Raw genomic sequence first — 144179 nt, forward strand, 5'->3', positions numbered from 1 at the left:
TGTGCGTAAAAAGTTGGAACGCGTCATGCGTAAATCTGCTTCCAAAATCAAACTTTCCCTATCGCATATGACGATTCGTGTGTTTTAATTCAGCCGGTGTTGTGTTTGATTGAACTCCGCAGCCGAAGTGTCTCGCGCTGGTAAACCTTCCTCGTTCAGCCCCCCTTGTACTTTCTTTCTTTCTTCTTCTCTTCTTCGTATTCTTCTTCCTCGTGGCGAAAAAAGGGGGAATTGGGTGGGAGTTTGAGCTGTGTTGGTTTGGCTTTTACCCCCAGTGTGGAGTTGAAGCCGTCCCCGTGCCTCGCATATACTCTGCATATCACAGGATTTGGTCTCTCCTCTCTCTTTTCTGGAGCTGCTGTAGGACTGGCTATGGCCACCGCTACTTCCGGGATCCGTCATTTCATTCGCCCACCGCTCAGCGCTGCGAACTGACTCTGTTTCTATAAGCAAGCTAGCAGCCAACCTGCCAACACTCGCTGACACTCACTCATCTCAGTCTCGCCAGATAGACGAAATACCTACGGGGGGAAAAGAAAGGGAAGATCCGAATCGCAATCTCTTAATTTCTACTGCTTTTTTTTTTTCTTCTTCTCCTCCTCTCGTTTTTTTTTTTTTTTTTTTTTTTTACAGTGATAATAAAACAAGATAGCGATCTGGAGGCATTAAAGGAGACGCGGACTTGCGGGATGAAAACGGACTAAAAAAGATTCGTCCTTCTCTTGAACATCATCACCAACCGTCATTCATTCATTACCTTGACAACCTCTGGCTTTGATTGACAGCTGGAGTGGCAAAAAGCCATGAGACACGACAGTTTAGTTACATGCAGGTTGTTGATGGGCCGATTGTAACCTTCACTTTGGCGCATTTTTCCCTGTTTTTTTTGGTTGCCGAGGAAAGAGGGGAAAACAAGAAAAATTGCAAAACTCCCCAATGCTACGGCTTCAACCGAACCACACTGGCGAATAGGAGAAGTCGCAAAGTTGGTTGAGAAAAAAGGAATCTTCGCCTCTAAATCACTTTCTAAACGGGACTGGGATATTAAATATACGACAGATTCAGGAGTTTATTGGAGCGCAGCCTGATGGCGCAAAGGGTAGGTTTTAAATCTCCTACACTTACCTGTTCAAATCCACTGTAGGGAGGCACTCCGTATCGATAACCTCTTGTCGTGGCGACGGAGAATTCTCACAAAGTGCCTCCTATCAAAGCCGCTCTGTTTGGCGTGTTGGGCTTCTTTCTCTTTTTGCAGCGCCTCAGCTCTGCGAGCGAAGTGACAGCCTCCGCTTTTCACCGACGAGCCTCCGCGACAGTCGCGGCTCGCTTCCGCGGGAGACTCCGAACTAATTCGCTCTTTTTCCCCCCTCGCCAGCGAAGCCTCTTACGGGAGGGAAGCACCTATAAGTTGTAATGTTTTTGGTAATGGCAAACCGTTTCTCTCAGATGTTTTTTAATATGTGACACTTTTGCTGTGTTCACCCCACCAACCCCCCGCATTTCCACAGCTTATTATCTGCTTTTTTACGCGTATTCCCAAAATGAGACGGCATGCTTGTTTTTGTTTTGTTTTTGTACTTTTAAAATGCAAAAAAACCGAAAAGTAACCGGGCAGCCCGCTGACTTTTTGCTCTGATTTCATTCCCAGTACGATGAGCTGGCCCACTACGGTGGGATGGACGGAGTCTCGGCGTCCATGTACGGGGACCCGCATGCTCCCCGGCCGCTTCCCCAGGTCCACCACCTGAACCACGGACCGCCGCTGCACGCCAGCCAGCACTACGGAGCCCACGCTCCCCATCCGAACGTTATGCCCACGAGCATGGGCTCTGCTGTCAACGACGTTTTAAAGAGGGATAAAGATCAAATTTATGGGTAAGGTTTTTTTTGTGTGTTTGTTTGTTTTTTCATTTATTTTTTTGGTTTGGTTTCTCTTAAGTTCTGAAGCTTTTTTTTCTTCCTCTAAGTGAGTTTGGTTGGGAGTTTTCTCTTCCCCACCGCAAAATCCAAATCGCGCTTTTGTGCGGAATCGCCCGCAGTTTTAGAGCTCTATTGTTGGTCAGAGGAGTTTTGTCCGAGTGTAATTTTAGACGCACTGTCGAAGGCGACAGTATGGAGCGAGCTCCGAGCTTGAAATGCAAGCTAGAAAGTAACGTGGAAGCTCAAATCTCAAGACTTTACAGCGAAAAAGCTCTTATTTTTTGCAGCATCACAAATGATGCACCTGATAACGTTTGCTTTAATATCACCACGTTCTATTACGTGTCTGTCCCTAAAATAGTCTTCACTCAATTTAAAAACTTCTCAAATGTTTTTTTTACTTACAGATTGTCTGCAGTAACACACACACACACACACACACCGCGTGTCTTCTTGAACTATAATTATACTTTCATCACATTATTCTCAAATAATGAAAGAAAACAACTTCTTCTTTCTTACTGCGGAGTGCGAAATAAACCCGTGTTATAATCCAGAGTGTCATTATAATCTGGGATGTGGCTGCAGAGTAAATCCTCTCCATCTCTTTTACTCACGGAATAGTTTTTGTTTTTTAATCTGACACCATTTTAATGACACAAATGAAGACAAGGAGGCAGCTTGGTGGAGTCAACGTTTGCTCGAGAAATATTTTATTTTGGAATTATAATTTAGCTTTGAAAATATAATTTCTGTCACCGTCTCGTGATGTGTCATGGTAGTTAGACTTATTTTTTTATTCGCCTCTGCCTCACTTTTAGACCCGTGTTTGTACCGGTAAAGTCTCGGTACGTCTCAGTACATTTGTAGTGCAACTGCAAAATAATAATTTTATTCTAAGTGTATATGCGGACTGTATAATTTCTCTGAACTCCTACTAAATGCTGCAGAGTGTCAGTCGTGTTGTTTTGTCAAGTTTTGTTGACTTCTCAGCCTATTTCTACTTTGCACTGTAAAAAATGTCAGTCTCAACATGTCGATGGACCATCAAATTGCGTCTAAAATCCTTCCAATTTGCCCCAAAACGAGGACTGAAATATGCTGTTCAACTTAGACGCTTCTAAAAAATAATATTTGAATATTGGACGGACAGATTTTTTAAACGCCGTCGCTTGTTTTGAGCGTGCAGAAACTTTACAGCGGGATTAAAAAGTCCAAACGTAGATGCAGGGAATTAACGCACATACGCAGGTTGATTGGGACATTTCTTGCAGTGGGTTTTGTGGAGCCGGTGTGCCGCTTGTACTCAGGCTGTGTTTCCCCCTCTTGCAGCCACCCTTTATTCCCACTGCTCGCGCTGGTTTTTGAGAAGTGCGAGTTGGCGACGTGTACTCCGAGGGAGCCCGGCGTAGCAGGCGGCGACGTCTGCTCTTCAGACTCCTTCAACGAGGACATTGCAGTCTTTGCCAAACAGGTCAATTTCTAAATATTAGAAAAAAAGAAAATATATTTTTTTGAATGTTGTGGCTGCGTCATAGCACGTAGATTTCCTGCTTAGTTTCTCTCTCTCTTTATGTTAATGCTCAACTAACTTTGACACCTGGTTTATTATTTGTAGGTCCGAGCAGAAAAACCTTTATTTTCATCAAATCCAGAGTTGGACAATTTGGTAAGAGCACACTTTGACCTCTCTTGTCTCTCGATGATTGCCGCCTCGGTGCGGTTATTCTCTGTTTTTTTGGAGGGGGGGTGTGGGGGGTGTCTGCAGCATCACACGGTCAACATATGATTTAAACTTCCGCACAGATGTCAGATCAGTTTTGAAGTGACGCTGTGTGACCACATTCGCCGCTGTCAGTGCTCAGTCTTTCCCTTCTAACTGACCCAGCTGACCAGCGTGTGATGACCGTTGTGAAACAGCTTTTCCTTGTAGTAAAAAAAAAAATACATATTTATGCTGGCTGTGGTGCTCCCCATAGTGTTATGACGGGCTGATTATCACATAATTCTGTGTAACAAAACCAAAAAAAAAAAAAAAAAAACCCTGTTAATTTTGTGATATAAACTGTTTATTTCCCCCCCTTTTTTCAGATGATACAAGCCATACAAGTATTACGGTTTCACCTCTTGGAATTAGAAAAGGTAAATATTATAAATATGATATTCCACTCTTCCTGACGCGTGGCAAACGCATGATGCCACCTGCACAAACACCCTGTATTTTATTGCAATTAATTATATTTTTTTTATATGCGCTTAAATATTCAGTTATTTGCATGTATTTCTAAACAAACCGGCATGCATTTGGGAGAAAGTTTAAAGCTCTTTAATTCTCATAAAATACTATTTCTTTATTCCTATTATTTAGCCAACTATTATGAGGCTATTGATATAATGAGCTGGAGCCTCTTCGGTCACGTTGCACACTGTTATCGATCCGCAGATTGCGTTTCAGCTGCTCATTATTCCACCAGCTCACGGCGCGCTGTTTATTTTTCTGTCGTTCAACTTGTTGCTGCAGTCTCAGGAGAATAATAAGCACCGCAACAATTTCACTATTGTTTCCTCCACGCCGATAATGCCCCTTAATTGGAGTTATTGTTGGACTGGCTGAAGCGTTTCTCCATCCTGAAAAAAACAACTTTCTTCCTCTCTTTATTTTTCCTTATAGGTGCACGAGCTCTGCGACAATTTTTGCCACCGGTACATCAGTTGTTTGAAAGGAAAAATGCCAATAGATCTAGTTATTGACGAACGGGATGGCAGCTCAAAATCAGATCACGAAGAGCTCTCGGGATCGTCGACCAACCTCGCGGATCACGTAAGTGAACAGTATTACATCCGTGACGTGCTGTGCTGTTTGGTGTGTGTGTGCGTCTCTGCTGCTGAGAGAGAACGCAGCATGTTATATATTTTTTTGAAAAACCACTGCATTGGGTTGTTTTTATTATTATTAAATAATCAGATGTGTTTGATGTGTCTCATAATGGCCACTTTTGGGGGCTACTCGGCCCGTGCGCAGTGCGTGACCCCGCTGTGCCATCAGGAAATAGAGCATGCTCTGTTCTGCAAGGAAAATCTGCCGATCGATGTTCTGGGGGTCAAAAGCTAGATGTGATACAATAGACTGAGTTATTGTTTTAGTCTTTTGATTAGGGGCAGTCATGTGTGCGTAACGCGTCCGCGTGCTTGCGCGTGTGCTCGAGGTTTTGTGTGTGTGTGTGTGTGTGCGCGCGTGTGCATTAGGGGTGCGCGTGTGCAAATCGCCGCTGTGTGTTATGGAGAGTTGAGAGACAATTATCTGTTACGCAGGTTTAACGTTAAAGCAGGGTATCAGCGGTAAGCTGTAGCTTTAGGCCAATATTTAAAAAGAAAAGGGCTTTATTTTTGGGGGGCTGTGGGAGCTGGATATGGCCCGTGCGTAAAGCTGTGGATTTTTTTTTTTTTTTTTTGCTGCAGAGGTGGAGAAAGTGGTAGCCTATTGAAACGGATCTCAGAGCTAAAGGCTTACCATCAATGTCAAGTTCACAAGACATCTGATGGTTCGTCTGGAGGCCTTCCATTGCTGTTGATGTTAATGTGTTTAATTGTTTCGTATTGATTGCCGTGCGGGTTGCTCTGCAGTGGCTCTCTCCTCCTGCCCCCCCTCCTCTTTTTTTTTATGGCTGGAGGCTTCATAATGCTGAATTCAATTATGTGCACCTGAAGTACAGTAGCTTTACATTTGAAGATCGATTCCCTGGTTTAAATCGTGCATTTTCGGTGTAATAATCACCGGCTCTCCCTGCGATATGGATTGAGCTGACAGTTGATATTTGTGAATGATTGCGTCCTGCGTGCCTGTGATAAAGCTAATGTTTTTGGTGGTGGTGGTGGTGGTGGGGGGAGGGCAATGAGCGGGCTATTGCAAGTAAGTGACTAGTTAATATGTGTGCAGCACAAGGCCAAGCCTATTAGGAATTAAAGCAGATTTAAGTGTCATGCAAAGTCACTGCGCTGCATCTGTTGGGTCTGGCTATAGGCCTAATAGCCGCGGATTCCCTTCGGAAGCCCGTGGCCGTCCGCGTGGCCGCGCAGCGCGACGCGCAAAAGGTGAATGAAAACCCGATTAGACGGGGAGACGCCGAATGTTGGGTTCGAGAAAACGGAGCGGCAATATTGTGGCCCTCCAACACAAGTGTAGAAATGAGGCATGCTGTTGTTTATATTGTAGAGATTAGATAAACTAGCCTGTTTAGTTTCATGGCAGATGGTTGACACTCCAAGCCAATTTCCAATGGAGCCTCCAGTGCTCAGACACCAGCTTTGTCATCAGTCCACTTGTGAGAAATATTTTTGATGATTACAAAATTTGATATGCCAATAAAGCAAATCTAGAGCAGCAATAAACAAGGCAGGCGGCATGACAAGCCATTTATCTTGCAGTCATTTGGACTGACCACCTCATTAGGTATTTACGTTTTTGAGGGATTTATTTCACTTCTGTGGCACCGGGGGAACTTTTTATTATACTGCTGGGCTGAAGTTGACAAAAGCAGAAGAGTGTTTTTTTTATTTATTTTCCCCTCCTCTCCTTGTTGCTATCAGAGCTGAGAGTCATGGAAGCATACACGCCCCAGCTTGGTTATTTTCTTCATAAATAAAAATGCAGCACCTTCTTTCTATTTTTATTTTTTTACAGTGTGTGAGAGCATATGTGTACTCATCAGGCTACAGTGGAAAATACTATTTGCAGAAAGTGAAAATGTTGCACAGTGCCGCTGTGATCCCAAAGCCTTCTAGTAAATAGTTAACTTCTTTCATTTCTCAATGAAAAGGGGGGTCCAGCGTTTTCATGCCCAAAATGTGTTTTTGAAATATTGGGAATAATGCGCAAAAATGCATTTGGCTCCTTAAAACCGTGCCACCAGATGGAAAGCAATTTCTGTCCTACTTGTCTTGTTTTATTTATTTTATTTATTCATTTGTATTTGGCTCTATTTCATTATTAATTTCTGTCCTCGCTTGTCATCGAGGAGAAGAAGGCAGTTTGATAGTTAGATATGCTAATTTATTTAGTTAGAATCTCTCACGTCCATTTTTTCTTTGCTTTGATATGCATTTTTAATATATAGCCCTGGGCTACATCTCATTTGGTGAAAGTTGGTTTTTCTGGAGATGATGAGGCTCTTCACTGTGAAGGAGGCGGCTGAGCTTGTTTGTATGCGTGTGTGTTTCCTTCCTTTTTTAGCAAAAAAAAAAAAAAAAAAAATCTCTTTCTGTTTTCCTCCTCTTCATACCTGACAACAGAGCTCAATAAGCCCAGTTTTATTTACACTTGAATGCAGCATTGTCTCAGAGATGATTGGATTATGGTATAGTGAGAGCTGGATGAGGCCTTGCTGACACTGTTGATTTCCCTTATTCGCTCGCGGTGACTATCTCAACCATGTAGCCCACCCAGGGCTCCCTAACTCATCGCCCCTCCTCAGATCAACCCATCCCAATTAAATGAAAGAGGGGGGGGTGAAAAAAGGATGTTGTATTACACACGAAGGGTGATGGGAAAGAGTTAAAAAAAAAAACACACAGAGCAGTGTAGATTTGTAAACGATTGATACAGTGTGTGCGCTTGTCAATGGTTTGCTCTCTTGTCTTTTAATTAATGAATAACATTTCTGTCTCTTCTGTGCTACATCCAATTAGGGAGGCAAATAGAATTAACAGTGTCTGAATATTATCTGTTCTAATGAATTAGCCTTTGTGTCTTTGTGCTATTGTGCCGCTCCTCAAGTAAAGCTTACACATTAGCGGAGAAGGCTTTTCATTCGCCGCATGCATATGCAATCGCGCTTGTGAAACCTGTCTTTAGCATTTCTGCATATAGTTTTCAGATTTATTGCGGGAGAGGCTGTGCAGGATTCGCAGGTCTCGGGGCTTTTGTTTTTGGGAAGCTTTCCTCGGGGAGTGATCGCAGTTCCCATAGAGGTTATGGTGTTGCTTATCTTGACCCTGCATGGCTGGAAAGGGAACAAGGAGGGGTGGGGCGGGGGGGGGGGGGGGGTGAAGCATTCTCTGTTTACATTTGATTCTCTGGTACAGAGCGTTGTACACCATCGGTCTGACATGGTAATGTCACAGGCTCAGTCAAGTAATGGCAATAGTTCATCTTGTACCCGTGCAGTGATTTAGTGTGTGTATAAGCGGAGATGGGTGCTCGGTCCTGTTTCTGTACGTCACTATGCATGGGGCTTCACACACACACACACACACACACACACCGCCTCTCTGCCTGTGGACAGAGAGCCCTCGGGCCCAGCCGGCCTGCTGAACCGTGGAATTTCTCAGTTTTGGAGGTGTTCTAATTCAACTAGCTTTGTTCTCCTCGGGGAGCGGCAGCGTTCGGATCCCCTCGCTCCCCTTCCCCGTGAAAACAGCGGCAGCGTTGACTTGGACCGCTCCGTCTGTTCCGCACAATTGTTTTGCGATGGTGGGATGTCTGGCCTTACATTTCCTATTTGATTATTGTTCAGGGGCCGGGCCCCGTTGGCAGGCATATCTAATCATGGAGAGAGAGAGAGAGAGAGAGAGAGAGGCTAGCTTCACTTGTTGCGTCGCCCACACTCCCCTTCCATTCACTGCCTGCATGCTGCAAACGACAGCAATGAAAATCCAGTCGTTTTCAGACTATGGGATGCATGTATGTTTACTGCAACATGCAGTTAATGCACACTCAGTGATTCAATGCTATCATTGTGCGATAAATTCTACCTTTACAGAGATAATAATGTACATTTTTAGTTGATAATGATGGAAATGTGTAATTAAATTCCATGTTTATTATTGAGGTCGGGCAGAATGTTAGATACACCTCTCAGTATGATGCAGTACCCAGATAATATAGGCATCATAAATAAATATAACATTAGATTGTACATGTGTACATACTAGTTAAGTGGCCACTGAGAGTATATTAACATGTTCTTAACAGAAAGTAGAACTATGGATAATGACTTTTGTGTTTTATTCTTATGCCATTTGATATTTTGAAATAGTCATTGTGATTATGAAGACACATGTGTAATGTGCCATTCACTGCAGGGAAAAAGCTTGTGTTTTTTTTTGCCTCGAGAGAAAGTTTCGAGGCATAAATACAGTCACTCAATCCCAGATGTCTGTTAAAACACGCGCCGGTGAATTATTAGCTGCTAAATTAAGCACTCTTTATATTCCGGATAATTGAGGGTGTTGTAAATACTCGGTTGCACCTACACTTTTCCAAAGAGGCTGTGTGTAATTACGAGCTCAGCCAGCGACAGAAATGTGTGTTTGTCTCTTGTTTATGCCATGTAGCGAGATGTGTCTTGAAATGTCAGCTGGCTTTATGATTTACGGCCCCTGTGTGTTTCTGTGTGTGTCAGCGATTCTGTACATGTTCGGCGCAGGATTCCTGTAGCTGCCGTACACACACACACACACACACACACGCATAAGGCTAGTCGTTCTCAGCCTACCTCACACTGCTACCACACCAACACATTTTTTTTTTTCTTCCCTTTCCTCCGGGTTCCAGGGGAATTTGAGGGAAATTCAATGATGCCGCTAAATCAATTTTATTTGAAATTCCTAGGGATGTAGGCAGAGTGCAGTGAGGGAAGTGAGATTGTGCCAGGCAGGTGTTTGTAAATGAGAAACAGGGGACGGGAGCCGAGGAGGAGGCGGCGGCGTTCTCCTGCTCTCCTGTGGCCTGGCTCCACCGCTAGCCTTCCTCCCCATATTGTCTCCTGCTTTTATATTAATTACAACTTGTATTATCAGCTGCCAGTCGCTAACCCCGGCAAATAGAAAAGGCTGCCCCTAGAGACCGCGCTTCTTTTGTATCTTATTCTCTATCTGGTCTTATTGTGTTGTGTGTGTGTGTGCTGATGTGTGCGCGTGCGTTCCCGCCTGCACATGGATGTGCGTTGGCTCGCCTCCTCCTCCTGGTAACACTGCTCTTTAACACAATTAGTGAAGAGCATGGAGAGAACCATGTTTGACTCCTAATTATGCCCAGCTTTAGGGAATAGTCAAATGGGCTGCGGGCCTTCTTTTCCTCTTTTTGCTTCTTCCTCTATTTTTTTTTCTTCTTCTTCTGTAGGTTGAAGAAGACTGTTTGGGTGACATGATTTATTTTTTTCAACTTGTTTGAACTCTATCAGACCCACGAGGGTTGTGACAAAATGGTTGTGTGTGTGTGTGTTTGTGTTGTGCGGTGTCTGTTGATGCACCCTCCTAGCGCGGAGAGGCCCACTAAATTATTCATGGGGAGGAAAGGCTGTTGCTTTTGTCGCCTTGTTGAGCGTGGAAAGTTAAAACGCTCCTGTTGCGATTATTTCTCCTCTTGTTTTTGCAGACGGGCTTATGAACGAGAGGTGACTTATAGGTATTAAAAGAGGAGAGCGCGCCTCTTTATGGATGTCTATTGCATATGCACTAGGCGTGGTAACAACTGTATTATTACTATTAGGTCATAGAAAGTGCTGCGCTCTGCCTTTTGCCCCGATGAGAAACAAACTAACAAAGTGCTATCTATATCCCTGCATACAGGGCCATTAAACCCACAGGGTAGCAAATCACAGCAAAATATCATTCCCTTTAACACCATTAGCTGAGGTGTCTTTGAATTTAATTTAGTGCCAGCGCCATTAAAAATGACACATTACTCTGCAATGATAGCTAAATTAAGTCCTATCGATTCAGCTGTTGCATTAAAACTGTGCTGTGGCCGTTGCTGGCAAGTGTCAGGGAGAGAGAGAACGAGAGAGCGAGAGAGTGTGTGTGTGTATGAGAGCAGAAGCAGCGAGCATAGTTTTTCAGGTCTGTCTCGCATCTAGCTGGCAGTGTGTCTCATTGTGAGGAAGTAGAACCCAGTCATTTTCTCCTCTTGGAACAACAACAGCCCCGTTCGGAGAGCGCCGAGCCCGGCTCTGCCTAAATACATTATGCACTCTGGGAGTCTGGGAGTTTCACCTCCTTCCCAGACAGAATTAGACGGTGGGGTTGATGGGCTTTTCCTACATTAGTGATTTTACTCGACATATGCTGCGTCGACGATAACAGACCTCGTTCCCATGAAGTGTGCCATGTGTTGATCAGTGCCCACACAACAGTCACCCTTCCCTCTCAGAGCAGGGGGGGGGACACTTTTCCCTCTCCATGCACTCTGGAGGGCTCCAACCCACGCACAGGGCTATTGTTGACTCTGTCTCCGTACCCCTCTTCTGAGCAATTCTCCGAGCTCTTTATCTGATTGCCATCCGGTGAACAGCTGACGCTGAGAGGGGCCTTGAGTGGAGCGGAGGGTCTGAAGGGCCTTGTGTGTTTCTGTCTGCTGTTTTCAGCTCCAAGCTGTTTGAGAAAACAGCCCTCCTTCCCCAAAAAACTTAGCAGATAAAAGGGCCTTGCTCACAGGCGTAGAGCAGCAGCAGCCTCGCCTCCGCAGCAGAACAAGCAGCAGCACATCAGGACTGCACACCCAGGGGAGCTCGGCAGCTGGTTGTCTTGTATCCTCCGTTTCCCTGCAAAAAACCTCCAGTAGTCTCCGGGCAGTATCCTGTCTGTCCTCCACCAGTACAGCTCACTCTGACTGGGGCACCAAGGCAGAGGCAGCAGGCAGGCAGGCAGGCAGGCTCCTCTCTGGCGGGAGCTGAGGGAAAAGAAGTTCATCAGGAACTGAAGTTAGACAAAATGGTAAAAATGGTCTCTTTCTTGGAATATTCTTTGGCGTGTGTACATTTTTTTTCCCCTTCTGCCTTCGTATGTATATGTGTTTATGTGTGTTTGAGGGAGAAGAAAAAAAAACCCCATAACGGGAACTGAGAAGTGGGTTGAGGTTTGTGGGAAGCCTCGGTGCAGGCCTGTGTTTGTTTGGCTTGGGATCTGCTCAAGGGGGCCGCTTCTCTCGTGGGCCCCAGACAACGTCGGACTTGCGTTTGGCCAGCATTTTGTCATCATGCTCAGGTGACAGATTAAATTGGGGAAGGACTAGCCAGGGTGTTTAAGTGAGCTGCATCCAAGTCTGTGTGAGAATCGCGTGTCGGATCGAGCTTGTCTGTTCAAGTGTAGTAAATGACGTGATCGGGCTGTCCGTCTATTGCCTGAATGGCAGAGGAAATTCCACCTCCAGCCTGCCGTCATGTGGCACTGATAAAGCCTTTCCTGTACAGTAGAAAATCCGGTTTCCCTGTGAGCACCGATAGGGCAGCGGGAATGACCAGGAAAGAGAGGAGCAGGAGGAAAGAAAATGAGCTTTTGGAGGGAGGGAAGAAAAAAAAGGACGCCTTAAAAGCTACAAATTTGTTTATGGACCTTTCTTTGAAGTTAGCCAGCAGAGATTTAACACTTTTTTCCCCCGGCATGTGTTTGTATATATAGACCTGAGTGTGTGCGCATGTGTGTTTATACTCCGTGCTCTATTATGTCATTAGCATGTGTGTGTAAGTGTACTCCTGCGAGCCTCCGTGGGCGTGCGTCTCTCTCTCTCCGTGTGGGTGTGTGTGTTCACATTTTTTGGCAGATTAGCAAGAGAATCACTGTCATATCTTATTTTCATTTCTGACAGTGGTAATGATTAATGGCGGCTGTGGTGTGTTTGGACTTTTTACCTCTATATTTCTCACTTGACACGGAAGTCTCAATTGGTTATGGTATAAACGAACTCCACCGGGTTCTGCCATATGTGTTTAGACAATTACTCCACAAGTGCTCCACTTGCAATGCTCAAAATCAAACGCCACATTAACGGGGGGGGCTGCCTTTTTGCTCTCATGCATTAATGAAACACTTTTGATTACAGTGTTTTGATTTATTGCCAGCTGCTTTAGTGCATTAGTTTCTTGCTATTCGTCTGTGATTGTAGCGGCAGCGTTGATTGTCTGCTAGCGGGGAAATCGGCGATGGGGCTCTTTGCCTCGCCAGAAGAATGTAAGCAGGCCAAGGACCTTCGCAGTGCCTGTAGACTCTTACATGTGTCACTCACTTTGCTGGCATATATACTCATATGGCCTCTGTCTCTCTCTTCTGTGTGTGTCTCCCTCTCCACCCCCCCTTCTTCCTGCTCTCTCTGCTCCTGGTTTGCGGTCTGGACGGGGAATGTGGATGGATGCACGGATGGATGGATGGATCCCACGCTCGCGTTCTCTCGTTTGCAAAAACCTCAGAACCCAGCTTCCTGGAGAGACCATGATGACGCCACCTCCACACACTCAGCTGGCACACCGGGGCCCTCCAGCGGGGGACACGCTTCGCAGAGCGGCGACAACAGCAGCGAACAAGGTGAGCCGGCACAAAAACGGACATGCACGAACACGTGCACGGACTTGTGCACTCAAAAAACACATACACAGATACATGCGCAGGTCCACGCGGGGCATATAATCATCACGCATTGGGTGAAGTTGCCAACGCTTCCATTTAACCCTGTCTAATGTGAGCTGCACAGTGAATAGATGGCACATCTCTCTACACACACATGTCCCTCCTTTTTTTTGCGTTTTGGATTATCCCGCTTTTTGACTGGCGTCCATGTAAACACGTAGTCACACCTAAAAATGTACACGCTTATCCGCCGTTACACGAATGCAACTAACAGCCGCCGTAATACACCGACCCAAGTAAAGGGCTTTCCAGAAACGTTGCTATTTAGAGAGCCGAACAAAAGCCGGTGATTAATACTATATTTCTGCCAGTTCTTGCTTGCATTTAAATCATATTAACTTTGCTCACACAACAGCCCCTAATTACGTCTCAGTCAGCCTTCTGTTATCTAGCACACGACCTGCCAAACCGTAAGAATGCATTTCAAAACAAATGTATTTGAAATTATTACAGATAGCTTGTGCAAGTCACAGCGATCTGCCTTGTGTTTTTGTCACGCTCTCTATCAAATTTGACGTGCAAATTACCGAAAGCATATGCTGCTGGTGGAATTTAGAGGTGAGGACGAGCGACGGCAGATTGCGAGGTTAAAATAGTTCATTTAATGCAACTGCTGCCTGAACTGAGAGAGAGGATGATGAGCTCTTGGCCTTTCCTGTCTCCCCTTTATTTTTGAATGCACCGAGATCTCCTTTCATTGGCAGTGTGTGTGTGTGTGTGTGTGTGTGTGTGTGTGTGTGTGTGTGTGTGTGTGTGTGTGTGTGTGTGTGTGTGTGTGTGTGTGTGTGTGTGTGTGTGTGTGTGTGTGTGTGTGTGTGTGTGTGTGTGTGGTCTCTTTCTGTATCCATGCGTGCCCTCTGGCAGCGTTCACGGTTTTGCATGAAATTTCATCACACCGTCTATACACACAAACACTCGGATGCACACTTCTAACGGCTCGCTCACAGAGGGGAAGCTGCTCGCCGCGTCCCGTCCGAGGCTATCGCTCCGTCGATAAACGATCAAATGTATCGATGGGATGTGTGTGTCTGTGGTGTGGTGGGGGGGGGGACGTTCTCCTCCTCCGACACAAGCAGCAGTTGAACCATTATTGACCACAGGCCGAGGGCTGCAATAGACCTCTGTGGTTGGCTGTGTCAGGACTAGTTGGATCACAGGCTAGTTGACGATAGCTAGGCCTAAGCAACAGGTTATGCCTGTTTGACTGTATAAGCATAATGAAGGAATAGATTATAATAATATGACACCTAATTCCCCCTGATAGGGATCATTCTTATTTTGCCATGGTGCAACAGTTGCAGAAAAAGAGAGAGAAATTGTGGCAAATCAGGTGTTGGATAATATGGAAGCAATCCTTTCGATTGTAGGTCAGAAGACGGAGCATAGGAGTTTTTTTTTTGCATTCATTTTTGCAAGTGTAAGTAGCATGGGAGATGTGGACTGCAGGAACAACAGAGGGCGGAGGGAGGATGAGAGAAAGAAATGCACTGCCTATTGATTATCTTACACACATAAGTACAAGTGACCTGTAATCCACAGAGCACTTATCGACTCCCCTCCCCACCGTATCCAGTAACAGCGGATCAATACGGGCCAAAGACAGTTACGGTACGGCACCGCACACAGGGGCCAAGCCAGGCCTGGACTAGATCAAGGCCCAGAGCCTGACCTACGCTGGAAAAGCGCTAAATGCTCGATCTTTCATGCTTAAAAACAAAGTAGGCAGCATTGGAATAGACGCGGGGATTTAAAAGAAGGCGAAAAAGCAAGAGACATTGAAGTATAAAGGTGAAAGAGTAGAGAATGTGGAAAAAGTATGCAGAGCGAGAAAAAGGAGAAAAAAAGAGATAGACAGAGAGAGGGCAGCTGATTTAATGGTCTAATGAGGCCGTCCTCCAGCCAGTTGTTTTGTGTGAGGCATGCTCTGACCTTTCGCTCCGCTCGGGAGCCCCGCCGCCTCATTTTTCACATTCTTGCAATTACGTTAACGCTTGAAGCGCTCGCTGACTCCCGACTCTGGCCCTTCCATTCTGACACAGCCTTCCCTCCGCAACCTCTCCCACCTTTTCCCCCTCCTCTCTCCTCCACTCCACGCATGAACTCGCCTCCTATCTCAATACGTTTCCACATAAAAAAATTTGTAGTCCGCACTCTCGTTGTCCGCAGAGAAAAACGTGAAATGTGTGCTTCACTTCAGTAATGGGGTCTTTAACAGCTTGGCCCCTGTTAAAAGGGGTGAGGATGTGGATCAGTCGAGGAAGACAGAATAAGACGGCAGGCGAGCGAGTGAGAGAGAGAGAGAGAGGGCAGAAAGCGTGTGTGTGACCCACAGTGCTTTTTTTGGTTTCAGCTGCCAAGAAAAACATCAACTTTCTTCCGCCATCTTCCATCTTGAAAGGTGTATTATACGTGCGCCTGCGGCCTGGAAAACATTTACCTCGAAAATTGATCCAAGAGCATCCTCGTGTAGAAAATGTGACTCCCCTTTCTCCCAAAAACGGTCAAGCATGTCTCACAGTGACCAAGCCAAAGTGTTTTGAAGAGTAAAAAAAGTTTGAACTTCCTCTCCCTTTGGCTCTGGCTCATGTGAGGGGATGTAAAGGATAAAAACAAATCAGCATCACTCACAACCCCCTTTTTTTTGTTGTAGAGTACTTGCATACAAGATGGTCGCTGTGAGCAGAATTCACTTCCACAAATCCGGCGTGTATCTCGGCATCGAGCGTTCCTCTGAACCAGTGCCAAAAAACAATTTAACAAGTGTGCAAATATGTATCGCCCTTCTTGTGGAATAATTTATTGTCGAGCAGTAAACCAAGGTGAAGCATGCTCGTAGCTGGGAGTAAAGATTGCCAGTTAAGGCTCTGACACGTGAAAAAAGGTTTCAGTACAATATCTCAGATCTGTAACCTCTCCCGCCCCCTTTCCTCTTGACAGTCCTTACCCCCCCCCCCCCCCCTTCTATTTTTTTTCCCGAAGAATTTCCCTTCAAAAAACAAAAATATGAATGATCATCTTCAGGGCAAATTCTGCACTTTCACTTACTGACTCTTAGAGAGTGACTCCCTATGTTCTAGCTAGATAAACAAATATCCCTGGTTTATGGGAAACTGTTAAGAAGGTAACACACAATAACTTCATTGGCTCCGCTTGCACATCATTTTGATTAACAGTCCTCTGGAACTCCTCCAAGCTTATCTGGGAACATCAGAGACATCAGTTGCAGGGAGTTAAACTTGATGAATGTACGTGCCTTGAGATAGCGTTGGTTTCCAAGCAGGTGTCTGTAATATGTTAAAACACCCAAAGTGTGATGGAGCGGCGTGATGAAATACCCGGCATGTCGGCCCGCGCCAAATACAGTAGAGTCAAACGCACTCGGTCACGAACTGTAAATCCCCAACACTGGTTCAGAACGGTAGGTAATGTTTTCCCCTCTTGCTGTATGCATATGTGTGTGTGTGTGTGTGTGTGTGCCTCAGCTCCGGACTTGTAATTATTAGCTATGCATGAAGACCAAAATCCACGTTGACATCTTGAGTGGTGAGCAAAAGGGGCCTTTCTGTACAATCCGACTGTAGATGGGGGGGGAAAAGGGCTCAACAGAAAGAGGAGAAAGCATTTTGTACATTTTCTCAGCAATTGAACAATCCCCACGCTCCGTGCATAGACAGACTCCCCAGAGAGATGGAGAGAGGCAGCGATGGAGAGAAAGGGAGGAAGAGAGGGAGAGCTTGAGTGTTTGCTCCGAGGGAGCATGCTGTGCTTGATGGTATTGTGGTGCGCTTGTATGTGTGTGCGTGTGTGTGTGTGTGTATGTGTGTGTGTATGTGTGTGTGTGTACACATGGGGAGTGTGGTGAGCTCCCTTGGCCCTGGCTAGGGGCCCCACTCAGCAAGGTCTTTGTGGTGGAGCTCACCAGAGGGGGGTCATTCCTGGTGGGGACACGACTCCTCGTGTCGGCCAAGAGAGTCCCAGCATGAATGAGGCCTGTTGAATCTGGCATTTTCCAGACCTTTGACTTTGCTTTTTTGACAACTACACTCAGGGCTCGAGAAGACCCAAAATTGAAAGATGTGAAAGGAAAATCGTAACCACAACAGAAGGTTCAGTGGAGTCTGTGATAAATGCAAGATGGAAGCCTCTTGGTGGCCTATAGTCCAGCTCTGGAGTGATCAGTAAGGTGTATAGAAAAAACAACAACTATATATATATATTTGAAAGTGTGTGTGTGTGCGTGCGTGAAAATGCGCTTGTGTTAGCTGGTTCCCTCTAAGTGCCTGTTAGAGTTTAATTTAGTGTAGTAATTAAAGCTGAACACTGGCCCATAAACAACAGATAAACAATAAAGCAGACCCAAGCCCTGCTGTTTCATGGTTCTCACTCCCAGCTGTTGGAGCACTGATAATTTTTACACAGTGCCCCCACCTCACCACAACACAATGCTGAAGCAACAAGGGCGTGTATGCGTTGTAAATGTGTGCTTGGGTATATTTTAGTGTGTGATAGCAGAGGCTGAACAAAAAAAAAAAAAGAAAAAGAGAGAGAAAAAAAAGGGCCAAAGAAACACATAAACACACAGGATATGTCTACTTCCTCTCTCGAAAAAACCCAGAGAACCACAGTGAGGCAGAAAAAAGTCTGCCTCGGTAGCCACTTCCAAAACCAGCTCGATGGCAACAGCCATCCCATAAACATCACACCGAGTGCAGCCATTCGGCCTATAACTTGCGACCTTCCACCATTGGTCGCCGCACGCCAAACTGCACTTAAACACCTAACGAGCTAAACGTATACCTGCTTAATGAGGATGACACGCCGTTTCCTCAACAAAGCCATTGTGCGCCATGCTCGCCTTGTCACTACATGTCAGCCTGGCGTTAGTCAGGTGTCTGTTGTGAAAACAGCGCGGCGTGTCTGTCTGATGGTTTGTTGGGAAGGGGCAGGGCCATTGTTGAAAGCTGAGAGGGAGTTTGCTGCGGAGGGGGAGAAAACATGGTACGGAGGGGATACTTTCATGATCCCATTAGCATAAGAGAGGCTAAATTATTCATGTGGAGTGCTTAATCTATGGGGAAAAGTATAGTTAATGCACATAGTTTTCAAATGGATCGCTCCCTGCCTCTGCTCTAACACCAGATTCTTGCTGGATTCAGCATTCACGGGCATTTACGGGAACGCCTGTCACTCCCCCCCCCCGCCTCCCCCCCCAGCATACACACACATAGACATAGTATGTGTGGGCCTGTGTGCACTGCTTAAGCGCTGCTGCACTTCAAGCTGTTTCAAGGGGCTCTGCTCTCAGGCTCATCCCTCTCTCCATAAGTCCCTTTCTCATCCTCTCTCCCTTTCCATTTATTCCTCCATCTCTCTCTGTCTCTCTTTCTCCCCCCCCCCCCCCCCCCCTCCTCCCTCTCTCACTCACACTCCTCTTCTCTCTCACCCCTCTCTGTCTCGCTCTCAGTACCGCAGACTACCTGGCCCTCATCCAAAATGTGATTAAAGAGAATGATCAGCTCCCTCAGCTCCCTCTTTCCTTCCTCCCTTCCGCTCTCTCTCTCTCTCTCTCTCTCTCTTCCTTCTTTTTTTTTTAAGTCTCTCTGTGTTTCTCTCGACCCTGTGTTGCGTTCTTAGAGTCTATGGATCACAAGAGAAAAAAACAACAACAACGCAAAGGAACTGTGAAAGGATGCAGGCTGCCAGTAGAGTCACCTCCGCTTCCAGTAACCTAGTCTTCAACCCACAACATCCCCACCGCTCACATCCACACTGCGGCTCAAGCTTTCACCTCTTATCGTCCCCCCCCCCCCCCTTTCTCGCTCTCCCTCGGCTCTGGCTGGGGCCTGGTCCCTCTGGTCCATAATCACGAACAGGCCCCCAGCGCGACCCGGCCCAACCCAGCTTGGCCTAGCTCGGCCAGGAACTGGGTCCTACACAGCAGGAAAGGCGCATTAACTGGGTCAGCCTAATGTGCAAACTAATGTTTGGAGAACATAGGGAAAAAATTACCCAGATTATTCTGACAGCGGCTGAGGAGAATGCCTGTCTGTTTTTGCGCCATTAAGGGAAAGCTTGGGGGAGACATTTTTTTCTTCTTTCTTTCTTTTCTTCTCTTCCTCTGAGAAGGAGATGGAGATCAGCTTATCTGGGAGTGAGCTGAGCATAATTAAAAAGCAGAAAGGGAAATGTGTTGCGGGGAAGTAATCATGATTGAACTACAGTAAAAGGAGGGGAGTGCCTTTTTTTTTTCTCTCTTTTACCCGAAGGCTCGGGCCAAAAACAAAGACAGAGTGCAGTGCTGTTGTATCAGTTCATTATACAGTGGGTTTACACACCCATGTTCCTTTGCTGATTACTCCAGTGCATGTGGTGATGATGAGTGCACAGGGGTCTGATGTAATATGGCTAAAAGGGATTTGAGCGCATGCCCCAAAGGGCATTTCCACGTCCATTAATGCTGCCGCCGCTGTATTTTCACAGGCATGACAGTCCTTCAGTTCTTTAAAGGGAGAGCGTTTTCCCAGGAAATCTTCTGTCTTGTTCCAGCAGGCTTGCCTGAAGGGGGTCAGCCAAGAAGTCACCCTTAAGAGGTGATAATCCAATTGCTCTAGTCCTCACCAGATTTGTTTTCCCCTTGTCTGGCAGTGTGTGTTTGTGTGTGTGTGTTTGCAGAGAGTGTGAGCATGCGTGTGTGAATGTAATGGACATAAAATGGGAGGCAGAGGCAGCGAGATGCCACTGGTTCCTCCTGTGTCCGACCCCATTCTGGATGGGAGAGAGGTTATGGAGGCTAAGTCTGTCAAAGGCACACCTGCAGGGAAAGTCCAGAAAGCATGACTGCCAGCTTACACAGGCCCCGTTTAAGGTGTGCTTATTTGGAGTTTAACCCTGACTTCAAATGTCCTTTCCCTCTCTCCCCCTTTGTGTTTGACCAATGGGCCTTGTGCTCTTTTACTTTTCTCTCCTTTCTTCTGCCTCCCTCGGCTCTTTAATCTCCTCCACCACCCCCCACCCTCCCAATTCTCCTCCCCCTAATATCCGAACCCCACATCACAGCGAAAGGTCCCTCCCAAAAGACAGCAAGCGGCCGAGTAGAGTGGCTTAGCAAGGCCAGCCGTAGCTTGTTCACTTGCTGTGTGGTTTTTCCTCTTGTGTAAACCGGGGTTTACACGCCGAAGCACATTTGGAACGGAGCAGAGCAGCTATACCCTACAGGTATCGCTTTAACCATGCTGCCACCGTCCAAGAGAGTGGGAGGATGATAAAGGAAGTGTGTTACAATCCCGAGTTCTTCCTCCCTGCTGCTGATTTTCACACACAACATCTTTCACGTTTATGCAAAGCTTTTGAGGGCATTATGCAAGATAAGCTCATTTTCTAGTCTGATTCCCACTCTAGTACATGCTTTAATGACTCTTAAAGCCAAGGGCTGCTTTTTTAGGCATAATAGAAGTCCCGCGGTCTCTCAGTTTCCACGTAGCCAGGGTGCTTTTTCCACACCTGATCACTTTTGTTCACCCATTTTATGGCTATTGGGGAGCAGGCGGAGGTGAGCAATTTGACAGTGGTTAGTGCCATGAGCCCTAATGTTTATTGGAAGCAAGCATCTAATAATTTTTGATTACCCCAGAGGAGGTATTAGCCATGTTAGTCAGCAAGGATAATTTCTTATTTACATGCCCCAAGCAGTGAACACTCTGAAGGAACACTGGGGCTAAATGCGCAACAAAACAAATCAAACATGCCAAACGAGATGCTCCATCCTGACTGGCTGCAGGGCTGGAGCTGAGAAAACCTTCATTATGCATTTACCATAATTCATTTAGAGGGTTATCAATTTGCAGAATACAGAGAAGATGTTTGGAGGGGGAAGCAGGCAAACACCATATCAAACGAAAGAAGAGAAAAAGGGAACAAGGGAGATGAAAAGAAGTAAGATATTCAGGGATGCCTGGATTTTTTTTAAAATGTTGTTCCAATTACACACTTTCCCATGTTCTGAGGCAGAACTTGCATGTTAAATGCAGCAATCTCCTCTCTTTTACCAGTGTCACGCTCCGCCCCCTAGAAGAAAAAAAAAAAAAGCAGATGCTGATATCTTTGTAATGAAAGCCATTTGGCAGAGGAATTCTTTTCTATACCATTTTTTGTTGAGATTGAGGCTACGCAGAGATGTTCCCGTACAAATATTGTCTTTCTGTTCATGTAGGGTCGCTCTTTGTTTGGCCTCTGCCCTGCTTACTCAAGGGGGCTTTCTCCTGTCCGTCTCTCCGTTTAGATTTCAGGACAGTTACTACATGTTTTCGTGTTTCTCTCCTGGCAACACACACCGAGAAAAGAAAGAAAAAAAGACCTTTAAAAGCATCTTTCCCCTCCGCCATCAGGCGAGGATGACTAAGGCCCCGTTAGAACAATTGCAGGAAACTTAGGGAGACGGGGAGTGTTTAAAAGAAGGAAAGCAACCAGAAAACACGACTATCTTGTGATAACCAGTGCTTGCTTTCATTATCTAAACACAAAAATAAACTCCACCTTGGAAACATTGCACTCATTCGATTACCTTCATTGAATTCAGTGAAACAATGAAAACAGAGGTAGAGAGAAAAAAAAAAGCAAGAGAAAAATGGGAAAACATTTAACATTTTCCAAAGTGAGGGAGGGAGGGGGGGCTGCATTGTTTAGTACGAATGCTTACTCCCAGGGATGCAGTCCTTAGACAACTGAGTGTCTGCAGGAGACATCTGTGAAGCCTGACCTTGTGACCCCGGAAAGAATGCTCTTAAGGTGGGGGAAAACTGCCTTTACCACTGCACCATGGCCTACAGGACAGCCCAGCAGCAGCACAACAAACACACCGGCTACAGAAAAACAACAACACAACGGACCAACAGTCGATGAGGTGGAGGGGAAAAAAAAAAGTTGAGTTAGAGTGAGACCAGCAAAAGAGAAAGAGATGCTGTAAATCTAAAGAGTGAGAGAGAGAAAGGGGGGACACGCAATGGAGATAGAGAAAAGGAGGGAGAGTAAGGCAGATAGCACACACAGTGCCTCACAGGCCTGGTTTCTTACCTACCCCCCTACCCCCCCAACCCCCCATGAGATCATTTTCACCCTTTATGAGTCAAAAGGAAGCCCGGTTGAAAATGAAAGGTTACGCAAGCCAGAGCCCAAGCCCTCGGAGTGAGAGAGGAGAAGATCCCTGCTGCAAGGGCCCTGCTGCTATTCAAAGCACCTGCCATTGTGTGGGCGCCCATCCAGGCCCATTGTTGTGCAGAAATTAGTCGTGCTCCCTTTGGCTCCCTTCGGCTCCAGAGGCATGCGGCAGACCCCCTTGTTGTTTTGGGTTCAGATACGTGGTCGGGAAGATGCGTGGCCCCGGCTACCATCACCACTGGCTGTGGCCCTTTGCCCTTTCTCCCAAAGCACAGTATCATTCTGTTTTTTTTTTTTTTTTTTTCCTCATCCACCCGTTGTTGTTGCACTTCTCAATAACACTTTCAGGCCAACATTCCTATAGTTTTTTTGCTCTTTCTTTTGTACTCCTACTCTCCCTTCTCCTTTGGTGTATATGCTTATTGTTCTTTGGAGCACCCTCATTATACCCATGGTTATATTTTAAGGGCCTCACTCTTTGATTTTGGTCTCGTGGGGAGTGAGTGGTGGGCTGGTGGGAGCTGTAGGGCTGGCCCAGCTCGCCGGGCTCCCCAGCCAGCGTCTCGGTGAGCGGGCTTGGGGGTATTGTTGGGGCTGGGCACCGCTGCAGAAGCGCTGGTGCAACGGCTAGTGCAGGGGGTGGATGCGAGGGGAAAATTGAAAAGTCAATAACGAAGGCCGCACCAAAATAAAAAGAAAAGAGAGGGTGAAACAAAAGGGAGATGGTGAGCTTCAAAAAGCTGAGAGCTATAGAGCACTGCTAATTAATAGCATCAGAGGAACAGCTTTTTTTCCCTCTCTTCCTTCTAGAACTTTAATGCTGCATATTAACTTGCAAGGCGAGGCTATTAGAAGCTTGTATTGTGAGTCGGGTCCGTCTCGCTGCCAGACCAGCCGACAGTGGCCGAGGTATACGAAGGAGAATTGGTAATGTCTCTTTTAGAAAATGAAAAACAAACAGAAATTGAGAAGAAACAAAAAAAAAAACACTTTAATGTAATGCAATTCTATATGAAACGTTGATCACTGTGTTACAGAGTTGTTGATTCAAGTCTGTGGTCATTTTGGAGCCGTTTCTAATGTTTGTCCCCCATGGATACAATATTAGAAACACAAAGTACAGCTTCAGTTCGCCACAGAACTGAATGAACCCACAAACAAGTATTAATAGCAAGGCTATTGTATTGCATTGTATTGCATTATAGAGGTGTTCCTAATCTTTTGGTCACCCCATATAGAATTACTGTCCATTACTGTCAGTTAGCATGTGGGTATAATATACACATGTATTTGTCAAATTACCCGTATTCCACAAATCAAATGCTGTCGTTCCTACTTCCCATTTTCACACAACAAATCAGGAGGGGAGCTCCAGGAACGTGACAAAATACGGATTTTGGGACAGCGAGCGCGGCCGAGTGGCAGTAATTTGAACCAAGGCTTTGCAATTTGTATTTTTTCCGCAGCAGTAATAGGCTTTTCTCTCACTTTTCCTGCCACAACGATTTCCTCTGCCAACAGCTGTCAAGCCCCTAAAAATCAAAATTAGTGCCATGGAATTGGGCCGTAATGAAATGACCTGCTGGATTTACCTTAAGGAGCCGGGTGGACAGTCAATACTAGCCTCATCAAAACCCCTCTCTCTGTACGCTGCGGCCCCATTAACGAAAGGAAATAGTCCCGCGTAAGTGTATTAAGCACTACTTCCGTCTTCTAATTATATTTTCCCTTCTCCCTTCATAATTCATTCACTCTTTCATTAGTTCTTAATATTGGGAAAAAAGGCTTTTAACTGGCTCTGCTGTCCTCATGGGGTCACCAATTATGTGTCACTATGTATCAGAGGAATGTCAAAGGAGTCCATGTTGTATACTGGGGATGTGGGAGTGTATTTTCTGCCTGTTCATAGCAGAAACACAACATTATTATCATAATATTATTCTGTATAATGTAGCATTAAGAGGTTACACCATGGAATCTGATCTGTGGGCTTCCCGCCGCCTCTGCTTCCTATAGAAAGAGGTGAATGTATGCCAGGGCCCAGTGGAGGACACCGGGCCCAGGTTATTGACTTGTAAAAGAGCCGGTAGGTGAGGGGTCTTGACAAGACATGAGCGTCTGACTCACTTGTAAAGCTGTATCTGATTTCTCTGCTAGTTGGCTCCCCGGAGAGAGCCGCTCTACCCTCTGTTGATCAGACTCTCACTCATGGCTGTATGGAAAAAGAAAACGATAAAAAGAATGAAAGAGTAGTTTTGTGAAAGGAGACTCTCTCGTTGTGTACGCCATGTTTCCCTGTTAGAGCGGGAATGAGAGCGAGGGAGGAGGAAGTGAAGGAACGGGCTGCTAGGTTAAAAAAGCTGTATCTAAGAGTACATGTATGTTCAGTCAGTATGCCAGAAAAAGAAAGGGGAAAAGAAAAAACCCCTCTTCAATTTAATCTTTTGATGAGTCGGGTTACATGGAACCGTCAATAAGGGCATCTGCATGTGTGTATAATATGAAAGCAAGTATCTGCTAAGCCAGATCCTCACTCCTCATAGATCTGACTAATTTATGAGGGTAAACTGCGCTGACAGAGAGAGAGGGAGAGAGAGGGAGAGATGCAGGTGGAGGGAGGAAGTTTTCATTGACTCTCCAGAGTAGGGCAAGCCAAAGCCCCGGAGGGATCTCTCTCAGTTTGAACTTTATCAGGGGCTACGCTTAATCAATACACTATCGGAAAAAGAATTAATTACTAAAGCAGAATAAAACAGCTGTATTTTAAACCAAGGATTCATCAATTCTGTAATCTCTTGGTTACAGCTCAGGTGTCAGGAGGATCATTTCAGCTCCATGTAATGAGGAACTGTGGGAGTTTACCCCCAACCCTCCTCCTCCTCATCCTCCTCCTCCTCCTCCTCCTCTCTGTTTCTGACCCTCCCTTCCAACCAACATCCTATCCTCTACCTTGTCATCAAGATATTTTCCCTTTTTCTTTTCCCTTCCATTTCCTACCTCGTCGGTTGTTTGTCATACACCTACAATATTCTCTCTCTTTCTTTTCCCTTGCCCCATCCTTAATAGACCGACTGTATTCTACTCCCCCTCTCCCCCAAACCCCCCCCGCTGCATTCCCTTCCCACCAAATTCCTGTCCTTGCGGGGATGGGACAAACGGGTATTAAACCTGAAATCTCTGGTGCGAATGCTGACTGGAACGGGACATTCCCGCTGCTGCAGCCATCAATACGGACATTCCTCCACTCAGGCTGGGACACCGCAGGTGTTGCGTTCAGGGATGGGGGAGGTTGGTGTAGGCGGCAGAAAAACAACACACCATGCCCAAATAGTAGAATACAGATATGTGTATGGTGAAACATTGGGGGACAGAGCAGCCACACGGGGAGTATCCCTTGTGTCGAAATAACCTTGGCCGACCACTGCCATCCACCCCTCACAGCCCTCGACCCCCTAGCCCAAAGTGTGCAAACGGACTGTCCTTGACTCCTTCATAATGGGGGGATTTCAAGGCAGGTTGAGAAGGGGTTATGGGTGATGAATTGGGTTTTTAGTGAGCTCATTAGGAAGCCAAACAGAGTTTAGACTGGCGGAGCGGGGCAGCAGCACAGTAATCAGTTCTGCTCGCTTTGTTCCCTGCCTCCAGGACATTTGTGTGGAGAGAAAAAAAAAAAAAGAAAAGAAAAAAGCGAGGAGAAAAAAAAAAAAAAAAACTTCATGGCATTTGGCTGATGAGAGGGCTGCTGAGCAGAGGCTACAATCTGATGGTTGACTTGTTGATTTATAAACCTTTTAATCCATTTACTCTACCAGCCCCCCAGCTCTGCGTAGAAACCCAAATATCTGCTAAACTCTACTTTGATGCCACTGTCCATCAGGTGTGGCAAACATGTCTACAATAAAACCAAGTCGTCTCTCGCTATAAAGAAACGGGGAGTCTGTTTGTTTGCCTTTGAATTGTAATTGAGTGTAGAGAATCAGCAGCGATGCCGTTGTCGTACGTTGCCTCTAACACAGTAAGCTGTTCTGAATCACGAAACCACACGCTGTTCAAACTGGCAACCGGCACACAGCTGCTCTTTCTGGCGGTTTAGGTAGAAGACTTTGATATGCAATAGTTCCTAGGGGGGATTGCAAAGCCATTTCTTCACTAGCAGACGGATCCATATGATGCGTTTGCGTGCTCACCATCTCTTTGTTTTCCTTCGCTCTTGTCTCGTCGTCTTTATTCCCCCGCTTTCACTACATCATTATTCCAAAGTAGAGCAACTTAGTCATTTTTACAAAGCAAAAAGTGTGGAAGCGGCTTGTTTTACTAATGATCATGCTTGTTTCAATACAACGTAGCCCCGCTGGCTTTTGGGATATACCTATTCTTTAATATTTGATGCAGCATCAAACCTTTAGGATTACGATACGCTTCTCTGTGGGCAGCCAGCCCTGTTTTTCTCACTCGTAAATTATAGAGGGAGTAGCTTCAATATGTGCGATGTTTACCACTAAGATCAAGAATAGCTCCATTGTACCATATTAAGTAAGGAATGAAAGGAGGACAATGCCTGGGCAGACAGAAACAAGGTTTGGGCAGTTGCGTTCGCTGGTTTGTTTTTTAAGAAACAAGGGAACCGAGATTACCTGTGAGACCAATTAGCTCCATTCAATTTGGGAATTTAAGGGAAGAGTTGGAGTGCGGGGGGAAAGCAGGGTGGAGTTGTCAGGGAGGCAGAGAGTGTGAAATGTCTGGTGGAGACCCAAAGCCCTTCATTAGCCACTGATCCCTGTCTGCTGAGTGAGGAGCAGTCATGGGCATCACAGCTCCCTTTTACTTCTCCCAAAAAGAGCGGGGTGAGGGGGTGGAGGCTAGCTCCCCCCCCATCCCCTGCAATTTAGCCCTTTGCCATTCATGCAAATTGGGTCCTGACATCTGCAACAGCCTGCCTCCTTTCTTTTATACATCTTTATTCCATCTCCTTTCTTTGGCTCTTTTTTCCTCTTCAAATAAAGCCCCCTTTAGATGGCAGCGTCTCAGCTGACGTGCAACCATTTATACACGCTCCACATCTGTGTAAAAGCAAATGTATGTGGTCATACATATATATATATATATATGAACATAAAGGAAAGTGCTGCCTATATTCCTACGGGGAAAATAAATCAAAAAGTCTCAATCTATGACGTCATAAGAAAATAGTTACAGGTAGAAGGTTAATTGCTCAAATAATTAGTACAAAGCCTTGGATAATATGCATACTTTGTGCACCCAGTGCTAAATTTTAGGGGTTTGGCAGATGATAATCTTATGAGAAGATCAAGAGAGTTCAGAGAGTTCTAGGCAGTGACTCTGGAGAAAAGGCAATAACCAGGCAGCTTGCCCCCCTTCCTCCCTCCCTCTCTTCTGGACAGACTACTCTTCTTTGGCTCCAGGGGAGAAGCTGAAAGGGGAGGGTGGCTTTGCTCCAGCCCTTATTTTTGGATTAAAAGGTAAAATACCCTAACTGGCTGTTAGGTTTACTTCCAAACCCTCACCCCTCCCCTCCCTTTCTCTCCGCTCCCTTCACTTCCACCTCGGCCCCGATGCTAGGGATGTGCACAGTGGGGTCAGCGCTGTGCCTGTGAGAGGAGAGAGGCCTTGTATCAGTGGAGAGGCGATAGTTATCTCCAGCATTCCAGGGATGACAGAGAGATATCTGCCTGATGGCAGGGTTAGGGGGCTTAGAAGAGGGGCGGAGAAGGGAGGGAGGGAGGTACAGGAGTTGTTGAGCAACTACCCCCCTCGCCGCCACCACCTCCCTTCTTCCTTCTCTCCCTGCCTTTCTTACTGCCTGACTGCCTCGCTTCCCCACACATAGAAAAAAAACCCCATCTAATTAGAAGCTCTTATTCCACTTCATTTAAGGGAACACTTAATGATGTGTTTTTGGGGGGAGACAACTACGCATTACTTCTCATGCAAAAGGAACCACTCAGTCACTGCACTCAGGATGCAGATACAGCTGTGTTTGAGATGGAGGGGTTTGTCCTCGTTCATCCCGGGTGTCAGGGCTATCGGAGAACGGAGGGAGAAACGCAGCGGTCGTCACTCCTTCACCTTAAGCCGGTGTCCTGGTAGCAAGAAGGGGGGGTGGTATTGAGGAGGCGGGTAGTGACATCTGAGTTTGGCAGGGAGGCTTGCAGAGGGAGAGAGTTTGTTGTAATTGCTCTGACAGATTTTAGGGCTGTTAATGACTCCGGCCCGAGCGCTACCAATTTGTCAGCGTGCTTGCTGTTTACTAAGCTGTTGTTTTATGGTCCAGTGCAAGGGGCTGCTGCTTGTTTAAGCACAGATCAGGAAATAATCAGCGTAAAACACTGGCTGCAGTGGTGCAGCCGCACTAAAACAGTTCCGTTTAGAGCCCTCATCTACTGTATGGATCTGAATGAGCGCAGTAAACCATATGGCGGTGCGTGGTCACACGAGGACACACACAAACACACAGATGGGTCGCTCGCTTGTTAGGAATTGGACGCTCAAGTGTGCGTTTTATCATTAAAGGGATTACGTTCTACTCGTTAGCGCTCGTCTGTCTTGTACGTTGCGCGAGTGCGAAGCATATTGCTAGCATGCGGTCGCCGCCGCGAGACCTGTAATCCCCGGGCCGGCACAGACCAAACGAGAGGGCCCGGCCATTCCACGAGTGTGAATGGAGCCTCTACGTGTGAGCGTTAATGTGTGTACGCGAGAGATTGTGTGTGCGTCGAGAGCATGTGGTCACAGAGCCGGCAAAGACCCCTTCGTAAATCCAGAGTAAATAAAAGGGGTAACCAGACGGACAAAAGAGGGAGCCCCCACTGCTTCCCTCATTCGCTGCCATTTGGGGGGGGGGGGGGGGACTGAATGTGCTAAACGCCGCTTATGTTGGCTGAAAAGTTGAGGAGAAAAAGAGGGGAAAGGGAGGTTCTAAATCCCCCTCTTCTTTTCTCTTCTTTCTCTGCGGCCAAGCCTGCGGGGCTAGCGGCGGTGTAATGGGAGGGTGTTGGAGGGAGAGTTGGAGGGTCACCATGGTGTGCTAAGGTAGGCAAAAAGGAGCGACAACAAACGTCTCAGCTTTCCCCTTTTCCAACTCTCCTCGTGAGTTTTCTCTGCTTCTCCTCATTTGGGTGAGCTTGGGTGACCATGCCTGACTAGTTTGGGCTGACAGGGGTTGTGGGGGGTCTGTTGTAATTAGTCACTTTAACCACAGCTTCCATAAGCCACGGCCTCTACACTCTTTGCTTCATTACCCTGAAACAAACGCGGGGGCCTCCCGGTGCAAAATCACTACCCGGCCTTTAGAAACACACACACACACACAACCCTCTGAAGCTCGTCTCGGTGCTTTCGGTGTATTAATAGTACAGGGACCAATAAGTCTGGAGTGTTATTTGATAACTAACTATGACTGGGTTTGAATGTTTTCCAACTATCGACAAGTCATTATTCATTCATGCATGGGTATATCGGAATGGCGGCGCAGCAAAGGGAGGGCGTACTCATAGCACCGCAGTGTGTGTTACTTGCGGCCATTTCCATAATACTTCCAGGGATGACTAGACCTCAGTGGCTCCCCGAGGGGCAGGGTGCCTCCTAGACATGAGGCATGATCTCTCGAGTCATTACGACTCCCCTGAATTCCCCCCCCCCACCTTCGCTCTCCGACACTGTAGGGCACTTTGTGGTAAACCAGTTCTTTGTGCACGGAATCCTGCGACCATGAATGCGCCCGACATTAGATAATCAGAGTTGCAGTGTGTTTACAGTCCTTTCCCCAACCCCTTAATGAGCTCAGCCCTGAGACCAATTTACTCACAGGGAGATATATCTGAATGCATTTTTAATAACCACCCACTGGTGATGAGAGAGGGGAATGTATGTGAGCGTAATGTTCTCTTGGACTTGTTTTGTTTGCCAGCGTTTTTTCCTCGCCCTCATCCCATCGAGGCATTGTCCTCCATCTCGTCTGATTACACCTCCTCCGTCTCTGCGCGTATGAAAATAGGCACAAAACTTTCATTGCAAGCACTTTAGGTCAAGATATTGATAGAGTGGGTGAGGGAGAAGGAGAGAGGAGGAAGGAGCGAGGGAAGACAGACAGAGGCTGGGGAGAGAGTGGGAGAGAAGGAGGAGGGGGGGGCTGTCTTTTTTCCGTCTCCAAGGGCGCTGCTTTTCCAAAAGTGCCTGGGGCTACACTCCAGCACCTCGGCTCCCCTAGGCCTTTCGGCTGCCTCCTAATAGCCAACCCCCATCTGTGTCACATGGCCAGATGATGGGACGCTTCCCCCTGCTCTGCCCTGCACTTTTTTTTTCCCCCTATTTTTTTTTTTTCAGAGTGCACATCCACACAGGTTAGAATGGCAGAGTTGCCAGGGAACAGTCAGAAGCCATTAGCGTTTGGGACAATTTGCCCTGCAGCGTTCCTTCTCTCGCTCATAAGAAAAGAGTGGGGGTGGATGCAAAGCACCAGCTCTCCTTTAGATGTAATGAGGTTGTGCAAGTTGGGTCTTCTTTATTCTTTTTCTACTCCTTCTTTTCTTCCCCCTGCTTCTTCTTCTTGTTCATTCTTTGTTTCTCTCTTTCCTTTCACCCCTCTGATTTCACTTGATCTTCCTATATTGGCTATTCAGAATACACATATTTCTGCACCCGTGTGTGTATATATATATATATATATATATATATATATATATATATATATATAAAAGTTAAAAAGTACTGAACAGAAATGTGTGCTTGAATCCCACATGTCTCCTCCGTGCACACATGACAGTAGCCATGTGCATGTGAGGCTAAGACAGAGGGAGAGAGGAGCTGAAAGCCTCGGAGTCTGGTTTCACCCTTGCGGGCTAGGGCAGGAGGCAGCGAGCATGCTGGGTAATGAAGTGACAGGTCAGTCTGTAAATACGCACGGGTCGCTCCGGCCCTGGCCAGGGGGGAGGCTATCGCATTGCAGTGAAAATGGAAACGTCAATAAAATTAATCTGCCAGCCTTTTGGCCACTGTGTGGTTCCATTGGATGAGCCTGACTGCTCACAGCAGGAGAGGGATTTGGAGACTTGCTAGAAAATCAACAGAAAACCTAGCGGCACACAAACAAACAAGCAAACTGTGTATCAACATTATTCAATGGAGCTCAAAAAAAAAAGCACAGAAACAAGGGGGAGGCTGGTTTAAAATCCACAGCTCACCAGTTTGTTGTTGCTGGAGTTTTGGAAGCAAACTGGGGGAGTTAGACTTGACTTCCGTCTGGGTCGCATTTCTCAGGAAGCCCCTCACAGTCAGGGTAGGGCTACGGCCAGACCAAAGTTTATTGTTTTAGGCTTTCCTGAACAAGGATTCGTACTTAGCCTGGGATTTACGGCATTTGCCACTAATGAATGTCCATTCTACAATTACAACACCCTCCGCCCGGCGTCCCCCCCCCCATTCCCATATGTCCTTCCGCGGGGTTGTTGCTTCTTTAACTTCACACAGGGAGCACAAAGTCGGCACTTCTCTGTTTGCCCCTTCCGTGTGGCTCCGTGCTAATGATGTGGAAGGAAAACACTGCACACAGAAAAGAAAAGAAGGACAGCGAGAGAGAAGAAGAAAGAGAGGGGGGGGAAACAAGGGGGAGGAAAAAAAGAAAATGGGGAAAGTATTCAGAAGTGAGGGCCCCTGCTGTCCTTGTAGTCTTCATTTATTTTGCATTTGATTACACCACCAGTCGGATCCTTTTTCTTTCCCCCCTTTTTAATGTTATTAGTTCAAATATTTATGTGAGATTAAGGCTTGCATAGGTGGTTGTGATTGATGTCTCCCCAAAAACAGGAAGACATGCGAGTCTGAATTTTGAGAATGTCAGGGTCCTTCTCTGCCTTAGTGGAGGAGTTTTTCAGATACATAATTTAGATGCCCTCAAGGAAGGCTTTCAAGGCATTTGTGCCCGGGGGCAAGAAAAAATAACTATGACTGTTAAAAGTAAATCATTTTTGCTAATGCACAATTAATGCCGGGGAAGAGGAACAAGAAAAAGGCGAGGGACAAAGATGGAAACTTCAATTTAAAGGAGAAATCGTGCCTGGGTTATGTGCATGTTTTTCCTCTTGAAATCAAATGCTGACGGACATTAATGCAGGCGAAGCCGCCGCTGGCCTGTCATGCTAATCTTGTGGCGGAATGGGGAGGGTTGCTGCGAGGGAAGGGAGTGGGAAGGAGTACTAAGAGAGTCCGGGCATGGGGTGGGGGGGGGGAGTTGGGGCGGGGGGTTGGGGGGGATAGGGAGGCAGACGAGTCCATTATGTGCATCGAAGTGCAACAATGAACCACCCCCAAATCACATCCCTACTTTAATACTCATGCGTCAACTGGATGCCGTGAATTATCAACTCCTTTGAGTTTTGTTTGTATGTGAGTGTGTGTCTGTGCACGCAACATGCATTTATGAATGTACTGTATACGTCCGCATAGCGCCCGCCTGTCCCCTTTGGCTCCCTTCAAAAGATGAAGAAGGGGAAAAAAAACAGCTCTACATTATGTCAAGCATGCAAATTTAATTGAATTAATGACATGAGTCCAAGCCTCTACTGTACTTGAGGGCTCCTTGTCCTTCTTTTTTTGTCATCTCGCTCCATTTTTTTTCCCTTCCTCCTCCCCGTACTGTAGAACTGCAATGAGGAATCTAGTGTTTCAGTGTCCAACCATAACATTCGAGTCATTAACCCCTATTCCCCTCTCCCGTGCTCTGGGGTATAGAACAACTCTGCTAGGCCTCTGTGTAAACCCCTCACTCGCTGTACAGGCCTTCCTCTAAGGCCATCCAAATCCCCCCCACCTCCATATCTTCACTACACAACACTGGCTTTGCTGCAGCGGCTCTCTAGGCCTCAGTGCAGTGCTTTTGAATTCCTTCGAATCTGTGGTATTTGTCCATTTATCCATTTTTCATAAGCTTTAAACTTTGACTGTCTGTACTTCTGTTTCAGCTCTGAGAAATTTTAGTTCGGGATTCTTTCTTTTTTCTGAGTCACAGGTGTAGTCTGGGATGTTATTTAACCCCGGGTTTTGTTTCCGTCCAGGAGATGGCTTAGACAACAGCGTTGCATCGCCTGGCACGGGGGATGACGACGATCCAGACAAGGATAAGAAGAGGCAGAAAAAGCGTGGCATTTTCCCCAAGGTGGCCACTAACATCATGAGGGCATGGCTATTCCAGCATCTCACGGTAAGCACGGCCATTACCTTTTTTTTTGTGGAGATAATCGTGTATGAAAACGAGCCCAGCTAGAAACACACATTCACCTGTCACAGGGTTGTTACCGAGGGAGTGAGTGACAGCTGCGCTGTGATGCTCACCTGTCAGCCACCTGTCAGATGGACACAGTGACCAGGTCAATCTAATCAGTTGGGACTGTTTACTCTGCTCAGCACACGCTGAGTAAGAGGGAGACGGCCCAACCCAACCATCCACGACATTTACTCAAATATGAGATGCACTGTTTGTTCGGCCTGAAGAAGAATGCTTTTCTGGGGCAGATTAAGAGAAGGGGTAGTAGTGAGTGGAGATTGATTGTGGTTGTAAAGAAACTCCTGTGTAGATGCTATATCATATCTTTTAGACTGAGCTTTTTCATTCACATTTTCTAATCTGGTTGATTTACAGACATTCTAGTATGTGTGTATGTATATATTTCTCCTATTGACTGAGAGGCAGTTGTTTGTGATGCTACATGGCTCGGATTAAATATTCAAACACAACAATAATTCAGACATACTTGGTTAAAATCAATACTCTTTGCTGAGCTATTTTCTGTGTGTCGCTCTGCTTTTCTGTCTGTCCATCCATGTGTGTCATGTATAAGGGGCTGGACCACATGTCACCCAACCACCCCCCCACCCCCCCACCCACCTTCACTAATGTCAGGACATTATCAGAACATCAGGCAGTATTGATTTTGCAACACGGGTCAGATTTCAGGAGGAGGTGGCCGCGACACATAAGCTACTCTGTGAGCACGTGGCTCCTGTCCCAGAGATGGAGGGACAATGTAGGGGGATGGGAGGAGTAAAAGAAGAGAGAAAGTAGGAGAGACTTGGTTTAGAGCTTCAGCCTTATGGATCATCCACACATTTAAGAGGGTCAGGTCTCCCCTGTGCACCCTGTATCCCCCCCTTTCCACGCTTTACCAGTGCACACCCCCTTGCCCAAAGCCCCTGTACCCTGATTACCTAACCAAAATCCCAAGTAATGTGTGGCCAGCAAATACGGCCTAATTGAAAGGGCTGTAAATCCATTACATATTGGTCAGGGATAATCAGGAGTGCTTTAATCACTTTTATCTATTCAGGAGCAGTGAAGCTGCAACAGCAAAGCCCTGAGCCTCGCAGGCCTTAGCGGCTCCACCACGCCAGTCTACATGCTTATTATTCTCATCATTATCAAAATGACTTCACAGCTGTTCACAGCTCCATCGCTCCCTGACTGGAGACCTCTCACCAAACCGCACAGGCCGGGCTTGATTCAGAGGGAGGGAGGGAGGATACACATCTATCCATTTATTTATGTTTTTACTGTAAGCATCTGTGCACGTATGCATGCCCAAAATACATGAACATCAGCCTACCTGATGAGAGTTAAGACGAACAAAACAAATCCTCACGATTTGGTAAGTTTCTTGATGAAAGCTTCACACAGCTTCAGCATCTGCAAAAGATACAGAGAGGACAGAATGACGCACACAGAGCTTCTGGAAGAGTCGCCGACAATCTTCTTTAGAATTGTTTTAAAATTGAATTGAAAGAGTGGAAAGGAAAGGTGGGGGCGAGGGGGGGGGGGGCATTTTTCAGAGAGCTGGTTAATTCAGACACAAGCAGAGCTTTCAGGCCCTCTTTTTCTCCGTCCCGCTCTCCTTTATCACATCTCCTGCTTGTAGATGTTCTCTCCAATCTTTAGTTGTTTCTTTTGTGTAAAGCCCTGGCCTCTTATACAAATAATAATCCCTCCCTTTTAACCTGCCTTCATTTCTCTACTGAGGAAGAGGACTAATTGAATTATCCCCCTTCTCGCCATCCAATTCTCCCACCCATAAACTCTCTCACTCACTCTCTCTCACACAAACACACACACACACATGCACACACACACACATTAGCCATTCCCCTTTCTTTTAATTTGTTAAGCAAATGTATTTGCCATTGCTGGATGCGTTTGTGCAAGGGTGAATTCTTGGGGACTTTGGCCCCCTGAATGGCCTATAGCGGCATTCTGCCATTCATGCATTCATTAACTGAGGGGTAGGAGTGAAAGGAGCGGCCTTGTATTTTTCTCAAAATGCGGGGCCAGCATGGAGCTCCTCTTCTATGAGCCACAGGGGTCTCTCTACATATGTTCTCAACATCCAGCTATTGTCACATCTTCTGAAAAGCTCAAAAGGACTGGACCCCCCCTCATACACAGAAAAACAACACAGGCCAATAGTAACAACTGTTGGCTTTTGGATTCAGTATAACAAAATTGCCCTCTCCCTCTCCCCTCCCACCCTGCCTTGCTTTTACTCTGACCTCACACTCTCTTGGGAGAAATCACAAGATGGTTTTCTTAATGAGAGTTACATTTAGAAAGTAACAATCAACCCTAGCATGGCAACGTTCCAGCTGAGGGGGGGGGGGGGGGAATACAGTTTTGGGTGCCGCATAGATCCTGTGGAATATGCAAAGAATGCTCCGTGGAGAAGCTGTGATAACCCTGACCTCTTTTGTGTCGGGCGTGCACCGGCGAGCACGTGAGCAGGCAACCTTAAATGCCCCATATGTAATTGGCAAACGGCAGGACAGATCAGCTGGTGTTAGCTGGCAGAAGAGGGTCAGACGGTCTCTCCACTCCCTCTTTCTATCCTCCCTCCCACTCTTTCCCTCTCTAATACCACCACCCCTCCCTCCCCAGGAGTTTCTGGATGTCTTCCAGCCACATTAGCGGAAGGAAAATCCCAGACTGTTGGTATAAGCTTTTCTATACTACAGGGAGATTATGTTATCAGAAAGGTAAACTTCACTGTTAGGGGTAAAATGTTCTGCTGCTACTTCAAAAGCACAAACTACAAAATTCAGGAGAGGAGGAGGATAGGTAGATAGAGGGAATACTAGATAGAAGAAGTGAAGAGAGTGTGGCAGGTAGGGGAGTTTTTTTCTTATTGTTGCTCAAGGTGATGCCCTTTTTTGGGCCTAAGCAAACTCTAAAATCTACAATTAGCCCCTTGGCGCCCCTGGCCTTCCTTCCCTCTCACCCCCTGCTAGCCCCCTGCTAGCCCTTACTCACCCCTGTAAAGACGAGGGTCGGCCTCGCAATGAAAACAGGAAGCACTCAGATACAAAGATACCACTCCGGGCTCTGGCCTTGTCTTTTGACGAGTGTAAACCCTCAAACACCTATGAAAATAAATAGGGGACCTTAGGAGCAAACCGGGCCAGTTGAGGGTTGGCACGCACGTGTGTGTGTGTGTTAGCTAGGAGGGAGAGAGGGATTGAGCGAGAGGGGGAGAGTGGTCAGTCAGATGAGTAAAAAGGTAGCCCTCTCAAGCATCAAGCATCTCAGGTTTTGTGCCGGGCCACCCTTTGGCCTGGGTGTTTGGGGAAATTCTGTTAAGCTGCTAAGCCAGGTGTATTGGTCCCCTGGGCCGCTTGAAAGGGAAGTGATATATCCCTCAGTCATTTGGAGAGTCCTCGGACTGTGAGCAGTACAACTGTGTGATTAGACGGTATTCAGATACAGTCGTTATTAGCACGATACATCATCATTTATCCTCCTAAGTGTGTGTCAATTGCGTATTGACCGACATAAAAATTAATTATTAAAAAAAGGCAAATATAACCGGGAAGAGCGCTCACAGCGGAGCGCTGAAGATGCCCTGTTAATACATGCGTTAACCAAAGTGAGGACATCACACTTTGTGAGGAAATGAGTCCATTGTGCTGCAAACATCATTAGACACTAATGACAGTGGCATCCCCCCCCCCCCCCCCCCCCCACAACCCCAGCCCAGCATAGCATTAGTCTCCATGACGACGGGGTGTCATCGTCAGGTCGACCCCTCCTCGCCGTTCTCTCGACCGCCCTTTATAGATGCACATAAAAGAGCCGGCTAGGGTCATTCACAAGACATGAGCACAAGCGAGGCCAGAAAACCTGGCAACGGATGTTTGTCCCATACGATAAACAAATGTACAAGTCCGTCCCAGGAGAGGCCATGTTGTTTGAGTAGACTAAACAGTCAGCTCTGTAGGATCCCCAGGTTTTGTTTAAGCTCCTCTAGTCCTTCTAATCCGCGTGTGTTGTCCTAGCACAAGTAGCATTTAACTGGCGTAGACACACATCTGCAAACAGTTTGAAACACCCGAGCCCTTTCTCCTTTTACACGGAACTGCTGAATGCTGTTCATTACGTAGTTGCTGGTGCCTACTTTGCCTTCCCAGTATATATGGCACAGTTATTTTATTTAAAAAAAAGTTTGTCAGTTCACATCGAAGGTGATTACATCGTCAATTAAAAAAAAAAGTGAAAGCGATAAATATGATAAAGAAGCAACTGTGTCAGAGACGTACATTGAAAATCTGTTTGCTTTCCACCTCCTTAGCTTGTTGTGTGAGTTTGGATGAAGAAAGGGTGGAGACAAAGCCCAAGGAGGGTGGGGGGGGGGGGGGGGTGTAAAAGCAAGGGTGAGGAGGGGGTAAAGAGGGGGCTCCTAAAGGTCACAGAGGTGGAAGCCTGGAGGAGGCCCACACACTAATCTGTCATGTGCTCGTTTGCCTCGGAGCCCAAAAGTCAGCTCTCCAGTCACCCGTAGCAACCCAGGCGACAGTTTGGTTCACTGCCGCTGCCCGAATGTGTGACTATCAGTGGGAGCAAGGGGGGGGGGGGAAAGAGTCATCACATTACTTCTGTGACAACACCGTTGCTTTGTGCGCGTGTTTACAAAACAGGCGTTGGTGACAATGTGACGGGGTAGTTTGGTGACGTTTAGCACGGGAGTCATTGAAAGTCATCGATAATGACTCTGAAGGAGGTCTCTGGCAGTGTTCGGTGCCGGGCTATTGTCTAGTCACTGTGTTCTAATGTTGCTGCTCGGCGACCCTGGAAAACAGAGACACAAGCCACCTCAGCCTGCCATCTGTTCTCGGCCAGCCGGGCCGCCACAGAGGGGCCGCCACAGCGTGGACAGCCCTCACAGGGAAAACGCTCAGACACTCCCGACACCACAACAAATGCTTTATTTCACACAAGAATTTTTCCCTCCCTTGACAGAACTCATCAACAAAATAGCCCTGCATTTTATTTTAGGGGTGGGGGGGGGCGAAAGTTTAGAAGGGGGATCCAGTGACTCCCAATTTTCACAGGCTGTATAATTATACGACGGGCCACATCGACTTTGCCATCTTGCGGTAATTTCCCAGTGTTGGTGTGTCACAGCTCCGTGGTCGACGAAAGCCTTGTTTACAGTATGTTTTGGCGTAGTAGCGAGCCGTCCCAGAGGTTTAGTGTTGCATTAGAATGTAATAAGCCCTAATTCGTTTCATGCTCCGACATCAGACCTTTACACTTTGCCCCTAATCCAGATCTGTTATAGTTCCACTTCAAAGCCAACTAACCCCACGTGGAAGCCACTGACATACAAACCATCGCACATTAACCGTGTGTGTGTGTGTGTGTGTGTGTGTGTGAAAAGAGGCTTGTTTATCCACTAGATGAACAGTGTGTTATTGTTCATGTGGAAATGCAGGGGGATACCTGCGTAACCCCAACACTTCTCCTCCCTCCGCCTCGTGTTTCCCCCCTTTTTTCCCTCCCTCCCCATTAATTTACATTCCTGCTGTTTGCATCTTAATGCAGGTTGTTTAATGAAGTAGCAGAAATGAGTGCTTTCGCTAAGGGACTGTTTACGACACGGTCCCTCTGCATGGAGGTGATTAAGCTGTGTGAATCTCCAGTGTTTGCCAAAGAAAAAGGGAAAAAAAACACCAGGAGTATCCTGCAGCAGAAATGGGGGGGAAACAAAGGCGGAGAGTGTATATGCATTTCCCTAAAAGACATTTTACAGCGGTGTCCTCACGGAAGATCGGGAACGCAGCGTGAGTTTGACCGACCCCTGCAGAGGTGACTGCACATGCCCTGACCGCAGCAGAATCCAAACAGGACTGGGCCTGTGGAGGGCAGTCAGATTTATAAACTGTGAGAGACTCCCGAGAACACACATGCACAAAGCGAAGGAGACCTCTTCAAGGCCCTATGCTCCGCTGAGAATAAGCCCCAGCACGGCAACGTTTCCCTGCCTTCAGCACAGCTTCAATGCCCTGCTGCCGTAGTCATAACACTGATCCGTCAGCTAGGAGCTGGCCGACTATGGGAAATGGGGCTGAATGACGTCATGTGTAATAAGGGTCTCCCGCAAGGTAGTCTGTGATAGTGTATTTGCCCCCGGTGGAAAACCAAGGTTATTAAGATGGTGGAAGCTGATTCGGCGCCGCTTTCCCCTTTTCTACACTTTTGGGGTTATCTTACTCATAACAAAATGTATAAGAGGATTTTGGTTTCACATCTTAGAGCTGGTTTCCTTAAATTACCCCTTACCCTTCCAGGGGTACCGCCCTGCAGGCTAGCCTCATCCCCCACACAGTTGATTGTGGGGTTGTAGCAAGAGCCGCTAGAACGGTGGCTGCTACATGCTGGGGGACCATCGAGGCCAATGAGATTCTGCTGCGGGCCTCCGAGCCGCCCCGGCGTTGCTTTGATATTCATCTCACACCAAGAGAAGAATAATGCAAAAGGGAAAAAGGAGCAGCACAAGTGCGGAAGCGGCAAAACCGAGCTAAAGGAGGGAGGGAGGCAAGGAAACGGTATGGTGGATGGAGGCGTTGAGCTGAAATCAAAAACAGACCTCGTGTTTCACTGTTTGGTTTGTCATGGGACCCTGGCTGCACCAAATCCCACTCCTGCCATTTTGTGTGATTTTTCTCCCCTCCCCTCCCTTTCTCCCCGTCTCAAATGCATGCTTTTTGTTTTGCCCAGCGTTCAGTCCAGGGGCAGGCTATGGGGATTCCTGCACAGTGGGGTCCTTATAACTGGGAACTGTCTCTTGTTCTCACCTCTTCCCCCCACTTCCTCACCTTTTTCATTTTTTTTCCACCCCCATTGATATCCTCTCCCTGTCCCTCTCTGAACATATGGACTGGTTTTTAAGAGAGAGCCCAGTCCACATCAAAGACCGAGGCTGAGCGGGTCAATTTGTTGCTCCTTTCCCCTTCTCTTCCCCCTCGGTGGACCCTCCCTGCACCGCAGCCTTTTACCCAGAATGCTCCATTGCTCAAGCAGTCCTGCCGAGAGTACTTATTGAGTGGTGTGTTGTTTGTGTCTGTTCGCCACATAGAGCCGACCTACCCACTTCAGCCCTCTGAACGTCTCTGCAGCCACATCACCCTGAGATCATGTAAGGTTATACACATGAGCACGTGTGATGGATAGCAACCTCCTGTATCAAAAATAGCCGTACAACGTGCTGATGGGTAGAGGGAGGAGAGAACCAAAGAAAGAAAATCGAATAAAAAGGGAAAAATTAAAGATATATGGATCCAAATGTAAGCAGGGCAGACCTTGGCTCCAGATGTGAATCTCTGTGAATATTGATCGTGGGTAAAGCTAGTCCCGTGTATCCCCAGGGCTGCCGCAACTGGCACACAAAGTACCTCTCTAAAGCTCATAAACCAGCTTGTACAATTATTTAGATATAGAGGGCAACAACAGCAGCGCTTGCCTCCCAACCCAGAACCTCCTCCTTGGCTCTCATCCTCCTACTGCTGCTCCTCCTCTCGCTCTTTCTCATCCAGCATGAAGATGAAGAAATGAAAAGGGGGGGCCCTAATGTGTAATTAGCCACACGTTTCTGAATCCTCCTTAATGTTCATTACTGAAACCAGGGGCAATTACAAGTTCAAAGGGGGTTTAGGGCACCAGCAGCCCGCATAATCAGTGGCAAATTAAGCACAGCTCATTTGTCACAGCACGCACACTTGTATGTGCATACAGGAACACACGTGCACGCTTCCTGTCAGAGTTGAGTCATAGACGAGCTGACAGGCGTCAATTTCCATGCAGGCACAGAAATCTCAGCCACCTCAAGGCGCCGAGTTAGGTCGCCCAATCCTCTTACGCTCTGATTCTTTGTTTTCACTAGACAACAGCAAACACCGCCGACACCTTCACCTCGGCTTGCTCGTCATTACACTCTTTCCTACTTGCATTCATCCTCTTATAGGTGTCCTGTTTGCTCTTACAATCCCCCGCCACCACCTGTCCCATCCGGTCTCCATTTGACAGCCTCCCTCCATGTCTGTCCCCTCCCAACCCGGCTGTGTCTCCTCGACATGTGACAGTGTGTGTTTCATGTCCGTCCCCGGAGGTGTATCTCGGTTACCTCTGGGGCCGGGTCACAATGGCTAATCCTGTCTTCAGGTGGCTGTTTAGCGCACTGAGAGGAGAGCTCGCAGAACCGGAGGTGAGCTCCTGTTACAGGACTCCCTGACCGGGGGTCACCTCTGACACTGTCAGAACACACACACACACACACACATAACGCGCAGAAACATGCACATGCGTCCTGATAGGCAAGCATGCTCGCACATGCAAGCACACATGCATAAAATCTGGTGCACGTAGCAGGGTTTTCTCAGACAAACACAGTCACTCAAACACGTTGAGCCTGCTTATCTCTCCCAGGTGGCTCAGCCTTCATCTCTCCCCTCCCCTTGTTCTTCTTTATCTGCCTACTGTACTGCTCTTCTAGTCTTTCTCCGTCTCCTCGCGTTCCCAGATCAGTCGGCCTCTTGTTCGCATTAGGATTCCCTGATATGATCTCCATGAAGACTTGCTCTAGTGGCCATGCGTTGCCTGTCCTGCACGGCACCCTCATTGTTTAAGCTGCTCTCACACGGGGGGGACACAGTCAGGTCTCCAGCGGATTGAATGGAGCCCTATCATGTGTGGCTCGGCGTAGCGGGAGAGCGAACTCATTTTTCACGGGGGGGAACGACATCCATCTCAGCAGCCAAACGCTGGCTGTTTCATTAAGTAGCCCATCCAGGCAGACAGATGTGTTCACCACACAGCCATGTTTGCCTATGCAAGAGCGTGTATTAACCCACAATCCTTTGGGGGAGATTAATAGGCTACCAGCCCCTTTCCATTGATTATCTCCATGCCATTTTCCCCCTCCGCTCCTCGGCTAGATATTAAAAACTAATGAAGCCTATTGAAAACGAGAACCGCGAGGCTCTTCACGGATCATTTTAGGTTATTTGGACTCAAACAGAGAGGGATCTCTTTAAGGCACAGTTTGAGTCGAATTAAGAAAATAAATGTGGAAAGCAGTGTTGAAGAAATGAGAGGAAAAAATAGGAGAGAGAGAGAGAGTGGAGAGTGTGACTGTAAAAAGATGTGTGTTTAAGAAAAGACAACTCTGCTCTGACACATGGAGCGGAGACGCGGCAGATGTTAGCAATTCCAGAACATAGCAAAGCATTCCTAGTGTTGGAACCACGTCCTAATTGCCATAATGGAGGTGGTAAGCGCTGACAGTAATGGAGTCGTGGGGATCCATCCCCAGCAACCTGAATTAGGGGCCACTTGGCAGATCCACTTCAAGATGGCCTGTGTTTTTTTGCCAACATACCCTTTTGTTTTTCGCCGCTCTGCAAACTTTTTGACTCTCGCGTCACCAACGTGCACGTCGTGTTAGAAGTAGGGGGGCTTGGGGCTGGTGGTGGGTGCAGGGTGGAGGGAGAAAGATGGTCCCCGGGGGATGAAGGGGCGAGGGAGAGAGATGGGGCAGAGCGGCCTGGGCAGCGAGTGAGCAAAGAGTTAAAAGCGTCCATGTGATGGGCTCACCTCTGCACCAGGCTTGGTGAAAGGCGGCGGGGTGCTGTCGGGGAAAATGACTTCCTGAGACATTACCATCAATCACCAGACAGGTCAGGCCCCCCAATCCCGCCATCAGGATGGAGGAGAGGAGAGGGGGGATGGGGACTGAGGATTAGACTAGAGGGGACGAAAACAGAGAGAAAGACTGGGTTAAGGCTTGTTGGGGAGCAGACTATTAACAATCTCTTTTTCTCAATGTCTTGACTGTTTTATGACTCTCTTCCTCTGCCTATCTATCTCCCTGTGTCTTTCTCTCTTTTCTATTTTCCGGTCTTCCATAAAACGGCTACCCAGGCATTCAGGAACAGCCCCTGCTGGTCAGAGTCCTCTCCTCGACTCAATTGCATCATTAATTATTCCACAGGCAGTTGGCTAGAAGCAAATCTAAAGAGAGGAAGAGAAATAGAGAGGGAGCAAGAGTTAGATGGGGAGATGGGGGGGACAGCTGTCTCGCACCCCCAGTTGGTCTTGCTTTCACACTCTTTCTCTCGCTCTGTCTCTTTTTCTTTCCGTAAATGAAGGATGGTAGAGGGGAGGGGCTTGTGTTACCTCAGTGAGCGGTTGTGTTACATTCCTGAGAAGGGAAGGAGTGGGGGGGGGGGGGGGGGGGGGGTGGTTCAACGAGTTGTTGAAAAGAACACAGACGCTTGTCAACAGCCTCTGAGCTGGGGAGCCACCATGCCTTGCTTTAGGCCCGGAGGTCAATGACCCTGCGTTGCACCCAGATAGAGACCCAGGTAGAGAGAGAAAGAGAGAGAACTCACTATACGGTACGTGTCACTGCTTGTCTGTGGCAGAGGTCGGTCAAAAGCCTCCAAAATCTCTAAATCCTTCTCTTTCTTTCTTCACCCATAAAACACTGTACGTGAGCAGTGGCTGAAAGACGGCGGAGTGGCTTTCTTCAGGGGGGGGGGAGGAGGGAGGGGAGATGCAGATGGAGAGAGATAGAGAAAACGGCGAGCGCCTGGCAGTCACGGCAAAATGGCCCATTAGATTTAAGGAGTAAAAGTTCATCAGCTTTATTAATGGGAAGGTATATAAATGAAGTATGAATTACCTGACTTTTATGGAGTGGCGAGAGTGAAACTGGAGTGTCTTATGATATAATGTTTTAGTGAGCTGCTCTGAGCGCTCTGATGAGCAGGCTGCAGGGAGGAGGAGGAGGAGAGAGAGAGAGCGGGAGAGAGAGGCTGAAGTGTGCTGGGGTCCCCTGAGTCCAGCGGCTGGAAGGTTGCCTGATTGTTGCTAACATGCATAGCTGATCGGGTTAGCTCGAAGACAGGGACGTCCGTAGCTTCCAGGCTTATTCTTTGCGTGTCATTAGCTAGCATAGTAAAAATTGCTGGCATGAAAAAAAAAAGGTCAGCCAAATCTCTGATTTTGGTCTTCCTGCTTCACAATGCGTGCAGCTGCAGATGAACATGCATGCAGTTGCGAGTGCATCGATAGACAAGCCTGCACGCAGCAAGCATGCAAGCACAAGGGCACACACACGCCAGTGCGCGCGCACAGACAAACACACATGCTCACCGCCATCCTGTAATAAGCGGTAAGCTGAGCTAGCTGATGGTCATCCTCCCATGGGGCTGCTGGGTGGCTGCCAACTTCCTGCCTGCTTTGTCAGTGGATAAAGCCCCTAACAAACGAGAGGGCTGTAGCTAGGCAGGCCAGCCAGGTCAAAGGTCACCTCAGGCCCCGGGCAGGATTGAGCCTAAGAGCACTACAAGGAGAGCGAGGGAGAGGATGGAAGAATGCACTTAAAGATGGGCTGCTATTAACCAGGCCTAAAAGCTATAACCCTGCCTTACCACTCCTTCTTTTCTCTTCTCTTTCCTTCTCTTCTCGTCTCCTTTTTTTTTTTGGCGGCACTTCACAAAGGCATTTTAACTCCACATCACATGTCGACTCGGCAGAGGAACATTAAGAAAGTGAAAGATCCTGAGGGCATTTGTCAGTCCACACAGCCCCGTGCAGCCAGCCGCCCCTGGGTGTTGAGCAACGACAGGAGATAGCTCCTTGACTCATGCGCCCCTAGATGAAAGGAGGACTCCGAAGACGTGCATTTCTGAAAGGCAAAAAAACGGTATTCAGTATGAGAGAACAGACACAACAGGTAGGGCCGGGGTGGTGACTGATCAGGGCTCGTTGGCTTTGTTCCATGGAAGTACTTGTGATCTCAGATGAATGCACCTATGGTTACCATCAGCTCCTCTCCTCCGTCCCGCCGACAGGGACATGACCTGAAGTGTCTGTCTGTCACGGCCCTGAGAGCTTCTCTCTTTCTGAGAGAGGAAAAGGAAGACGGTGGACGACAGAGAAAAGAAAATCTCTCTTTCCACTCCAGCTGTCCATTCGGAGGGGGAGAAAATTTGACATGGTTGACTAGGACACATTTAGCACCATTAGCAAACAGGAAGTGTCCCCTGCAGCTGTTTTTTTGGTGGGGGAGGGGGGTGTTCCTGCCCGCACTGTAATGGACAAATGTTATCCACCGCGTTTGCCTTTGATTTTTGACCTGAAAACAAAAATTGACATTACAAATGTCCTATGATATCTTCCAAATTGGCTTGACATTCCATAGCTAGCCCCGGGGGTTTCTTGTTTGTCCTCTGTAAGTGGTTGTGCTCTTGTTGTTGTGTCCCGAGGCTCACTATTAGAATGTACTGGCCTTTCTCTGGAGAATGTAGAGTCTTAAAGACACAGAGGGGGAGACGAGAAAGAGAAGCGGGGGGACGCTCAAAGAGGTCCTGGTTGTGTATTTGAATACTTATGCTCATTAAGTTAATGCACAATGAAAGGGACAACAGTCAAGTGGAAACTCTCAGAAGCTTCTATTTGAAGAGTCCATCTCTCCGCAAATTACTCTGTTTCTATTTCAATTGAAGATTAGTACCACTTTACTTTGACTTAGGAAGTTAAACAAAGTCTCCGGGACACAATAGAGAAAGGGGATAAACTTAAAAAGAGCCTGTATGTTAATATTAAGTCGTTTTCCCAACAGACTTTATCAAGAGGCTCTAGGTTGTAAGTGAATTACTGTCATCAGCAGTATGCCTAAAGAGAGTCTTATAACCTAGACCTATTTGATGTATAGCATTTTCTCCCCATTGGAAAAGATATAAGATATAAACATTTTTTTGGAGTGTAAAACGATTTGATGGTTTTCTTAGGCCAACTCTCAGTTAGTCAGTATAGAAAATCATTGCTTTTTTTACAATGTGTACTTACTCCATTAAACCAGTGCCACTGTTTATTCAGTGGCTTAGTTAGTTCACAACGCTCTAGCTATAGCATGTGCTCCCAGTGACTTTATGACTGGCAACGGTGACAAGTGGTGTGGATATGAGTTTGTCCGATGCAGGCAAAGTGGGTGGGGTCTTCTGCTTTGACAGGCCCACCAGGCCTCTAATGATCTGCTTATAGGCCCTAAAAGTCCCTCGCAAAGGCAAGAGACCAATTACCTTACACCTCCAACAAGCGACACCGAGATGATAAAAAAAACAGGTTCATTTTTAGAGAATCAGGAAGCAAATCTCATTGATTTTTTAATTTTATTTATTGAAATGTAATTTGAACAAAAAATCTTAGTAGTAGGATGATCCCGTGGCTCAGCTGTAGTCGTTTCCACAAGATGTTTTAAAGATTTCTTGGGAGCAAATAGTGAGCGTGGCTGTGTGTTGACATCAGGCGAGCTGCAGAGCAGAGCAGAACAGAGCTGGGTGCCCCTGAGCAGGCAGTTACCACAACAAAGCCAACAGACTGGTCTGAAAAACCAGGCCAAATTCCTGCCCTCTAGGACCTGGCTTAAAGCTGGAGCGGAAACTTTGAAAGAGGGGGACGAGATGAGAGGAGAGGAGGGCAGGGAAAGAGGTGGAGTGGAGAGGATACGAGACGAGGCCAGGCGGGTTAGCGTGTAGTGAGTAAAGGATAGCTGCTGGGGCCTATGGAGTACGGCAGGAGAAGGAGAGATCGTCGGAAATGAGAGAGAGAGGGAGAGACTGAGAGCAGACCAGGCCCCCGCTGTAAGGATGGAGGGATCGTATTCCTCCTCTTGAAAGCAGAGGGGCAGCCGTGTGGTGGAAAGAGAAGCCATGAACTCGATCTGACGATTAAATAGGCGCATCTCTATGGCTGCGGGCCACAAATGAGACCAGGACCACAACAGAGCACACACACAGTTTGTGTATATAACTGCTGGCAAACTCCGAGAGATCCATGGGTTGAGTTCTGTTGATCCTTGTTTGGGAACATGTTTTTTTTTTTTTAACTTTCTTTATTGGATAAAATACGATACTTTATTATGATTATTCATGATAGCATTTGGAAGCGCTCCCTTAAAACATCTCTCTTCCCCGTCGGTCGATCCGCTAAGTCTGGAGGTGCATTGGGATTGTGTGGGAGTGATTGCTATTTAGCCTCATGGAGCTCGGTACAATCAGATGCCCGTATCTCGCGTATCCTCCAGAGCGCCTTCCTCATCCTTACTGCTCCGTTCATTCCTCGCTCCTTCTGACACCCCTTTCACCCGCTTCGCTGTTACTGTAGCTTTGGCAGGCGAGCGGGGGCAGTTATGCTGTAGAGCTTCTCTACAACCTTGCACCATCTCCAGTGAACATAAATTAATGGTGTAGAGCAAACAGGCTGCTGGCTGGCATCCAGGAGCCGGCTTCAGGAGTCTAGCCAGCGATTGTTGTGGCCGGCCGTGGCAGCAGCAGCAGTAGTAGTGCTGATGCACTGCCAACCAGCCAGCCAGCCAGCCAGCCAGAGAGGCAGACAGACAGACTGGGGGCCCTTTTTGCTCTATAATAGATGCCGCAGGCCTCGCCGGTCCGCCTCGTATTTGCAATCATCACTGTTTTACTGTCAGAGGGCAGTCCATGTAGAGCCCTTATACTTATTGTTGAAGCGTCGGAGTCGGGAGTGCGAGAGATGGAAGTGTCGTGGTATGTTGTGAATGCAGATCGTGTGAGGTGGAGATATGGACGTACTTTAATTTGCTGTTAGTGGAGGTTGGCATGCGGTGTGTGCGGTTTTGTTGGTTGGCATCATGTGAGTTGTGATGTGTGTGTGTGTGTGTGTGTGTGTGTGTGTGTGTGTGTGTGTGTGTGTGTGTGTGTGTGTGTGTGCAATCAGAGGGGGAGAGAAAGGAGAGCTGCAGGGTTGAGTCATTGAGTCATGTGGCATTCTTGCCTGTGTTCAGACTGTTGTCAGGAAGCAGTGTAGTTCCCAGTAAAATAAAACAAACACCCAAAAACCCTTCTACCCCCCCCCCCCCCCCCCCCCCCCCACACACACACACACACACACACACACACACACACACACATCACCACCTTCACCTGCTTGACAACACACAGAGGGAGGAAGTGAGACAGGAGGATGGAAAGACAGAGAGCAATAGAGATAAAGTTAAGGTAATGGTTAAGAACCAGGCATTAGTTCATAATTGAATACATACTTTGTCGTTCCTACTGATACATGTCATAGCAATATGCAGCTCTTTATTTTAATTGTCACTTGTCAATCTAACTGATGTTTACAGACGGAGGTAATTAACTGTATTCTACTATTCAAACCACAAAATCTGTCAGAAAACTGCAGCTGGGGACGGCAGATATTGCCCTGTGCATAGTAAACACTCGTGATTGATTCAAAAACTCCAACCGGATTTATTTGTCATATCTTTTTGATCTGCCGATGTGCATTCAATCTCATTGTCATTTGTGAAAGGAGCCAATTGTAGCATTATTAACACACGGCAACTTGATATTTAAAATGTGCCAATCTTACCCCCAGCTGAATGCAGAATCCATATTAAAATGTCATTCCTATATTTTTAGATTGCATTTTGTTTTCTGACAGTGAATATTATTATCATCCTCCAGTCGCTTTGATTAAAAACAAAAATATGATTCCAATCAATAGGAAGGTATATAAGAAAGGAAATACTGGGATACAATATTGCTGAAAAACGAGACACAAACTCACCATGCAGTCCAACACAATAAAATAATTACTATGTAAAAAGTTATTATGTAGATTAAAGTCTGTTTTTAGGCTTCTTATTAAGTCTAATCCTTAAGAATGAAAACATATATATGCAGATTATCTAATAACCCCCACCCAAGTGACAAAATAGCTAAGGCTAAATCACGTGAATCATCGTCAGCAAATCCTCCGTGTTGCCGCGGCAACGGGGTAAACAGCCAATGGCCTGTGATTTCCTGGGAGTCATTAGCATGGAACAGGTTTGCAAGCCACTGCGACCCTTGTGACCCGGCTCCATAACTCATGTCACACACTGATGATGTCATTCATCAATCGTGGTCCAGCAGCAGAGCTCGGGCGAGGAGCTGCAGGTTCAGCGAGCGGAGGGGAAAGGGGGCAGAGTGGGTGGGGGGGTGCGGGCCAGGATAATGATCAGGCTGTGGGGTTTGACGACGGCAGCAAATGGGTGTCGGGAGAGTATGAATCTGATATATAGCGAGCTGGATGGTGAATGAGTAGACTCGGTGTGGGCGAAAAAAGGTGTGGCGTGAAGAAAAGAGTGGTCCGGCTGTAGACGTGGTTCCTGTGTGTATGGTGAGATGCCAAGCTGGGGCTCGGGGAGGGTTTAAGGACCCGACACAGCAGATGATGGAGCCACCTCAGCTTGTAATGCTCAGCAACCACAGGGGCCATTACATCCAGCACTATCGGAGAGCACAGAACACATCACACCCTGTAATTTAGCCATCACACACAGAGACACACACACACACAGCTCCGGTCTCCGTGACTGGCAGAATGCGATCCACCTGCGTAAGCGCCCCGTGTTTATGTTTGTTTTGATATTTGTGCTTTTTCCAGGTCAGATTGGAGGAGTTGGGCAACATGTGTGCGTCAGGATAGTGCACGCTGGTGCCATTAACGGGCTTTAGCATAATTAACGGAGCTTTTTTTTCTATTTTTTCAATCTGACACTGCCTTGATTTGTAGCTGCTCATTTCTGGCTCTAATTATTTATAGATTGGCTGTTTTACGTTTTGCAGTCAATCCTCTTTTAAAGATATTGGCCTTGGTGTTTGTGACTGAACATATTGAACGGATCCAAAGCTAGTGAGGGGAAATTATCAATACTATCTTTGATCTCGCTCCGTGTTTGTGTTTCATCCATTAAACAACATGTCGTACCGTCTCCCGAGGGGAGGGAAGGAACGTCTACAGTAGGAAATGCATTAGAACCGATTTAGCACTCCGACTCTCTTTAACGTTTATTCACCGATTCATCTCACGTTTACTCACTTCATGTTAGATTTTTAGATTTTTTTTCATGCTATTGGATGATTTACTAACATATTTTTTTACTCAGGCAATTAACATTAAGAGGTTACTCAGAGGTCTAAATAGCCGTTCTCCAATTTCACGGCTGCTGCAGCCCTGTAACCACTAGGCCCACCATGTCGGCTTATTTCTCACGTCTGTTTGTGTGTGTGTGTGTGTGTGTGTGTGTGTGTGTGTGTGTGTGTGTCGCCATTGCTGCCGCACAATTTTCTGTAGCTGAGATTTCAGAGCGGCATGCTTTAAGGAAAGCTGCCACAACGTAAAGTGTGGGTGGCCTGCAGTCGCAGCCATAAAACTGTGTGTGTGTGTGTGTGTGTGTGTGTGTGTGTTTGGGTGGGAGACGCAGCAAGACGAAGAGGGGATGAGAAATGTTGCATACAGACATATTGTGTTTGTGTGTGTGTGCTTGGCGGTGCATATGTGCAAGTGCATGCACGTCTCGGGGTTGCAGGGGAGCCATCTAGTCTGACGGAAGGAGGCGAGCGAGGGGAATGAACGAGGGCTGGGAGGGTATGAGATGAACGAAATAGGATTTTTCTGTAGTGTCGTGTCTCGAGTAAATCTCCTTACTCAGGGGTTTTGTGTGTGTGTGTGTGTGTGTGTGTGTGTGGGGGGGGCTTTAACGTCCCTACTCTCCTTGATGAGACATCTTTCTTGTTTGTTCAAACCATTCATTACGCAGTGGCTGCCGGACTAGCCGTGCCGCTGGCCGGGCGTATTTATCACCGGGCTAAAGCGCGCTCTGGCTGACAGTCGGACGATTGATGACCGGGTCCGGGGCTTTGAGAGGCTGAGGAAGCCTTAATACAATGTAAATGACCTACTCCCATTTCCAATCTAGGCTGCTCCTCTCCCCGCGCCTCCATACCGCATCATCTTCAGATATGTTTCAATTTGGGTATATGTTTGTGTAGTGTGCGTACATAAAAAAAAAAAAAAAAAAAAAAGACTGGGTGGGGGAGTGTGTGTGTCTTGTTATATTTGCGAAGCGTGTTTTGATCGTGACCGAGGTCATAGCTAATGTGAAAACGCCTCGGAAGCTCAGGAGTGTAAGGGGGAGGGAAAGAGAGGCTGTACTCTTATTACATGTTGTTGGACACACACACACACACACACACGGATGTAGATATGAATATCTATTGCACACTGTGCATTCTACTGAGCTCGTTTACACACACACACAAACACACACACACACAGTAACCAACAGACATTGCTCTGTCTTCCCTAGCCAAGGAAATGTCAGCACCTGGCAATCAAAAAATGTATTCCTATGCAAGCATTATCATCTTTCCTTTGTTAATAATTTTAGCATATTAAAAGGGACTGCGTACACAAGTACGAATCAGAGTAATCCTTCTCTGCAGCCAGGACTCATTATTTGTCCAATCTCGGGCCTTGTTTGTTATTAATTGAGCACATTCCGCAAACCGTTTTTTCCCCCCCATCTCTCCTTTAATTAAAACGGACTACGTTTCGACAGGCGGTGCTACCTGAAAGGAGAAAATTGTCCTCTCCGCTGATATGAAACCTTTCGCTTACATCAATTATTCCAGCAGTAAATGAGAAAGTTGTTCTTGAGCAACTGTTATCATTTCAACTTAAAATTGAATTCAATTAACGCGAGCCGGGGAGACATTACCAGCTCCATGAAATGTGCTTCCTCGGCGAGTGTGGGGCTGGAAGGAAGGGGTGTAAGGCACGAGGCTAATGGTGGGAGAGAATGTGTGTTAATGCAGCTTGAAACCACACGATAACAGAGGAGGATTTAAGTGTCAGTTTTAAAAAATCGCGTTGATTTTGTCAGGTGTCGTGTCTGTGAATATTTGCGCTTTTTTGCACATGTGACCGCGTGACTCTTGTGCGCATGCACGCCCGCCGTCTACAGTAGCTGAATGAAACACATAGTGTCTCATTTGTTTCGTTTGCGTGCGCCCCGGACTCCTAATCTGGCCCTTAAAGACATCTGTCACCAGCGATCACTGTTGTTTTGTCATGCTTCATAGCAAGCCCAGGGGGAGCAAGGCAGCCCAAGGTCTGCCATTTATATCAGCCCATGTTCTCTAGATTGGACCTGACACACATAGTATCATTGCGAGCCCTGGTCGCAGAATTACATTTTCAGGTAAAAAAAAAGAATATAAAACAGAAATCTTGGCGAGGCTACGGATGATATGTCACAGCGTTCTGTTCTTCAGAGCATTAGTCCGTATTCAGCCGCTCTCTATGAAAGAGCCGCCGCCAGGATACATGTCAGACATTCAAGGAAAAAAGATAAATGTATTCACTGCAAATCTGCACCCACTCATTCTGTTGCATCGCATAATGAAAGGATTCTCCGGCGCCGTATCTCTGCGTTAGGCCTGCTTGAAAGTCTTGTTTGTCAGGATGAGCTCCTAAGTGTGTTTTTGTTCTGCGTGTGGGGCATATGTTCAGTGTGTACACTATCCTGTACGTTGTTTTTGTGTGGGTGGGGTGGGGGTTATCGCAGTCGACTCTTTTGACAAACTTGTTCGTCCGGCTCCGACAGGTTCAATGCTGAATTGTGCCTGTTGATATGTGGGTGGACATGCGTAAGCTGTGAATGTCTATACAGAGAGGAGGGAGGGAGGGGCGGGGGTTGGGTGGAGGTCACGCGAAGGTGCAGTCTTGGGTTACACAATACAACAAACACGGGAACATATGGAATACATACAGTAACAACTTGACTCGGAGCATGTGCTCCCCTTCCGGCACGTTCCTTTATGAGTGCTTACATACGTGAATATTTATGTTAATCTGTGTATCAGAGAGGCTCATTTTGTGTGTTTCTCTCTCTCTCTGCAGCACCCATACCCGTCTGAAGAGCAGAAGAAGCAGCTAGCCCAAGACACAGGCCTCACCATCTTACAAGTAAACAACTGGTGAGTCAAGATTTCCGCTTTGCCCTATCTCCGCCACCAGCATCGCTCTGCCTTTCATTTTCAAAAGCCTTGCGCCGCCCGCTCCCTGCCAAGTGTGAAAAACCGTTTATGTACAGCCCTCCCCGTCGCATCTCGACACACACACACACACACACACATCGACGTACACAAAGACAACCTTTGTAACATCATTACACGTATAAGCTACCGGGATGTTCCGGTGTTATCGGCGAAAGTGTTCGCCGGCTAAGTCACCGGTCTTTGTGGTTTGATGCGCATGTGTTCACTGGGATATATTTAAGGGAGAAAGGCAGAGATCATAAGCTACCCGTACAGCCCCCACACCCACCCCACCCCTTCATCCAAAAAACCATACCTAGCACCGCCACTGGTGCCCCCACAAAAGGCAAAACTGCCTTCCACCCCCTCCCTATTTTACACGAGCTATATGGTGGATTAAGGTTTTGGTGGCCTGGCCAGCAGGGCCTTTGTAGATGGCTTAGCACATAACTGGGGGTGGTGGATTAAATAAAATGATCACAGAAGCAAAGAAATGATACAGGAATTACTTATCAAAATACTAGCCCAGGTTTTATCTGCAGCTTAATTTTGTTCAGTACATTCTCAGGGTGATGTTCAGATTAATTGAACTGACAGCTTCCTTTCAAATTTCCGGGGAGGTATTTGCACGGATTTCAGGTCTTACACAAACTTAATTATATGGAACCCCATTTTATCATTCTAATTCCATGTAGCGGGGGTTCTATTTACAAATGACAAGTCTGTGCCTTTTATTCACAGCTTTCCTTAATATATTTATCAAAGCGGGGTTCATTTACAAAGTGCTCTATCTGTTGGGTACAGGCAGGCCGACATTAACGAAGCTTTTAGGTTTATCAGCCTCGCAGCCTGACAAGCCACCCGAGGGTCAATTGATTTTTTGGTTCTGTGATACATTTTTTTCTCATTTTTCCTGGATCACAATGAGAAACATGCCTAGAGAATTAGCCTGGTTGGCCTTATCTATCAGCCCCCTCCCTCATCCTCCCCCTTCCGCCCTGACATACTCTCTCTCTCTCTCTCTCTCTGTCTCCCCCTCTCTCTCACCCCTTTTCTTTATTCCCTTCTGGCCAAGGGAAGTCAAGCTACTTAAATTGGCCACAGGAACCGCTGTTATCAGACTTTAATGCACCCTACAGTGTGGATAGCATTTCAATTACACCAGTAACCAAAGATTAGCCCCCGCTTGCCTGTTTCATGCCTCGTGCCACCGTTTCAGGACGCCACGCACCTTACCTACAGGAGCAGAAAATTGAGTTGCCTTGCCTCTGTCATGGTGATTAATGCAGAAATAGTCTGCGAAACCTGCGAGGAGAGAGAGGGAGAGGGAGAGAGGAATAGACAGAGACATCGACAGAGATAGATATAGGAAGAGTCCCTGCCTTCTCAGAGGCCATGAAATCCAAGCCTGGCACTGAAATGGCTCAGATCCATTTATAAAGAGGTCTGAAAGAATCTCGTGCTTGGTAACATTCTCATGAACTCCTGTTCGCCACACACACACGTATACACACACATAATGCATTAGATATGCTTCCAGTCTGCCGGTCTATCTATGCTATACGTCCAGCTCACCTGGCGGATGCCACCTCTGAGGGAAAGATGAGAGGGAGAGACGATACTGAATTGTTCCCCTCAAAGTGCTTAACCAGGCAGGGCAGTGACTTACAGTTACATATGGCTTTGTTTGGGTTGTGCGCTTGTTTTTTTCCCCTCTCTTTTGATTTCTGATTCCAGTGGCTGCTGAGATGTTCCAACCAACATATGACAGAACTCCATATGAAATTCCTGTTGAAAAGATATGAAAAGAAAAAAAGCTCTTCACATTCCTGGCTGGCCCTTGCATTGTTCTGTAGTTTCCTTTGATGCATGGGCCGCTGCCATGTTACTGGCTAAAGAGAGAGAGAGAGAGATAGAGACAGAGGGAGGGAGAGACAGAAGCAGAGGATGAGTGGAGGGGAAAGGGAGGGGATGGCCGCCGTCTTCGGTTTCCACAGCTCTCCCCCGGGGAAAGGATGTGCTGAATCAGGGCTTTGTCCACCGGCACAATCGCAAGCCCAGCGAGGGCACAAGGGTGCTCTGTGCGATAGTCAATAGACAGTGCATTTCGCTCTCTCTCCCCATCAAACCTTCCCTAAAACCAAACCCTCCAACCGACACCTCCCTATACGTTTACCTGCAGCTCACCTGTACGCACAGAAAACGGCTAGAAACCCTTTTTGTCTCCGTCCCACAGAGACCTGGCTCTATATCTAGTCTGTATCAGCCTCACATGTTTGTAGCCCCACACCCCATTAGACGTCTGATGTTCATAAAGAACAAAGGAAAACAGGTGAAAGTCCACAATCCCACTGCACCGGTGTGGAGCAGACGAGGACGCGATTATCCAGTTAATAAAGTGTGTGTCGTGCGTGTGCACGTTGCGAGATGTCATGTGTGTACAGTGCGCCCGCGGACACTTATTAGTCCACCATTAGGTAGCGTGTTTGCTCTGGCCACGTTTTGAGACAACTGGCGTCGCGCTAACAGAATCGGGGAGTGGTCCGACGTGTAATTGCATTTGTTTAAGATTGCAGGGGGGAAAAAAGGTGAGGGCCGTGTCACACACACGGCGTTCTGGGATAGCGGAGTAGGTGAAACGGCAGACTCGGGTGTCTGTGCGCGAGCGAACGCGTTCACAGTTTACAGTATCATGCGGTATATTTGCCTGCCTCAGCAGCTCCTGGTGTCCCGCTATCAGTCTGGGCTAAATGGGGCCTGACCGAATCCTTTCATGTCTCAGCGTCAGACCCAGCACGATATGCCCTCACGTACTGCCATAAACGCACGCACACACACACACACCAACAATCCTGCCGTTGCTTACCACTGCAGCAGCACACACACACACACAAGCGTACAGTACATGCACACAGGGTTATTACATGGGCCTGAGAGATGATCCCGATGACAGATGACTGAGAGAAACAGCATCTAAAAAAAGGAAGGAAATCGTCCCCTCATTATTCCCTCATCTCACAGGCAGCCAGTTGGTCATTTCCACGGCAGAGAGAGAGAGAGAGGCAGAGAGAGAGAGAGAGAGGCAGAGAGCGAATGTGTCAGTTCTTGGCATCAATGATGACTGACTGCTGTGCCACTGGAGCACTAATAACAATAAAGAGGGCACTAAGCCACACTCTATTTTTACTTCTCTGCCTTCTCTCTACAGCCCTGAGGGGAATACATGCATAGACACACACACGCACACGCACACACATGCACACACACACAGGGGAGAGGCTCTAATTAGCGGCAGAAAGGAATACAATGAGTGAGTTATTAAGACACAGGGGCGGATCGCAGCCAACCTTTGCCCCCTGTCGGAGCACAGGTCACATGATAAGGGAAGGATATCCGCCAGACGACGGCGCCAAGCAGCCTGTGCCCACTGAGGAGATGAAATGAGCTCAATCTCTCCACTCGTTCAGGACAGGGCACGGTGCATCGATTGTTTTTGTTTTGTTTTTTTCTGTGAGAATCCATCCGTCAAACAAAACCCACATTTAGTCATCATTTATGACGATCTGGCTGTTTAGTTCCATCGATTTGAGGCTACTGTAAAATAAGCTCATAAAACTACGATAGCAAAACTTCTGTCTGTGACCATAAGACAGGTGTTGAAATAAATCAAATAAAAGCCAAAAGGATTGCGTAGTTAAAAACAACATACTTTAAAAAAAAAAACTCCCAGCATGCTGCTAAACTAGTTCAGCTAGCTCTAAACCAGAGTGCTCAGTCCGTCTCTTCACAGCGTGTCACCCATTCCCATTAACAGTCAAGCACATTTGTTATTAGTATCTGACAACAAGAAAGAGAAAAGCCAAAGCCAAAGTTGTTCCTCCACTCAGCGAAGCATTTTCCATCCCCCATTCCCCAGGCCAATGAGACACAGAAATACTGGCTTTTGTGATTTTTTATGATTTTTTTATGATCTTCTGGTTTGGCGGGCGAGACCATAATGAAATGCAAAATAATAACTAATATTTTCCAAATGTAACATAAAGCTACGAAACTGGCCCAGCTGCCCCTTTTTTTTCCACATTCTTTCTAAGTATTTTCGTCTTATGAATCTCACACGGAGGCTTTCGAGGTCCCTTTTCCCTTTTCCTCACTCGCCTCTACATCACTTCTTACTTTTACTCTCTCGGTCTCTGCGACACTGGTGGGCTAGTTGAGTGAAGTTGCTGGTTATCTGTCTAACTTTGACCCAGATGGAAATGTCAGGCCTTATTTTGGCTGCAACCAGGGACTCCCAGCAGTGGCCATCTTGTGCCCCTAGCTTTCTAAATATACAGCTGGAGTGTGGAGAGGTTGCGGCCGTGTGTGTGCATCACTCTGGCGTGCACAAGCATGAGTGTAAATGTGAGTCTGACTGAAAGAGAGAGAGAGAGAGTATCGGGGCTCTGCCAACACAGGCATCATGATCCCTCTCATTTAGGGACCGCTAATTGGCAGTTAATTAGCAGAATTGACTCTGTTGTCAGATCCCAAGTGCCAGCCTCCCTACCAACACCCCCTTCCCTCCAAGTTCATTTGATCTGGCTGCTTTCTTGATGCTGTAATAATAATCCCGTTTTATCTGTTTTGGAGGGAGAGGACACATTTGGAAGAAACCATATTTTAATTATTGGCAGAGTTAAACAGAACACGCTGCCTGTTGGAGTAGGTTTCATTTTGTTATTCATTTTGTTCCGCCGTTGTTACAGATCCAAAATCTAGACACACTTTAGGGATAAGCCGGGGTAGCCTCGAACAGCTGATGCTGAAGTGCGTCACAGTATATGCGGCGCGTGTGACACGGCGCTGTTGAAACACTCAGTGTGATTAACGGGGCCCACTCCTCATTTTATCAGCCACCGCGGGCACATTGGGTCATAGCATGGCACGGACACCCACCGTGGCCACGGAGCGGCCGGGTGCCCATCTCGCTGTGGAGTCTGGAGTTATGAAAAACAGGTGCTGCTTAAAAGAAATTGGCACCATCGGGCAATCATGCACAAAAACTAGTTCTTTTTTTTTCTTTTTTTTTTTACTTGTTTTCCCATTACACGCTCAAGACTCTCCAAGGCTGTGGAATTCTCCCAGCAAAGACGGCATGCAAGGAGAACGAAGCCAGACGAGGCGAGATAGGGAGGCAGGGAGCTGAAAGAGGCATTACAGGGAAAGCATTAGAGAGAGAGAGGGATGGGAGGAGGGAGGTCTTTGTACTTCTCTGCTCCTTTTGGCTCTTTTATTCCTCAACGGCTTGGTTTTATTGGTGGGTCGTTTAATAACAAGGGCTCTGTGCCTGAAATGAAGTCGAGCTGCGTTTGCGTGGGCGAGTCTCCCTTTTTTTATTTTAAGATGGTAATTTCTGTACTAGGGGTGAGAACTGGAGAGCGATCGGCAGAGAGAGAGAGAGCTAGAGATAATACACTAGAGAGAGAGAGAAACTCGGAAGGGGAGCAAGGAGGTTGAGAGTGTGGGATAGGGAGAATTCAAGGAGAATACAGGGGAGGAAAGTAGGTTAATTTATTTCATTTGCAAGAAGAGAAAAAGGACTTAAAAAGAAAAAAAGGTTGGTGATAGTGAGAAAGAAAGTGTGGGATGCTGTTTTCATGAACAAGCAGCTTAATGCACGCGGGCAGCCACAGTAAGCCTGCCAGAATCTCCCTGTGCCTGAGGCCATCTGTGAGCAGAATAGCAATTTTATTACTTTGTCATTAAACCAATTTCACAGCAGTATTGTTTGTTAATGAGCAGCCGCAAACGAGCGAAGATGTCACATACTAGAATAGCAGGAAGATTTGTGACCCCAGTTCTCCTCTGTCTCATCCCGCCAACCTGTACCTCATTCTTATTCTTCTGCTCTTTCCGCCATCGCCTTCTTTCTTAACATCCCCACCATCATCCCACCTCTCTCTCTCTCTCTCCCTGCCGTCCTCCCGTCGTGCTCATCCCTCCCTTCATCCCCCCCCCCGTTATACGGGTCCCCGGCCCATAAAAGGGGAAACTGCTGAAAGATAAAATGCAAAGTCTATACAGTCAAGTCTCTGTTTATTAGCTTCCATTTGCCTTTAGAGCTCATTGGGACGAAGGGTTTCTCCGTGGGCTTTCAGGGCATGCAGCTGGAAAGCCCGGGATATTGGCCTGTTATTTAGCTCTAAAGCCCGACATGGGTGCCAGCAGCAAGTGCCAACAGTGGGACTAGAGGTCTGAATGGATGCAGAAGTCCTTTGGGTTGTATGCTAGATGATGTCAGGCATTTTTTTTGTCAAGAGTACCAGGCTCGATCGCTCATTTTTTTTAAAACTTGATTGGTGTTGGAGTGATGCATTTAAAGCAAAATATAAGTTCAAGTCTTGTTTGGAATGGTCCGTTTTCAAAAAGAAAGCCAATGCTTTTCAGCTGCTATGGGGCTATATGTGTCTTTATGGCTAGGCACACTGTTTATGTTTTTGCTCTGGAGGTCAGTTGGCACAGATTTGCGGTCTTTTTATGGTGTATTACTGACAGAGAGGCAGTGTGTGTGTGGGTGGGTGTGTGTGTGAGAGAGAGAGAGATTTAAACTGAGGCCCCAGAGGATCAGACAACCTGACAGAGTAGATTTGGAATAATTAGTTTTATCTGCTGATGGAGATAGCCAGAGGAGCTGTGTGTTAGCTACAGGGTGCTGCTATGTGTATCTATATGGTGATGTGTTCCGGGTTGCTGAACGTTGTGTATGCGTTGGGTTCGTGGCGTATGTGGTTGGAAGGAGGGGGCGAGGGTGTGGGGGGACTTAAAAAGGATAAAGGTGACCAGGTGTAACAGAATGGCCTTGAGGGCGTGTGTGTGTGTGTGTGTGTGTGTGTGTGTGTGTGTGTGTGTGTTGGACAGGAGCTCCTTCTTACTTTGGCTGAGCTTTTTAAACTCTGTGAACCTACAAGGTATTTTCTCTCTGTCCAGGCATGCTCGTTCTCTTACTCTTTCTCTCTTACACACTTCTCTATCTCTATGTTTGGATATGCAGCAAGAGCATGTAAATAAGCTCCCCCCCCCCCTTTAAGACACAATGAGAGTGAGTGTTTTTGGGACATGAAAGGGAGGGAGAGTTATAATGACATCCTTAACAATGCTCCAATGTGTTTCCTTACCTGTTGTGCGTGTGTTTGTTTTCTGAAGCTGTGATTCATGGCCCGGTGCCCCGTGTGGCTTTGAGACGCAGGCCAATAAGCCCATCATGGAAGACCCTATAAATCAATACAGCCCTTTGTTTGTTTAAGCCATCCTCTAGCCCAGTTCAGGCCTGTTATGGATGAGATATCAGTAGAGTTGGTGCCAAGCAGAAAAAATGGGGAGGAGGGAGGGAGTCACGGGGCCTCTCCACAAAAACAATCCAATCTTAATTGGACCATGGCCCAGAATCTTGGAGATATCAAACCCGGTAATTAGCAATTTGGCAGAGGTGAGAAATAAACGTGGCGGTGCAATTTTTACCGCCGCGCTCTCTCCGTGCACGCACAAACACACACACGTGCTTTGATGAAGTTATCAGAGGGAGCTGGAGGAATTAGCCACTATTAGCCAACACTATTACATGCATAACAAGATACAGAGATCCAGAGGAAGAGCTGGATAAAGGAAGGGGGGAGAACAATGAAGAGTACATTACCTTAATCTGGGGTTTCTCTCTTCCCAGCCTTATGAATATTTATTCCTCCCATTATCGACGATGATGTTTCAATTGGGAGACTGGGAGAGGAGGGAGGGAGGTGTCTTTTCCCCAGTGGGGGTTGACGGCGTCTGCCTGTAGACCCCCAAGACATATCTGCTTTATCATCTTCTTGTTATACCGAGACTTTTCCGCAGCTTTCTCTCAGGTATGATTTAAAGAAATAGCAAGTCTCCGAAAATTACCGCTCTGCTCTTTGTTGGAAAGTTGAACTTTTTCTGAAATAATACATCAATCATTATGAAACTCAGCCCTTAGATTATGTTACACTTAACCTACAAAATAAAGCATTTTGGGAAAAGGGGTCGTCTGTAAGGGAGAGAATCACTCGTGACAGTTCACAGGCTTGCATTCGCGGATGCACCGACGAAGATTGTTATATTTGTTTCGGGCTGTCACATATGAAGGAGGCCAGTCAAAGCTGCACACGGTAGGGGGTCGAGCGGATCTGAGAGGCAGAGGGCTCGCTCCAGGCCACCAGGCACATCAGAGTCCCTGTGGTCCGCTCCACAGTGTCACTGCTGCCTCTGCCAGCAGTCCCCTCTACAAACAACAGCTATTTATATCACTCGCCTGCTGCCGGGGCTTTTTAGGCCTAAACTCTGCTTTCAGACGTGTGTGTTAGCGCGCCCGCCGCGTTCACGTGTATGTGTGTCAAAGCGATTATGTGCAATCGAAACTGAAGATTAATTATTCAATAGGGAAGTCGGAGGCAAGCTGACAACGCTTGACCGATGAGTCTCGTGGTCACTTATATGTGCAAACACACTTACTCAGCCACGCTGTGGAACCGTGCTCAGTGGAAACAAGTCACTCACACGCCACAGACGCAATGATGAGACCGTGATGACACCCCAGTGGGAGGGAGAATCCCTTCCCAACACAAAGATAGAGAGAGAGAGAGAGAGACACTCCCCCAGTAGTCTGGCTCTTAAAGACTCCAACGGCACCTAAACACATGCATTGGAGAATCTCAGTCTAGGTTAGGGTGTCAGGTCTTTAATGGTTCAAACTGCTGTGCATTCTCACTGCCCTAAATTCATGCTTAATAGTACAGCAGCGAGAGAGAGAGAGAGAGAGAGAGAGAGAGAGAGAGAGAGCATGTGTATATATGTTGGGCTGGTGTAGTAAAATGGGGGCATCCACCTTGCATAAAATCCCAATGGCTCTGCTTTCTGACTTCTGCTAATGCATTTGAGATTCAGAAGCGTGAGTTAATGTCTGCAAGTGTGTGTGTGTGTGTGTGTGTGCTCAGAATTGTACCCAAGCATGTATGTGTGTTGCGTAAGGAAGTAACTGTTGAAGCCCCTCTTGGCAGGCCCCCTCTTCGTGTCTTTGAGCTGAACCCATTATAGTCTTATAAAGGAGGGAGAAGACGAGACGTTTGATATGAAGCAAAGGAAATAGATTGGCCTTATTTCCTGCCTGGCTGCTGCGGCGCAGACACTTGTGTTGCCTAGACGATGCAGGCAATTGACACTCAATTTTGTTTGAAATATCACGCCTCTATCATGCCATTATCAGCTTCCCCTGGTAATCCACAAAGCCGCCCTGTTTGATATCTGACAATAAGGGGGGAGTCACAGTGTCGCAGAATCTCTCACTCGATTACCAGGCGGGGGGGGGGGTTGAGAATGAAAGGGAGCAGAAGACGATGGAGCAAGAGACAAAGAGAGAGTGAGAGAAGTAGAGATGGAAAGTGCAGGAGGGGAAAAAAAAGTCACACATTTGTATGACGGCAGTTAGAAGTGGATGGAAACGGAGATTATACCTGCCCGCCACAAAGGAGCCCAACAGGCAGGGCATGATGGGGAAAAAGAGAAATCTGGGCAATGAGGGTGGCACACGTGGGTAGGCCGGGTTAATGATAGTGCTTGTTCTTTCTATTCCCCTCCTTCCTCTGTGTGAGTGTGCCAGCCTGCCAGCACATCTCTGCTGTGTTTCCCCGCTGGCCCTGCATGAAAGCAGGAAGCACCCAAAAGTTGAGAAGCTGACTTCCAGCGCTGACGACCTCCGTCACGTGCTAAGAGCTGGAACCTTTGATGGGGCGGCTAATATTGACAAATGATTTCTTCTGCTGCTGGTCCCTCAGCTCCTGGGCATACCTTTTGTGCACCTATGCACGTTAATAAGGTGTTGTCTTAAGGGAGGGAGCCCAAAGTGTAAGAGAAGAGGGGCCCTCGCGAACAAGGGATATGTGGATCAACTTTTTCCCCTTAATCCCCCTGTCTGGTGGTGATATTCAAAAATAACAGCGGTAGTAAAAACATTCCAGGGCAGAGGTGCCAGCCTCAGAGGAAAGGGGAGGTTAATGACGGGAAATATTAGGGGACCGTCTGGGAGCGGGAGAAAGAAAGGGAAAGACGAGATGATTCCACCCTTCCTGCAAACATCACAAAAAAAAAACTGGTAGAGCTAGGGCAGGTTAGCCACGTTGGGTTGCTACAATAAGGTCTCTTTCATACAGGTGTGTTGACGCCTGGGGCAGGCTTGGCCTCGGTCCATTCCATTCACCCTGGCTGATTTGAACAATAACTATCATATCTCTTAAAAGAGAAGGGAGGGCGAAGCGTCAAGAAGGAGATGCCTGAGAGCTGTGTCGGGGCCAAGAAAAACCCCCGCTGCCGTTGTCAGAGCTTGTTGATGTTGTAGGGAGGGGAAAAAACGGGCACGTTTTTTTTTTTTTTTTTTTTTTTTATCCCCTCCTCCTCCTCTTCCATAACCCCCACATTTTTTCTCCTTTCTCTCTCTCCACTTGTGCACTGGATTCGGTGTTTTTGTGCCGTAGGACAGAGTGCGGTGAGGAGACAGAGGAACAAAGTGCTGCTGTGTGGAGCAGCAGCTGCTGCTTGCCGGATCAAAGGGGCAACAAGCGTGGTCTTCCTGGCCCAACGCTGCTCTGGAGGTGTTTGACGGACAGTCAGCAGCTGGGGCCGCACAGCCCGCCATGCAGGGGTCAGGCTGCTGGACTGCAAGGCCCAGGGGTGACATGCCCTCGCTGGACAGGGGGAAGAGGGGAGAAGGTGTTAGATGGGAGGGTAAATAGAGGGAGAGATGTCTATGTTTGGTTCCTTTGTTGTTTGCCTTGCTGCTGGAGTTTTGAGACTTACTTCTGGGACTTTTACTGTATATCTTTATAATTCAACTTGTGTTGGACTGTGAGAGATTCACTCTTTCGTGATGAGCCAGTGAGTCATCATAATGCAAAGGTGCTGGATGGAGCCTGCTTTTGAGGGTGAAATCATCACTGGAATAGCATTGCACTCCACACTGCAGTATTCCACGTCTTTGGTTTGCCGACAGAAAAGCCGAGAAGAGAGAGAGAGAGACAGACAGGGAGCGAGCGAGCATGCCGCAGTGCTATTGATTTATTTTAATTAGCTGCTCGTTAAACCGTGTCAGTTTGCAACACAAATATATAATTCTTTGTCTGATTTTCCACTCGAGTCTTAATGACTCGTACTCCCCTAGGTTTCAGAGAGGAATGACTTCTGCAGCTAGACTGACAGAGCAATACAAATGTTACTCATATTGGACTGGGGGGGGGGGGGGGGGTAGATGCCACAAAAGGGCAATGAGTGGAGTAATAAAAAGGGAAAGAAAAACAGGTCAGTGAAAGTCCATGGAGGAGAGGTGAAACAGTCCCCCTTTGAGAGGCAGACAAAAGAGTGTGGAGGGGGGGGGGGGGGGTATGGAGGCACAGTGGATGAGAGAGAGAGAGAGAGAGAGAGAGAGACAGAGGTAAAACTATGTAAACACAGTGGCTGCCCTAAACGTGGGCCCTCTCTGACGTTCCTTAAAAAACGATCCTGCCTCGCTCCGCTTCACATCTGCACTAAATCAAACAGGGGGCTGAGGTAATGTTCGCCCGGCTTATGTCTCCGGACTCCTGTTTTAACTTAAAGACGGGAAGAAGGGATAGAAAAATGGGGAAACTCTGTCAGAGGGATGATCTTGAGTACCGTTCCCCATTCCTACTATTTGTCCTCCATCCTGGAGGAGCGGAGCCCGTGGAGAAAAAAAAAAAAAACCCTGTTGTCGTAGTTTATGATAAATCCATAGATACTGTAGGTTCAGTCTGGTGGCAAGCTGTGAGCTGATTCAATCAGTGTTGTTGACACTACAGTAGATCAGTGTTGGAGGTTCAGTAGCCCCAGACTGCCCCACTGTCTGACTGGACCATAATTAGTGTTTGCTTATACTAAACACACCCTCCTCATGGGGTTAATTTGCATGCACTTCCTGGTAAAAGGACACTGAGTGTTTCTGTCTGTCTTTCTTTTTTTGGAGGGGTAGGGGGGGGGAATCAAACTGAACCCTTCCTCCTTTGATTCCAGTGAGTTGTGACTCAATCGCTGGGGGTTTGGAATCTTTATTTCTGTCTGAAGCAGAAGTATGGAAGCAATGAGCTCTAATAGGAACCAGAGGACAGTCATGTTTGCGAGCAGTGATCGGGGATCGAGTTCAGCACGTTCTCCTTTCAGATAGTGTTGCATCTAATCCTCCTGCAAAGACAGACAGGGAGGGGGGGGGGGGGACTAGGAGTTTGACTGACAAACGGAAACTTGCCCCCATGTCCCGGGCATATGAGCCCTCGAAATGGGCATTTGCAGGTCAGCCGTGAAGGCAATAAACTGTCAACGACGCAATTTCAAAAGCCGCCTCCTCCATTTGCACACTCGACCGGGCTACGTTTCGGCGCGGTCCCGACGCTGGTTTCTGCCGAGAATCACATGTTTAGTATTTTCTCTTCTTCTCTGCGCTGCCTCACTTTGGCTGCGGCTCAGGTTCTTTCTTTCATCACAAACTCGTCAAACGAGTGACCCTACTCCTGATTGGCTGGTTTCCCCTCCCTGATCTCCGCAGCAATTGGCCAGCCAAGCAGCAAGACTCTCTCCCTCTCTCTCTCACTCTCTCCCTCTCTCTGTTGGCTGTGCTCCAGGGTAGGGTGGTTTGGCATGACGGTTTCTCAGTGAAGGAATGCTGACAACAGGAGCGAGTTACCAGGTGTGGCTGCAAGTCAGTTAACCAGAAACGAGGCCTTTCTGACAGATTGAGACGAGGAAGCGAGACAAAAACAAAATTTTAAACAAATGCATAAATGCACGCACTGTGATTTCATCTTCAGACTATCAGTAACCTTCCATAGCATTTGCCAACTTTCTTTTATGATGATGATGCATTAACAGGTTGTAAATTGGGACTCGGGACTTCATAAAATAGAGGCACACGGCATGTTTTAGGATTACGCAACTTCCTTAAGTTGCTTCTTGAGTCTCTGGCCACCTCTTTACGCTTAATCCCTCCACCCACACACACACACACACACACTGGGTATAGCATAACATTGTATGCTAGCCAGGGTATTTAACACCTAAGCAGACACTCTCTGAAGAGTGCCCACCCCCCGTGTGTGTGAGCAGATATTAGTAAGCAGGGATGCCGTGTTGATCCAGTCTAGCGGAGACCCCGTGTCAAGTGGACTCCCGCTGCCCTGGCTCCATCATTCATATCTGCCTGTTGTTTTCTTCGGCGACCTGCGTGGCCGCTTCACCCGGGGCACCAGTAAACTTAGCACTCTCTATACGGAGCCGGGCTGTCGCTCTTCCAGTGGACGTGTATACGCGTCCGCACGTATCCAGGCGTTTGTACACGGCGTTTCGGGGGTATGTCGGTGAGAAGTGCTACTGTAAGCCAATTGGCGGCAGCATGTGAAGAATGCGCCGACGCACATGCTGACTGACGTGTGCGTCCATTTTCACAAGCACGCTCCAACGCATTCTTAGCGCCCGTACGAGTAGTTTTTGATATGTGTCGATGACTTATTGGCTCAAAGAGACCATTTCGCCCACATTAAACAGCAGTGGAGCGCCGCCCCCGCCAGCCTGCTTTCTCCCGGGGTAATGTACACATTCTGAGCTGTATCCTAAGGAATGACCTCCACACGACCCCCTAACCTTGCCTTTAATTATTTGTTTGAAGACAGCATGGAGTTCCCATGCTGAGAGGTGCTGTGTGTGCATGTGTGTGTGTTGGCGTTTCTGTGCTCTAACATTGAGCAGAGGCAGGCCATAATAAGCTAGACCACCAGATGTAGATAATAAAACACGGGCTTTGGGTTGGAGGTTTTTTTAGCGAGTGTCCCCTGTGAGCCTCCTGTGTTCTGGTTAGTCTACAGACACACTGGCGGTGGTTGTGGTCATGTCCACGGTGTCGATGTGTAGATTTACAGCGCGCACACGCAGGTTTTAGCGAGTGGTTGGGAATTGTGAGTCCCTGTGGTCAACCTCTGCTTCTCTCTCAGGGACTCGGGGTCCCTCGGATCCATCCATCTATCCGTCCATCCCGGTTTGGCCGGCCTTCATCTCTGGAGGATTCCTGGTCGTGTTGTTCTAAGCACACACCATTAGCAGCTCACGGGTCGAGGGAAAACAGTGTTATCAGGCCTGGCTCTGATAATCTCAATTGGCTTTACTCAGACTGATAAAAGGTGCTCTCAGGCCACGAGAGGGGCCCTTGGTCACACCCCACTCCCTTCAGTGTACTGCATCGCCTCCCAGTTACTGTGGCAACTTATTTAGTGTGCAAAAACAGAGCCATTGTGTGTGTGTGTGTGTGTGTGTGTGTGTGTGTGTGTGTGTGTGTGTGTGTGTGTGTGTGTGTGTGTGTGTGTGTGTGTGTGTGTGTGTGTGTGTGTGTGTGTGTGTGTGTGTGTGTGTTGTGTGTGTGTGTGTGTGTGTGTGTGTGTGAGAGAGAGAGCATGTGATATGATGGTGGTTGGCCAACAGGGAATGTTGACGAGAAGCAGAAAGCAACTCGGAGGGGAAATATTTGAATATCCACATGTTAGCGTACACGGCAGTGAGCTGTTTTTATAATTAAAAAATACTCTTTCAATGATAGCTACGCATATTCCTGTCTACTTTATGTCATACGTTTCCAGAAAGAAGTAGGAAATATATACGAGGAAGCTGTTTTTTTAAATGAACACGTAGACTTTAAACGTCACTTTGATCCGACAGCATATTTTTCCTCTGCAGCCGCTGGAAACAGTTTAGCAAATTTAGCACCCGGGAAGAACATTCCTAATATTACGTGTTTATGGTTATGTCCCAGGATAGGTAAGAATGCACATGGTTGTGATTTTGAGCCCCTCGGTGCGTTCAGGACGGGAGAACGCAGGACATATATATCAGCGGGCCTTTCACTCTGAGCCTAAAGAAGAGAGTGAGATACAAGGAATGTCTTACTGTTTACTTGCTCAGCTGGTTTTGATGCTGGAAGTGTCTTCCTCTCTTAAGCACTGCAGGCAGACTTGACAGCATAGCTATCTAAGAATGCTTTGTCCTCTTTGTTCTATCAAAAACTACTTTCACAGTTAATAAACCTTAATCCTCATTCCTTCCTTAAATCACAAGTCATGCATTACAATCATGTAATTTCCAATCCGGCTCTCATTGGCGCATCCCACATCCCTTCCTCCACTTTAGCTCCCTCGCTCTCCCTCCCGTATGGACGCGTTTCATCTTTTTTCCCTCTCGGGGGCCCGTGGCACCCCTGCGTACCTGCACTCTGGATGCCCCCTGGCAAATGAGCGCCGCGTCTCTCTTTTTTTTCCCAACCGTGCATTTTGTACGTTTAACCATGTCACTTTGAGCCGGGCAGATTACAGGCGTTTAAGTTCATTGGAGAAGGTAAGGGCAGGTATCAGGGCTTCATGGGGGATTAGGGGCCCAAATTGGTTCCAGCTCTCCCTTCCTTCTAATGACCAGTTCTTTACCGTACTGATGGTGCCGTGGCCCGTACGTTAGAGGAGGGCGGTGGCCTGTGGGGCTCTCTCTCGCTCTCTCTCCTTTGCTTTTTTGGAACCGGCAAAGGACTCCATGCTGGACAGCTCCGACGTGATTTGAAACCCCTCTTTAATATCAACCACATGTCGGTACCTGCAGCGCCGCGTCCACGCTGCGTTTCCAGCATGCGGAAGGTGGATGAGACAAAGACGGAGGGGCACAGATCCCACTTTAAAGGAGAGGAAGAGAGGAAGGTGGAGATCTTGCTCAGCCTGACTGGCCAGCTTGTGTTTGACACGGACCACGGCATCTCCATACCAAGTTAAGAAAGGTTGCCCCTGGCTGGCAGTCACCTCCAGATGACCTCCGGCTCCACGCTGGAAAAGCCACAGGAGCAAGGCCGGCTGGGGAGGCTTTGTGGAGCTGCACTTATTCGCTGCTGTGGTGGTGATAAAACTTCAGACAGCCTAATTGATGGGCTCGCTGACATAACAATACCTTGTGAAAGCACGGAGTGGCCCATGCCTGGTCCTCATTTCTAGACAGCTGGAAGGGGAGCAGAACCCCCTACAATGCAGCCAGAGTGGGGGTCCCATAGAGGGGAAGGGTGGAGGTGGGGGTGGAGTGGTGGGGAGTAATGAAAGGAACCATTTGTATCCTGCAGTGTGCTAACTTTAAGCTTACTTTGAATTCCAATGGGTGATCACACCCCAGGAATAACGTTGTTTTGGAGAAGGAAGACTGTACACTATATATAAAGTTACCGTGTGCAACTGGCTGCAGGAACGACGGCGAGAGAGGGATGTGCCACAGTGAGGGTTCTTCTGTGCCCGAGCTGCACTTAATACTTGAGGAATGTCTCCCCGGTGCCTATAGCAACCGAACGTAATCAAAAGCTTTATTAAAAGAGGGGGGAATAGATCATAAGGAACATTAAAAGTATCCCTCGCTGGGTTCCCAAGTCAGCGCACAATTGCCCTTTTGTTTGTTGCTGTTTTGTTGTGAGCGCTTCTCTCAAGGACTCGGTGGCTAATGTCGCCATTAAGTCATGCAAAACTGTTTTGTCTTTGTGGTGGCCTGTGATGAATCTCTCTGTGCGTGAATGCGGGGTTGATTTAACGTTTGTTTTTCTCCTCTGTTTTTTTTCCCCTTCTCCCCCCCCCCTTCTCTCTGCCAGGTTCATTAACGCCAGGAGAAGAATAGTACAGCCCATGATTGACCAGTCAAATCGAGCAGGTAAAGAAAATTCAAAGCAGCCCAAGCCAACGTGCGGCAGCAGTAGTGCTGCTTCTCTCTCTCCTTCTTCCCCTAGCATGATGACACCCTTTCCAAATCCTTTACTGGCATGCACATTATGCCTGGAGCCCAGATTTTTAAGGGGCACCCTACATCTCCTACCACCCCCCCGCCCTGTCTACTCCCTCCTCCTCTCCTCCCCTCCCTTCATCCCCTTTCCATTTTCTGTATGAGATACTTTCCGTAGCGGTGCGGGCCGTTTGCTGATTGACTCTAATTGGAGATTTCCCAGTCTAAGTGGAAAGAGAGGTATATTAGCACTCTCTCTGTGAATTACTAATTGGACACAAGAGGAGTGCCAGAAATGCTAGCAGCAATTTATGACTTATCCCCTCTTATAGGCTGTTTTGTTTTTATTTTTTTCATTTTTTTTTTTTACAGTGCGGTAGATTCCCTTCACTTTTTCTGCTGCGTTTTTATTTTATTCCCTAAAGAATCATTGTTCTGAATTTTGATATTAAGTAGACATCCAGCACATTTCAAATGTCAAGACCGCTACAGAGCTACTTAGTCCAATTTTTGCTTTAACAGTTTCACTTAATGTATTTTCAGTCATGAAAACTGCCCTTAGGAGGAGGGAGAATGAGTTTTATACGATGCCTTGATCAAATCAGTCTGATGTTGTGATTTAACGCGGGGAGAGATTTTCATTTCCTTCGAAACAGATTATGGAAAGCTTCATATTGTTAATTGATAACACATTTATTTTCCGTAGCTATTGTGGTCAGATTACAACAACAACAACAAAATCACCAACCGGGTGGTAAACACGCCACTCTGTGATCTCATGGAATGATTCAGTCACCCTAAGCTTCATTGACTTTGGCATTACCAAAAAGAAGCCAAGTAATTTGTCTCAGCGAGGGAAAAGCTGTTTTTGTTGATTAGCAAGCTCCCCGTCTTAAAAAAAAAAAAGTCCCCACACACCGGGGTGGAGATTGTTCAAAAACCAACATGAGCCGCGATTAAAGATGAGATGCACTATCAAACGTGGGTGACTCGTTCCATAGTTATATAATCATAGCCGCTCTTGTGTGGAATATTTGTTTCGCTGCTAACCGACGTTTGCCAATCAACAATACGCTACAAAAACAGCGTGACTAACGGCTCCCCCTAATCTTTCCGAATTACAGATTATCCAAGATAATACTGTTATAGCACCGGAATACACTGTTTTTCTACCGGCTCCAAAGAGCGTTAGTTCATTAGGGCTAATAGCAGGCAAATACAAACGCCTAAATGCACATAATCAAGGTGAATGGTTGAGAATATTCAATAATGTTCACTTGTAATTATATGTTATGTTTAGGAGTAGATGACTACTGGTGAACTGCCCTATGGCAGACATTCTTCCCCTCATCCTGTCAAACTGCATGCTTTCTTCTTAGAGAACAATCTCCTGTGAGTTTTGAATGACACTGGTGTGTGTGTGTGTGTGTGTGTGTGTGTGTGAGTGCATGTGTGTGTGCGTGCTTGCATGCATGGGGACCTACTGTATGCGTGTTTGCATGCCACGCGTCAATCAGTGCGGTCCACAAACATGAGCACAATGTCTTTCAGTATGTTTGGGCTGGAGCTGGGACAATTGCTGATTGTCTGGTGTGTTTTCTCTTCTTCTCCCTCCTCCTCCTCCTCCCTCCCCCCCCCTCCTCCCTTTTTCATGTCCACGTTTTGACTACAATCAGGTTTTCTTCTTGATCCTTCAGTGAGCCAAGGAGCAGCATACAGTCCCGAGGGCCAGCCAATGGGCAGCTTCGTGCTGGATGGTCAGCAACACATGGGGATCCGACCAGCCGGTGAGTGCGTCCACCTCCGTTCGCCCGCCACGCCTTTCCTCGCCAGACACCGGTTTCCTCGCCAGACACCGGTTTCCTCGCCGCGTTGTCGCACAGCCGATCAACACTGATCCTCTTGTCTGTAGCATGAGATTAAGGAGCAGGACCCCGAGTCAGTTAACCTAATACTAACAAGTGCAACACAACCACGATAACACTTCTCTTTGAATGTCCGCCTCGCTAAACTATCTGTTGCCTGTTGTTGTTTCTCTCTAATCAAACACATCTGGGGAAAATCCCGATTGATCATAACAAAGGGGTTTGTGGGATGATCTTTGGCTTCCTCCTCCGTAATAATTTTCCATCTTAACGCTAACCGACCTCATCCTCTTTATCAAGCTGTTCTCCTCTGACCTCTCTGTGATTCAAACTCCTGCTGACCCTTCTTCTGGCATTTCTCTCCTCTTTCTAGGGCCTATGAGTGGAATGGGGATGAATATGGGCATGGATGGGCAATGGCACTACATGTAACCTCCATCTTGTAAAGCAAAACGCAAAGAAAAAGGGGGAAGTAAGTACTGGGCTCTTTTCCTTGTTTTTATTTTCACACTATGGGGCTGGGTGTCTTTTTTTTTCCCACCCACAATTCCCTTTAATTTCACCAGCAATACCCCTTCCTACCCCGGCCATAATTTTGCAGCAAGCCTCCCCCCTCTACTCCCTAGCATCAACAACTAGGAGCCAGGATGCATGGGTGTTTTAGCAAGATGCTTTAAGGGGTAGCCAAGGATGAAATAAAGACCTGGGGTGGGGGGGAGGGGGGGGTCCTGGGACAGAGAGGACCCGTCGACTTGTGGCGCCAGACAACAGGAACAACAACAAGGAGAAGGAGGGGAAGAAACAACCTGGCATGGCGTGCGCAAAATTTATTTATCACAACAGCGCCATCGCTCTCCCCATCCCGGACAGCCAATGCAAATGTTGGACATTTAGGGAAAAAATAACATCTCCTGGGGAAGGGGCTGACGGGGAGAAATTAAGCAGGCTCCAGTGAAGCGATAAAGAAGGAGAAGTGAAACTGTCCTCCGAGTGACATAAATCTGTCTGGGGAAGGATTGATGCCCAAATTATCTTATATGCAAAGACGGGAACACCGCAGTACATTACGGTCCCTGAGCGAGATATACGGGCCGCGGGTGACATGGCCGATCCTTCACTGGGGGTTTGGTTTGAGCTGTGTAAAGGGAGGAATGAGTGTGTGTGTTTTGATTATTTTTTACTGGAGGGAGACGATTTAAGGGGGGGAGGCAGGGGGGGACTAGCCTGACCTGAGACTCGCAGACAAGAGCAGGGAGACATTGAGATAAATTTATAAGGTTGTAGACACAAGCATGGCTGAATCTAAAAGGAGGGGATCTCTTTCACACATACAGATACAGTCTCTCTCTCTCACACACACACACACACACACACACACACACACACACACACACACACACACACACACACACACAATCCCTATACAGCTAAATGGCGGCAGTCTGATTAAGCTGGTCATTCCACCTCCTGCTAGTGCCACACTGCTGACATTTGAAAAATCAAGACATATCACATCCCAAAGGCAGCAGGGCAGAAGAGATTTTATTTTAACACCTAAACTCCCTTGCCCAATGAGGCACAATATAATAACACTTACCTTGATTAAAAGAACCCTTTATATGTAAATGGAGACTGGATTTTCCAAAGGGTCACAGCGGCAATTCTGCCGACAGAGATCATTTCACCCCTCTAGTCCTCTCTCTCTCCCTCTCTCTCCCTCTTTCCCTCTGTCTCTCGATCACTTTCTCTCATCCCCTCCTGTCTTTGCTAATGGCAGCAGGACGGGGGGGGGGGGGGGGGGGGAAGGAAAAAATCAGGAAGCAATGTTCCCTAAAACAGCCACACAGAGACAACATTTGCTCAGGTTGGCTAATTCTTAATATAGGGCTATATAATTTTGAGACTATTTAATTACGTAACATACTTTATGCTTCATGACCAATTACATTAATAGCTTAATATAGAGGAATATTATCCTCTCCTGATTTGATTACACAGCCACACAATATGGTATATTTGGTACTTAATTATGGCCGGCCATTGAGCAGGACCGCTGTGCCATAACAGAAGTGCACAGCCAGCCAGGGAGCCAGGCATGCAGAGATGGAGATGGAGAGGGGGAGAGAGAGAGGCCCAGTCTGTCCTCAGTTATTGTCTTCAGATGGTTTTACCACTCTTGTTAATAAAGGAGGGGGGGGGGGGGGGGTTTCAGATCTACTTAACAGAATGACTGCAGCTTACAAGACTGGAGATTACCAGCTTACAGTGTCAAAAACATCTGCTGGGCCTTTTAACAGGAGCTGCTCTAGGTTATATGGAGGTGAGGGCACCCATCATACCCCAACACCCCGCTTGATTTATTTATTTTATGACCCCGGTAGTGAGGTTTTAAGAGACCTGCTCCGACAAACATGTGCATTTCAAATGAACTGACATGGACAAGGGAGTATTATAAAACGGCACAGCTTTCAACCAATGAGACTGGTCATTAATCTTGGCCTTTGCTGTCCCCTTTCTTTTTTTTTTCTTCTTCCTTCCCTCCTTTCTGTCCTCCGCCTCTTCCCCTCACCGGGGCCCTCCAGTGTAATTTCTTAATTGCAGTGTACTAAGGTGGAGGAATGCAGAGAGTGAGCATGCCTAGTGACCTTGCAGCGACCTCTCCCCTCCTATTACAGCTTCTAATCCCCCAGGGGTTCACATTCCAAAGCAGGTCGGCCCAGACCCAATCCCAGACCCAGGCCCCCTGGCTCCAGCGGGACCCCCTGCTCTCACTCGCCTCTCCCCAAGGTCCAGGCCTTTAGACCAGCCATGTTCCCATACTCCAGTCCCAGGCTCCAGGAGCAAACACCCCCCACACACATCTTTCTTTATTCTTTCTGATTTCAACAAACGGCCGTGTGAAAAGCCAAACAGTGGCACTGCTGAGCCGGCTCTGTGTCCCGGGTCCTGTCACAGTATGAGAGATGCCAGCATGCTGTGGTCTCCACACATATGAAGTGGAGTCCGTCTTAAGGGACGTCAATATACCCCACCTGCTTTTTCTTTCTCTTCTCTTTTAACTTCCTGCCCTTTATCTCTGCGCCTCCTTTTCTACTAGAATCCACGCATTTGAGAGCAGTGCTATGTTTTTTAAAATGCTTACATTAAAGGGTGGAGTTGAGCCTTTACAGCTAACGGGAGACCTAAATTATTTAATAACTTCTTTAAGGCGTTGTAAATCAAATATGTTCAGAGCGGCTCGTCCCCCCGGAGAGGATGCCTGTTCGGTTTGTCACTTAAGTCAGCTGGGGAATTGGCTGTTCCACTTGTAAAAGTATTAGCACTTCTCCACGTCAATACGGCTGCTTGGTTTTCCTCACATCCTCGAGGACTGCAGTGTCTGTGGATGACTGAGGATCATTTTCCAACCTGAGACCCGACCACAACGCTATTGGGCATTGTAAACCACTCACCATAGCCGAGAATAGCTCGGTGCAATAATGCCTCTCTTTACTTGCCGGGGCTAAAAGCACTGTAGTCACCGACGCGGTGTCATAAAACCCGCGGAGCCCTTTTGTTGTAGAAGTTGTGTTTGAATTGAATTTAGGCCCGTTAATGGAGAAGAGAGAGAAAATGAGATGTCTAACTGTCTGTCTGTCTGTCTGTCCGTCCCTCAGGTCTGCCAGGCATACCAGGGGAGTACGTACCTCAGAGCGGTCCTATGGGCATGAGCATGGCTCCACCTACTTACACCAACCCTCATCAGATGACCTCTCACCCCTCCCAGCTCCGACACGGACCCCCTCTCCACGCGTACCTGCCCGACCACCCCCACGCCCATCACCCTCATCATCATCATCACCACCACCCCCACCACGCCATGCTGATGCATGGAGGACCCTCGTCGCACCCAGGAATGGCCATGTCTGCACAGAGACCCCCTTTGCTCACTCCCATTGACCCCAGTACTGGAGGACAAGGCCTGGACGTCCATGCCCAATAGTATAAGGGAACTTTGCTACCATGACAACAGCAGCTACTACAAGAAAACAGTTCAAAAAAAGAAAAAAGAAAGCAGCAGCCCACAATAAATCCTATTTTGAGACTATTTTTAAGAATAAAAGCGAACCCTTTTGACCAGAATTTGACACTAAAGAAACAGAATTCCAGATGAGCTGTGATGATTCTTCTTTTTTTTTTTTTTTTTTTTTTTTTTTTTTTTTAGACTTGTCAATTTTGTTACTTTCATCCAAATGGAGGACCAAGCTGACAAGAACACTTTGTAAAGTCTTGGGCTTTTGGTAAAGATCAACAGAGGATGTTTTGACGTACACGTGTGCAAAGAACGGACAGATGCACACACACACTCAAAAACACACACTTTTTTTCGCACACTCACTCACACTCCATCATAAACATGTTCAGTACACTTTCATGTGACGCGCTCAAACGCTTTCTAAAATAAAATCACTCTGGAAGATTTAAAAAAGAAACAACAGAAGGACTCCAAGAGTTATAACTACTGTAGTATAAAAAGTATAGATAAATAAGTTAAAACTTGTGCATTTTTCGTTGATCACATGGTTTATGTTTCCTGAGCTAGTTTTAGAATTAAAGGTTAACCTTTTCTCTCTCACACTGTGTGTGCTCCTTCCTGGAGGAGAAACTGTCTCGCAGCACAGCACTATAAAAGAAAAAGAAAAAACACAAGAAGATGGAACATCTCAAACCATAGAGGGCAATCAGGTCCTGTCCCCCATAAGAACAGGGCATGATGGGAAAAGGCTGCTAAATGACACCGGATCTCTCCAGAAGATTCAGTTTGAACATTTGTCATGCCCCTCTCTTTTTTTTTTTTTTTTTTTGGTTCATGAATGAATGTTGCCCTGTAGGTTTTAAAGGAGAAAAAAAAAGTTCTTTGTTTGAATTGCCCAAGCACTGGATTGTGTTGGTTTTATACATTTTTATTTTAATATTATTTTTTTTTTGTACCCTGGACTCTAATTGGTAAGAGCCTATTGAAGGAAGCTTAATAGTGGAAAAGCAACATCCTACGGCGCCTCTTCCTCTGCAGATCAACCTTCTTGCCATAAGGACAATACTGACACAACGTTGATTCTGCGGCACTGGAGAAGCATTTGATGGTTGATGCACCAAAAAACCTAAAACGAAAAAAAAGGAAAAAAAAAAAAAAACTTAAATTATGAACTCAATGCTTTTTTGGGGGTGGGGTGGGGAAAAAAAGCTGAGAGAATATTGTAACAAACTTCGTACAGAGTTCAGTCTATTAATTGTTTCATGTTAGATATTCTATGTGTTTACCTCAATTGAAAAAGAATGTTTTTGCTAGTTTCAGATCTGCTGTGGCATTGATATTGTATGTCCATGAATTCCTTCCTTTTTCAGCACGTGTTCCTCACTAGATGATAAGATGCCGTCTCCCTTAAGCTTTGTCAAAAATACATTAAATACTTGTATGAGGACTGTGACGTAATGTTTAAAAGGTGTTCAGTCACAAATGCTGTAATAAATATTTCATTTTTGATTTTTGTTAGATTTTTGCGTGATTAACTGTGTTATGAACAGATGGTTATCCACATTTCCATTCTAATAGTAATAAGATAAACTGGTTTATTGTTATCAATATTAGTCAGAAAATGTGTTCTGGGTGTGTTTAGTTATCAAATGTCCTCATATAACGACAGTAACAAATTACAGGTGAAATATAAGTTGCCATGGCAATTTATTTATTTATTCTTAATGATAAATAACATTACGATGCAAATGAAGGATGCAAATTACAAAGCAAATTCACCAACTTCACGTCTACGTTTTGGACCAAAAGATAAACTGTCAGCAGCGACGTGCAAATCCAAAAAACATGAGGGACTAAAAAGGCAGAATAAACTTAAATAAATCACCTTTTCTGAAGAGCATTCATTCCCATTTTGTTAATTGCAAATGAATTAAATGTAAATAATATTTGAGATGTTATTACTTATGTCAAGAGAGGTTTGAGTTTGAAAAGAAGTTCATTTAGTTCAGATGGATTCACCCTTCACTCTCTCCCTGGCGTTCAGACAATAGAGCAGGAATTGTCCCCGGTGTAATTGCTCCTGCAGTGAGAACCGTGGCTGGCTTCTTTTTCCTTTTTTTTTGCCGTTTTGCAGCGCCGCCTGTCGGCTGAATGTGGCATCGCCGCGCCCAGGAGTACACAGATAGGCTTTGATGGGCTATCTCCTCTCTCTTCTCTATCTCCTCGCCGGTGTTTGCCCGCGGCCATCCGAGTCAGAGCCTCAAACCACGAATGACAACATCACTTCGGCTGAAATAGTTTTCTGCCCTTCACAGATGTTTAAACTTCTGCTTTGCCGGATTCAAGGCCTTATTTTTTCTTCTGTTTTTTTTTTTCTTTAATGTTTTATTACGAGCAGCACATATCTCCTAATAGTCCTCTGTGTAAAACAACAAATATCATACGTGGCACACTAGAATAATAATACTACTAATTATAATAATGACATTAATGTTGGTGTATATTTTATTATTTGAATTTGATGCTTGGCTTTTATTCTCATGTGGCCTTCTGACTTTTTTTTTTTTTTTTTCTCTCAGCAACTGGTTTGAAAAATCTGACGCTGGCCTGAATGACATGATCTTTTATTTAGCTATTTATTCATTTGCAATTAACCTAAACTATGGTAAATTACTATTAATGTGTGTTTATCCTGCAGCTGAAGGCCGTTGGGTGCATTTATTAAACTGTTGATTTAGTAATTTCCTGTTAAAAAAAAAGAAACAAAAAGAAATTGACGAAAATTACAACGACGTATTTATGTGATTTAAAACAATTTTACACGCTAAATATTTCCAGTACAATGCCCTGACATTTTATTTTTAATCTTGAAAACTAATATCGGTTCATTTTATGTTTATTCAACAAACAAAAAAATCTCTCTTCAGACGGTCAGAGTAATATTTCCTTCGAGTTATTTTTAACATTTGGTTTGAATGTGACGCACGTTGTTTTATTGAAATTCCAGATACAATTCCTGCACGTTCATGTTTGTTGAACAGTTTCTCTGACAGACACACACACACACACACACACACACACACACACACACACACACACACACACACACACACACACACACACACACACACTCAGAAGGATGTTAAGGCCTTAACCAGGTTGGAGAGGAAAATGTATTTATTGCTTTTACACCAGAGTCTAGTTAATGATGCATCTTCCTCCCTCAACCATTCAAAACCTAAAAGTCCTTTTTGTGCTTGTTTTTCTGGCGCTCTATTATTCCGGGGGATAAAACGGAAGGAAGAAGCCCTCCGTTTTGTGCGGAGATTATCAGATGAAAAAGAGAAAACGTGAGGATTACTGTGGATGGAGAGGATTTTAATATTAATAGTTTTTTTTTTCTTTTCTTTTCCCCCTCCTCCCCGCTCTCCTCTCCCCCTCCTCCTCCTCCTCCCCCCCCTCCTCCCCCCTCTCCCCCGATGAGACAGAAGGTAGATTGCCTCTGCTGCTTTCCTTTTGCCGATTCGGTGTGACAGGGATGATGGATGATCCAGCCGAGCTAAACAACTCCTCCCCTTCATCTCCTCCCTGTCAAAGCCAGTCCGGGCTGCTGCTGCACGAATAAAATAAGGAATATATTCCCTCTGCACTGCTGCACAATGCGGCCCCGTTCCTCGGGAAAGACGCCCGTGCAACAATATTAAAAGTCCGCGCACGCAGAAAACACTATATGTGCGCGCGTGTGCGCTCCAGACGCAACATGTTAATAACGCTTGTTATTGGCTCCTCTCCGTAGAGCTTCTGTAAAGTGTGTGATCTGGGAGAGTGCGACGCAAATATGTATTTTTAGATGCAGAAGTGAGTCTGCTGGCTTTCTTTGGGGAGGAAAAAAAAGGGAAAAGTTTTGCTTCTGCTCTGTTTTTCTTTCAAATTGCTGATCTGGATTGTGGTTATAAAAATGGACGCGCACGAGGGGCTGAGTGTCCTTCGCTTTGCAGCTGGCTCTTCCCGAAACGACTTGCTCTGGGGGACAGTTTTTAGGTTTGTGTGTGTGTGTGTGTGTGTGTGTGTGTGTGTGTGTGTGTGTGTGTGTGTGTGTGTGTGTGTGTGTGTGTGTGCTGCCCTCCTTTTTTTTAAACATTTCAGCAGTTTTCTCTCCTCTCGCCATAAGGTGTTTCTATGACTACGTTACGTAGGCCTGTGTGAGCGGGTCAGAGGCGGGGGTCCCTGGGAGAAAAGGGCCGCATTTGGCTGATCATTTATCAATGTCAACCGCATAATGATTCTCCCTGCAGTCCCCCTATTGATGAGGATAATTACATTAGCTCAGAGTGACTGATCAATAAAGCCCGGGGAAAATGGTTTATTATAGCACCACCGAAAGGGTTGTCTTTAAAAGAGGACTGGCTGCTTTCTTCTTCTTCTCCTTCTCCTTCTTCTTCTTCTTCTTCTTCTTATCCTCCTTTTTCTTTTCTTTTTTTAGAAAATAAAAGGCTGGGTTGAGCTGCACAATCAAATACTCCGGAAACAGAGAGACACGGATTTCATGTCTCTTCATGAATCTTTTTTAGAATTGTGTTGTATTTGCTTGATTTTTCTTTCTCCTTTGCTGTGTTTGCTTGAAGCGAATCCTTATGTTTTTCTTCATGGGATGGAATAATAAAAAAAATACAATATTAACATCCGTCTTCATCACACGAGGCAGTAAGGGTGCCGCTTGACACCCACACGACGCCTATGATTTTAAAGAATATATAGAAATCAAGTCAAGCTGAAGTCACACAAGACATAAAGGTATAGAGTGTAATTTAAGATATTATTTTCTGGATGGCGTTCAAAGGGCAGCAACACCTGACGAAGTGGAAAAATCCAAGCCGACCTTGAAGGGAACACCTTTAAATGAAGAGTAAACCAAAAAGATCTGCTTGTTTTGTTGTTCATTACGTAAAAACAGGCACCAGACTTTCCCAAACAGTCCCAGAAGACGGGCAGTAAACGCACGTTTGACCTCTCCCTCTCTCCGTATGTGTTCTTTAATTGTCAACAACTTCTCCCCCGCAGGAATGTTGCAAACTCTTTCGCCTTAATTCTCCGCGGTGCTCCGCGCCAGCTCCCATTTACCGCTGATGAACGTGTCTGCAGGAGACAGCTCTATTATCTATTTATCATTTATGGTAGTATTTCCTCAGACAATGGAGGAAGAACACGTCCAGCTGATGGCTCCGCACTGCCCTTTCACAAAGACGCACTTCCACATTTATTCGATGGCATTTTGATAAATAATAAAAAACGAGGATTTTATCTTCAGAAATCAACCCACGACATATTGGAATATTATATAAATGTGCAGCGTATCTCCAAATAAAACATCTTTTTATTTTTTACTTATAAAAAAAGATATATATTTTTAAAAAAAGACAAGAAACTGCACATTAATCTACATTTCAGAAGTAATGGGTAAAATCAAAGTGTGCTTTTAGGGGAAATATTGAATATAAATCTCTCAGATGCGTAATATCAGGACTTCTATGCGCGTGGCCGCGACCACTTGAATTAGAGGCGATTTTGTTCACACTTCAGCGGTGCTTGTCTTCTTAAAAATGAGTGACAGTCGCCCCGGACACCCCCTCTCTCCCTCTCTCCCTCTCCCTTACACACACTCGCCCCACGAAAATAAATCTTAATGATGTGAAAATTATAATTAGTCTAACAATGTAGCTATAGGGCTTTGGAAGGAGCAGGGATTGGCCTGTTGTGAAGACGCGGAGGAAGAGGACATGTGAGTGCAGAATAAATAAGGCGCAATAAAAAGGGAAATAGCCGGAGTTTAGTCAAGCCTTGAGGTACTCAAACCTTTATTTCAATCAGTTAAGATTTAATTAGGCAAGCCTCGGGCCCGGCCGTCTCCTTTTTTTCTCATTATGTAGCCTTCTCCAGCGCGGTGATACAATGCCCCTAAGGTTGTCAACATTTGACCGCTTTTTCCAGTGAAATGATCGCGCTTTATGGCTCGAGAACCCATAAGATTCGCAAATAAATCTGGCGTTGTTCCATTAGGAGGCGGAAGTCCTAACAGTGAACGGCGAAAACGATCGATTCCTTTAATTTATGGCTTGTTGTCCTAAATTGTGTTCTTTTTTTATTCTTAATTTCCGGTTATTTTGAGAGTTTTAAAAAAAAAACGGAGAAGAAAAAAAGAAGAAGGTTTGAAATATCTTGCGGGTAGCCGAGGGCAGCAAAGTGAGACATTTCACAAGAACTGTAAATAACAGAGGGAGGGAGAGAGAGACACAGACAGACAGAGAGAGAGAGAGAGGGAGGGGGGGGGGGGGTCTAAAATCTAAAATTCCTCAGGGTTATTGAGTAGTGTGCACATTTCAAATCAATTAATTAACAACTCCAATATAATAGATGTTCGTTTTGCTTATGAAGAAGGGAGAGAGAGAGAGCTGGAGACCCCCTCCCCAGCGCACCCTTGGGCGCACTGTTATTACATGATGGCGACCCCTTCTGGAGGCCAAAGTAAATGTGTTTATACAAAGAGGAAGAATATGAAGAAGACATCAGCTGAAAGCTTTTTTTTATTGTTGTTGCTTTAAATATCGAGAAGACTGAGCATCCTGCACTAAAAAAAGAAAAATCATGCAAAAAGGCCTCCCGCCTGCTTTTTATTGTATTTCCTCCTGTGAGACGTTCAGGCCCGGAGCTGCTGCAGTAAATGTGACCTCCAAAGACTCTCATCTCATATTTACTCACAGGTATAAAGCTCCTTATGCATGTATTAGACGGCCACGTTAGTGGTAAAATCAATAAAGATGGATTGGAGGGTCAATATTATGCCTCGCACCTGGGGACTTGTTGCCCGGCTCCCCCCTCGCTCAGTGTGCGCGCGACACGCAGGGAGAAAACGGGCGATTCATCGCGTGCAGACCGCAACGTCTCTGAGCTGTGCACGAGCTACGAGACCGCGTGTGTGTGTGTGTGTTTAGAGGAGACAGAGAGGGAGGACTGAAGCCATCCAGCCAGGGGCCTGAAGGACCGGGCCAACGCTGACATCATTAATCACGACCCACTTGAAGATTATGACTGAAAGTATAGAATCGGTAACCATTATCGTCTCGGATGGCAGTTAAAACCTCTCCTTATTTTTCAAAACAATGAAATGGCAGAGAGAGGTCCATGCAGAGGGAAAAGGGTCAGAGAGAGAGAGGGAGAGAGAGAGGCTGGTGTCACTGGGATGGAGTTACACGTTTCCTCTGGAGGAAATATCAAGGAGACACAGAGGTGGTCCGCCTCATTATGTACAGCTTTAATAATCACGACAATAACAACAATACACGCATACAACTTTGTTTTACTGATTTTAAAAATAAAACAGTGGCATATGTATTATTTAATTGTTATTCTACAGAATTTTTCAAACACATTTTTTATTTTCAACATTATAAAAAAAAAGACGAATCAGGAGAATTTCGTTTGATCATTAAAATCAACTCGTTTTTTATTGTCATTAAGTATAAAGTAAAACATTTGAAGTCGATTTTTTTAACAAGCTAAGATATTTATCTTTGTTGATTTATCTATTTTATCTAAAAGTGGGAACGGCCTTGTTGACAGTTCCCCAACATTTCATTTCCGGGTGACACGTTGTAAATAAGAGGGACTTCGGAGGATTATTACTTTTCAATTGATTGATCCGAAAGCAGCAAGCAGTCTTCTAAATTTAGTATGACTATTAACTATTTCTTTTGCGTATTTTTTTTAGTTGTTCTTTTTTGCACATGTTGTATCCAAATTGAGATCGAAAGTGCAAATATATGAAATGTATTTAGTGTCATCTCACGATATGAAGAATTTTGAAACGCTAAAAATGAAGAAAACAAACGCAGCCACGTCGAAGTTTAAAGAGAAACATTCTTTACAGCGTCACTTTTTTTTTTTTTTTGTCGGTCTGTCCGTTTTACTTTGGCATTTCCGGTGTTTTATGCATAGCCTAATGCATCAACGACCAGTGCTGCGAGGTAAGACCTATATTTAAAACCTCTCACAATGTCTCTGTGATAACTCTGTGTGTGTTTCTATTTTATACCGTGAGCACTTCCTCCAGTGCAGGGAGCCAGCTAGCACGCTCCCTGTTAGCAGTCGGAAGCTGCAGTGATGAAAAGCAATAGCTGGTGTCAAGAACTTTTTTAGCACATCACAGCTGGTGGGAATAAATAGTAGCCAACTGAAGAGGAGCAGGAGGGGGGGGGGGGTAGGCTGTGACATAAGGCTATTTGGGTGTGTGACCACAGGGAACCTGGGCTTTCATATCTCCTCCACACAATAAAAGCCCTGTGCCTCTCTCACAAGTCCAACTTTGTTTCTCAACAAGGAGCGTCAAGTGTTGTCAATATTCAGATAGCCTTCATCTGCCAATAATGACAGGCAGCCGGCTCCCTATCTTATCTGCGGGCCAGGTAGCGCCGCACCTGGGGGGAATCGCTGCTGCGATAACGAGCGTCTGGGCCAATAGAAAAGGCTCTTGTCTGTCTGTGAGGACTTAATGGAGAACGCCACTGGAGACAGGAAGTCCTCAGAAAGTGAAAAGCACTTTATTGCGCACCTGAATGGCCCGGCATAGGGTTTCTCCCCAACCCAATGGGGGAAACCGCATTACAGCTCCTTACACAGGGTCATTACAACAGGGCAATGGGGTTCAAGTGATCCATTGCATTTGAATGACAACATCACATCGGCCCATTCATTCCTGCCTCTTGTGTGAACCTGGCGATGATCCCTGCGGGACTGGGAAGCTGCCGGCAGAGTGATGTGCTGGAGTTACAGCCGAGAGTGTAGGAGACTCGGTTAGTTTGACATTTTCCTCAAAGTGTGCTTTGAAACCTCGTTGCTCTCCTCGCCGGCAACAGGTTGGTGGAAACCATAACGCACAGTACGCCGCGACGTGACATCATCAAGCCTCTAAAAAAATGAACTGCAGCATCGATCCCTCGCAGGCTGACCTCCCGTAAGTCAAATATAGACGATGTGGGACATGTGTTTGGATGGAAGTGTATATTTACCTGTCACCGGGAACTCAAGGACATGGCAGCAGCGAGGTTGTATCCAGCCCGAGAGGGGGGAGTGTTTTGGGGGTGAAAATGAGTTGTAAACGTGATAAATGGACCATATTTTTCGAGCTGAGGAGCACTGGAGCTGGCACCGTGCTTTCAGCCAAACAGTTAATTGCTCAGCACAGTGAAGGCCCAACAAAATACTCGTAAAGCATAAAAAAAAAAAAGTCTTCCAGTCTTCTTCTCCCTCTCTGCTTCTCCCTCTCTGCGTCTCCCTTTTCCCCGACTCCTCCGGCTAAACGCCTGCTTCCACCCGTGCCCTTCACAATTTCCCACCACCAAAAATATTTTGTTGCCGGTGGCAACAATTGAATAAAAATAACCAATCACATCTGCTCTTTCAACTATTTCCAAAATTAAGCAGAGTCTGTACTTCATGGACGTCTCATCTGTGTGTCAGGATTTCGAGCCAGGATTTATTGCGCTGTGATAAATGATCATGTCTTGTTTTGAAGAAAAAAAAACGCGAGAGCACTCCCGAAGGAGAGCAGAGCCGGCACGGTGAGCAGGGGGGGGGGGGCCGGATCAGCTGGATTACAGGCTCTGATTATGCCCTGGACCTCGAGCCTCGCTCTCAGCACCCATTTAAAAACCTGTGGTGGATGCATCCCATAATAGGCACGCTTGTCTCCATGGTGGCAGTGGACCCACCTCCTCCTAAGTGCACTTATTTCATAATAAGAAGCCCTCATCAGGCAAGCACGCTCACACATTCAGGGAGAGATAAAGGGTGAGCCGGGGTTTTGTTTTGACTCCATCAAATTGTGTCTCCGGCCTCTTGCAGCTAACCTTTCCCCCCTCCGACTACCTCCACAGTCCTATTTTCCTCCCGCCCAGCTCTCATCTTTGAGAACGTCACCAATACTCATACATCTACTGCTGTCTCCTCCTCTTCCACCCCGCTGTTCTCGCCGCCGCCCATCCCCATGCTATACCTGTACCTTTCTGGGCCTCGTCTGAACCCCTCGCCGAGAACAGGAGATGACACCGTTTCTGGGTCACTTCTGTCACAGTCCAAATGCCACTCAGGGGGTCTGACCTTTCCGGTGGCCGATGCTGGAGCAGGCTGTCACCCCCGTGGTTCCACAACCACAAGCGCACGCTCCCTCCATTTTCCCTGACAGACCCCCCCCCCCCACCACCACCACCACACATCCACGGTATTCACCTCCTCCTTTTTTTCATCCACAATATATGTTAAAACAATCGGGAGGGATAAAAGCTGACAGGCGAAAATAGCCACAGTTAAAATATGGCTGACGGTCTGACATGTTGGCTAAAGCCAGGACGGTCGCAGGCCTCGGCGGCGGCCCACGGACACATGGCGTATCGGGTCTCACTGGAAGGAACTCCAAATATGCTTTCTGGATTGATTTGAAGGCGCGGGTTACACAGCGAGCGCCACTGTTTTTACAAATTGGAGCTGGGCTTCTAAATGGAATACCTCAATTAGCAAGAGGCCCAGTCAACACCTGTGTGTTTAACATAGTCTGAGCTGATTCAGGTTTCCACTGCCGAGCGGTTCCTTTTAAAAGAAGGCCACTTGAGTTGCTCATTTAGGGCTGTCAGAAATGGAATATTTCAATGGCGAGGCCTTGGGATGCATGCGATCCCCATGTCACATCAGTGTCAGGAGTAACTTTTGCGGGGTGTTCGGAGCTCTGAGTATTTTTTTTTAAAGCTCTCGGCCGTGTTTCTGCTCGTCCTGCACCACCAGCGACCCAGACGTCACTAACCCCCCCACCCCCAACCCCTCTGAGTGGATTAATGTGACATAGTTGTTCAGTTTCCCTCAAACATACCATCTGCCCTCCATCCTGTCAATCAAATCCACCGCTTTGCCGTTTGAAATTCCCCCGGACCATTTTTTTTCTCATGATCCATTGTTGTTTTTAAATAACAGCCTCTGATTAGCAGGCAGCGCTTCCTAAAAATAAAAAAATCCCTCATATCTGCTCCAGCTGAGGGCAGAGAGGCTGCTGTTTTTTCCCAGTGCTGTTATTCAAGCCCTCTTAAAATCCTTTTTTTTTTTTTTAAATTTCAAACCGGTTGCTCTGACTCTTCCCGGAGAACTTTTTTATTTCTTTCCACCCTGTGATGTCTTGCTGGCTGAGGGGAGGCTGAGCGGACCCCTACTAAAAGCACTATGATGCCTGGGGCAGAAACAGGCCAGAGCTCTCTCCACATAAATAACACAGGAGCGTGGAGGAAGTCCGTTTGGTGGTCTGCTGGAGGGATAGAACCCACCCTTCAGTCTGTCTCTGGTTCTGTACTCCGTTCTCATTCCCTGTGTCTCAGTGGTCTTTCCAGCAGCTTGGCTGAAGAGGCATAAAACAGCGGGATGTGGAAGAGATTGGGCCAAGATGTACATCTGAGTGGATAGTGGACTTCCAATAGCCTGCAGGCCCAGACGGAGTTGATACTGTGAACTGCATCAAGCTAATCTGACACATGGGAGTCACAGATTTAAGAAATTGTTACCAATAGTCCAATACTGAATACAAATGTGTAACTAAATAGCTCTGCATGGGGTTTCTTGGCAATACTGTAACAGGAAAAGACATGATTAATAAAATGTTTTCATTTTTTCTCCTTCACACAAGATTTATTATTGTAATCCTCATATATTACTGCAATATATTATTTATATATATATATTTTTTTGCTGATATGAGGAAATATTTAGTCAGTTTGTTACTGGATGCCTCTTGAGGGTCACATTTCTCCACAACACTGGTGTTCCTGGCCCCAGGAAGCAACCTCTCCAAACCGGCCTTATTTGGCGAGCGCTCCACTGCCCCATTGTTGTGACAAGAACAATGCATCTAAAAAGAGGTGGGAGACGAGGGCACGGAAAACACAAAATAAAGATGTCTGGCTCTTAAAAAATCATCAGATGGAAGTTTTTTTTCCTTTCTTTCTATATTTGCACTCGCATCATGGAAATACTGTCAGCTGACGCCGACGTCGGCCCCCTCGCCTTTGAAGTCGATTTGAAAAAAATAAAAAAAATAGCCGTATTTAGTTTGCATTGTGTGCAGAACCTAATTTATAGGAGTTGACCCCGGCTCCTCTTTTGTGCGACAGCCATCTTGGAAAACAATGGCAGGAAGGCTTGAAACTTGAGAGGAACTGAATCTGCTGTTTTCCATTTTTTTTTACTCAATAGAGAATTTTCCCTCCCTGAGTAAAAGCTCTGTTTTTTTGTGTCCAACAGGAGCCATAAACTGATGTCTAAGCATTCCATGGCCAGGCAATAGGTCCGAGTTTAACTGGACACATGGGGACAGTTGTTTTGTACCACATGGAGCAGGAGGGTGGAAGGTGGGGGGGGCTGACAGAGGAAGCCATGGCCGCCTGGCGACCCCACGGTGACCCACTGGCCTCCTCATGGAGGGATCAAGGCCTAGATGGGAGCCAGCTGAGGGTTAGAGGTTTAAGGGTAACAAATCAAGCAACACTTTAGTGGTATTTAACCCCTACATACCATATCTCTCTAACTGCGAGAGCAGGGCATGACTATGCAGAACAAACATAGCAGGGCTTATTTTGATTCTATGTAGGGGAGTTCTCCCCGGCAACACAAGTGGAGCGGGTCAGGATTGGGAATGATTATACTGTAGGAAAAGACGGGGATAACAACATGAGGTCAACTTTGATTCACCTCTCTGCAGGCGAGCGCCGATGGACGGCTACGGAGTCTCTCCTTTACCCGGTTTCTATACGGTAACTGCTAGTCGCCGTGCCCCTTGTTATAAGTTCTCTGAGATGGCGGGAGGTTCTTCAACCCTTTCACTTTCTTCCCTCTTATCGTTTTGTGTGCCATAAAGAAGAGGACAGGACAGGGACCCCCTATAGGCAGTGCATATCTGCCTCTAAAAGCATCACTCAATTTTATGTTCACTTCTGGTTCTCCTAGCCCGGCTGTGTTTCTTCCATTGGTATCTGCTCATAAAAAGGCACCGAGGGTTGTAAAGAAGCGCAACAGACAACTGGCCAGATAGTCGCACACGTTTACATGGAAATCAGGTGTTTCTGCTGCGGTACCTGTAGGCGCTCACATAGTTTAGAAGTACATAGTAAACACATGAAGTCCATGTTGTCAGTTTTCATGGCAAGAATCATTTATCCAAAATGTATTTATTAATAATAAATATATTCGGCCTACAGAAATATTCTTTGAAAATGTATCACTGTGTATAATGTGGGATGGACAAGGATGTAGAGGGTTTCAGGCAGTAAAATAAGTTATTACTTCTAATTAGATTTGATCAACTCATAATTTCACAATCATATAAATAAAGTGTTTATGAGGAAATAAACTCGGCCTCTTCAGTTTGTTGTGTGGAAGTTAAAAAAAAAAAGCCTTTTAGTCGACCTATAAGGATTTTGCTGCCTCTTTGGTTGCCAGGTAGAAACGGTTATGCTTTGAGCTCTGTGATTGGCGGTTCGCTATAAACTCGTTTTTGTTATCGCGAACTTTCCGGAAAGTTTTGGGACGCTAATCAACCAGCACGCTCGTCAACTACGGAAGCCGAAAGTAGCGTTTCTGTACGAGAAGACGTCTTTTCGACACATCGTTTTCGATATTATGTTTTAATGAAACGTTTTGAGTTAATCTTCAAAGGAAGTCAACCGTGGAGTAGCTTTAGTGCTGGGAGTGCTCGCTGTTTGGCGCAGAGACCTGCTAGACCCCTTAAAACAGGTGCGTACCTCTCTGTGTGAGCGTCACGCAGGAGAGAAAACGGTACTGAACATGCAGTTTTTAAAGGCCAAACGACAACAAATATGAATTGAATCATCATATTTTGAATTTTGAATGTGTGGTACATCTTTATTTGAATTAATTTCGATTGCTGTGGCGTTATTGGAAGGGTTTTGCATCGATCAGAAACAATCGTGGCAGCCATCATTACTACTTCTAAAAAGAGTATAATGCTAGTGATAAAGTTAGAGTAGCCTAATCTTTATCTGCAGCAGAAATATGGGTTCAATGAGTAGACATGAAAACCGAAAAAAAAAACGTATTTAATACAAATGCTAACATTATGAATGAAGCTTAGTAGCCTCAACATTGTCCTGTACAGCCATTAATAATAGAAAAATAATGCTGTATGGACATGAATAAGTGTGATAGTGTGAGGGAATATCCACTCATAAAACATGTAATGAATGTATTTATATTTAAGAAGATAGAAAGTCAGTATTGATTGGAGGTCTATATATTTGTTTCCATATAATAAAGCCATGCAACTCTTCTAGGGGTTCATAGCAGAAGACCACACCTGGCTGGATGATCACAAACTCTTCACATGTACCGGGCCTTCTTCTACTCGATGTCGTTTTTGGAACTCTCCTCCTATAATCCAGATTACCGACTGCTTTAGTGAGGTTCATGGCCATTCTGGATCCACAACAGTTTGGGCGTTACAGAGACCATTTACCCAATGCTGCCTGCATTTTTGGACCAGGCCGGCCTCTACACTGAACTCACCAACCACTTCATCCAAAGGAACGGGAGGATGGACTTCGTTTTCAAGCAGGCGTCATGTGTTCATCAAAGGGTAAGTTATTTAAATCTAATAGCCCACCATGCCAACTATTGCTGTCACTGTTTTGTATAGACGTTCATCATGATGAATTACTGGACATCTGTAAACATTATGCACGCTACTGTAATTCTGCATGATGACCGCTTTCCAAAGAAACGGTAGCATAACGACCGCTGTGCCGATCTATTATTATTTACTTGTTTGTGTGGTGGTGGGTTCCAATATGCTATGATTGCTGTTCACTGTACGTGGTTCTGAAACCTTTATCGCAGTGTTGATGCTGTTTACTGTACGTGGTTCTGAAATCTTTTATCGCAGTGTCGCTGCTGTTCACTGTATGTGGTTCTGAAATCTGTATCGCAGTGTCGATGCTGTTCACTATACGTGGTTCTGAAACCTTTATCGCAGTGTTGCTGCTGTTCACTGTACGTGGTTCTGAAACCTTTATCGCAGTGTCGATGCTGTTCACTGTACGTGGTTCTGAAACCTTTATCGCAGTGTCGATGCTGTTCACTGTACGTGGTTCTGAAACCTTTATCGCAGTGTCGATGCTGTTCACTATACGTGGTTCTGAAATCTTTTATCGCAGTGTTGCTGCTGTTCACTGTACGTGGTTCTGAAATCTGTATCGCAGTGTCGATGCTGTTCACTATACGTGGTTCTGAAACCTTTATCGCAGTGTTGCTGCTGTTCACTGTACGTGGTTCTGAAACCTTTATCGCAGTGTCGATGCTGTTCACTGTACGTGGTTCTGAAACCTTTATCGCAGTGTCGATGCTGTTCACTGTACGTGGTTCTGAAACCTTTATCGCAGTGTCGATGCTGTTCACTATACGTGGTTCTGAAATCTTTATCGCAGTGTTGCTGCTGTTCACTGTACGTGGTTCTGAAATCTTTATCGCAGTGTTGCTGCTGTTCACTGTACGTGGTTCTGAAATCTTTATCGCAGTGTCGCTGCTGTTCACTGTACGTGGTTCTGAAACCTTTATCGCAGTGTTGCTGCTGTTCACTGTACGTGGTTCTGAAACCTTTATCGCAGTGTCGCTGCTGTTCACTGTACGTGGTTCTGAAGTGTCTTTCGATGTGTCGCTGCTGTTCGCTGTCCGTGGTTCTGAAATCTATGTCGTTCGCGGTGTCGCTGCTGATGTTTTTAAGTGTCTGTCTGTCGCTAATGGTGGTTTGGCTGTATGCTCACTGATGATGTGGACGTTTTTGTGTGGATGTGGTGGGCGGCTGTCATGGGTTTTGAGACTATTTGTAAGGAGAATTTGCAGCTTTTCTTATAAAAAAAAATAAGCAGCTTTTTTAGCTGTGATTTTAGCCCTGACTTTCTCCATGCTGTTTACTCTTTGCATTGTTAAAGCCGGAATAGTGTCAGCTTTTCAGTTTCAGAGCTGGAATTACATTTGCAGTACTACAAGGGAGGACGCAGTAAGATAGGCTGGTAGATTTCCAAACAAGGGAAGGGGGCAAGAGGGCAGGGCTCAACTGCAACACTTAAAAGTGGTTGCTAGGTTGGCAACCAGCTATCAGCTTTTGTTTGCCAGAACTGAAAATATGGTTGCTATTTTGAGTATCCATATATTTTGAGTAATTACTATTATGTTTGCTTGATAATGAAAATGTGACAGTTTAGCCTCTTATGCTTATGTGGTAAATTGTTCGCAGTATAACTTTGCATCCAGCTTAAAGATGCTGGGATACTTCACCTCCCAAGAAAAAATTCCCTTCAATTTTCCATTTGGGTTCATCTAGTTCTTTGACACTTGAATCAATTTGCATATTCATATTCAGCATTGTATGTTTCCTGTTCTGACTGTAGGAGCAATACATTATCACTAACAACAACTATCACAAATATATTCATTTTTTGGTGCACATTTTGCATATTAAGAAGTGGTTTGCACTAATGGCAAAGGCCAAGAATTGGTTGCCAATTTCTAAAAATAGTTGCCTATGGCAACCTGGCAACCCTCACTATTGAGCATTACATGAGGGCCAAGGTTTACCAATCAAGGTTCGCTACTGTTCAGAACCTTAATCAGTCAGTCGATTAGAAATACAGAACATGTCTGGACTAAATTAGTTGCTACCAATTTTGATAATCAATGAATCATTTTTATTTCTGAAGCAGAAAATGCCAAACAAGCTTCTCATATGTGAAGACTTTTTATATATAGTTTTATACCACTGTAAATTTAATATATAATTATATGGGAGGAAAATTGTGATAGCCATTTTTTACATATTAATAATTTTTCATACTTTTGCAGACTTAACGATTAACCAATTAAATTAAAAATATTATTTAAATAAATAGTCATTGCGGCACAGACTTTATAAGTAGGATTTGTGAGTGCTAATGAACCATCCCTACATCCCATCCCATGCAAACCAGCTGAGGAAAAAAAACACAAAACTGAAACACCTGTTGTGTCATCGTTGATGTTGAACTTAGTTAAAGCTGTGTGGAAAAATTGTACCCAAAATGTGAAGATTTATAGTTTATTACAGTTTATTAAAATATTTCATTCTAAAGAAGCGGATACAAAGTGTTTAATGTTTGTGTGTTGACATTTATTTGCTGGAATCCCTGCTTCAACCCACTGTGGTTAAAAAAAAGAAAAAGAAATCCTCAATAGATTTACTTAAGTGAAGTGAAAAGGGTCAGAGTGAGGCCATCTTTAATTAGAAATGATCCTGTTTACCCCCTGGAGAGTGACTGAGAGGGCACTGAGTGACGCAGGTGAGAGACAGGCGTCCAGCCAGCTCCCGGACCGCCTCTCTGTTATCTGCCTATGGAGTGGAGGAGGAAGGAGTGACAAAGGCCAGGGCTTTGGGTGTGATAAGGAAGGGCCTCATGTCCTGCTTTGGCCCTGGCTCTCACCCTGGCTGTCCGTTGTGAGAGGCCATCCAGGGGCCAGGAGTAGACCAAAACTAGGAAAACCTCCGAGATGGTGTTTTCGCACACAGGTATGAATCTGACCTTGCGCTGTCAGATATACAGAAAGATGGTGTGTGTTTACATGTGGTAACTTTGGGCCAACGAAAGAGAGGAAGGGAGAGACAGACAGAGACGCAGGGTCAGGTGGAGTTCAGGGCAGATTTTTTTGCCCGTCTCACAGTGCAGGAAAGCCAAATTGCTTCCGGATCTAGGTATACACCCCCTGTTCCTGTCTGCTTGTCTTCCGCTCTCTTTTTCTTCCATCTCAAGTTTTTCTTTTTTGGCTTTTCTCACTCTTTTGTCTTTTTATTCTGGCTCTTGTGGCAGACGGTCCTGCTGGGCGGCATGGCACAGGGCGACAATGTCTGTAGGGAAGCAGTCTTTGAGCAGGATACCTCGGTCTCTCTGGCAGTCCAGCTCTCCTATGAACCCATACCAGTAGATCACAAGGCCTGGACCAAACCTGCAGTGCAAAACAAATGAAACAAAGCACGTTTTTGGTTAGTACATCATCGCTGTCATGTCTGAGAGTTCTGAAGTAGCCATGAATGATTTACAGTTGCTTTTAAAAGTCATAATCTACAAAATGCTTACGGCTGTTGACGTTGGTTTTGGAAGGCAAAACAAAAAAAGGAAGGAATAAGTAAGTGAAGGTCTAGAAAGATGGGACACAAGCGAGATTGATCTGAGAGAGATAAGGCTGCGTAGGTATTTTCCTTTGATCACCATCCAGGAAACTTGTGTTAAATCAAATGAAAAAGCCGCCGGGAAGATTAAGATCTCTCTGACAGGGTGATACACACTTGATCACATTACAATGGCAGTGAAATAACAATAATCTGAAAAATAACAAAGCTCTACACCAAGGCCTCCGGATCCTGTCATCGGAAGCCTTTGGCACACAGCAGAGCACACAGAGTTCAACACAGAGTCTGGGACTTAAACACACTGCATCTGGCGGGCTAATGTTAGCCAATCCAACAGTATCCAGCTGTTTCATTCACATTCACTTTGAAAGCCGAAGCAACTTTGCCTCAGTTGGAGAGTACTGCAGTTCCTAAAAGCTATAAATAATGACTTGCCAAGCAGTTGAGAAGTCAAGTTCAGACTATGTAAATATGTTTTTTCTATCTTTTGTTCCCCTCTATCGGGTAGCTACTGTACACCTAAAGGTCTGCTAAAAGGTGCAGAAACAATTAAAATGAAGGAGTTCATCACGGGGAATGTGCAACGTTACTTCCCCACGTTTCCCCTCTCGCAAAGACAATAAATCATCTTTCAAGCTATTTATTGTGCCCCAAAGAGCCACTGGCGGCCCCTCTTTGCCTCATATAGATCATACATATTCTTTGAACATTAGCTGCCATGCATAAAGACATGTCACAGTTGAACTCTGAACGAAGAGCACCCCAGCCTCCAGATTCAGTGCTCCGGTCCCAGACACACTACACTCAGACAGTTAACAATGTTGCGGGGGCCTCGGGAGACGTAGACAGGAAGCCAGCCAAAGGGCCACAGAGAGCAGCAGAAGTTCAGCTCCAAGGTAAAGTGCATAAAACCTTGAACCCGCGATCAATCATTTCAAATTAAAATACAGTCTCAAAACACATCACGGTGTTATTTTAATAATAATTACATAAATCTTTATTTTTTTTTTAATACGATTCTAATTTATGAGCTTATTATAAGCACCTCCGTGTTTGACAACTCGGACAAGGTATTCAAACTGCATAAATTACGAACACGAGCGAGAGAATCGGTTTGTCGTGACATTGCCAACTATGTGCTATGTGTGCTGTTGACTGAGCCTCGAGGCAGCGCATGTTCTACATACAGTACTTGTAAAGAGACGGACGCAAGCACGAAAAAAAATATGTGACCATACACGCACACACACACCCCCCCTCCCTTTTTAAGAGGCCCTCGCAGCAGTACATGCTTGTGCGCCCCATCCCCGGATTCTGCGTTTTACAGCGTGTGATTTACGGTGCTGTATCTATGAGCAAACAGGCCAAAGCTAACAGCCCTGGAGAAAGCCCACAGATGCACACCGAAAGTTCACCACGATGTCACACACATAGCTCAGCCTCTCAGCGCCGCACAAAGCTCGAGCCCCCCGAAAACTCTCATCGTTTTCCACGGGCCCGCCGCTGCACATGGCCGCCAACTCTTAATATGGAAATGTTATGGAAACAAAATCTAAACATTTACATTAGATGACTTTGGGAAAAAAGGGGTTATGCTCTTCTTTTTTTTTATCTTCTTCTTTTTTCATTCAGCCGCCATGCTGTATGTATTTCCTGTGCTCTGGATTGGGGAGGTGAGGCTGAAAACGGGGGAGAAAAGGGAGAGTGGTCTGCACGGAGTAGAGAGAAGGCAACCTTCTGGAAAGGTTAAAACTGTACATCAACAGATAAGGCAGCGGCGTGCGATACATCATGTCCCAGGTCTGTCAGGGGAGGCCGAGCACAAATTGAAACAAGCAAAATTATAAACACAGGGGAGCCATGTCACCAAGGCCTTTCCATACGGTAAAGAAAATAAATGAACTTTGAATCCTTCTCAGAATTTATACAAGTCAATACTACAGAGGGCTTGAGGTAGAGAAAATCTGAGACTGGGAATACAAACAATAACACAGAGGGGGGGAAGGGAACGGTCAGGGGGCCATGACTGAGCCTGACGGCTACAGTTTGAGCAAAAAAAGTTCCCAGCAGCATTCAGACACTGTAATAAGCAATTATAAATATACAGTAGACGATGCCATATATACGACTCTACAGTCCCTCTGAAGTGTTTGTGTAATAAACCCCCGAGGTTCAGTTTGAATGTGTAACCAAATGGTGGTTTATTATGTGGGTTGGCTCATCTTAACCCGGCGTGTGCTTGTTACACGCGCCACCTCGGAGTCAGAGTCAGCCATCTTCCAATAAACACTTAACTATGTAACGAGTTGGTGAAATTGTTTGTGAAAGGTAGCTAATTCAGGCACGGGGGCCACTTGACGAGCCTGGGCGTGGATTGCGGCTGCCAGCCACGCTTTGGTTGGTGTTAATGAGCGGGTGGTGGCGGTGGTGGTGGTCGCATTTAAAGCAGGTGTCAAGCATCTTACTACGGCAGCTTAATGAGAGCAAGGCACTCAAGAACAAAAAAAACCCCTCGAATGGAGTCGAGGGAGTGTTATTAGCGTCTGCCTGCCTACACACACACACACACACACTAACACACACACACACACACACTCACACACAGTGAGTCACGCAGCCAAGCCCCACACAGAGCTGGAGCACTGAATTAAATCTCTGCATCTTGCACGCTATGTACACAGAGCACCAGAAAAAATATGTGAAAATGTAATAAAAATACAGTAAACTACAAACTGTACCCCCTTCAACGAATGTGCAAGCTTGCGGTTTTGATATAATTTCTGCCTCGTTCATTTTTCGGAGACATCTGAGGTTGCTGGAGGTCAGTTCCACCTTCCACTCCTAAAAAATATTGCCATTTAACATTTTCGTTTTCTACCGAACAAACAGATCAAGGCTAATTTGATCTGTCACATTTGGTGAGAAAAAGCATTTCTAAAACTTGGGGGGGGCGAGCACTTCTGCCAAAACACATTACGTGACCTGACGAATTATCAATAAAATCAAGATGAATTTACGCTCGACTTTAAAACACCGTCATTTCGCTTTTTTAACACAGAGCGCAGACCCATTTCAAACAAACGCCCCAGCAGTGATTTAGACAGCGTAAGCCTCTACCTGAGCATGAACTCTGTCTCTGCGGTTTCCCCACAAAGCCCTCTTTGTTTTCAGCATCCATACATCAGGTCACAAGGTAGGCCCGCTAAAGCGCTGCCAAACATTAGTCAGTCTTTGCTCTGCTCCCTGAAATGCAGGTATGGGACCGGCTCGGCTTCTTTTTTAAGGCAGAAAGCGTTGAGAGTGAACGGTGTGAGAAGCGTGGAGGAATAAAAGCCTCTGTGTTGGTCAAGACTGCACACGCAAAAGACGAAATGTGTGTATTGGTGACAAATGGCTTTTCGTGTTCAGTGCACGTGAGTCAGCTGCCTATTGGAGTTTATTCCCAGGATCAGATAGCGGTTGTGTGATGTGTTGGTGTTCGAGTTGATCCCGGGTCCTGCATGCTGGGTGATATGGCCCGCAGCTGATCACTGTGCATCCAACGCGAGCGCTTTAACGGCCTCGCGGTTGCTTGTTTGTCGCCAGTCGGCCAGCCTTATGATGAAGACGCCCTGATAACACAAGCTTCTCTGCACACAAATAGGATATTTAAAGGCCGGAGGGGGGTTGTCCACGAACAGTGAGGTAAATAATCCCTTCGCTGCAAACTATACATCCTCCTGTCCATAAATAACAGGAGTTGAATGGAAGAGTCAACCTCCCACAGACGAGTTATTAACACGGTCTCCAGCTAAGAATAGAGCGCCTTCTTTGCACTCGCCACTGCCCCCCTTCATTTCTGTGGGAAAGTTTGTTCTGCTCAGGTATGTAAAACACAAATACAAGGCAGCCGAGGCGCACAATTGTATGTTAAATTAAGGTGGAATAGAGGGCAATAAAAAATAGAATATCTTCCACCAGGTGTAATTCTCCTCGACGTTTTTATGCGTTCTGTCGATGGGGTATGGGAACGGAACGTGGTTCGTCTTTATCACTGTTGGAGGGAGAGAGTGTGTTTTTTGTGTGTTTTTTTTACATTCATGTTTGTGTAGTGTTGGGTTTAACGGAGAGGTGTGGAGGCGTAATGTGCGGGTATGGAGGGTGTGGGAGGTCAGGTCGAGTCTGTGAGTTGTATGTGGCACCAGGAGCTAATTTATGCTTAGTGACGGGAGATGTCAACAAACAGAACAGAGAACTATGAGGATTGCAGGGCTTTATCTGGTAACCATAGCAACCACATGATACACCTCTTATATTTGCATGAGAAAGTGGAAGCCGCATCGACCGAACATCAAGGATATCACTGTCTAAACTCGGGAGACGACTATCGGTGCTTTAAGAAGATATATAAACACATTAAATGTTGTGGAATATAAATGATAATAAAATAATAATAATAATGTGGATTGATGACAAAATAGCAATTTGATTTTAATTTAATTGACCAACTATAGTTAAATAAAGAAACAGCAACTTTAATCTTTTGACTTAAAAGCAGCCTTGAGGGAAAAAAAACATTTACTCATTAAAATGTGACGCTGTTCTAATAATTTATAGACATTATTTTTCTTACATTACAATTGTGCATGACGATATTTTTATTTCAATTATCTTATATTCTTTGGATAAAACAAACTATAATCATCCTAAAAATACCAATTAATCCAAGCTTTAAACTTAAGTTATCCAACTTTTTTTTTCCTGAATCATAAATAGGACAAATAATCAAATCAATTTATTAATAACCATTAACTCCTAACACCATTGCGCTCTGCCAACATCATTGTACTGCAGAACTCTCTCGTCTTTATCACCCACTAACGAATTATCACTTTCACTGACCTCAATCTCTCTCACGACCTCCTATCACCTCAGCCACCTTCTCACATTAACCCAAACCTTATCTCCACACACACACACACACACACACACACACACACACACACACACACACACACACACACACACACACACACACACACACACACACACTATCAATCAGCTGATTGATAACATGGCTAACACATGATTATGTGAATGAGCATATAAGCTAATAAGCATCAGTCTTTTTTTCTACTTTGATAGCACAATAGACATAACGAGGACCGCCTGGCAACAGCATTTGTTCCTGGTTAGGATCCGTTTGTACGATATCATGCTTCCCAAACATCCTCCAGCCAAAGGGAGGAGTCTCAATCAGTGTTTGGAACTCGTTAGGTCCCTTAACTGAGCATGTCGCCGACCGCATTAGCAACACATATCTGAGGGACAAGTGTGCGTTGTGTGCGTAATGTGTGCGGGTCCGCTCTAAGATCTACGCCGTCACGGTCCAACGCGCTTTGACACACTCCGGTCTGCTTTGGATGTGGAGCGAAACCAAACAAGGTGTGGTCTGGCTTTGGTTGTGTCTGTTTAGTGTTCAGAAGTCGGTCCAAACAGCATCGAGGACACCGCCTACGACAAAACAAAACCTCGCGACGACAGCTCTCTGATGACACCAGAACACTTCACATTAAAGTTTGGTTGGAGTTATGGAACAACTTAAACTTCAGACAAAACCTTTGTTTCCCTCTTTCCCCTCCCCTTCATCTTCAACAAACACATTGAAACGCAGCCTTTTGGACTATGAAATAATAATAAGAGTGCTCTGTCTGTGGTATTCCCTGGCTGTGTAAGGGTTAACATCCAGTCGGTCGGAGCTCACCTGATCTCTTCCCAGATATCGACTCCCCATCCTCTGTAATGACCCTCTACATCATGGAAATGGCTTGATCTCTTCCGTTATGACACGCTGAGTGGGTATTCATTAACACTTGATGCTGATATTATTAAATCCTATTATGCCAATGGCTGTAAATGGCGTCTCCTCCTACTGAGATCATGAGTAGGCAATCCGTGTCTCCGGATGTGTGTGAGTGCATTTTAAACGCACGCGATGCACAGCATCGAGGCGACCTTCGTTATATCTGATACGCTAAAATAACTGTAGAAAATAAATGTCTTTAAGGCTTTTTTTTCTGTTTTCAGATGAGCCTTATTAGTGTCCAAAGCCAAACGCTGGCCGCAGCGCTAATTTGGAGATCTGTCCAGAGAGTCCCTCTGGCCTTTGATGAGTCGCCATGTCTGTGAGTTCTGCTTGGAGACAGGAAGCTCCCTGCAGTGGCGGGCTGGGGGCTGAGAGCCCTGTGCAGACGCAGAGGACTACAGCGTCGAGGGGATACATGCTCCTTTAACCTGTTATTGTGAACTCCCAGCAGCCCCGGCCGATAATTGCCACCTGTCTCTGGGGAAAACGCAGTCAAAGGCAAGCAGAAGGGACGGCCATTTTGTGTCTGCCGCTGCTCCTCGCTCGGTCGCGCGGCCCTGGTCCTAATCCTGCCCTTAACCCTGGCGTCTGATGTGTTTTCAATTTAGGATGATTCCCCCCCCCCCCACTACAGGCACGGCCCTAATCAACAACAGTTTGTACTGTAACCCTATCTGCCCTGCGAGGGCAGCGTCAGCCTGACCAGGCGCCTGCAAACCTGGTGTGTCCAGCAGAGGAACAGTGTATGTGTGTGTGTGTGTGTGTGTGTGTGTGTGTGCAATATCATGTTTATATGTGAGGTCATAGGATGTGTGTATCCCAGACTTGGCCCGTTGTTTCCCACATATTTTAGTGGTGTTGAAACAAACAAAAAAAAAAGGAAGTCTGCTCTAATTTTAAAGATACTATTATTCAGTTTTCTTCTGTTTTGTGATAGATGACGTTGTTATGGCTACATTTGATTTTAGGTTTTCACAAAGTGGCCAAGGGAACATTCCTTATGTCAATCCTAGCTGTTCTTTATTTTTGCAAAAGGACTTGCATTTCCATCCTGGAAAAAAGCCAAAATATCCACCGACTCGATCTCTCCGTCAGGTTCGGGAACAAGTCCGATATGTTAAATTCTGCTGCCGGCCCAGTAAGGGTTGAATCGAAAGTCCGGCATGTAAAGGCAGGTGTGAATGTTTGTTGTGTAGGGCCTCCTGGCCTCTGCATCCACGAGCAGAACCGCCCCGAAATTAGAGCGAGGCCTCTAATGTCTCCTTTTGGAGGAAAAAAAAAAAAAAAGAGGCCTGGCTTTCGTCCAAGTCAGCACCTTTGGAAGTGCAGTCGTGTTACCACCACTAAATCAACATGTCAGCACCCGGCCCAGTGAACTTCTTCACCCAGACTCCACCGCTTACAGCTACCCCACACACCTAATGAATTGGTGTGAATGCCCATCTGTCTGCTACAATGAAAAGGAAATACGAAGAGAAAGAGCAAAGAAAAAAATATATATTTCTTTTTCAGCTGTTGCAGAGAACATTTCCGCCATTATGGTGATCACTGCCAGACACACGGACGCGGGATTCGTCCTGTGACTTGGAACAGAAGAGCTGCCCAGACAAACAGCTGAAGCCAGGTTAAAGGTATGCTCGCCATCAACCTTGGCCTCCGAGTTCAAAATGGAACGGTCCCAGTTTGGGGTGGCCAGTTCGCAGACGGACGCAGGCGAAGGGCCACAGAAAGCTGTGTGCTTACTCGGCAGTCTGTTTACATTCCTGAGGGTAATTTTAGCCCCTGGGGGGGGGGGGGGCAGAGCAGGGTGGGGGGGCGACATGTCGTTGGGGCTTGTCAGTGGTCGACGGGCCAGCCGGCGCAGTGGCGGCACCTGGACATGTGGGTGGTACATAAAAACAGACCCCACAGAACGGTTTTCCGTGTTTGTGCTTATCAATTATTTATCAGGTTCAGGACATTTAAAAAGAGCATCTTCTATATAATAATCATGAGTACTTGGTCCGTGACTGACAACTCTAACAGAGACACAAGCTAACAAGGATGTGGAGTGAAAAACCACAGATGTGGGGGGGTGAGGTCTTCCTAAAAGGCCCACCACCAAGCACCATTAGTGTTTGGACAACACAGGATATCCCCAGTGTTTTCACTGATGATACGGGGTGCAAATCTAATTTGGTTGTAGTTTTAAAGAATTTGCTATGCAAACAAAAAAATAATCCTAGTTCAAGAATCGCTGAGGGGCTTCAGCGTGTGTGTTGGGATTTGTCTTTTTTTTTTTTTTTTATTACTCCCAGGACGGAGCGTCCCTTCAAAGGGCAAGAAAGCGAGATGCCCATGCGTTTGTGGCGCTTGCGTGCGGGTGCACATGTACGAGAGGGGGAGAGAGAGCAAGGGGGGGAGAGAGAGAGAGACTCCAAGCTTATCGAAAGTAATTAGGCGAGGGATGAGGATGGAAGTTAAATACTGGGCTACATGTAATGAAAGAAGCCGAGTGGGGGACATCTAGGGGTCAGGCCCACACCAAACAGTGGTCCTCGGGCAATCTGGTATTGATTTTCACTCGTTTGGGATTGAAGGTGGACAGGGGGGAGGGAGCCATGGGGGGACAGAGGGAGGCAGAGAGAGAGGCGGTAGTGCGAGAGTTTAAAGGTCTTGTGAGTTGTCAACTTGACAGTTTAACCCCCTTTTGGAGGAGAACAAACAAACAGAGGGATCTCCTGGGCTGACAGCGTTGATCTGTCATAGCGACGACGACACCGCAAAGCCCCACACAATGCCCACACAGGAGAGGAGTGGGGGGGGGGGGGGAAGGAGGGAGGGTGGGTTGATACAGATATGCAGAGGCACATTCCTTAAGCCCGAGAAGATAGGACTGTGCTCTGCTTAAGATCTGGCAACCCTGATCTATGAATACACCTCAGATCAGAGGAGGGGAAAGAAAACGTAATAACTAAAAACTACATTTCCATCCAAACTGTTTGAGGACAAATATAGGCAAAATATGGATACGGCATGCACATAATATTTCTTATTAATAGTGTAGCTGTGAAAGACAGAACGCAGACATATGCACAAGTCAAAGTGGGCCCATTAGGTACATTTCGTTTTCTTTCGTTCTTTCTTCCCGCATCCAGAACTTTAGGTCTCTGGCTCAGCGTTCCCAACCACGCAGACGTCGGCGCTCCTCTCTTGTCACTCAATCCGTGAAGGCCGTCACCCCGAGCACCTTCCCTCTCATGTCCTTAAACACTCGAAGCCCCCTTTCACTTTTTTCTCCTCAGACTGCCTCATCGCTTTGTCACATAGCCAAAGGGGACTCCATTAGCCTGGCCATGCACAGAGCCCCCTCAACTCACACACACACACACACACACGCACACGCACACGCACACACGCACACAAACACACACACACACGGAGACAGGGAGAATGATCTGTGCAGCTAAGGCTGTCCACATCAAATTAGAGTGGCCCCTATTGTCCCCATTACGGCCTGGGAACGCTCCATCATGACGGATGCTACGGGGTCCCTCACTTGTCAGGAGTTGTCAGACAGATAGGGAGTCTGGATACACACAGCTGACAGGTAATCTTAATGTCTTCAATTAGCCCAATTAGGCCTGTCATAAACAATTCGATAAGTGCTCGACCAACACAAACAGACGCACACGCGGACACGCGCACTCCCGCCGAGGTCTGCAGGCCATTAATGAGAAGGGTAATGGGTATATCAGCGGACGGTCGACTTGTCTTTTGTTTTGAGGGAGGCCTGCGTCCCCCAATCCCTCGCTCTCAGCTGTGCACTGCTGGCTGCTACCTGGTCAGTTCAAATTGTACTATCTCCTTTCATTAGCGCATCGCTGGCTGAGAATCTGAAAGGCCGTGACAAAATTCATTTGAGACGAGTGGGAGCAGATTGCCTGAAGCAGGTGCTATAAGGGAGATAAAACAAAAGCTGCACCTTTTCAGAAGCTCTCTGTGTGTGTGTGTGTGTGTGTGTGAGAGAGAAGGAGGCTTTCCCCTGGTCTTCAAATTCTGTTCTTTTCCTTGCTATGGTAAATGGGTAATGACACTTGTGCTTTTTAAAAAAGAGAAAGAAACAGGGAACCAGAGAGGAATCGGCCCAGCGCACACTCGTAGCGTTTACAAAGCCGTGGTGAAATCTAAATATTGTTTCTAGCATGACTAAATAGGCCAACACCTCTCTGTGGAGAGGATGTGCGATAGCTAACACTGTTTGATTTGGTCTCTCCTTTATAGTCTCTTATCGCAGAACAACGGTGACACCCGCACTTACATCCCCTCCTTTTGTCCTCTAACCGTTTCTTTAAATTCATCTATTTGCATTCACTATCAATTTCTTTTTTCGCCGGGTATGCAGGACACGTTTCAGGAACCTTGAAGCGCCAAGCTAATGTTTAAAACAGAGATTCCACAGTCTGCAAACACGAGACCTGAGCAAAGTTAGCATCAATATTTGAACAAGAACGCCACATAAACACTGCCTTGATCTTATGTAGAGAGGCCCCCCGAAATGCCCCGCATTAGCAACAATGCTGACACTTTCAATGTGGTGCTTGTATACGAGTCTCTGGGCATTCAGGGCAGCGTTGTACAAAGGCAGGAGGGGGGGAAAAAAAAGAACAAAATACAATCAACACTGAAGGTTTCAGTTAAAACCAAGCCAATAAGCTGAATGTTGAACTCCCAAGGCCACATTTTCATTCAGGGAGTCAAACCAACTGCTATCAGCGAGATCCGTGATGGACATCTAACTCTACTTCTGATCTTTACCTCAAGTGACGGCTGGAATGCCATCTAAGGGGAAAGAAAGAAAGAGGGAAAGAAAGAGGAAAGCCGTCACCGGGAAGTTGTAATAGGAAATTGCTCTTGGCAACTATTTGTTCAAGCACCAGATTTTTTTTCATCTTTATGCCAACCCAGTGAGCCCCCATTGGAAAACAGGGCAGGTCCCCCTAATGAGTAATCTATTTCAAAGCAGTCGTGTCTGGGCATGACAGTTTACTGAGAGGCTTGAAGAACTGGTAATTACCAGTGTTACGGGGCAATTAATGCATATTACACTGCGGCACTCATGGCGGTGACTGTCAGCTCCCCAATAAAAATGAGCACTCTTCAGCTAAAGGGTGACATTAATTGGGCCCTTAATGACTATGCAGAGGAACCAAGCCAAATAGGAACAAAACAGGGGACTCGCTCTGACTCCAGCAGAGGGCTGGAAATTGGACTAAAAATGAGATTAATTGCTGTTTAGAAAAAAAAAGAAAGGAAAAAAATGTGGCGAGGGGAAGGAGGGAGAAAGAGGTTGGAATTATAGGGTGCAGAGAGCAAGGGCTGCTCATACAAATGACAATTCAATTAATTATTTTATACTGTATTTTCTATACCTTCAGGAGGGCAGACAGGCCTACGGCCCATTTCAAGGGCTTTGTCTTGATATCTGGCCCAAACGCATACAAAGAACCCACGGATGGTGTCAAAGTGCTTATGCTCAATCTAATAAATGCATCAAAGAAGGAATAACATAAAGAATATATATATATATATAGAGCGAGAGAGAGAGAGAGAGAGAGTTGTGATTAATGTAAATGAGATCAGGTAGTTAGGTTTTCCCATAATGTGCAATCGAGAAAATCATATTAAGAAGGAAGTATTGAGAGTTTCTGGGTTACACACTTTTTTTTTTTTTTATGAAGCCTAAGGCCTTAAGTATGTCTTTCCACTTAAAACGGTCCATAAAAACATGAAGCAGAACTTCCATTAAAAGTGAATCTGCCAAAATTGCAGGCCTTCCACCCCCAGGAATGTTTGTTTAGAGGGAGATCAAGGATGTGGCGGAGACATGAAGCACTGTAATTCTGATGAATGTTGCTAAAGCTAGGCACGTACTGAACACCACCTGAATATGCAAGCCCCAATCGCGAAAATATCAGCATGCAAAACATGCCGTCATTTGCATGCATTTTTGATTTTGGATTTCCTTGCTATTTAAATATGCAGTTAGAAATAGTCCAGCACTGCCTCTTGCGCTGTCACGCTGCACGCTCACACTGTCATTGGTCCTGATAGAACTCTTCCGCTTCAAAGGGAGCTTTGCAATGGAGAAGAGAATGAGCAAATATTTGAATTGCAAAAACACATCATCTTGCAAGGGGAGAAAATTCAAGACAACTTTTTCGAGTTAAAGACACCCCCTCCCCTCCTCCCTCCCCCCCCAACCCCCAGCAAGCTCACCCCCTGCACGCAGCACAAAAAAGTCAACATATTCATAGCGTAAGCACTCTCCTCACTAATTTGCCATATCCAAATTTGCGTAATGGGATATGACACATTTTAGAGGGGATTGCGGAAATAAACTTTAATTTGAGGAGAGAACCATAAAATGTTTAAGCTGCCCCTGTATTTAACTGAAATCCACCGCACAAATCCAGGTTCTCAGGCAACCTGACATGGATTTGATTACAGACTGACGTGTAATTAGCTACTTAAGTTATCCTGTGGTAGATTGGAGTGAGCGGCACCACCATTGTAGCTACTTATTTCAGCACAACTGAAGAGAACCTTTAGATTTCCACACGATACCGTTCCCCCTCAGGATTCAGCGCCGACAGACTACATGAAATCACTGCGGGAGAAGCTCTGCAGGCTTCCAGCTTTTGCAGGAGTTAATGAAAAAAAAAAAAAAGCGCAATAAATAATCTTAATGACAAATCAATAATATGACTCATAGCGTATTTGAAAGTACAAGCGCCCCAATTTGAAGCCAGCATAAATAGTGTTTAAGCCAAAAGTTACAAGTCTAGCCACGAAGGCCACGAACAACATTAACATCAATGAAAACTCATCTTCCGTCTGAAAAAATACGCCTGCGAAGAGAGAAACCTCTACCTTGGATTTTTTTGAAAAATATCATCTCAAACACAAACCTTCTCATAGTTTCTGGGACGTATAGAAAAATACTGTGAGTCACAAAATCAACACTGGAAAGACGGGCTACTGGTGGGGGGGGAAAAAATCCAAGGCTACATATTTTCACAAGCATCCAAGGATTCCACAAAAAGAATTAGATCCAATTAAGTTGACCATGTTACTTTAATTCTGAATCATAGCTTAACACAATTCTTAAATGTGAGTCAACCTGTAAAAACAGTCTTTTAACTCTGTTGGCATCCCCCGGAGCTCCTCGACACACCGTCTACATCACACCTCCCACCAGTCGGCTCTCCCGTGGCCTCTACTCCTTGTGACTCGCCTACGTGTAGACAACTTGGAGACAGGTCGGAGCAGAAATCAAACCTGAATGATGGATGGCTTTTCTGCACAATGACCTCTGTCACTTGGTTCTTGCCCTAAATCAATGCTGGCGATAAGCGCCCTGCGCCACAGCTCACCTTGGTATGTTCACCAGCAGACCTTATCTATGGCAGGAGGAAGTATGAGTAATAACTAAAGACAAGCCACGACAAAACCACTAACCCCACCTTGTCAAACATAATTTACAATGTATATCCCTTTAAGCCCCCCCACCACCACCACCCCCTCGCTGGACTGTGTGTTGTGGAACATTAACCTGTTGTAGGACGTGGGAGAGTTTTGCACGTAGCTTTGGGCCAATGTAGGCCAATAATTACTAAATCAACTTATCACACAATATATGGACGTGATTTTCACAGGACGATAACATTTCAGGAAATATCACCGTTTGACAATATTATTATTAGTATTATTATCCTGTCTCTTAAATACTATCCTGTCTATTATCTCTCTCTCTCACACACATACTATGCCAGTATACTGTAATTTTTTACGCTTATATTTATTGTACAATACATGGACTTGATCATCTTTTGCTGACCTCAATATTGCCCGTTGTGTTTACATGCGTGTTTATTTATATGTGGCGTGTGGTGTATTTCACCAATATTTTAGCTGCCATGATTCCAGAATAAACACCAGGGTTTTTCCCAAACATTATTGCACAGATATGGCACATTTTTGATAACAGAGCCTTTTTTTATTTATTGTTTTGGTTGTGTGGTTTTATTATATTCATGTTTTCGTTATTTAATTTTTTTCCACATTCCAATTTCTGAATATCTTTTACGGTTAAAGTCCATTAAAGTGCACTTGCATTATTATACTATTATATTGACATTATATGAGTACCATAACTTGGCCTTAAAATTACAATATTGTTTATCGCGACCATTTCTGGGATAATATACAATCCAACATAAGATCATGACAGACAAGGTTTATATTTTCACAAGGAAACTGGTAGTTGGATCATACACTGATGAGTGACATCAATCATACACATTGATTCACAAAATAATGGAGGAGATGCTTAAATCTCAGCACTATTAGGTCTGTGATGCAGCAGAGGAGAGGTCGGAGGTTAAAGTTGAGAGGCGGGCTGACAGGAAGTAGAAGCAAAGACGTTACGAAGATTACAGCATTGAGAACTCTCAGACCTTCCAGTAGTTTCTCGTTTGACGTGTGCATGTGATAAAGTGTGTGAATGTGACATGGAGCGGAGCGAGAGTGCGAGCATGCTTCCAGGCAGTCGCATCAAAAATGGAGAGAGAGAGAGAGAGAGAGACCAAACATGACATCAAACGTCGCAATTAGCTGACCCCTTTCTCCTGCCTGTTTAAAAGCCTGATGAAAATATGTTTGCTTTCTCATTCAAAATGACATTTGACAAGGTTAGTAATATTTCAACTAACTGCAATAACATTCTTGTGGCCGTAATCCTTTTTTTTCCCATCACTTTTCAGCGGGCGCAGGTAACCTCGGAGTGAGTTTCCCATGAACTCGGCGCTACAATTTTAAAAGAAAACGGCCGGGGGAGGGAGGGGGAAAAAAAAGGAAAGAGCAGTTCAAAGTTTTACTGAAGCGTGTTTTGTTTCAACCGAGCAGCTGAAGCTAAATGTTATGCGATCATTATTCAGAGAATTTATCCCCTTTCTAATTCAAACCACAACGAATATTTAAAACAGAGCTGGTAGTCTTTTCTCTGACCGCGAGCTCCGTCCTTAGTGGGGGGGGTGGGGGGGGGGGCTGTCAGCAGCTCTGCAGATAGAGTTCCTCAAACCGTTAAACCCCCTCATCACCAAATTAGGAGATGTGCAGTCCAATGGCCTCCCCAATGGAAAAGTGATATAAAAAAGTAAAGTAAGATGTATTTTAATGGTGCATGACAGCATGTAGCTGGTATGTTCCTGCAGTTAAAAAATTTGTTTTGAAATTGACATTGAGCCCAAGTTTTGGAAAAAGAAAAGTGCTTCAAAGCGTCAGCAAACTTTCAAAAACAACATGTAAATGGTGTCTGAGACGGTCTTTGTCAGAGAGCAAACTCTGACACGACAAGCTGAAGATACGCCACGAATAAGAGGAAGGGATCAGAACTGGTCAGAGTCCCAAATTCTGTCCAAAGTTAACAGTTCTCACATCCATTCCAGTTGCAGGAGAAGAGAATGTGAAGTGTCGGGGCCGGACAGCGAGCCAGCCGAGGCTTAACTGCAGCTGTGCACAAATTGAAGTGGCACTTTCTATCAGAGGCCTTTCGCCAGATCGCTCCATTCTGCCCTTTCACTTGTAACCTCCATGACACACAGATGCCCATTACAAACAATAGGAGTGGTCATTTAAAACACACAGCTGTCATTGAAGAGACAGACTCCGGGTTTAACGTGGGGGAGAAGATTCATGGTGCGAACGTGCCAGCTGATGGAGATATCACTCAAAATGAGAAATAGATTTCTCCGACATCGCCGTGGCGGCCGTTCAAAGGGGGGCGTCCCGAAGCCTCAAACTCTGCGCGGAGTTTATATTTCACTTGTTCAGAAATGTGTGCCTCTGTTATCTCGCATCAGTCGGGAAAGAAGAAGGATTGGGTATCGCCCGTTTCAACTTCCCGCCTATGATGAAACGTTACATCCACAGCGGAGAGAGTCGGAATTTGGATAATATTGTTAACTCCCTAAGCCCTTGTCCCAAAAGTTTGGTTTATGGTGCTCATTTATACACAATAGAGGGGGAAAACATATTAGCATTATTAACACGAGAGAAAAGAATATATTATTGAGCATTAGTTTCCTAATCATTTAAAGACCTGACGGGGCTCGGGGAGACAAAACCGTTGACCTGATAGATCTTGTACATTAACCCTCAGAATTGATGAGCGGAATCAGAAGGTCAGCACTTGGACACGGGCTCCTCATGTGTCTTTGATTACACACTCCCCACTAACGGATAGGCAGGCAGAGATGTTTAAGCTATCAGGCAATCAGACCGCCGCGAGACGTGAAACTCAAACCAGAGACGGGGAGAGGGAGAGGGCTGCCTGGGAACAAAGATGGGGGGGAAGAGGGTCCCGACGAAGCTCTTTAACAAATGCCAGGCCACGGAGGAAAGACTCCCAATGTGCTTGTATCTCTTTCAGTGTTTCTGGCAACAACGCATTGAAGTGAATTAATACTGAAATGTAAAGCAACAGTTCACAAAAACAAATAGCTCCTCATCTGGTATTTAAATGTGGTTACCCACGGTTACATCAATCACATTGATTGCCATGAGGTAGAATCAGATATAGGTCTCATGTAGCGAAAACAAACAAATCGTAACGTTATTTTGGAGATGGATGAGGTCAGACTTAACTAAATGTAGAATGATGGGTTCAAATTCAGAACGGCATTGCTGCTTTTGACGTCATTAATTATGTAACCTATACAGGAGCTGATTGGCTGTTACATTTGTTTTTTTATCAAGTCAAACTGAGCCAGGATAGCGCCTAGCATTTCACGTCATACGTTAATATATTTGTTCCAGATCACCATCGGTTACACGGAAATTCAAATCAGGATAAACAAGAAGGTCAAACCAATGGGAAAAGAGAGAAAATAAGCATGGGTGGTAAAAAACACACACCACAACCAAAAACAAGGTTATGTGAGGGACAGTGAGCCTATAAAAAGAAGCCCACTGTCTAGATTATCTATAAGGAACCACTTATCACAGGCGACCAGCTCCACACGGTGACTGATGGGCCTCCATGGACCATGAGTACCAGCACATTATCTGGTACACACAGAGCTGCTCTTTAAACACAAAGGCAGAAATATGAAGCATTGTTTCCTCGGCTGTCATTAGGTAAAATATGATATTTATTTTGGGTTTGAAAATAGAAGGAGTGTTTACTGTTTTTGTACTCAGAAAAACACGAGACAATGCCAACATAAATTACAGCCGAGATAAAGTGGCTAAACGAAACCATTAATTTGCAGCGTGTACAACGCCGCTGATTTAAACCCAAGTAGCTCTTAAAAAGGTTCAGTTAAACCTTTTAGTATAATATTGAATGTGAGCACAAGCAAACCATACCATACATGGAGCAAGTCAACCCAACAAAATCAATAAATTAGAAAAAAACTAAACAAGGAAATCTATCTTAATCCCCCCCCACCCCCCCAAAAGCTGTTAAGCACTTGCCATGTCATGAAATCACACATCCAGAACTAAAATATGCATTCCTCCTGTATCCATTTGAACCATCTTAAAAACAAAATATCAGGACCATATTGCTTGATGACAACAAACATACAGATTATTTCTATTCAATTGGGATTTTGTTTTTGTTGAACCAGTAAAAAATGTTATTTTTCCCTATTTTTCTTGGTCACATTGACTTCCTGCGACAGGCCATGGACCTCATGGTCCAATGCTCTGCTTAGGCCTTGGGAGGAGACTGGGGCGATCATCTGTTGACTCCTGGCCTCTCTCATCTCGCTCTACAGGGAGGTTAAGAGACAAATAAGCCCTTTAGGTGGGCAGTGTTTAAGATGCTTTGGAAGCAGCTGTGGAGGTGCATGAAATGAAATACTTAAAATGCCTCGAAAGCATTAAATATTTCTGTGGTAGCTTTATGTCTGCTGAGCTTAAATATGTGTGTATGTGGATAAAAAGTGGTTAAAAAAATCCTCTTAAATTACTTTTAGCCTTTAGGACAGCAGCATAATCAGTAAAATACAAGAGCACCACCTTCCCATTCGCCAATGTTATCTCTGGAACTTTCTACAGATGTGAAGATATCCAGCAGCAACATGCACGCCTGTGTGTGATGCACAGCAAGCACCGTGTATTGTGTACAAAAATCTATCTCCGTGAAAATATCACTGCAAGGTTTACGTGACATTGGTTGAAACGTGGACCTGTATGTCTTCATGGGGGGGTCGGGCAGCTATTGAAATTCCTCCTGTTAGATTGAGTTTTACAAAAAGCCATTCTAATCCTTGCCCACCACTCTGGGCTTTTTGACAAATGCTGGTGACTTTTTTCCCGGAATGAAACCCAGAAGGTCGCTGTAGAGGAAAGACAAGAAGGGTGGAGGGAGGGGAAAAAAAGGCAGAGAGGCCGAGAAAACGAGGGGGTGGCGGGGTGGAAACGTGCGTCTGTTTAAGTCTGATGACATACGTAGTGAAGGCTGACAAAAAATGTACGTTAATCTTTTAAAAAGTTCCATGGCAAAACAGGAATTCATGGAGTAGACATGCTTGCACCTCGTTTCACTCGAGGCTTTCTCCTCCGTCTCGCGGTGTCACAGGGCATGCAGAAAGACAGGAGGAGGGATATGTATCGCCGGGGTGCCGCTTTCTCTCCCGCTCCTCGTTCATACACACAGCGGCCGTGTCAAAGCTGCTCTCACACTCAATGGTAAATGACAAATTTGGATAATGCACACATACAACCCTCGAAAAATAAATAGGAGACATGGAGGCTTAACCAGAGCTAAATCCTGAGGCTGCCGGAGACCTGAGAGTGCGGATTACACCCCAGACGCCTTAAACAATGCACCCAAATGTGCATCCTTAAAAGCATGAAATCCTTGAAGCATCAGGAGCCGACTTGTCGTTTGTCATTAATATTCCAAGTTGCTTGTGCTTTAGGGGGCCAGCGTTGCACTTCTGTGTACCGATGTGCCCTAAAACAAACACTTGCAAAGGCCCTAAAGGAACCACCATTGTGGATCGCTATTTTTCTCGCCGTGGAATATTCTACGAGAGGATGTCATAACAAAGGAAACAATAAAAGAGGCCACGTTCCTGCACCGCATGGGGTATCCATAACTATAAATAGAAGCAATGTCAGAGGCGCATGCACTTTACCGGGAAAAATTATATTTGTGCTTTAAAAAAAACCCCCAGAGGAAATTAAGCTCTAACTAGAATTGTCCTTGCATATTACGTGAATAAAAACACTAAAAATCCACCTCATCTACATCACAAAAAAGAATACGTATAAGAATCTAAGCACATCACTGGCAGTAATGCATTCACATATTAGGTCAGTGGGATTTTAGTAAATATCAAGGCCATGGAGATTTTTTTTTATTTTCTTTGTTGTGCACATCTGACAGGGAGGTGAGGTAAAGTACGGCAGGGTACAGGTCTCGGAGGTGTCACATTGTCACCCTAGAAGCGCCAGTACCTGTCCTCGGGGATGGCCCTGTACTGTCCGGCCTCATTGGATCAGCGGCAGCCACGGCCGGTGGGCGCCCTCTCTCAGGTGACATCCCCTATCTGCCCCAGCTCTATGATGGCCCTGCTGCTTCTATTATGCCACCACTACTGCAGTAAATGCAGTACATGCACATGCATGCATTTCTAAATATGAGGAAATGCCCTCATTCCTATTTAACAAGCAAACAATCCACACATCTAAGGATCTGGGCACACAGTAAAACATTGTTTTCAAAGATAAAAGTATAATTTGTTGGATTCAATAGGGTTTTTTTTTTAATTAGGGATTCCTGTCATTCCTGCTTTGGAAAGTTCAACAAAAAAAATGATGGACATGTCCATTAAAAAAGACGCCGATGTACAATATCTTGAATCAAAAAAAAATTAATTTGATGTCGCAAACAGATTGACGGTTCCGAGAGTGTAAGCGAATTACCATGCAATTCCGGCTGTAGAATCTACAGCATACAGTTCCAGATATAATTGGAAAAAGTTCATAAAGAACTCAAGATGTCTAATTGCAGCTGTGTCAGCTAATATAAAACATCCCATAAATCAGATTTTTGTCTATTCATTAGCCGACGTGTCAGCGAGCAGATTAGTGATGTTGCAGGAACAGTCTGGTGAGAGTCTTCAGAATTATGCCTTCCCCCATTAATTGTACTTCCATTATGCGCGTCAAAAAAGTGTTGCAACAAAAGGAAAGGCACTAATCTCATTTGTGCAAAACACATTTGAATGGCGATCGATACGCGCTTTTTGGAGAATGCATATATTTCTGCTTGTAATTATGAGAGGACATAAATGATCTACATCACAACGGCGGACGTCATCCGAAATGACTGAAACAAAAGGAGCCAGATGAAACACAATGCATGTGCGTGCATTCACGTCTCAACAAATCTCCATGTGGTCAAGCCAGATGATGTATAACGGCAAACCCAAAAGTCTTAACCCCCATTTCATATGAGGGAGAAATGAGGCATTCTGTCCCATTATATCGCCATAAATCATTTTTTTTTTGTGTGGACGGCTGACAGCTTTTTATCAGATCTAACCTTTTCAAGCCTCCATTAAGAGTGCTAACATTTTCAACTCTGACACATTTGCAGTTTACGAATCTCACAGCTGATTTACTTTGGGAGGGGGGCCCACACTGGCTCTGTGCTCATTTCCACACACAGGCTGTCTATTGTGTTGGCTTAGGTGCAATGGGGGGAGGGAAACTAGGAAGCGGTCTCTGAATCTATTTATTAAACTCTACATTCGCCCTTTTAATCTGCTATACTACAGTGCAAAGTGGGGTTGTTCCTAGGAAGCTATTTTGTGGTGAACAGTATATTCTGATTTACTCTATAGATTCTGTAAAGGTGGCGCATGGAAGGCAATTGAGGATCCGCAAAGATCCCTCATAATCTGACAAATTAGTAATTAGTGGGCTCTCTCAAAGAAGAAATGCTGTGACACAAAAAGGCTCGTCCACACGTACGCAGGTATTTTTGTAAATGTTGTTGGCTTGTAACATTGGCGTGCGGCGTTTTCTTCTTATCGAGGCATTACTTATTACTTCTTTAAACCATGCTTGTGTGATGGGATAATAGTCATTATTCGTATGTATGGGATTCGGGTAGCATTTGATGATTTACTAATCCGACGAATACATGGGCAGAAATTCAGTTGCTGCTCGGAGAGTTATGGAAGGAACTTTGCCAACCATAATTGATTTAAACACACCATAATCAAGTGGGGACAGTTAAGGTGGCACCACACAGAGGTCCATATTTCATCCCATGCTGTGTTTAACCTTACCCACTTCTCCTAAAACACACAAGAGGCTCATTATGTGTTTAATATTCACCAGCAGGTGAATAATTTTTATGCAACTCTGATAGTTGGGCGAGATGGATAACTCAATTATGTGAACATCCGTCAGAGCAGAGGGCTCGCTGGCTCTGGAACGCCACCAGCTAAGATTGATGGCTGGGAGACACCGATAGCTGCTGCTACGCCATCTCATCCAGGCACTGGGCCTGAACACGCCGTTTGATTCTGCAAGAAGACCGTTTTTCTCTCCATTTTTTTCATCTTTTTTTTTTTCTTTCTTGGGAGCATTGTAGGTGAAGCGTCATTACCCCTCACTCCACTGAAGAGGGGTTCATTATGGGGTTAGTGTGTTGGCAAGACTATTGTTTGGATGATAAATGCAGTTGGTGAGGGCTTTGGAGGGAAAATTAGTTATGTTTTTTTTCTCTCGTCTACAAAAAAACATGTCCCCATAGCTCACTCTGCAGTGCTCGAGGGCAAAAACCAAGAACAATTAACACAAGCAATGGGTGAAGCAGCTCAGTTAAAGCAAAGAGGGAATTCATGAAAAATAAGCAAATCACTGGGAATGTCAATCAGGAGCAATGGAGTAATTACAAACACTGCTGTGCGATTCCAAGGGCGGTCAAAAAGAAAAACCGAAAGGTTTAGAGTCGAACGCTGAAATCTGAGTTTGAGGAATGAAGGAATGGACAAACACTCTAAACATCAGCCCTTCGGGGCCCGTCTCGTAAACCCAACGCAACTAATGAGAAGTGAAAGGAGGATGATGTCACCCCATCACTCTCTCATACCCTATTTCTCTATTGGTTTATGTTTTGTTTTTTTTGCGACTACAAAGAGCTGACCCCCAAATTCACTGCTAACGCACACAAACACGCACGTGTGTGTGCTCTTACCTCAGACAATAATGCATAAGGTCTTACAATAAGAGAAAGACGAGGCACGTTTTCAAATGTCAGCGGCAAATGTCAATTAAAAAATTACAAGGGTGCTGGAGAAGGTAGGGTCTGAAGGGAATGACATTTTTTTCCCTTTTTTTGACACAACAATGTTTATCTGACTGGGCTGCTGGCTGACATGACGGGATCTACTTTGTCAGTTCCTTAATACACTCGGACAAGGCCGCCTCAGTGAATATCAGTGAAAGATACCCGTGGGCAAATATGTTAGACTCAGACTAACTCCAACCGTCCAATCAGCCTGTTAGTCTTGATATTTTGACCTACTGTAATGCCATGAGTAGAGAGACAGATGAATGCCACTTTCTTCATCCAAACCAAGAAAGGACATTGACCTACACAGTGACATATTAATGCAGACATCTGATCTTCACGTCATACTAATGGAATGAGCTCTCTTCTTCGTTTTATTGCATTATTTTAAGCTTGACTGACTGAGACAGTGATCATTTTCTACTTTCTCATTAAACAATGTTCTAGTTCTAGTGCTGAAGTATTTTGTTGTCACCAACTTTGTTAGCGAGGTTTAATGAGGCCGATAGGAACCATCAAAGATCGGCCCCTTTTTAAATTCACACCTCAGCGGCTTTTAGTTCCCCAGGTCAATAATAGGAAAAGGGGGGAAAAAAGGACCATTTCCAAATAAAACACACCATTGATTATGACCGTGACCCCATCTAAAGCATTTTAGCTGCTCAGTGATATTGGACGAGTCGTCTTCTCTTAATATCAAATGGTCTGCTGGCAGTAGTAACCAGTAGGTCAGTCATTTATAGGCAGGGGTACCTGAATGTGGAACCATTATTCCCCTTTAATTGGTTAAAATAGGGATTTATTTTTGTGGTTTACATGGGAGTCTCCCCAGAAATCCCAAATATTACAAGATTATCAATGGAGTAAAGTGCATTACCAACTTAGTTTGTAAAACCAAAATATAAAGAAGTATTTTTGACAAAAGGATTGTTTTAGATTTAGATACATAAAATAACCAGCTTCCCCCTCCCTTCGCTGTGTTCTCGATAGAACCAGAAATCCAATCCTCACCTGGTACCGCACATGCACCAGGAAACAAAAACAAAAAGAGCCAGAGAGAGTTTCTGGCTGTGCCTGGGGTCTGGAACCTCCTGGCGCTCCGGCACCATGTCACAACATGTCAGCTGGCCGTCACGGCTGAGGGGGGCCAGAGCGGCAGCGAGGCGAATGGAGGGAGCGTGGGCGAAATTTCAACTTGGTCAATAGAACCCTGCACCAAGGGAGGCAGGGATGTGAAGGCCATGTGTGAGTGATCCCTGCTCTTCTCTGTGTGTGTGGCCTCAACATGATAACTTCACTTTGAAATGATGCACACTAGTACTCGAGTATTTTGAAATAATGGCTGATGACGTGACAAATCCTCATATCCAGTATTATTTTGCTTGCACTCATTTAGGAAAGAGTTAAATTATTCAAGGCCTGGGACACCATAGGACTTGCTCAGCCTTTAAACTGTGCACAAATCATAATAAAAATATGCACAACTTTATAATAAGAGTGTTTATGAAGACTCTAGAACTGCTCATGCCAAATTCACATCATTGAGATTAACTTTTATGCATATCAATAATTTAAAAGATAAGATGTTAAGGGATATCTGTAATATACAAAAAAGTTTCCTCGTGAAGTTAATTTTAAGCATTAAAACTAGGGGCGTAATAAAATAACGAGTATCACGATATGTTTTTTTTTATACTAAATCGATTCTCAAAAACTGTTGATTTTAATTAACAGTCAATAAAAGTAATGTTCTGGTACTCAGGTTTTAAGCTAATGGTGGTGTGTTCTTTATACTATGATACTTAAAAAAATGCAATACATCACCTTGCTTATGGTGCTCAATCCAAACCCCTGTATTATGATAGTTATTGCATTGCAGGATTCTTGCCAACACACACATTCGCATGCGTCACATGCACACACTTCTCTTCCCCCATGGAGGGTCAGACCACGAGGGCCCGTTCCTGTCCAAAGGTTCTCATGACAACAGATGCAACAGATTAATCACCCATTTCCCTTCTAAAACAATGTGTGTACTCTGGAAAACAATCAAGCTCACAGTCGGACCCTTAAGGCTCCGATGACAGGAGGTGGATGTGAAAGTAGTGTCATGTACAGATGCACCATATGGAAGTTCATGTCTGGGGTTAGTGTTGCCAGGGAGGAAGTGGTTAGCATTGTTTGTTTTGTAATTCTGAGGAAAGCTGATTGTGGTTTGCGGTCAAAAAGCAGAAGTAATAAATAATACGCAAAGTGGGAAAATAGGAATTTGCGGCATTATATGGTTAATTAAGATAAGCGTATGAAAATCCAAAGAGGCGAGAATACGATGCTCACCGGTTCCAGTAGCTCCAGAACTGTTCGTTGAGATAGGTGCGGTGGCTGTGGTCGTCTCCAAACGAGGCTTTGCTCTCAATCCAGTGTACAATGTGTCCCTCCACGGCTTTTTGGAAACAGAAACACAGAGCAACAGTCAGAAAACCGGGGACAAGGGACACGTGACAATTTCACGAAATCTTCTTTTTTTTTACTGTCAATAACAGTTATTTCAGATAATATGTTGTTATATATGTGCATACTAACCAATGGGAACCTCCAGGATGATATCAGGGGTTTTGTCATAGCCCATCGCTCTCAGTTGGTTTTCATCTGCGGGAGATAAAGTGCAGCATTTTAACGTTTGCAATGAGTTTTTAAATCTTCACTGAACAAGTGGTGTTGCAGCACGTACAGGCACGTTAACCTAACAGCCTTCACCAACTGGCTGGTAACAAAAGCCCTTAGTGTTGGCAAAGCAGAAGAAATAACAGTAGAGGACAGCGAGCACAGTAAAACCATTAACTACATCTGCCACGTATTCGCTGTCGATGCACAAAAACCTGTAAAGTCCAGTTACAGAACCGCTCTCCGGTTTGCCGTTTGGCAGAGCTTTTATAAAATATACAGCTAGGGGGACAGGGTTGGCATTATAGCCTCTGTAAGTCTGACCCCTGCCTGCACGGGCCGCAGCCATTGTCCTTGACTTCTGGTGCGCTTCAGCCATTATCCCTACAACACCTGATTTCTCCATTAAATCTCAGGCTGACCAGGTCATTCAGTTCCAAGGGCCTGCCTCTTTGTCTCCAGCCAAGCTCAACTAATGGGGCATGGAAGGGAATTGAGGAGAGATGGAGGGTGGCGGTGTCAGCGGTGGTGAGAAGCCAGCATCAGCCAAGGGGAGAGAGAGAGAGAGAGAGCTGAGTGAGGTCAGGGAGGCTGCCAGAGGCCTGTGGTACAGAGGGGCATCCAGGTTGTGGTAATGACGGTGTGGATGTATATGCGGTGGGCTGGGAGCCCCTATTCATATACCGACTGGGCTGTTGACATCGTCATGTGGCTCTGATCGCCTTTTTACATCACCTTTGATTAAAATTAATGGGCCATCCCTGCTGTCGGGTAGCTTATTTCCAATCCATTTATCAGATGGGGTGAGGCTGCCTGAGTGGCCCTCGTGCTGGCCGAACTCTGACAGTTTTAGAACAGTCCTCCGTAAAGCTCTGAAGAAAGGTCAGCACTCCGGGTTCAAATAAATGATATGGTCTTAATGACAGTGGGAATGACTTTTATCCTCCATCACTCTGACCTAAGGGATGGTGATGGGATGGGATTGGGGGGGTGATTGGAGGAAGGGAGGGTTAAAAAATGTCACAATTTCACACCTGGACACTCTAACTTGTTTTAATATTGTAGGTAGAAGAACATGCTGTGTAGTGGACATTAAGATAATCAGTTAAAATATAATATAATTTACAAAAGGAGACAGCCGAAGCAGTCAAAGATCCCCTTAATGGTACCAACATTATATCCATGTTGATGTAAACAGACACTGGCATTTTTCATTCAATTTTAGGAAAAGAAAACCTTAACAGCAGCCGGAGAGAACCGGACATTAACTCACTACGCATTAAAAACCTACCTCTGAAGCTCATAAATATTCATGGTATGCTGGTGCATCAGCATCCAAGGACGTTTGATAACAGCTCCGTGTTGTTAGCAAATCAATAAGAGATATCATCCACTGCATCAGTCATGTCCAGGTCTCCCTTTACTAAACAAAAAGGCCATGCACAGCCATGACCAGAATGAAGAAATGTGACGAGAAGGTCACGTGATGCCTCACCTAGAAAGGAAAGGTTCCTCTCCTTCAGTTTGTCGCAGAGCAGCACCTCGTGCTCGTGGCCAATGGCGCTGAGAAAAGAGAGTCAAGGATTCCAACGTATAGCAACAGCATTATGTTTTATATTTGCATATTTAAATACGATGATCCCAACAGGGCAAATAGCATGAAACTAAATTAAAAAAAGTTCAAAAGTGATATTTATGAGAAAAGAAAAAGTTGCTCCAAAAATAAAGGAATTTTATCCATAATTGGTTACTATGGAAACCACAAAGAACACTGTGGTAAGAGGATAAGTGCACGGATATGAGGTGATGTGAGCTCAACTGTGCATGTGTATGCTTGACATACTGTTAAAGTTAACCCCCCCCCCCACACACACACACTATTGGCTTCCAATGCAAAGTGAAAGCCACTTCTCTTTTTGCCGATGCACAGAAAGAGCCCAATCAGAGTTTTCGAGTCGACCTTAATCTGCTTTCACAACAATTCTCCAAAGTGCATTACCTAAATGAGAAGGAAACAAATGCCAATTTGGCAAAAAAAAATACATCGAGCGCTTGCACTAGCCGCTCCACTCATCCCTCTAAAATCTTTGAGGAAAAAATGCTTTTAGAATAAATGCCATTTTGCATCAGGATGCATGCAGCTTGATGCCACAGAAAGGAAAATCGTACATTTACAGAGGCCCTAATCTCTCAAAATGGATGTAATTAATAAATACATATCGTGATTGGCTGGGAAGCTAGGGTTGGTCATCTTCTTCAAAAACATTTGTTTTATTTATTGAAATTCTCCGTGCATCCGGACAGCAATCAATAAATTAAAGTCTCTGACAAAAATATATGTATATATGTTCTCTTATTATCCTACCTGCTTCTCTGCCTGCATGCACTCAATAGTCATGTTTGTGACTTTCTTGCCAGATTGAGACCTATGGTGCTAGTGCTGCTAGCTCCTTTCATTGGAAAAGAGTTGGCAACACTGGGCTGGGTTTAGCATAGTTTTGCTAGTTCAAGGTTACCAACCCCTTAAGAGGTATCCCTCTCGTGTGCGGGTCGAGCTCTTTCAAAGCCCACAGTGAGGTGGGAATAATGAACTCTCTGTGGTGGAGTAAGTGACTCTAAGTTGACACTGATGAGAGGACAGCCAAAGAAAGGTAGAAAGGGGGAAGTGGAAGGAGGGCAGGGTGGGACAAGGTTGACTGGCTATGAACAGAAGAACGCAGGCCCACCGCACACACGAAAGCTGGGACAGACACAATAACATACAGATGTACCCGTGTAAACTCATTCAAATGAGTCTCCTCCCCCAGGAAACAGTTGGTCTGCTACCCAGCTGCTTGCCCCTAAATAGCCTGGACTCCAGTTCTGCCCCTATAGTCAAGGTCACGCCCCTGTTGGAGAAGGAGGGGTATTTATAGTTGGGCAAAGAAAGGGAAGGAAAACACTGGAAATATAAAGAGTACAACCAAGTTACCATACAAATAAAATAAAACTAATTTGTGATCAAAATGAATAGTTCAAGTTAGACCAAATTGTCCAGAACTCTCCATGGTCCTGAAAGGCTGAGTAATCAGAACTAAATGTAATTCAATTTAAAAGCATTTAAAAAATCAGCATGGAAGGTAAAATAAAAATATGAAGATAAAATAAATCATCTGGGTTAAATAAAATACCAAACAAAAGAAACACATCAACCTCCCCAAGGCCTATGAATGATCTTTTCTTCTTGTATCATAGAACATTGGGTCTGATCCACTGTGTGCACATGGAGATGCATTTAGATCAGCCAATCCTCTACCCCTCGTCTTCCCCCCATCGCCTTCCAGCCGCTACACCGGTGATAGCGGGGTGGCAGGCAGGATGAAACACTTCCTCTGTGAAGCAGAACTTTTATGTCAGGTGAAGCCAGACACATCTCATCCCCTTCAATAGCTCCTCGTCAATTTCAGGCTTAAAATTTTATGGGATAGGATACTGTTTGATGCAGTCTACCAGCGGTCCATAACAGCAGTCATTTATTGTGCACTGAAAAGAGGGGGAAGAAATATTATGGCGTGCGAAAAAAGAGTGGGTGGGTGGAAGGGAGGCGAGGGAAGGAAAAAGCCTGTACAGTGCCGGGGAAACGGAGAAAACACAGGAGATGCTGGCAGATTGGCAGGCATGACCGCCGGCTCTCACGTGACCTCATCAGCAAACATGAGCGCCTGATGCCGTCTGTCTGCCAGGTGGTACAATAACACCTAAAAATCTCACTGTACCTCAGCAGGAGATTTGTTACATGGAAAAAGGGCGGCAAACTTAATAAAATAACAATTGTAATTAATTTATCAATTAAAAATGACTATGACACAATTTAAATGATTTCTTATAATATTTCAGTTTTAAATTCAAACGTCGACACTTACCTGGTAGATGTTATTGGCCAAAATTTGGTCCGGAATTAACGACGGCTCCTTGAGCATGCTGTTGAGGACCGTTTTGGAGGCTGAGGACGAGACAAAGGCGAGAGAGGGAGAAAAAACAATTACAAAAACGCATAAATATTAGTAAGCAAATCATGTCAAACATTGTAGCTTCTCAAATGTAAAGAAAAAAAATTGAATTCCTGAGAGCAAACAGTGATAATATAATATACGGATAAAAGACAGGCACACTGTAATTCACCATGCCATTGTTAGTGCAGTATTTCCACACTAGTCCATTACATTGGCTGCTTGGTGTCTATACAGATTTTCTATAGATAAATGTTTCAGTCCAGAGCACAGGAGCCCCATGTAGTTTATCTATGTTATGAACGCTGACTATTCTGCATCTCTCATCCTCATTCTTGCTCTACTAACATTATAAATCAGGAGGGGAAAGCCCGCTGGATTGATTCGCCGCTACTGCAACAGCAAAAAAAAAATTCCTTAAATCATTTCTTAAAAAGATTTGGATTAAATGGATTGTATCATTGTGTGACGAAATGGTTGAGGCACGCCATTTTAGTGATACATGGTCCTGACAGACTTGCAGCATTGCAGACAATACAAGGAATGTTTCTATTCACATTTCAGGCATGGATGGTGCCTGTACCAACACAGCACAGAGCGCTCCGAGCTCATCTAATAAACCATGCACAGTATATGATTGTTAGAATCAAGACAGCTTATTTGAAGAATTATAAAAATAGATTAAAAAACATGTAATTGAAAAGACTTTTTCAAATCCTGACTTGATAATTAAGTGTCTCTTAAATTAACAGAAATGCATTAAGAAACCCTTAAGACCCTTCTTTGCATTTCATTTACAAACTATCACAGAGAGGACCAACAGTGCTGTGATCCCTCATCTACCTTCTGATGAAATAAAGAGGGGGGCTGGAAGAAGAACAAAGCCCATTCACGGCTCCCTCCTCTCTTTCTGTTTCTTCCTCTTTGTCTCCATCTTTCTCTGCCACCTCTTTTTATTTATTTTTTTTGTTGCTACCTCCTCCTCCTCCTGTGTTTCGGTCTCTCCCAGCCACGGTACTCCCCCAGCCCAGCCCATAACCTCGCACTCCCTCTTAGAGCTGCAAGGCACAGGGCTGTGCTTTATTTCTTTGCTCATTTTTCTCAGAGATTGGTACCTTCACACGCAGATCCATACTGTGCTCCTGTGCGGTGCGGGCGGCGGTGAAGAAAGAGGGTTATATTTTCCCCTTGAGTTAGGACACCTCATGACAAATGATAATGGATAATCAATAAAGCGGGAAATATGAGGCAGCAAACTTTATGAAGCCAGGAGACATATTACTCCCCAACAACACTGGTTTCCCTTAACAAAGTCACTACTCGACTGTGCCTAATAATCTGAAGGAAAATCAAAGGACCCGCAACCACATCAGCAATATTGGCAACTTATTCCACTTTAATGGCATTTTGATTGATTTTTTCCCTCTTCCTAATGGTCGTTTTATAGATTTGACGCTGCTTCTGCAAAACAGTAGTGTGTAATAAACCTCCCCGAAGGCAAACGGCAGCCATTAAAGCTCTTGTCTTACTAGCGCTCATAATTGGGGGTTGACCACCACCACATTTTGGTCTCTCACATAACCGACACAAAGGCACACTTCCAGGACTACACTTCTCCTTCCCTCTCCTCGTCTCGCCAGCACTTAAATATTTTTTGGTAGATGGCCACAATAAGTGATAGGATCCCTTCCTCCTGCTCCTTTCTGAGCGATGGGGTTAAAAATAGCCATAAAGAGGTGACCTTGGCGCTGACATTGTGGAATTTCAGCCAAGCATTGACCTGATGAAAATGGAAGGCCAGGCCGCTAATAAATCAGGATGCTTTTAAAATGAGTTTACCCTAATGCTCATTCATCATGGGCTGTAATGCCATTTGCAGGCCCGGGATTCGCTGCGGTGCACAAACACAGCAGTAAATAACAACAGGGCTCTTGCATCCCTCGCATCGTTGCAGCCTCCAACATCAGCATACATTTATTAAAGACGCCCCCGCCTTGCACAGCAGCACTCCTCTATGACACCCTGAGCTCCTCTCTCCGCCACACACACAGACACACACGCCCACACGCACGCCAAGATCTTTAAATACACACACTCCAGGCACACACACATGCAGACGCACACATAAAACACGTGCAGGAAGAAATAAAAAGCATAATCTGAAGAACACCAGACACAGAGAACAAAGCCCTGCAGCACGACTTTGCACCTTGTAAACATTTGCCAAATTTACTGTAATTGTCCCATGTTGGTATAAATTCTGACTACGGCGTCATATCACACCGTCAACATCTGAACAGAGAAGAACAGAGCCGAGGAGAATAATAGATGTGAAACGCTACGCCTCCATTGGGATTTGCTAAAGAAAACAACCAGTGTAAACAAATCACAGGCCTGTTTTCATATTCACCTCCGCAACAAGATAAACTATACCAAGCAAGGTAACGGCAACATAACCTTGGCTCCGGTTCTTATTGCCTACTCGTGTCATTTGTAACTACTCTTCCTTCCTCTCCACGAGGGTGAAAAAGTCATTATCTCAAAACACAAAAATGTTTTTGAGAAACCTCATTAGATAGCAACATTTGTTGAGGGAGGACTGTAATAAACAATAATGGATGACTATTGTTATTGCCCCTGACACTGATGAGCAACTTTGTTTATTAATTAAAAAAAAGCCACTTTTTTTTCATGGGTGGGGGTGTGCTTATCCATTTCCTCTATATAACCCCCCCCACCATCACACTCCCCACGCACAAGCCATTGAGCTGTGGAGGGGCACTCGTTCATCAAACTTCATGGAGCAAGGGAGAGACAGGTCCTGATAATGTGCACCGCTAAAGCTGATTTTCCATGATGAATCTCGGAGCATATAAATTGGCTAATATCTGAAAACATTTACAGATACTAGAGGAATTGACTACTTGTGGGACATGATGGATGAGGCTCTGCGACGCTGGCCGACAGCTCTGCAAATCTCTGCGGCTGCCTAAAGCCCTCATTTGATTTTCCAATTTACTCCTTTTAAATTTATCCTCCCGAATTGAAAAAAACAGAAGATGGGAAAGGAAGAGAGAGAGAGAGAGAGAGAGAGAGAGAGCTAGAGGGAGAGTGGGTGATGAGAGTAAGGGAGGAGGAAAAAAAAATGTGTTTTTTTTTTAAGTATCTGTGGTGGTGTGTAGGTGCTAGTTGATGATATGAGGTGGTATCTCCTGTGCAGGAGGAGCTCAGTCCCTGAAGAGGTTACTGGGGCAGAACTGATCTGCTTCCACCTGATTCTCCCTGATAGCAGTGAGATGAGACTCTACATTTGGGCGTGTGTGTGTGTGTGTGTGGCAGTAGTAATAGTAGATCTGGGGAGGCTCTGCTATGGAGAGAGCCTTCCTAGGTCAGGCCATTAGACTGTGGCAGAGGCTGACTGGAGCTTCTCAGCTGAAAAGGAGTAATTAGTATACTTGTCAAGTGAAGTGCCACGCTGCTGCTTACCTCCCTTGCACCCAACCCTTGCATGCATGCATGCACACACACACACACACACACACACACACACACACACACACACACACACACACACACACACACACACACACACACACACACACACACACACACGCACACACACACGCAGAAACACTCATCCTGCCTTTGCCTTCTTACTCCCACCCCTCTTGCTAATGAAGTGCCCTTGCTCTCATTATTTGGAAATAAAGAACTTGCATATACACAACGCTCCACCATAGTGGGGAAGAGAGAGAGTGAGAGAGAGAGAGGAGCACTTGAAGACAAGAGAGGAGGAACCATAACAATCCTAGTGGATAGACGAAAGTTGAGATTTTACTGGATAGAACATAATGCAATATTCAGTTATCAACACCTCTGATCTGCAAAACACTGAAGCTATTATGAATTCTGTCAAGGAACCGAAGGATCATAGTAGACGCTAACATTCTCCCAGTGTTAACATCAAACACGGGACATTTATAACCTTGCACAAGGCTTCTGTAAAGGAATGTGACAATAAATCTTAAAGGCGGTCGAATCACATAGTTACAAAACATGGAGTAGCAATCTAATCTGGAGCTGGGCCTTGGGAAAATGGAAAAGGTCAAATAGCTAGCAAAATTGCCTCCTCACAAAAAAAAAAGTATGTCTAAATCTAGAGCCACATCAACTCCTGTCAAAGGAGGAATAGAGAGAAAGATGAAGAGATAGCAGGAGGGGGTGGGGAGGAAGAGCAGGAGCTCCCACAATGTGAGGCAATATGAGGTATTTGTACAGACATATAGAGTTGGAATGACAACTATAATTTACAGACTTTATCGGTGGGTTGACACACATGATGTAGGTTTAATCCAGACTTAAAAAAATATAGAGAATCTCTTACATTTATGCTATTTAATTCAAATACTGACTACTGATTAATTTTCAAGTAATCAATTTAAAGTAAATTTAGCAAACACTTGCCTTTCCTACTTTATACTTAAGAAAAAAAGATAGCGGTAATGAAAAATAGATAAATAAATAACAGTGAAAAGGTGTAATCAATCAGTTTGAATGCATTTAAAATAAGCAGTTCAGTGACATCACAATCATATATTCAACTGTAATGAAAACACATTTTGCTGCCTTAGTACTGGTTCTGTTTGATTCATTGAGCCTTACTTGTGCCTCCATAAACTTAATTGTCACATTCATGTCCCCCGTTTGGGACATTAGTCCACAACCCCGAGAGGAACTCTGGATATTGAAGCCGTCTCAAATTGGTTCAGAGTGCTGTCTTTTTTTCCCTAAAAAGCATATCAAGTGCAGCCTTCGGTGACCTGAAAGTAGTGGATACAAACAGTGTAAAAGTGCACATGTGACCTTTCCTCCCCTACTGCCCAGTCTGTTTTCATGAGACAAGAAGCATTATGGATGTTGATATCATATTCAATACGTGATAAAACTGCTTTGAATGTATTGATTTATTTACAAGTGCCACCAGATAGTGTTTCATTCTGCCGGACTGATGCTCTCTCCAATACTTTTGCTGCAAGGAGGAGGGGGGGGATGTTGGTTGGTGGTGTCGTCATGTTGAGGTGGGGTGCTGGAGTGTTAGTGGGAGGGGAGGGGAGGGGTGGTGGTGGTGGTGGTGGTGGGAGCAACAACAAGCAAGCAAAACAAAACAAGGAAGGGACAGAAAACAATTTAAAACTCTCTATTGATCCAGCACTAGTGATTGTACATATATTCCACAGTCCCAAAGGCCCCATTCCTGTGTCTCTTAAATGCAAAGGGACAGAGAAGGGGGATAAAAAAAAATAAAAACAATGGTGCTAGGCAAAGGCAAGCCACTCACCCAGTAGGGGGTAATGTCCCTTATATAGAAGTCTATTGATCTTTGCAATGTGCCTGCCCACCCTCTCTCTGGAGTCTGACAAAAACACACAAATACACACTCACGCACAAACATGCACACACGGGAGTAGAGTCTGGGGCTGGAGGGGGCCATGATGGATATACCTGACAATAGCACTGAACCCACCTGTTATCTAATTGCCAGCAAAGACAATTATTGTTGCATTGTTTAATAATGGAAACACATTACTGGAGTCTAATATACACACAGGGAGATTGGACGGTTTGACCGTTCGGTCCACGTGGACAGCGTTTCAAGGCCAAGCGGGTCACGGGGACATTGCAGAGGAGCTCTGTCTCAACAGAAGCTACCCTCAAAAGCAACTGACGTCGCAGCGGTGGGAAGGTACAGCATCATGACATCATCATTTGAAAATAATTGGTGGGAGTCGAACTATTTTACCAGATAAAAGAGTTGATATTAATCTGATTAACTGTATATCACGCTGTTTTCTTCACGGTGCGTAGGCTTATTTGGATCTACGATTATCCTGTAAAAGCCATCTAACTCCTGCAAAATCACATTCTACAAGAAGTAGAACCACGACCATGACGTTACTCGCTAGCCTGCACGGTTACGACACTGTTTTTTAAATTAAACAACAATCATCCCAGACGTTTCGTCTGCTACAAATCTATTCCGGGCGATAATATAGCATGTTTTCACTGTATGGAGATGGAGGGATGCGGTGTGCTATTATGTGAGACGGAGTGCTTCTCCTGGATGAATGCCCTGTTCTACAAGCTGCTCAGACTAGTATTTTGACAGGCAGTGGATAACGGCGGGTCCAAAGCAATCACATCTCTGACTTTGACAAATGGCTGTGCTGTGGCGAAGTTGAAAATAACACACATCCACTTTAATCTCTTTCTTGATTAAATTGGAATCACGTCTTTTTGACATCACGCGATTCACTCTCAAAGCACTGTCTACTGCACAGGCACGCGGTCCTCGGCATCGGCCTGTTGAAACGATACGGGATCCAGTGTGCATGTGTTGTTGGGAACTCCTGAGAAGGTTGTTGAATTAACAAATGCTGGGGAAAAAAGGTGCAAAAAAATATGCCAGTATTCATGCCAAAAAATATTAGAGACGGTGACGTAAAAAGTTCTGGAGAGGAAAAAACCCAGAATGTACATATACAATTTTTCACCCAATTTCTGGACAATCTCTGACAAGTTCAACAAAAATATTTGCAGCTCAAATTTTTTGCGGCGTGTCCATCAGCGCTCTCTAGGAATGGTTTGCTTTCTCTGCCACACTTTTTCCTCAACTCAATTTCCTCCGAGGAGCAAAGGAGGGACGGAGAAACAGAAGGAGATGGAGGGGGTAGAAGGGAAGGTGGTGGTGGGGGGGGGGATGGATGCATTGGGGGATGAAGGAGGGTGAGGAAAGAAATCAGGAGTGTTATAAATAACACTGATGAGGTGAGCTAGAATTGATCCACACTGCAGTTGAGAGGTGGGTGGTCCTCCCAGTGCTTAATTGCCAGTCATGTGCCCTGGGATGCCGCTAGTACTAAATGTGGTCTGTCTCTCATTAGGCTTTGGACAGGCTGAAAATACAGCAGCTACAACTGGAACTGGGACTCAAAGAGAAAGGGATTCACAAGACAAAGTGCTACAATTAAGAATGATGGTGGGGAATGATAGAAAGCACAGAGTGGGAAATGGAAAAGTGTTACTCACGCATTCCACCCTCCAGGTCCTGAAGGAACCTGTCCAGGATGATACGAGCCATCAGTGCAGGAGACAGATCCACCTTTACATAGATTGAACAAAACGAGAGAGAGGATTTGCCTTAATAAAAAAAAAACAGGCTATGGCGTCACTGGGGAGTTACTGCTACTTCAAAACATAGGTATAATGTAAATGTTATTCCTCTCTGGAGAATTACTCCATTTACAAACCTTCAGACTAAATCCCACATATCCAGTTGGTGCGAACATATTTCAAAGAGCCCAAGAATTACGGCACTGAAATTACACGGCCAGTCTACCTTCGGCTGATGTCACATACATAATGATTGTAATGGCTCTAAATGATATTATTGCGTTTCCAAACCTTGACCTAACTTTCGACAATCCCTGTGCAAATTGGTCTTTTGAAAGCGTTGCTCTGCAATAACCTTTCCCACAGGAACAAGAGTTCGCCAATTACGCAGCCAAGCTACCCGGCTGAATAGCCTTCGCCTCTGTCAAACGGACAAGCGTGGTCTCTCATCTTGTATGAAAAAGGCAGCGCACACCATGCCCGAGCATGAGACAATGGAGGGCTTTAATCATAGGATGATCAGCAAGGCAAAACTTCAGGAACCAACAGGACACACCGGAGGGACTGTGAGGATGCAGCCCTTTAATAGGGAGGATAGAACCTATGGCTGCAATACTCTTTGAACACAAAAGACACCTTGAGAGGTGAGCAATGTTTTTAGTTTGAGTGCAGGCAGATGCCCTGACAGGTAAGGACTGGAGCACTAATGACTGATACTGAAAGTGTCTATCTGACCACATTCTAATAAGCACAAAGCCTTCCCACACATCTATCATTACCAGGTAGAATGCTATGTCATAAAAACTTTTATTTATTTGATTATTTAGCTCAATTAATCCACGAAAAGGTCCCAAATGTTTTAGAAGCATGTATACGGTGCACTAAAAAAAAAAAAAAGGTAAACCAAGCTTATGGAGCTAATTTATATTCAAAAACAGCATTTTGACCACAAATAAGACACATTAAATCATTCACAGCCAAATTTCACAGCCTCTCCAGGACGGAGGGAATTAAAACATTGCTTTAAGAAAAGTCGGTCCTCGTCGGCTCATTATGAAACGCAACGTTCTTGCAGCTTTTTTTTTTTTCTTTCTCTTGTTAGCATAATTGGGGACCAAAAGTGAATTTGCCCTCAGCCTGTAGCGAGAACGGGGTGTTTCATCTTTTATCTGACGCTTCCTGGTAACGCTGGGAGCAGAGAGGCTTCTATCTAAACAGTGTCTTCTTACCCGCAGTAGTATTTGTTAACATCCCCATAATATTGCACTAAGAAGGCAGCTTCTAAAAAAGGCCAAACATGTCTGTGGTAATTAAGGGGTGAGCACAGAGTTTATGTCTTCATTAAGACCTCTGATAATGTTTTTTTTTAAAAACTTAGCATTTGTAGCTTGCAGCTATGGCTCCCTTTCCTATCCTTCTCATTTTCTCTCCCTTTCTTCTCTCCTCTCAATCATTTCCTCTCTTGCGCTCACTGGCCTGCTCTCTACTCACACCTTTGGATAACGAGAGAGAGCGTCAGATTCCTGGTAACCTGCATCAGGGCTGACACATGAAAAATGGCAACATTACCAACGCTGGCCCAGCCTGAATAAGGACCACCTGATTAGTTCAGGTACTTGCATCTCCCTAATTTTCAGATTAATCATGAGTCCATCTACATTCTCAAGTCGGACTGCGGCACTTCGCGAGTATAACATGTGATTAAGATTCACAGAACCTTGAATTCCTGCGGAAAACAATTATTGTTCAGTGAAATCTCCCGTTTTATTAGGCCCCAAAGCTAATGGGAGACGCATACACTACAGCATAACTGCACCTGTTCCAAACCCTATATGTTTGAGTAACCTTCACATAAAGCTCCACATAAAGCATGCACACAAAAAGAAGAGCAAATGTTGAGTTTAAAACCCTCGTTCATAAGAGACTTCTGGGAGCAAAAAAAAAGAAAAAGAAATCCATGAATAGTTTTCATCATTGTTAATCATTTCCCTCTGTTGGAGATATATTGTCTCATAAAGGGATGAAACTACATCAATTAGCGGTCTGGGAGACCATGAGTGCTTGGTTTAAATGTTAAGTAGCATATTAAAATGACAGTTAAATGGTTCATAGACAGTTATCTCTGAGCTGAATTTAATCCTTTGGAGAAAAAAAAATCATGTGTCAATTAAATGGAGAATGAATAATGGCAGTTAGCTTTGAGGTGCCACTGATGCATGTGAACTACTCTGGTGTTAGATTAAGAAACCCTTGAATCTGGATGTAAGCACCGATAAACATTTACATGTTTTAAAAGGTTACACAGCATATTCTGACAATAAAACTGAAAGACTAACAATGTGATCAAATGACAAAAATAAATTAAATATATAAATAAAATAACTTCGAAAATAGCCAAATAATCTAAAACATATTCATTTTTTTAAATCAATTCCACCACATTAGCTACCTTAACTGCAATTTGTTTCCTGGAAAAGCAACTGTTGGTGAGATTTATTTTCACTATTTACACAGAAAGTTGGTCACATGACTAATTTAAGTGCTTAACACACGAGGCTGTAATACAACAAGCACACCAACACTCACTGCCCTCTATTTGAGTTTTTGTACCAAGTTAACATATAATTATACGTATGAATACCATTTGCTACGACATCAACCGGAGTACAAATCTCACACTGACCTCCTAAAGTAAACAAGTGATGAAAGAAGCATTAACCGATGACCCAGCCCTCACCTGTCCGCAGTTTGTGGCAAATCTGCCTGAAGTGTAATTTGCAAAATGACATAATAAAAGACATTTTAAATAAAAGTATTTTCACATCTGCTTAATGGAGGTGGGAGCTAATTACATGAAATAATTGATAATGGAGCGGACCAATTTACCAATTTTGATAATGACTAACAGACAAGGGAGAAAAAAAAAAAAAAAACTGCAGCCAATCTCTATTTATCCATTTATAGAAAACAAGTGGACATCAATTGAGGAGATTTTTTTTTGTTTGTTTTTCAAAGATGAAAGAAAAATAAATAGAGGGAGAAAAAAAACAAACCAAAGGTTACGCAATTACCTCATTGGCCAACTCCAGCAGGACAGGAGCAGTGGGATGTGCCTTGGCTTCACTCAGATACCTTTTATCATAACAAAGCACAACAACAGCGGTGAAAAAAAAATATGGCCCACAAAGGCAGACAGAAGGGTAGAGGGGACTAGACCAGGCTAGCCAAGACATGCTAATGTCCCCAATGACTTTTCCCTAGGTGGCATATGGTGGGCTCGGTGCGGTTAAAACAGCACTGCTTGAAGGGCTTCAAATTTCCTTGAAGCCAGATGATGGTGATAGTTAGTTAACCCCTGCCGCCCAAAAAGCCTTTTTTCCCTCGCCAGCTAAAACTCCAGCTCCCCTCCCTGATCTTACCCAGATCGTCTCTGAGGTTTGTTGTTGTAAGTGGATTAGAAGTCCATTATCCAGCCTTGTTTTCCCCAGAACAATGGCCTTAATATGCTAGATAAAGGCTAATTGCAATATGCAAAGAGGTTTCCCCCCCCCTACAGCCTGTTTTTGCTTTGCCCCCCCTTTTTAATTTATCCGTATTCATTGAATTACAGATAATCATCCCATCATAAGCCCGTGTAAGGCAAATGTCCAAAGCCTGGTTATTTATTTATTTTTCTGTTTCCAATTTGACATGGAAGGAAAAAAAAAAAAGCTTTAGCTTAGCAGGTGCAAGTGGAGGTCTGGAATGAATCCGGAGGGTGGTGATTTGTTTGGGGGAGATTATCTGTCATGATGGCCCACCTACTCTCTGACTTTGGCAAGTCCCGTCCTCAGTCACAGAACAGAGGAGACAAAGAGAGCACACAAGAGTGGAAGACAGATCAAAAAGAAAGGAAGAAAGAGAAAAATAGTGATAGAGATGAGAGGAGGATAAAGAGAGAGTGCTAAAGTAATACAATACAATGTAATACAGTACCTTTGGTAGTGGCTTTCAATGACTTCCGGTGCATGGTGTCTTGAGATCGTTCTTTTGGTTCGTTTCTGTCACAAAGAACAGTGATGTCACAATAATGTAATTAAAATGCAAAAATAACACAATTTATCTTACTATAATAACAATGAAGGCACTTCAGTTCCATTATTTGCATCATGTGAAGGCAGAAGCTTTCCATTTTTCCAGTCTACCAGAATAAAACGCTTGTTCAGCCTCGGCTCCTCCTTTATGCTCTGTTGTATATGAACAAGCAAGAGATCTTAGGTCACAGTAATTTAATTTCAATAAGTTTGCAGGGGGGGTCAAAGTGTGCCACGGCAACCTTGTTCAAACCTCCACCAACCCCCTCCCACTCTATCCCCCCCTCACTCCAACCTTGTATTCATTTCCCCCCTTTTTTTTTTTCGATCAAACAATGACCCTATTCCACATTCCACACCCTGACATTTCCATGCAATTCAATTGCCAACTTCCGTGAGAAGGACGACGGGATAAAGGAGGGAAGAGCATTGGTTAAAAAACAACTTATTTAAAAACTACTACACACAGAAAATGTAATTCCACGGAGACGGGCAGTGTGACTGACACCTGTCAGGGGGATGATAAATGACTCCATTTTCTGCCTGTGCTGCCTTCTGCCACTGGCGGCAGCGGCCATTTATCATCATCCGCTGTCAGCCGTGGAAAGCAGCAGTGACAGTGCGAGTCAGCAAACATTTAGCACACGCAGCCGCACTACACGGGGAAATTATTATTGTCAGAATAATAATGGTTTAGCATAATTTATTACAGGTCCACCAAATAAGCAGGGGCTAGATGTTATTAGACAGATGGATGGGAAGGCTTGGCAGACATCCACTGAGGCTCAGGCAGGCAAGGGCCCTCACCGTGAACGTGGGGAGGAGGAGGAGGAGGAGGAGGAGGAGGGGGGTTGAGGTAGGGGGGTGGGGCTGGAATAAATGGGGGTATGGTGGTGGGGCATCCTCCAAACCAATCAGAGAGCTGGCAGTTCAATTACAAAGAAATAAAGGGACATTCATCATTCAATTAGGCACCTGTCAGGGCTCACAAAGGAAGAAAACTTCTAACCTGGTACTCCAGGGAGAAGATGCTCAGAAGAGTGGACTGCGAGTGACTGGAACAAATAAAAGAAGGACAAAGTTAATTACCAGAGTGCATTGCACAGAGACAAAGGGAGAGAGGGGGGGGGGGGGGGGGGGGGGGGCTTCAAAGATGGGGCCAGCTGCCCTGTAATCTAAAAGAACATGAAAACAAGTGTGGCAAAGTTGTTCCAGATGAACACCTCTGACAAAGGATTCCTGCCACGATGGCGTGGGGGCGGGAGAAAGGAAGAGGTTGTGTGTTGTATGAGAGATGAGAGTCATTTATTCATTCATACATACCCTTTTCCTCCATCGTTTCTCTACAGTTAGATTGCTGGAAGCTAAATCGTTCTTAATTGAAGTGCAGTTTCTGCTGTTGTAAAAAAAATATTGAAGAGAAATGAATTACATTCATGCTAACTGATGCGATCCGAGGCCGATCTCCCAGAGAAACGCAGCGTTCGCTGGCAATACCGCTCCCTAGTTTGGTGGACGTCTCTTTGCAACAGGGTTGACCGCTGTGAGAGTGTGTGTGCGTTTGTTTGTGTGAGTGGTGTAGCGATACAGCGAGAAGGAGAAAGTTTTCTCGCTTCACTGTCAGCGCTGGCATATGGGCCGTTCTACAGCGCTCCCACTGCAACTGATGGGCTTTGAAAATGGAAACTTTCGCTGCAGGAAGCTGGGACTCCCAGGAGTCGGTCAATTCCACGGGTTGCCATAAGTTACATTCATCTCCAGCTCTAGTCGATGTCAAACACCTGGCAGAGGAGCAAACCAGGAAAACAGGCGGCTCCAACGGGGGACTCACATCCCTTACGATGCTCCTCTCCAACCCCCACAGCATCCTTTGGGTTGAAGATATTCAAAGCGGTGACAAATATTATTCTAATTGGACGATACGTACCACCACCCTGCATATCAATGAAAAAAATGCAGTAGGAGCGTGCACACACACACACACATACACAAACTGCTCTGTGACGGTCTCTGGTGGGTTCGTGTCTCCATATACTGCTCTCAGTACACGTGATTGTTAAATTTAATGGACTTTTTGTTACAAGTCACCTGAGAATGGGATGTAAATACCGACGAGAAGCTAAAGAAAAATTGAGTCCACATAGGCTTTCAACATCAATCACTATAAACCTGCGGAATAACCATGCGGCATGCAAAAGGAATCTCAAACGTGGATTTCTGCCTCTGTGACCATATCTTCATAAAAGCATTTCAACCACTGGAATAGTTTAGCAGTTTGTAATGACTTCACCACCCAAACACGTCATACTGGGGTTCTCCACTTTTAAAGAGCAACTTCTCAACTATTCAAACTCTCTGGGGTTCGACCCATCACAGTCTCTTCAAGCGCGGAGTAACAGTTACAAAAAAAGTGAACGCACAAACGTTTGAAGTAAAGGCGAAGAGGGGGGAGACTCTCAGAAAACACTGCTACCTCAGCATTAATTTACAACGATGCTTGGGGACGAAGGGGCCGCCGCAATTAAGTGGGCCATTAAGTGGTCAACTGTCAACATGTGGACACTTAAGGGAGAGAGAGAAAAAAAATTCTTCCACACTTCAACCTTGCACCTGAGCATTTCAACAACATTACAGCCTTATTGTTGGCATGGGACCATCACGATCCCCCCTGTTGGAGCAGACATCTGTTAGGTTTTAAATGGATTACTCTCTATAATGAGCATGATTACTGCCTAATTGCTAAATCTATACCCTGTTAACTTTAAAGGGACATAAACTGCTCTAAATATCTGGGAAAACATATCTGTTTCAAAAAACACTGAGAACTTCTGGGACTTTTTTAGTTTTTTCTTTACCTCAATCGGGTTTCGCCGACATCAAAACTGGACACAAGCATCGACAGATGGTGAAAATAACGTCATACGGAGACGAGACCAAATAATAAAAGAAAATGTAAAAAGATAAAAACTAATGAGAGCGATGTAAAGAGATGAGGACAGATACCTGGATCGAAATCAAGAGTTGTGTGGATTTTATAGAGTCTGTCAAGTTTTACATTGCGCTCATATTATATAATGCCCTTTTTTTCCATTTAACGGACGTTCATAGTAAGTTATTGCAGACTTTACATTAATGTATATCCAATCTGTGCTCTCCTGGGCACAGTTTGCTCACTTCATGCTAAAATATGGAGCCAAGTGCCGTCTTGCAATGGGAATCTGATCTGCTCGCTGCACAGTAGCAGTAATACATCCACCACCTCGCCTCGTAATACCTGCATTTCAGGGACTCTGTCCCATCTCAGTGGCTATAAAATGAAGCTATTCTATGGCTATTCCAAAGCCGGATACATTTCTCCCTGCCTTTTTGGGTTTAAACAAAGGTAAAGAGCAGCGTTTTATTCAGATTTCCACACATGATGAGAACGATTATTTTCTGTTAAAAACATTGCTTTGATAGAGCATAAAGTAGAATGAATGAATACTTTATTACAGACTCAGAGGTTCCATAGAAAATACAAAGAAAAAAGAGGTAACTTTTTTCTTTTTTAAATTAATGATTTATTTAAAAACAACTTTCTACTCAGAATTAATCCTAAAACAACTGGGAGAACCGAACAGTACCTAGACTTGATATCATGAATTAGAGAAATGTTACAGTTTGATTCGATTTTTGAAATAAAGCAAACATTTCTGACATCTCAAAGAGTCTAAATGCAACACATCTTTACATTGACCTTTATGTGAGAGGGAAAAAATCCCTCCCTCTTGGATATAATTTAGAACATGGGGAAACAGAAGGTTGGGAGACAGAAGAGTGGTTAGGGAATCATTCACTCTCAACTTAATTACCCTTTCTTACAACACAAGACGGAGTATTAATATGCACTGGCACCCAAAATAGTCAAGCAGCAGATTAAATTAAAAACAATTAGGGACTTTCACTTTGTCACCGAGCTGGTATGCCTGTCTGGTCAGTGCTTTAGGCTCTATTAAGTTAGGCTATCCACTGGTTGTGAATCTGACTGATTCCAGTGTGGAGCCTCGGCGTGCATTCAGAGTGCGTCGGTGTTTTCAGCATACAGGGAAAATCAGTAGCGATATTCCCATCGACCTAATTAATAGGAGATGGGGGGGAAATTCAAGCTATCAATTATATTCAGAATCTTCCTATTTACAAATAATTAATTATAAACAATAGCTGTAATTTAGGTAATGAAAGCCACCTGGCTAATGGCATTGGTATCATATGCTGCGACAGTCCTTGGCATTTGGTGGATCTGCATGCAGAGAGTGTTGCGTGGTGCGACTCTTCAGGGCATGGAATTGGCTAATTAAGGCATATCACATATTTTTTTACTAATGGCGATGAAGCTATTTTGAAAAAATGGAATGACACGGATGAAATGATTCACTCTCGCAAAGTGTATGGAAATATTGCTTATTTTAAATACCTTGTTTTATTGTTATCCACACCTCCATCACTATAATTGTGACTTAATGCTTCCCGAGCGTAGTTAGGATTTATACCTCATCTATATCTCATTTCATTCAAGCAAGGTTCCTGACAATAATATATTACGTATTTACTTTCCTATGGATCAATATTTTATAAAGTGCAAAACAGCTGAATGTGGGTTAAACACTCTGGATATGCAAATGCTGCTAATTACACATGCTGATAGGCAAAATGCTAACATCTGTTTCTCAGCTAAGCCTACCGTCATCAGCGGCAAAACAAATGTGTACCAAAAAAAAAATCTTTATGCGTTAATGTATAAATGTGATATATTGTGACAAGAGATACAGAAACAAACACAAATCTCAGGGTGTCACGCAGCTTCATACAAATACTTGCACAATGAGCGCACGTGTTTACAGTTCAAATTAGTTTAACTTTTTCCCCTCCATGCAAAATAACTATAGAGCCTTCTCCCAATTGCAGCAATGTATTATACGTTTTTTGAGAAATCACCTATATTTTTGGAGCTTTTTTTAATTCCACAACTGAAGAAAGAACAACCAAAAGCCTGACTCAGAGTACATTCCACTATTTACTGATAGTGGCCCCCCTCCAAACTGTCTGCGGAAGGCCACAGACCCAAGCCTGCAGGGGACTGTGGACAGAAATAGCTTTAGCAGAAGCACAACGGGGCATCTCACTGCCTACAATTGTCCTAATAGATGAAAAGTATGACCCCCTACACAGTCTCCTTTACTTTATTACAATCTTTAAAATTTCTGTCTGCTGAGGTGCCCCGATATGTCAGAACGGTTACACAACGGTGGCAAAAAAAGAGGGGAAGATCCCACCGTCACCGCCCTAATTGTGATTCCTCCTGAAAGCTCGGAGTCTCTGCGTGACAAAACATGTTATAACTATTATGCTGCGTTGCCATTGTTATAGTGTAATTACTGTCATCGCTGCTTCTGCAAATTCTCATGGAGATCGAAAACGAGGCCCCCGTGTTATCTGTCAAGTGGCGAGCGTCCACTGGTCTGGCAAAGAAACACATTATACTGACCAATTGCCTACTCCCCCAAGCGTGGCTGGGGAACTTGTACCATTCTGGGCAATTTGTTTCATTCTTCTTTTGCAATTGATCTCAGTATGCAAAGAGAACCTGGGGCGAGACTCTGCCGTAGCTGCCCAACAGAACTGTGGCGCTCTATGCTGTAGGTTTCCCTCTGTGTGCGTTTGGCTTTCTGGGAGTTTGAGGGGCGACTCCGATGCTACTTCCAAAAGTTCACAATATAACAGACTTTATCACAAGTGCTCATATTCCTGTGTCAATAATTTGGCTGTATGAACATTTAATTTTTTTTCTTGCAATCCAATAACAACCCTTTGAGATAGGGTCCCGTATAATCTTACTTAAACAACAGGCTGCTTACCTCAGTGGTTTTAGCCCAACCAGCCGAAAAAAAGGCTTAACAATCTATAGCGCGTGCTTGGACCCCGTTCCTAAGATATGAAGAGGAAGTAGTCATTCCTCTGCTTCCTCATCAAGTAATTGATTGCATCTATTATTCATGAACTCCTTAGCCTGACATGAAGTTGTAACCTCTTCTTTCTACATCTCCCCTCTCTGCTTACACTTCATTCATCCCTTCAACCTTCCAATGCTCATCTAACCACATAAAGCTGTGGAATTAGTTTGCCAGCCTCTCAGCCCTCCAGGGTTGTACCCCTAAGCCCCCAACTGCCAGTTTGTGTTTTGTTCAATATGGGCGACCAGAAGTGTGAGGCCGTGCACCGGAGGCCGTCGGGGGGCTGCCCCCACAGGCTCTGCACTCAATCGGTCTCTGGGTAATGTCATTACCACTTTCAGGCTGCAAAAAGGAAAAAAAAGCTACCTTCACAAGAGCTACAACAGAGCAACCCACTTGATTATACGGAGACAATAGTGGAGATCACTGTTAAATGTAGCAACACTCCGACTGGGACATTTAGCACTGTTTATACATTTCAGATATTTAAAACTTTGGCAGTATGTCTTTAGATCCCCTCTCACCCCATACAAATGCATGTGTTTTCATTTAAAAGCTCAATCTCTGCAATCTTTAGTACGAGATTTTTGAATTAAAAAGAGAAAAATAGAATTTTCAGGTTATTAAGTGGGCCAACATAACGATAACGATGGCTAATGTAGATCATTTAGCAGCTTGATGAAGGCTAATGTATTTTCTGATTCGCAAAAATTGCTTCCTGATCCTCTTATACTGATAAGTGATTGGGGCGTAATGTAAATGGGCTCGCAAAGCTACTGCTCTACACTGTAAAATATAGTATAGAATAATAAAAATGGATTTTTAAAAGTACATGGCGTTGTATACAACACATACATTTAGTTCAACTAAACAATCATAATAATCTTAATAAGTCTTTTGTTGAGTTCTTCAGCTATGGAGTTAAACTTAAAATGCACCAAGATTTTAATGTGGAGCCAGTTTAATGCAATGTGCCTGTTATCAAATCCTAAGCTTTAACCGGCATGTAAAAAAAGAAGGAACACCACACAGCCACAATTAATAATCAATGAGCAAGTCCCTAAGCTTCGTCCTGAGCCGCGATATTACCATCAAAAACAAAGTGTCTGTAGCCAAGAAATCACCATATCAATGGCACATGCCACAACAACCCTGTCCCACGCTTTCCTCCCAGAGATCATGCTAGATAAACCCCAAATAACAGAGAAATTAACAAATGCTTGACATTTGCTCAACATCCATTATTCTGACACTTCTTCAGAATTTCAAAAGGCTGAACGCATGCTTAATCAACATTCATATTCCCCGAGCGAGCCCCGGCACCATATTGCAGCCCGCCTCAGTGCTGATGAAAACGGCACATTAGGGCCCGATTCGAAAAACGTTCAGGGACTCCTCACCAGGGAGCTATGCGTATGTGTGAGTACAAGTGAGAGAGAGAGAGGCAGTGGCTGTGTTAAGAGGGGAGGGATGCTTGCCACTTTACTTTTTAAGCATTTTTCCAAAACAGAGGCATCTGCCCCTTTTCCTGCACACCCTCCTACTTTCATGACTGTGAAAGCCATATGAGGAGTGAGCTGAATGGCATTTTAAAGAGGGAGGGTAATCATTACATCCAAATTCATTCATAATACAGCACAGAAGGACACAGAGGACTCTCACATTCCCTCCCTCTTTTTTTTTTCTCGCCCTTCTTACACAGACTCTCTCTGGGGACAAAGGGTGGAAGGACTGGAGTCCCCTCTAGACCCAAGGGAAGCCAGGCAAAGGCCTCAGAGAGCAGCCCATCATTTCCAATTCTAATACGTGGCAAGAGAAGGACCTGATGGGACTGATGTCACATTTTTCCCCGCACCGACCTGTGATGAGCCCCCCCCTACCCCTCCCTGCTGCCTAGCCGCGGTCCAGATACTAGGCAGGACACCGCCGGCCGGCTAAGAGGAGGGCAAGGAAGAGAGGGCAAGAATGGGGGGGTTGATATTTGCATGCCCCTCCATTGTGAGTGGGGGTAAAAAGTGACAGCACCGTGTCCAATTTTTTTCCCCCCAGAGCAGCTCGGGCCCGGCAAGAGAGGCCAGGCTGACAGATGACTCCCAACATCTGTGTTATGCAGCCGTTACAGATGAGGGACCCCACATCACAATCTCTCTCTTTCTGTCTGTCTATGGGACACTCCCTCTCTCCTCCCACTACCCATACTCATAGAACAAACAAAAAGACTGACAGACTTTCTGTGGAAATTACCTTGAAATGGCCTTTATCAATCATTTTGTTTAAATTTTCATACGTTTAAAGTCCCGGATCAAAAGCAATGATTATGAAAGTGTTTTGAACTCAATAATGCGTTCAGTGATTTGAGGATAATGGCTAATTATATTGACCTACATCTACATGCATGGAACGCAAATCTAAGTTTTGGATTAAAAAAGGTTGGCAAACAAGTAAAATAAAAAAATGAGTAAAATTATTAAAAGCATTTTCAATACGATGTAATGTATGAATATGTTTCACTGTTCTGTGTAACACAAGTCTTCAATAACTCCTTTCACTATTATGCTTTAATTGCAACTTGCTAAGAAACAAAGTCAGCAACATCCAATAAATTGGTAACACAGTGCCATAATGTCATCACAATATGATATATTAAATGCTCTCAGTTTGCATTTCTATATACTGATTGGAGAGATAGTATATAAAAAAGTTATTTTAAAAATATAAGAAATAATAAATTATAAGATGTTTATGATAAAATCAGCACTTAACCAAATAAAAGGCGTGTCCTCTGCAACAAAAATATGGCACATGCCCCTTAAAGAAAAACTTCCACAGCCTCTGCAATGACACTGGTAGACAACACATTAATCTAAAGGTCACTAAACTTGGCTTGCATCTTTTTTATAATCATCCCAGTGTGATGTGAAATGTTTGATATCCAGATACCTGTCTTTTCTATTTCTCTGAATATTATAGTCAGAGAGAGAGAGAGAGAGAGCAGCCTTGTCCACAACAAACCACTAACCCCCCCACCGCACCCCCACCCACCCCCTCCTGCCAACCCCAGCCTGGCCAATATTTACGCAGTGGCAGGGCTCCCACACAGTCCGAGGGGACAGGAGGGGTGTGGGGCGGGGGTGGCTGACTGCCGTGCCTGAGCGCATGCTAAGAGATGATGGATGGCCTAGTCGATATGTTATGTCTTAAGAGCCTGATTTCCTGCCAGTCCAATCACTAACCCTCCAGAGCCCAGCTCAGCTGATTGGACAACCAGAATAATTTCGCAGGCTGTGAAAACACTGCTGCCGTGCCTGTCTGTCAGGCCCAGTGACGAGACTCAGGGATTTTAAAGAGCAAGGGCCTCCCCAAGATTGGTTATGGTGAACGAAATAATAACAATAACCAGCAAGACTAAACAA

The 144179-nt window shown here is 45.2% G+C and overlaps 2 protein-coding genes across 6 annotated transcripts in view; one reads left to right on the forward strand and one right to left on the reverse strand.

The window, feature by feature from the left end:
• The first annotated feature begins 852 nt into the window (after positions 1-852).
• On the forward strand, positions 853-77925 carry meis2a (Meis homeobox 2a). 5 transcript variants are annotated; one of them, XM_084012726.1, is made up of 13 exons: positions 853-1099; positions 1649-1875; positions 3253-3394; positions 3539-3589; positions 4012-4062; positions 4592-4741; positions 13101-13215; positions 33540-33685; positions 53573-53649; positions 70409-70467; positions 72213-72323; positions 72775-72873; positions 76058-76309. In XM_084012726.1, exons 1-12 carry the CDS (start codon positions 1088-1090, stop codon positions 72831-72833), a joined length of 1200 nt encoding a protein of 399 aa, XP_083868852.1. In that variant the 5' UTR covers positions 853-1087; the 3' UTR covers positions 72834-72873; positions 76058-76309. The 5 variants fall into 5 exon arrangements, with proteins under 5 accessions (XP_083868852.1, XP_083868853.1, XP_083868849.1 ...); XM_084012727.1 differs by having other exon boundaries at positions 72234-72323; XM_084012723.1 differs by lacking the exon at positions 72775-72873 and having other exon boundaries at positions 76058-77925.
• A 15653-nt stretch (positions 77926-93578) lies between these two features.
• cdin1 (CDAN1 interacting nuclease 1) overlaps positions 93579-144179 on the reverse strand; it is a 52030-nt gene continuing 1429 nt past the window's right edge. The window contains exons 3-12 of the mRNA XM_084012745.1: positions 135786-135831; positions 134679-134743; positions 133775-133835; positions 130620-130692; positions 123447-123526; positions 123017-123066; positions 121040-121107; positions 119464-119529; positions 119218-119323; positions 93579-94488 (exon numbers count right to left, since the gene is read on the reverse strand). Coding sequence (XP_083868871.1) covers positions 94332-94488; positions 119218-119323; positions 119464-119529; positions 121040-121107; positions 123017-123066; positions 123447-123526; positions 130620-130692; positions 133775-133835; positions 134679-134743; positions 135786-135831 — 772 coding nt within the window. The 3' untranslated portion in view covers positions 93579-94331. The remainder of the gene's footprint in view (positions 94489-119217; positions 119324-119463; positions 119530-121039; positions 121108-123016; positions 123067-123446; positions 123527-130619; positions 130693-133774; positions 133836-134678; positions 134744-135785; positions 135832-144179) is intronic.

Source organism: Eutrigla gurnardus (genome assembly GCF_963514095.1).
Source record: "Eutrigla gurnardus genome assembly, chromosome: 7".
In the NCBI taxonomy this organism is placed as follows: Eukaryota; Metazoa; Chordata; class Actinopteri; order Perciformes; family Triglidae; genus Eutrigla; species Eutrigla gurnardus.

Coding starts and splice junctions, on each gene's coding strand:
- meis2a (XM_084012723.1), top strand. Junction 3,590..4,011: donor ATCCAGAGTTGGACAATTTG/GTAAGAGCACAC, acceptor CCCTTTTTTCAG/ATGATACAAGCCATACAAGT. Junction 70,468..72,212: donor TGACCAGTCAAATCGAGCAG/GTAAAGAAAATT, acceptor GACTACAATCAG/GTTTTCTTCTTGATCCTTCA.